Source organism: Drosophila montana, unplaced genomic scaffold, assembly GCF_035044405.1.
Source record: "Drosophila montana isolate Dmon_TW-CO22-7 unplaced genomic scaffold, ASM3504440v1 contig_3217_1, whole genome shotgun sequence".
Classification (NCBI taxonomy): domain Eukaryota; kingdom Metazoa; phylum Arthropoda; class Insecta; order Diptera; family Drosophilidae; genus Drosophila; species Drosophila montana.
Genome location: NW_026998097.1, coordinates 2,506,796 through 2,650,974, shown reverse-complemented (window position 1 = coordinate 2,650,974; position 144,179 = coordinate 2,506,796). Strand labels below are relative to the sequence as shown.

General features: G+C 38.5%; 5 protein-coding genes and 5 long non-coding RNA genes across 18 annotated transcripts; 3 read left to right on the top strand and 7 right to left on the bottom strand.

The window, feature by feature from the left end:
- Positions 1 to 7,699: 7,699 nt before the first annotated feature.
- LOC135433237 (5,10-methylenetetrahydrofolate reductase) lies at positions 7,700 to 9,734 on the top strand. The gene is made up of 3 exons (XM_064689242.1): positions 7,700 to 8,443; positions 8,511 to 8,611; positions 9,262 to 9,734. Exons 1-3 carry the CDS (start codon positions 7,780 to 7,782, stop codon positions 9,676 to 9,678), a joined length of 1,182 nt encoding a protein of 393 aa, XP_064545312.1. The 5' UTR covers positions 7,700 to 7,779; the 3' UTR covers positions 9,679 to 9,734.
- A 242-nt stretch (positions 9,735 to 9,976) lies between these two features.
- LOC135433238 (protein arginine N-methyltransferase 1-like) lies at positions 9,977 to 11,380 on the top strand. Of its 2 annotated transcripts, none has more exons than XM_064689244.1 (3): positions 9,977 to 10,125; positions 10,198 to 10,564; positions 10,626 to 11,380. In XM_064689244.1, the coding sequence occupies exons 1-3, from the start codon at positions 10,008 to 10,010 to the stop codon at positions 11,269 to 11,271; spliced, it is 1,131 nt and encodes a 376-aa protein (XP_064545314.1). In that variant the 5' UTR covers positions 9,977 to 10,007; the 3' UTR covers positions 11,272 to 11,380. The 2 variants fall into 2 exon arrangements, with proteins under 2 accessions (XP_064545314.1, XP_064545313.1); XM_064689243.1 differs by having other exon boundaries at positions 9,983 to 10,125; positions 10,195 to 10,564.
- A 39,495-nt stretch (positions 11,381 to 50,875) lies between these two features.
- Positions 50,876 to 52,064, bottom strand: LOC135433280 (alpha-tocopherol transfer protein-like). The gene is made up of 3 exons (XM_064689294.1): positions 51,700 to 52,064; positions 51,259 to 51,631; positions 50,876 to 51,195 (listed from the first exon to the last, which is right to left on the bottom strand). The coding sequence occupies exons 1-3, from the start codon at positions 51,999 to 52,001 to the stop codon at positions 50,935 to 50,937; spliced, it is 936 nt and encodes a 311-aa protein (XP_064545364.1). The 5' UTR covers positions 52,002 to 52,064; the 3' UTR covers positions 50,876 to 50,934.
- Positions 52,065 to 55,621: 3,557 nt separating this feature from the next.
- Positions 55,622 to 135,603, bottom strand: LOC135433282 (uncharacterized). Of its 2 annotated transcripts, none has more exons than XR_010437063.1 (4): positions 135,518 to 135,603; positions 56,495 to 56,739; positions 55,835 to 56,253; positions 55,622 to 55,779 (listed from the first exon to the last, which is right to left on the bottom strand). It is a non-coding gene; the product is annotated as an uncharacterized LOC135433282 (long non-coding RNA). The 2 variants fall into 2 exon arrangements; XR_010437062.1 differs by lacking the exon at positions 135,518 to 135,603 and adding an exon at positions 70,415 to 70,590.
- On the top strand, positions 67,886 to 68,748 carry LOC135433281 (uncharacterized). The gene is made up of 2 exons (XR_010437061.1): positions 67,886 to 68,140; positions 68,199 to 68,748. It is a non-coding gene; the product is annotated as an uncharacterized LOC135433281 (long non-coding RNA).
- On the bottom strand, positions 72,626 to 73,913 carry LOC135433300 (uncharacterized). The gene is made up of 2 exons (XR_010437074.1): positions 73,074 to 73,913; positions 72,626 to 72,788 (listed from the first exon to the last, which is right to left on the bottom strand). It is a non-coding gene; the product is annotated as an uncharacterized LOC135433300 (long non-coding RNA).
- On the bottom strand, positions 76,826 to 78,481 carry LOC135433301 (uncharacterized). 2 transcript variants are annotated; one of them, XR_010437076.1, is made up of 3 exons: positions 77,691 to 78,143; positions 76,932 to 77,405; positions 76,826 to 76,840 (listed from the first exon to the last, which is right to left on the bottom strand). It is a non-coding gene; the product is annotated as an uncharacterized LOC135433301 (long non-coding RNA). The 2 variants fall into 2 exon arrangements; XR_010437075.1 differs by lacking the exon at positions 76,826 to 76,840 and having other exon boundaries at positions 77,222 to 77,405; positions 77,691 to 78,481.
- On the bottom strand, positions 78,994 to 120,800 carry LOC135433275 (uncharacterized). Of its 6 annotated transcripts, XM_064689290.1 has the most exons (4): positions 120,692 to 120,800; positions 85,918 to 86,580; positions 80,899 to 81,349; positions 79,722 to 80,420 (listed from the first exon to the last, which is right to left on the bottom strand). In XM_064689290.1, the coding sequence occupies exons 2-3, from the start codon at positions 86,436 to 86,438 to the stop codon at positions 81,316 to 81,318; spliced, it is 555 nt and encodes a 184-aa protein (XP_064545360.1). In that variant the 5' UTR covers positions 86,439 to 86,580; positions 120,692 to 120,800; the 3' UTR covers positions 79,722 to 80,420; positions 80,899 to 81,315. The 6 variants fall into 6 exon arrangements, 1 of the variants encoding a protein (XP_064545360.1); XR_010437056.1 differs by lacking the exons at positions 85,918 to 86,580; positions 120,692 to 120,800 and adding an exon at positions 78,994 to 79,009 and having other exon boundaries at positions 79,979 to 80,420; positions 80,899 to 81,421; XR_010437058.1 differs by lacking the exons at positions 85,918 to 86,580; positions 120,692 to 120,800 and adding an exon at positions 81,624 to 81,640.
- LOC135433150 (uncharacterized) lies at positions 90,727 to 91,265 on the bottom strand. The gene is made up of 2 exons (XR_010437031.1): positions 91,191 to 91,265; positions 90,727 to 91,014 (listed from the first exon to the last, which is right to left on the bottom strand). It is a non-coding gene; the product is annotated as an uncharacterized LOC135433150 (long non-coding RNA).
- LOC135433274 (androgen-induced gene 1 protein) lies at positions 121,191 to 121,926 on the bottom strand. Its single transcript, XM_064689289.1, has one exon. The coding sequence runs from the start codon at positions 121,921 to 121,923 to the stop codon at positions 121,237 to 121,239; it is 687 nt and encodes a 228-aa protein (XP_064545359.1). The 5' UTR covers positions 121,924 to 121,926; the 3' UTR covers positions 121,191 to 121,236.
- Positions 135,604 to 144,179: the final 8,576 nt, after the last annotated feature.

Genomic DNA, 144,179 nt, shown 5'->3' with positions numbered 1-144,179 from the left:
CAGTGAGTCAGTGGAAAAGCAGAGGCAGCCCACTCACCCAGTTACGAGTGTTACGAGTCCTTCATACGGCGTCCTTTGGCCCTTTTGTCCTTTGCAGCGCGCCTAGCAACAAGCGTTCAAAATCGCCCCATGACATAGGTAAAATAATTTCGTCCTTTTCGGCTGGCATCTGGCATTCGTGGTGAATGCACCCCCGTTTTGTGATAGCACAATATCAACAACCCCCGAAAGCGCTGCGAACTAACTGCGCACTCGGTGAGTGAGTGCTGCAGCTTTATGGAAAATTCCATTCCATTCTATGGTAAAAATGATTCCTTAATATCTGACTTTCATATAAAATATACTCTTGATTAACATTCATTCATTCAACTGGATTTTAGCTCAGCTGGGTGGATTAAAGACTATATGTAGATCAGCTAGAATTCAATTTCAATTGAAATCTACATGGAATTGAAAAGAATAAATATGGGGTATTGTTGGGCAGCGGAATACCCTTACAGACACAGAGACTTCCATACTGAGCCAAAGTAGACTATTCCCATTAGAGCTTTATGATCTAGTATTCCGGCTCAAATTTTAAGATTAGAGTAAGCCTCGGACTAGATATAATGGGAAACAAAAAAGTTTTTTACATAAACCTTAGTTTTTCCACCGACCTATGAGAGCTATACGATATCCAACCGATTCCAACTACTGAACTACTCGTGTGTACTCGGCTTTTGATACTGCTCAAGAATATATATAGTTATTGCTATCGAAGAAGTATTCTTCCATGCGCAACACATTTTCACATTTTTTGACATTTTTTTAAAAAATCTTAAAGATCTGAACAGTTGCACACATCCAATAAACTGTTTTTGACCGTTAACTGCCATGACATATATGATATAGTCATCCGATTCTGTCAAATTCTGCATGTGTTTCATTCAGATAGATTTCATGATGGAAGATTATTTTGCATGGAAACAGACAGACAGTCGGACAAGGCTGAATCGACTCCTTCTGGTTAAGGAATAGGGGATATGTGGGAACGCAGTTGCCCTTCTTCACATTTCGTGACAAAATAAAAAAATACAAAAGCATAATAATCCTGTTTCCAAGTTACTTCTACTCCACACACACATATTAACCAGATTTTGTAACTACGCGTTTGTCATGTCGCCCGTTCCTGAGAGTCCTTCCAAAGGCAATCGTTCCCCTAGGAGCTTTTCGCAGCTCCTAGATGCCCCAGTCCGTGCAATGTTGCCTTTAAGTACACATCTTTGTATTCTACGGACTGATTATAAAATGCTGTTCCTCCGGCTCGTGGCGTGGAACCACTCAACTCGCAGACTCGTCTCGTTTTTCATAATCATCTTAATAATTTCACAACTCATGTCTTTATTACATTTTTCTTCGCTTCTCCCTCTCTCCATCTCTCCATCTCTCTCTCTTCATCCTGCAGCATTATAATTTCCTTCACTCTCCATGGAATTTTTTAATTTAGACAGAGCAAAGTATCTCATACATTACGGCACACAGCATCTGAAATGTATCTCATGCGTGGGCGTTGCATGCTGTCGTCCCTGCCCCCGGCGCATTTCCATTTCCATACTCGCCTTGCCGTCTTACCTTGCCCCTTTCTGCTGCTGACTTCGTAGGAGATTGTGCGTGGCATCAACGGGTACGGGGCACCGTCTCGGATCCCGGTCTCTGGTCTCGGGTCTGGGCATGGCGCTTGGCGCTTGGCGCTGCCGCATTTCATCAAAGATTTTCACATTTCCTTTGGGGCGGCGGATTTACGTGTTCTTGTCTCTTGGCTTGTAATTTAATCTCAGCGCTTTTCATTTCAGGCATTTTGATGAAAAATATGACGCCAAATCTGTATTAAGCCCGCGCACTGCCTGCCAAATGCTCTCTGTGAAAGGCGAACTGCTCCCGACGGATAGCCCGAATCGGTTAATGGGTTAACAAAGCCCAATGCACATCCATCCATCATCATCTTGGCCACTCAATCAAGCGCAAGGCTCGCAAAGAGCTAAGTGGCGGCCATATGTGCCCAACGAGAGAGCTGTCCACGATGAGGCAGGAAATCACACGGTTAAATGGAAATATAATAGTATTACCTGCCCTTGCAGGTAGTATCGGAATTTTAGGCGATTTTCTTTTACAAAACATAAAAAACTGCCTTTCTTAAACTACAAAATAGGCAGCCCCTACATCCCTAATCCGAGGCATAAAAAAGCAAGGCTGTTTCTAATTGGATTCGTTACGTTGATATCTGGCAACGCCCGTCGGAATCGATACCTCGCTGTTGTTAAGCTACTCATTAAAGATACCAGTGTGTACACAGTTATTTGCAAATAGATTAAGTAACAGCCAAAGGAAGAATATAGATTATTTGTATGTATTCAGAGAAAATATGTATATCCGACCGATTCATATTGTAGAACGATATGGTAGGTTAGGAGAAATTCCAAAATGTTCTATAAAAAAGTTTATTTTACTATCGATTCTTTCTTTAGAGCTATATTGTCTATATAGTCTCTGATACAATGATCCGATTCGGCTGGATCCGAGTTATGAAAAGTTTATATAGAAACTAACAGACGGACATGACAAGTAATACTCGGCTCTTGATACTGATTAAGAATGCATATATATAATTTAAGGGGTCGTAGACATTTCGTGACAAAGTAATAATACCTTATACAAGGTTATAATGGACAGGTGCTACCTGCAAACACGTATTGCTTGACTTGTCCTCATTTTTTAGATTTCTTGGTTGCACCAAATGCTGTTCCCTATTGTGAAAAAAACTAGGTACATATAAATTCATAATGTGCGACAAACGGGCAACCATTCTATTTATTTTTATGCTCATGTTTATTTGTGTCCTATTAGAGACCAATATGACACGATCTCTACCCCACACAATCGACGCTTTAATTTTAGAATGGCCTTTTAACAAAGCAAAATCTGTGAAACAGGTTCCATGCGTCGCATTTCGTCCGGATGATCGGAGCAGGCACACACAGGCACGCACGCACAGCCATGCCCTGCCCTACCCCTGCCCCGGGACATCCTGAGGGGCAACTGTGCCACATGTGCCGCACTTTGCCGAACCCGAACAAATTTTAATGTCGGTCCGAAATATATTTCAAGGTCCGTTGAAGGCATCGTCGACTGCCTCTGCAGCTGCATCAAATTTGTAATTAGGCGGCGAAGACGGCGGCTCCGCAGCTGATTTAGTGCCCACTTTCTCAATGTCGCCAGCATTTCGGAAAGGCCCCGCGAGCAGGTTCTCATTCCCATTCCCGTTCCCGTTCTCAAACATTCCCTCCAAATGGAGTGAGTGTCTGCGTGTCTGGGGTTTGTTCCCTAAGCGAAAACTAATAATCATAAACAATTTTATATCACTGAAATTATCACAAATAACAAAATATTTTTATTAACGTCGCCCCATAAAAGCCGTCACGAAAACTAACACGGGAATTGGAGGGTAAAAATTTTGAGGCATACCCATATATGTATAAGCCAACTAAGTATATGCCATTTTCATGGGCAACAAACACATATATAATAACCATATTATATAACTTATATATGCACACATTGCTTCTTGGTATGAATCTGTTTTAAAAGGGCTTAAAGCAAACCGGTTCGTACCTACAATTCCGAACGATTTTTAAATATTATGTACCAAACCTTCAACCAAAACCAGTTCCCCAAAAACAGCCGAACCGAAACATATATTTGTATTTATTCGTTTTTGGCAAGGATGGATACCGAACCGGTTCGCTTTCGAAATTCCATACCATGAACCGAACATTTTACCAAAACCAGTTCCTAAAATAAACCGAATCTAATTTTTATTAATATAATGCAAGGCTGGAGCCAGATTTACGCCTAACCGGTTCGCTTTGGGAGTTTCTTAAATTTTTACCATGAATTAATGCTCATTTTCAATATTTATTCTAATTTCTACCCGAACCGGGTAACTTTCCTAACTTTTAAAAGCAGTTAACCATACCTTAAACCAAAACCGGTTCCCGCAAAAGCAGCCGAACCAAACCAACTTATTTGATCAATTAATTTTAGTCAAGGCTTTAAATCGATTGTAAATCGACCTGTTTTGTTTTCGACATTCATAAATTTTTTACAACTAACTGAACCTTGTACCAAAGCAAGAACCTAAAAAAAATCGCAGCGGTAATCCTTATATATAGCCTAACCGATTGCTTCGAGAGTTCCTTACGTTTTTACCATGAACCAATCCTTAAACCAAAACGAGAACATTTTAACAATGAACCGAACCCGAAACCAAATCCAGTTCCTCAAAAATAATCGAACCCAAACAGATTTTTAAGAATTAGTTTTAAGCAAGGCTTTATACCGGTTTCAGACAGAACCGGTTTGCTCTCTGAGCTCATATATTTTTTAACAATAGCCCGAACCATATTTAACGAAAAAACTACATTTTACAAAGAACTGAACTTTAAACTAAACCAGGTTGTAAAACTGGTCGAACCTTAATTCGAACCAAAATATATTTTCTTACAAAAATGGTTTCTTCTAAATAAAAAAAATTAAAAAAAAGAACCAATGAATTAATAACTTGTGTCCCGATCATCAAATTGATCATTCCATATTTGGTAGATGCAAAATTTTAAAAAATGTATAATATTCATATGTATATGAATATTATCGCGAAAAACATCCTAGTCCCTTGTATTTGGAGAATTAGGTTTGCGAACTGATCCTAAAGATAAAGAGTTGATTCGAAACGTGAACTAAGCAAGCGACAATTTTCTTTGTTGTACTTGCAGCCCTAATTCTAAACTAAAATTTCATTATAATTGGAATCATTTGAATGTTATTGATTGTAGGACAATATAATAAAACTTAAAATCTCAAATTGCGAAATCTTCGTTAAGCTAAGAATTAACTATAATACTCACCATCAAATATATTCAAATTATAAGCATTTGAACTGAAATACTTTTTGAGATGCTAGCATAAGTAGAGTCCATGACAAGTTCCAGATCTTTCTGGAAAATAAAAACAGAAAGCTCGTAGTAGTCAAAGTAGTTAGAGGATGCCCAATCAGAGGGGCCAGATGATTTATTATAGCTATAAATACACAAGATCGCAACAAATCTGTACAAAGCTCATATATCAATGTTTAACGTACGAATGGTATAATATGTTGCCAGGTAACAAATCGTTATTAAGGTATTTTACTTGCTGGTTTAACGATACGCTTTTATTTTTTTGCAGCTCCGGTTCATATACATGTATATATATTTATATAGGGCTTGTGGCATATGGTGGATGTGGGGGGGAAAGCAGAGCTAAGTGCAGACATTTGGAAATACAATTTTGAGGAGGAGTCGAGGCAGTAAAATGAATCTTTAATTGCCACTTGACGCCCGATGGACCGATCTGGCTGCTGTCTTCTTGCCTTCTGCATTGATTTGGAGTTTCAATTTTTCGGCCAGGCTCGACGAGGCAGCAGCACCGCCAGCTCCTCCTCCTCGTCAGCCTGCTGCTTCGACTGGCAATTCAACGCTCCACGATCTCGTTTTTTATGACTCTCGAGTGTTGCCAGCCGCATTTAAATTATGATTATGGCTCTCAAGCGTAACCCAAGTGGCTATGGGCTATATAGCTTCGGTTCGACTTGTATCGCATCGAATTGTTTGCTGCAAATGTTTTCAAGTGGACGGGCAATGCGATGCGAACAGCAATTAAATTTGCCGCCCCGCCCCCATTCGGGCCACATTCTCTTCAACATGCCATGCCCCAAAACGACATCAATTGATTTGCGTTTGCAGCTCTCTAATCTAAATGGACTGCATTTTTGTAATTAACGCCATCAAATAATTTGCCTCATTCAGAAAACGGCACAAAATAGAAATAAAAAACCAGAGGAAAAACGAGGAACAAATTAAAAACGGAAAATGATCGTAAAATTGAAAATGAATAGCGGCGTTTGTTATAATTTGTTGAATTGAGTTTTGTAGCTGGTTTCGAGGAATTGCAACAAACTACTTGAAAATTGTTTTCATGAAACATCTCATTTGTAGCTGAAGCACACGCAGACCCAAAATCAAATTGCACAAAAAGAGAAACTGGAAAATCTAATTTTGAGCGGTCTTCTACGAACACATAACCTCACACTCAACAGGTCACAGGGTTGCATCAAAATGGAGCTACTTTTGATCTATTATTGGAAATTATGAAATTTAATTAGAAGATTCGAGTGTATATCCAAATCGGACTTACCTAACTTTATTTGGAACCAAACAACTTTTGAGAAAAGTATGGTTCGGTTCGGTGTGACTTGGTTTAAGGTTCGATTCATGGTAAAACAATAATTTGGATATCGCTACACATTCTAGAATCTACATTTAGGATTCAATATTTATCACGCATATTATGTAATTCAAGTCCATTTATCAAAGTTAATGACCCTTGATATTTGCAATCTTTCAACAGTTCAACGAAGCTCACTTAAGAGCTAGTCCATGACTTGGGTTTTTTAGTTCCTGACCTACTTCTTATAGCTTATCAGTTTCAGAAATTTCGGCGGACTGAGCTGTCAATTTATTTCCATATATTATTCTATTTTTGAGCGTGTGTGTGAGAATTCATTTCCATAATCAAAGTCCAGTCAAATAATTGTGTCGAGCTTCTATATATCTCTTTAGAATAGCAGAGGAGAAGTATCATTATTAAAGTATAAAAATCAAATGAAGAAAGTGAAAAACATAGCAATAAGGCTGAAAGCAAAGACAGAGAAATCAAGCAACTGCAGGAAAAACTGAATCAACGTAATGAATTGGTCATCGAGGAACTGAGAGCTCAGAATGAATTCTACAAACAGACTATTAAAGAGTTTACGAACAACGTTTTATCAATAAAAGACGAAATGAGTAAACCCAATTCCAATGCCTTGAGAGCAGCTAGAGAACCAAAAGAAATTGATCAACAGGCTCAACAAACATCCGAAATTGAAAAAACTACGAAGAGCAGCTCGTTTTCAATGATTGCACTCACTTTGGAGATGCTCCGGGTATTCATAAAATGATTCACAAAAAAGATCCATTCGATGCACTTTGTGAGAGTGCGACAGCAGGTCCTGGCTGGATGGTTATCCAACAGTCAATCAATGGTAAGGAGGATTTCTATACGAATTGGGCCACATTTCGTGCAGGTTTTGGGCATTTTAATGGTGATATCTTTTTGACTCTCGATAAGATTCCTTGCCCCGAGCCCACGAGATCTACATTCATATGGAAGTAATTGATGCCATCAAATACTACAGATATAACACTTTGGTATCCCTGACGCGGACGATCATTAGAGACTGATCACCTTGGCCAAAGGTGAGGGTAATTTAACACATGACAGCTTGCTATAATAATAAGGTGAGCAAAAGTGATACCATATTTTGGTATGGGATTCTGAAGGTGTATATCGTATATGTTTTTAAATAGAATTGTTATTAATAGACGGGATTCGAACTCTGATCCACTTTGTTCAAGTGCCTAAATGACTGGGTCATTGGAAAAACTCATAGACTTTACGAGTCGAAACCAATTCTAGTTCAGTTAGAGAATTCGATTTTATATTATTTATGGGTTCGGATAGGCTTCCAGTTGTCAGTAAAGTAAATTAGGTTTTTTATGCTCATATTGTGTAAACCCAAGCACACATAGGCAAACTAATTAAGATAACCTGTATGTAAACAAAGCAAAGCGTCACGGTGGGCAAATCGGTTTTCAGCTGATCGCAATGTGCGTCAACGTGACCCGCTGCCGGGCCACGGCGGCACTCTGGAACGTAGCGGCGCTTGCCCAGAAACGCTGCTATCAGTTTCAGTTGTCTGAGCGGACTCAAAGTGTGAGGAGCGCAATAGACGTTGATTTAGCAATGCATTCAATAGATACGGTCGGAGCACAGCACTTCGGCACGAATGTAAGTGACGTTCCGCCAGTGGCGCCCCTCATTGAGCCGTGCTTCCATTTCACGCCCGAGCAGAAGGCGTCGGCTGGACAGCAGCCGTATATTTCCGATCTGGTTACCAGTAAGAGCGCGCGCGGTGAGTTCTTCTATGGCATCGAGATAACCGGACAATCCAAGGGTAAGCCAACCTGTGTGGACTTCAATGGGTTCCTGCCCGTGCTGCCCACGTTCATTAGCATCGTGTGGCTGCCCCAGTACTGGAATGTGCTGCCCATTGAGAGGGTGGAGACGCTGCAGCTTATACGCAATCTGGAGCCCCACATACCGGCCATGCCGCACTTGAGTCTCTTTCGGCAGACCAAGGAGCGCATAGATGAGTTTCTCGCCTTGAATTTTAGAAATATGCTCGCCGTGCGCGGTGACAAGATGGACGAGGATCAGGTCTACCGCAACAGCTATCAGCTGGTCGAGCATGCTCGACGTGTCCGCGGCGGTAAGTATCCAGGGTTTGCTTCGTCTGTATCAGCTAGAATCGTGCGACATGACAATCTAATTCGCAGTTAACATTTCAATTGCCGTCGCGGGACATCCTCAAGGCTACCCGAACTTGAAGAGCGGACCTCAGGATATCACGGAGAACATAGAAATCCTAAAGAAGAAGGTAATTCCATGTGCTAAAAGCACATGAAAGCTTTAAGCGCATTTTATATGCAATTCATTTTGGTTAAAGCTCAAAGCTTGCGCACGAGTATATCTTCTTATACCCTGTACAGATTGAAACTGGTCAAAAAAAAGAGATTATAATTGCATAGGCTATAGACTTGGAATTTGGCTTCACGCAAATCAAGTATATTTAAATTCATCGATAACTCAACCATTTGAACGGAATCGATAAATATCGGTTTTTAGATTATTATTATTAGATAGAGGCAGCAAATAGATTAGTTTGCAGGAAAATAAATAAAAGATGGAGGTATAGCCATATTTAAGCCCTGCAAATTTCAAAAAGATCGGCCTTTAAACACCGAAGATATTCAAGAATCCCTTTGTCATAGTAGGGGCTTATGGAAGAAGAAGAACTCAGCTTGCAATTGCGTGCTTGTGCGTGTGTGTATACATGCATGTGTGTGTTTATGTGCATGTGCTTGTTTATATGCTTCAAGGCAAGAAGCAACTCGGGTATTCCCTAGTCGGGCACTCCCGTCTACAGGCACTCTTGAAGTTTTTTTCAACAATAATCCTACACCTAAAGAACTGCTGATAGGCCAGGTCTTATCAGCTGCGCTCTCAACAACTTTTGTTTTTTTTCAGATTGATAACGGCGCAGATTTCATAATCACGCAGCTTTGCTACTCACCCGAGATAATTGTGGAATATCTGCGCTGCGTCCGCAACGCCGGCATCGTGACGCCCATAATGGTGGGCGTGGTGGTGCCGGATTCATTCAAGTCCTATGCGCTAATTGAAATGATCTCAAAAATAAGTCTGCCGGCCGAGGCGCGTGCCGAGGTGGAGAGATATCAGAACGATGATGCGAAAGCTAAAAGTTATTTTGTCCAATTGGCCGTGCGCACCATTCAGCAGGTACTGGATGCTAATCTGGGTGTACATGGCATACAATTCTATACCTTGAATCGCTTCGGGTCCGTGCAGGATGTGCTCTGTGAGCTGCGAAAGCTGGGCATATTGAAGGAGACGCCGCCGACAGACGCTTGTGGGGATGCTTAAATTTATTACATATTGACGCTCTAAATTTTTTATGGAATAAACATATGACAACTAAATCCACTAGCGCAATGCTTTACTTTTAATTGCAGCAGAAACAGAAAATAAACACCAATTAATGAAAATACGCAAATTAAGTAGCGATGCAATAAATCAATATCGATACTATTTTAATTGCTTAATCGATATTTAGCGTGCATTTTTATTGTGTTGCCAGCTGAACCGTTTTCTAGCTAACTCTGGCTATTTTCAGAGCTCGTCAGCCGGAAACAATTAAAATATTGCACTGATTTAGCTATTTTTGGCATCCGTTTTTAGCCATTTAGCGGCAGATGAATAATTGGGTACATTGCTTACGGTCCGGCAACGCTGTTAATTATCGCATAAAGTCGATAACAATGTCGTCACGAGTGTTCAAAGAAAATGCGGGGGCAGCGCCAATTGGCATTGGTAATTAGTATAATTTCAAAAATATAAACACAATTTGTTCTATAATTAATGACAATGAATCCGCTGAAGAAGACAACGTAGCTGGCGAGGATTGCCCTATGATATCAGCGGAGACCTACGCGGAATTTCTGCAAAGGCATGAGGTTGTCATGCGGGACGAGGTAACCATGCTGGGCTTTAAGGCGGCCATCGAAGCAAATGCCGATCTCTTCCGGAATGCCATAGTACTCGAGGTGGGCTGCGGCAGTGCGTTGCTGTCCTTGTGGGCGGCACAACAGGGCGCAGCCCGCGTAATTGCTGTGGAGCCAAGCGCCGTGTGCCAAGTGGCGCGTCAGCTGGTGCGCCAAAATCAGCTGGAGCATATAATCGAGGTGATACAGGGCAATGTGGAGCAGCTGCAACTGCCCACAGTTGATATAATTATCTCCAAGTGGATGGGGTAAACAACAAACAAATATGTCCCTCCCATTCAACATTCACTTCACTACGTATCCTTGCAGCGCCTGCCTCATGTACAGCTCAGCCCTGGAGGCTGTTATATATGCGCGCGACAAATGGCTTAAGCCCGGCGGCAGCATCTTTCCCCACATTGCCAATCTCTATATAGCTGCTGCTAACCAGCCGCGCGACTCGCCGGACATATTCAGCTCGCCGCTGCACTATTGGACACATTACTGTGGACTAAACTTGCGGCAGGCCTGGCGCATCATTCAGCAAACACCTGCCATCAGCTGCGTGGACGCCGCCCAGGTGCTCACCCAGCGGCAAGTGCTGCGCCGCTTTGATATGCGCACCCTGAAACGCTGCGAGCTGAGCTTTGCTATGCCTTTTAAGCTACGCACCCTGCGCCAGGCCATTGCCAAGTGGTTTGTGCTCTACTTTGACTTTCGTTTCCCTGGCGCACCCCATCTGAAACCCATCACAACCAGCCCCAGTGCAGCGTCCACCCAATGGAAGCAGGCCCTCTTCCACATCGATGCCCATCTGCCGCTCTGCGTTGGCGATGTGCTCACTGGCCAATTCCGCGTTGAGCGTGGCTTACGGCATCTGGACTTTGACATCGATTGGAGCTTCCACAATGAATTGGTTAATGTCAAGCTGCATAAGCAAATCTATCGCATGCAGGGCGAGGCGGAAGCTGTCTAGCTGATAAGATTAGAACACTCACGATCTTGTTCCCATAGCGGAAAGCTCAAATTATAAGAATCAAATATAATACATATATAGAAGTCTCATATTTCTTTTCTAAAATTTATAAATATATTGCTAAATAATATAATTTTACTTTTACTGTTTGGTTAAAATAATCTGAATTTTGTATCGTTTATAAAATTAAAATGTAATCATTTATCCAGACAAATTTCGCGAGATATTTGAAATCAGTCGAACTTTATTTTGTCACTGAGAATTGAAGATTTGATTTGTTAAAATTATCTTAATTTTATTCATTACGTATGGAAGTCCCCGTTTTCTTTACAAACTAATAAAAATGGACTTTCCCTTATAATTCTGTTAAAAGTTTAATTCATAAATAATTTAAATAAAGTATTCAAGCGTTTACTCAGCAATTCTCGGAAATTACGATGCTTTATAAATTTTTAATTATAATAATAACTAATATAGTGTGTATTGTATAAAAACTAGGAATAAAAAAATTTTTATTTAGGTAAGTAATTTGAATTGATTTCGAATCTTCGTTCGTTATAGTAATAATATAGAGTATGGTATGGAAAAAAAGAAAGAGTGAGGGTCGGGAGTTGCTCGACCTCTCCAATGACTCTTGCTGAGAAGGCCTTGATTTAAGCTGGTGAGGTGTACTAATTATGATCTGTATTATTATAATATAATAGGTATTACTTTTTATGAAATACCGGTAAACTATATAGATTAGTGAACGGTTCTCGACAGGTGAGTCGCTAGATTCATGTCCGGCTGTCTGTTTTTATGCAAACTAGACTCTGATTCGGATCGGACCACTATATCGTATATGGCAGCTATATGATTGGTCTATAATTAACTTCTTTTATGAACATCTTTCTTTTTTTGCAAGATATGTTAATCAAATCATATAAATATCCCAGAATATCATATAGTTTTATGGGAATCAGTCAAAAATGATTTGTCCATAAAATCGTTTGTAATTTTTAAGATATATTCACACAACTTTCTTTCCTGTCATTTAACCGATTAACTGAATTGCCAATGAATGATAATAGCAAGGATTCCAAGTGTCAGACTCCTTGGAATTGTGGGCTTTGGACATGTTCGAAATGGAGCATAAATAATGATGCATCCAAGGAGCACGTGGCGTAGTTTATATCCAGCTGCTGCCGCCTGCACATGCAAAACCCAACGCGTCAGGAACAGAGCTCTTGAGGAGCAGCAGTTAACATGCATTATGCTTATGCTCATCTTCAACTGCTTGCGGGAGCGGGTCGAGGGGCGAGTTTGTGCGTCATCATTGTCATCAATGTCAGTCAATGCCAGGAACACATCAAATCCTAATGCGCAGATATTTTTACTTTTTTGCTTAAATAATAGAACTGATGCGTCATCGCACCTTGGTCGCAGGCTGACAGGCAGGGAGGCGTGGCTGCCATAAGGGTTGCCTGAAAAAGGTGGCGTATTGAAAAAGTCCTCTGACAAAAATAACATTCGGCATTTGTAACTTGCGGTTGATCAGCCATGGAGAAAGGATAAACGCTGCCACTGCCCCCCCCCCCCCCCTCTTCACATAAGTTTAATCCCGGCGCCACAGATCCCAGTTGACGTCTCTCTCTCGCTCTCGCTCGCTCTCTTTCTCTCTAAGGGTTGTCTTTGCCTTACGCAGGCTTTGATGATGTCGCTGCTGCCGGTGCTGATGACGTGACAGCACACACACACAAACACATGCGCGCACTCTCACACACACACACACACCAGCATAACGTGCGCCTTATTTTTGCAGCTGTTGTTATCGCTGTTGAGCTTGAAAAATGATGTGCGAATTCTTGTGATTTTTTGTGTCACAATAACAACAACAAATACATACGAACTCTAATGGCCAATAGTGCGCACTTTTTACAATTATTTATTGACAATTAAGCCAAACAAATGACGTCGTTAGCAGGGACAATAAGCGCATATTACGCATACGACGCGCTGTGCCATGTCCATGTCCTTGCCAAATATGATAATACGTACATATATATTCTCCAATTGGCCAACTGCCGCTTAGCGAAGAGAATTTCCGTGTTTGTCTTCTCGTATATGCAATTGATCCTAAGTTAGCTTTTAATTAAATTCAGCACTGTGTCTTGAGAGTTGCCAGATCAGTCGTTTTTACTTTTGGCCGTTTCTTTTGGAAATGAACGTTCACACTTAACAAAATTGAACACAAAAATATAAATGAAATTGATTTAAGAGTAGACTCTGCAAAATTACTAGAATTATTAACCTAAAATCTGTAGATCGGAATCTAATAAGAAAAAACTCAAGCCCTGAACCTGCTCTGCTCATTGAACTGCATTTAAGTTACACTAAAAGTTCATCAGTTCATTTGAACATATATGTAGTTCATATGTGTGTTCAAACAAATAAGTATGCATGTATGTATGTATGCCTGAATGTATTTATACTGTTTACACATATCCATGTCAACGCAATTTTATAACTGTGCTTTAGGGTAATTGCATTAGCGATTACCTACATACTCATTGAGGAAAAAATATAAAACTCATTAAAAATATATTATACATATATTATAAATATTATTATAGACGTGTATACAATATTATAAATTAATTTGCAAGCGAATGCAAATTGCTCAACCAGTTGGAAGAAGGTTGTTTACTCGCTTCGAAAGGGGGCTCGTTGCCAGAAGTTGAATCATCGTCTGGTTCTCTGGCTAAAACTTGGATATATGTACATACATACATACATATTCCAGGAGCTTGAGTCTATCAATTGCTAAAGCTCGTTGTGGAAACGTTTAGTCGCAAAGCGTCTGTTTTTTACTTTTTGTTCGTTTTTTCCTCTCGATTTGCTATGCGTCGTTTAATTTGATTTCAAAACAAATAAGCGTAAAATGAGGAAAACAGCGATAAACAAAACTAAAAAGCAAGCAACTAACTCACACACACACACACGCACACATAAAGGCAGGCCTCTGGCCTGTGCCTATGAATTGTATCCGTATCTGTGCATCTACAAAGCAAAAAGAAAAACAAAGCAACAACAACAACAACAACAACAATCGAATCAAGACAACACTCAAATCATCCGCTGCGGCACAGCCCCCATGCGAAGAGCATAAGCCCAAAGCAGCCACAACGAAGACAAAGACAATGAAACAAGAAAGAAAATGAAAAAAAAATCAAAATAAAAACAAAGTAAAGTTTGCGCTAGTGTTATGGAGAAGAGGTTGTGGGTCCAGCGGGGGAGCCAGAGGCTGGCAAACGATCTGCCAAACAAAGGAGCGGCCAGCAACAGCAAAAGCAATGAGCGAAAAAACAACAACAACAACAAATTGTGTATTTATGGCGTACAAAATAAGAAAATGAATAAAAAAAAAAAATTAAATAGAGGCGAAACAGGCGAGCCAAGTCACGTTCACGTTTCGTTGGGTCGAGCGATCTTGTTGATAGGCCCATTTGCTGCGGGTAACGGGGCACACATCAGCTGAGGCGCTCTTCTTATGTGTGCGTGTGTGTTTGACTTGAGTGAGAGAGCGCGTGAGCGCAATCATGAGTGATCTGATTACGAGTAAAAGAGTAAGCAGCGAAGAGCAGCTGATTGGATGGAGTGAGGTTGCTCATAAGAGAGCGTATATGAAGAGCGCTTGAGCATAAGCGAAAATGATTAAATTATGCTCTTTGCATTCAAGAGAATATGAGTGTAATTTGAAATTTGATTTTTGTACATAAACTGTATCGTTTTCTAATGAAAAATATTTTGAAACACAAGTATTCTAATATAATGAGTATTATCAGAGTGCTGAAAAATAAAATATACGTAAATTATGTTGTGTGAGTACACAAAGAGCAATTTTTCGTATAGTTATGTACTCTTGAGTAACTTTAGATGGAGAGAGTTGAAAGCGCGCTCTTCAGCGATCGTCGCTGAGCGTGGCGCTCAATAGAATATTGCTCACGAGCTAGAGAGTGAATAAGAGAGAGGGGCAACAAACAGCAAACGGGTTGAGGTAGTGTTGTAAGTGTTGTGTATGCATGTGTGCATATAATATATACAAATTTATGTATGAACACACGGAGAGCAGGCAGCGCAGCTGAGCTGAAAACAAAAAAGAAATATACATATGTACATGTGTATATATAAAAAGCACATTTGTTTACGACAAACAATAAATAAGTGCAGTTTGTTGATGCACTGGCGGGGCAGGGGCAGGCGTACGGCAACGTTGCATACTAAAGTATGTGCATATGCACATGCATACATCTAGTGGCAGCATGTGGCACGTTGTTGTCGTATCTGCATCTACACACATTGATTTTATTATAGTTTTTCCTCTTATAATACAAGCATGTGTACACAGTATATGCACATGTGCATGTGTATGGCGCAACGACCGATAGCCCGTTTATGTATGTATGTTATTATATACATACATGCATGAATACTTATGTATGTAGCTATTCAGCTGTTTATTTAGCTATAGCTATAGCCGTTTCTAGCCGTAGCCATGCTCTTGAACAATTTGCGGGTGCTAGAAAAAGCCGCTGCGCTATTTGCGACCTGCCTCACAACAATTTGCATACGCGCGTTCGTGTACGCGTATAAAATTAACCAACACACACATGCACAGGCTGCATGTGCAGATCGAGCGAGGGAGAGAGAGAAAGAGAGACAGAGTGCGAGAGCAGCGGCGCTGCTAGTGCTCACAAACATATATATACATATACACACACACACACACACACACACACCATATTAATTGGGCGCATGCAATGAGCAAAAATTGGCCAATGCTCGCGTGTAATTTACGCAAAATTGTAACAATTTTTAAATGAAGTTACATTTTCAGTGGATCAATAAACGCAAATGTGTTGCCAAAGGGTACGGGAATTGTGGGGCTGCGATTAGGTAAAAGGCCAAAGGTCTCCCTGGGTGTAGTTCAAAGAGCGAAAGAGATGGAGCGATAGAAAGACGAAAATGAAATTAAGTGCAAGCAGTTCAATTGGAAATAACCGCTGAAAATTTCAATCCTTTCTCAACACTGCACATGTTTGAATGTACAGATATGTATATATATTGTTGTCTATGCATATGATTGTCCATTAAAATTCTATTTGATTAAACCATAATTGCAATGATTACTCAGCCGTTTAAATATAATTGATAGAAATATAAAAATTCAGGCAGAATCAAAATATTGTGTTACCAAGCTGTCAACATTTGATTTGAATGTAATCTTATCGAATTTTAAATGTTTTCTCCCTTTATCTCCGTTTATTGTCGCAATAATCTCAAGTTGATTTCCGGTTGCGAAAGGTCTTGAAACTTTATAGATTTATACAAAGTAGAATTGATTAATTCTAGCATTGCTTTTCTTTTAGCATATGTAGACAAAGTTCTTATCTTTGGCCGAGTATTTCGATTCTTTGCAGTTGCGTGTTTCACATGTTTCAGATAAGATCGAATGGGACTAAGTATATATGTGTGCTTGTGTGTGTTTGGATAATTTATAGGCGAGTCGAGCGCGATCAAAAATAAAATGATTATTTTGAGAAAAAGGAAAAAAAAGCAGAAAAAAACGCAAATTATAAACAAGCGTCAACGAGACACGAGAGTGAAGCAACAGAAAAAATATTAAAAAAAATAGTAAGCAGCCAGAATTGGTAGGAGGGGGTGTCAGAGAAAGAGAGAGAGAGAGGGAGAGGGAGAGAGAGAGAGCAAATGTTTTGCCCATGTCGGTTCGGGCCGACCGCCAGACTGAAGGAATATCTTTTGATCTTTTGGCCGGGGGCCCTCCTAGTTGTCGACTACGCTAGCTGTTGCAACTTGCAGATACAGATACAGCTACAGCTACACTTGCAGATACAGATACATATGCAGATACAGATACAGATGCACTAGGCCTGTCGACCGTAGGCACGTAGGCTAAGCCAAGTGAAAGATGGCACGAGAATTGGCAAACATGAAATTGAAATGAAAAATCGCAAAATTGTTCATATTTTCCTTCGTTGTTTTTCTTTCTATCTTGTATCTTTCGGATACAATTTTCTTGCATTGGCAATTGGCTGCGTTCATTGGCTTTTCACACATTTTCTAATTTGTTCGATTTGACGCAAGTCTTGCACTCGATTTGGCAACTTTCATTTCCAATTGCATCAGTTCATGATTTTGCCCCCTCTCTCTATCTCTCTCTTTCTCTCTCTCTCTTTCTCTGTGCTGTGCACCCAATTGATTCTCTACGGCCTGCTGCCAACATTTTGCCGCTCGTCCATCAATTTGAAATGCATTTGATTGGGAGCCAAGTATTGTGCAGAAGAAAAGCTCCAACATCGATCGAACGAAGGCACAGAACACGCTTCTCGCCTCGATTTATTCTGGCCTAAGACTTGGATAAATATACGTGCAATAAATATGCGAGTTGACATCAAGAAATCGTGACCTATGCGAGACAAAGCTCGAGTGAATAATTATTTCTTGATCAGCCTAACTGTAAGAACTTTAACTTAACTAAATTTCATTAAAATAAAGAAAGAAAGAACCTTGGAAGCCTTGAACCTGGCTTGGAAGCGCTTTTAAACAACATTTCAATATACGACCGATTATACCTATAGCAGCCATATGATATAGTAGACCGATTTGACAAGATTGGCAGATACTTAACTTAGTCGAACTCTGATGCTCGTAATTACTGAGTTGGTCAAAATATCTTAAAACAATTATAAATATAAATATAGCTAGAAAATATAATATAAATATAATAAAAGTAAAATTGTAGATTCTACATTTCTTTTTTTATACCCTGAATCCATTGAAAATGGGTAAAAAGGGTATAATGTATTTGTGCAAATGTATGTAACAGGCAGAAGAAACATCTCCGATCCTATAAAGTATATATATTCTAGATCAGCCGAGTCGTATGTATGAACGCAAGGATCTCAGAACCTATAAGAGCTAGAGACTTCAAATTTTAGCTGTAGGTCCTCCTAGTCCCCGCGCAGATCGAGTTTCGATAATCGATAGCTTGCTCCGTTTCCAAGTAATCGATAAAAATCGAAATCCTGTTTTTTGAGAAACTTTGGTTAATAATAAGAGCTAGAATAGTATATCAAGTATCTTTCATTTTATACCTAACGCCTGTTGGAAGAAGAGGGTTCAGGGTATTCCCTAGTCGGTAGCTCCCGACTAGAATCTCTTACTTGCTTAATTTCCTTTTATTATGTGATTAATAATATTAGCCCAATTTTAGCTTAAATACCCTCTAACTAAGTAGTTGCCTTCTGCGAGCTAAATCATTTTAGATTCTGTGAAATTATAAAAAAATTCACAAGAATTATACTTGATCATTTGTTAAATGAAAATGAATGCAAAAAAAAACAAAAAAACAAAAACAAGGCAGAAAAACTGAAATAATTAGTTAGACATTTTCCGCATTGGCCATGTCACGACATTAGCCGTATTAAAATTACAGCTAATACCCGTACATGGAAACAATCTTAACTACGATCAAAATGCGCACAAAGCATCGCTACCTACGCTAATTGCCGTATAAAATGCAATAGTTATGGAAAATTAAAAAAAACACACGAATACGAATACAAATACATAAATTAAACACACACACACACAGACGCACACTGAGCCACATTTAACTGCATAAATTAAAAGTTATATATGTAGCTCTATGGAATCGGCCCCGAGCAAGTGCAACAATTACAAAAGCAAATCTGTTAGCCGCATTAAAACCGAACAAAGAAACAATGGCAAAAGTTCTATTAAGCCAGATTTGTACATTTGCGAGTTTGCTTTGTTCGGATATATAATATATACATACATATATATAATTCGAGAAAGCGTGACTCAGCGAGGGGTGAGGGGTATTGCGGAGAGACTACGTCAGCCCAGGCACACTTTTATTTTTCAGATTTCAACTAATTTTTCAGTTCCATTAAATATCTTCTTGATTAGCCTATTTAAAACAGGGAACGGAATCAAAAATGGAACACTTAAGCCGGGAAAACTTGGATTTTGAAACTATTATTTGGAGTGGTATAAACATGGCTGTTCAATTGTATATTTCAATTCCACTCGTTCCAATAGTTTGTAATCTAAGAAACAGTAAGCATAGAGTGTAGACATATAATACACAGTAAATAGCGTAAGAGGACATTAAAAAGGTTTTTTTTTTTAAAATGTAGCCTAGCACATAACATAAGATTTCAATTCCACTCGTTCCAATGCTTTATAATCGAGTGTAGACATAAAATGCTGGGTATATTTTATAATCAGACCTTAAAATCGGTTGTTTTTTAAAGAAAATAATAATATAATATTTCAATTCCACTCGTTCCAATGTTCTGTAATCTATGAAACAGTAGGAATTTATAGAGTTTAAACGATTAAATGTAGCGTATAATGCATAATTGGACGTAAAAAGATTAAATTTCAAATTTAGATTAAATAATATTTCAATTCCAATCGTTTCAATGTTCTATAATCTAAGAAAAATTAGGAATTTATAGAGTGTAGACATGGTACAGCGTATATTGCAATAGAGCGCCTTGAAAACGGTTATTTTTCAATTTTGGATTAGTGCATAAAATTATATTTCAATTCCACTCGTTCCAATGTTCTATAATCTATGAAACATTAGGAATTTATAGAGTATGGACATATAAAACAAAATATTTTATATTACCAGACCTTGAAAACGGGTATTTTTCAATTTAAGCCTAGTTTTAGTACTCCAATTCCAATCGTTTCACATCAAACGTTCCAATTCCACTCGTTCCAAAAGAAGTTAAAGTGCTGGGATGTGAAACAACACCAGATAAATACTATATAGCCCATGTTACTGATAGTTAGCAGCAAGCGACATTGAATTCGAGTTTCAAGAGGTTGTTCCTCTTGAGCAGAGCCGAAGAAACCTTGTACAGCTCATTAGCAGTGGCTCATGTCGAGCTGGATCACCGCAATGAGCTGCAAATTGCAGCGCAGCGACCCGTCTTATAACCCATTAGCCCCAGTCGACCACACACGAGCAGCGAGAAAAGAAAGTGCCAGCCAAGTACAAAGAAAGCGTTTGCAGAAAATCAGCAAAGAAAAACACATAGGAATAGAAATAAATGAAAAAAAAAACTGTAGAGAAGCAGTAGCAGAAGCAGAAGCAGAAGCAGCTAGAGGCCCGCTATGAACCTTCATCTAAAATACATATGTTAGTGCCAGGTACTCATACCAGACGACTCTCGGGGCCTTTGAAGTGCTCTGCCCAATGGCCAATGTCTGATCCAAATGACTAAATCTGAAAGCCAAGAGACAGCGACTTGGACCACACACAGGCCCAGTACGGCTGGACTGGAGCCGGGCTGACAGAGCGTTTCTTTGGAAATGTCCAGTTCAGTCGGACGGGGCAGCGGGGCCAACCGCTAGGCCAGGCCAGAGGTCTATTAAAATTTCATGTGTACGGAGAATAGAGCGCAAATAGGCTGTAATTATAGAACAAATATACACACAAAACACTGGAGCACACATTTTGTGCAGGGGTGCGGAGGGATTACATGCACGTAGAGGGGGAGGGGGGGGGGAGGAGAGGGGTGGCAGATGAGGCCCGAAATGGGCATACGAGTGTGCACAATACATTCATGCGAATGCGGTGAATACGTTACGAGCCAGAGATGGGCGCGTGACACGTGCGTGAGTCGTGAAAAGCTCTGAAAATCGTTAAGCAACAAAAAGCTGAGAATTGGAAACTGAGATTGGAAACTGAATGAGTAGAAAGAGAGAGTAGAATATAAATGATGATTATCCGAATGGGGAAAGATATAAAAACATTTAAAAAGGTTTACAATTCTTTGTAATAGTTTGAAAGAGCTTTCCCCAACCAGAAGCAATTTAAAACAGTGTTGTAAAACACAATAAAAACGACTTGATTACATTTTATTTTAACACTAATAATTCGGTGAAGTGAATTATGTTTAACTTAATAAAATAAATTGTTAAAAAGTTTTGAAATTTTGTTTTTGTTTTATACAGTGTTGAAAAAATAATAAAAACAACCAGATAATTATTTTAAAATTCAAATTTACTTTTGTAATATATTTTTGTTTTAAATGTTTTGTGAATTATGTTTCAAAATAAAAACAAAAAAGGAAAATTCATGACACAAAAATTGAAACTCTAAGCAAAGGAACTCATTTTTGCTATCCTAGTATTTTGTAAGGCTTCAGACACTCCAAGGGAGATCTTGGTACAATTTTTTGGACTTGGATGGGATCCGCAGCTTTGTTGGCCCCGCGACCATCTCTAGTGCGAATGACTATGTAAGAGTTGTTGGCGTGTAATGCCGCAATGAAAATCGCCCATTACAACAATTTCATTTCATTTTACCGCCTTTGGCGCTTACGTAAGCACCAACAGCAATAGCTACAACAACAACAACAACAACAAGCATTCAATGCAGTAGGTGCCGTCGGTGCCAAGAGCTTGAGCTGAAGGAAGGTGGCCGCGCAACGGTTGCGGTCGAGGCGGGGCAGAATGGGGTCCAAGTTCGGGTTGGGGCACAGTTTCGGGTGTGCGGAACAGGGACAGGGAAACGACATTTGTGCCACCTTTTTTTTTTGTTGTTGTTTTGCCTGCAATTACACGGGCCCGTAGCAGCAGCAGCAGCAGCAGCAGCAGCTGGGGCAGCGGCAGCGGCAGCTGAACACAAATCGCGCCAGACAAACTGACGGCAGCGTGTGATTTTCTGTACCCAGCAGTTGGGCACCGGTTCGGTTGAGTGGGGTGCCGGGTGCGGGAAGGGGGAGGGGGGGGGGGGGCTGTGTTGGGGCCTGGGCCCAGCGATGGGCAACGGCTGACGGGCATAGCTAAATGGGGGAACTGGGTTTATAGTATTGCTTGCGGTTACATGCCACTATTTTGTATACTCTGCCAGCGTTGTCAGGAAATTGGCAAAGGGCAACAAAACAGTTCACAAGGCAAAATTACTTACATTGTGAATTGCAGTTCATTTGAAGTGGAAATAAATACTTTTCAAATTATATTTAATAAGAATTTAGTAAGATAATCACAATAAGCTAATAATTGGATTTGAAAAAATTAATAAAAGCTTTTCATTTGGCATATTCCAATATCATGTAAAGCTGTCTTATTTCTGGAATTTGTGTTTCATTCCATTATTCCATTAAGTTTTTTGATATTTGACAACTGTTTTGTTTCAACAATTCGCTGTTTCATTCCGTCATTCCGTCCAGCTATCTTATATATACTGTTTAATGCAACTTTAGCTGCCAGCTGTTTTATTTTACAGTTCAATTAAGCCGCTTTCAAGTGTTTCATTCCACTATTCCGTTTTTATGCTTAATGCTAGATTTGTGTTAACACCACATTGGTCCAATGTCGTCTGCTTTATTCGAGTATTCCATATTGCATAAATGTGTTATTCTAGCATTCCAATGGGCAAATTTTGCATAACGTGTTCCATTTTAAAATTTTGTTTTGTGCACCGCACATTGCCACATCTCTATATTATGTAAGACATATTTCCCTGACATTATTATTATATTATTTCCCTTTTCTATTATATGGCCAACTGTCGTTCTATTCCAACATTCCAGCATTGTCAGCTGGCATTCCATTTTTAAAATTCTGCTAAATGTGATTCATTGCCTAATTTCTAATATTAAGTAAACTTAATTTCGCTGACATCTGTTTTATTTGACAATCGTTCGTTTCTACGTGTTCTATTCCACTATTCCGTCAAGCTACTTGCTGCGAACTTGATGTTTAAATTGGGGTAAATTTGACGAATTGATATATTTAATCAGGGTTTGCTTTTGGAAAATAGCTTTGAGTAGGTAAAATGTCAAATAAGAGAGTTCCACAACCAAGGTGGGGCATCTGAGAGTCGGTGTCGTCTTTGTTAAGCCGAGTTGAGCAGATCAAATGCGATTTAGATCGTGTGCGGCTCGGCTGCGATTGTAAGACGAAGCACATTTAATGATATCGCATGATTGATGATTACTCATCGACCGGTTGAGCTTAGCTCGGCAACAGAGCAACGAGCAGCGGCAGCAGGGGCAGCAGGGGCATGCCGCGGGGCCTGTGGGGCAGCTGGGCAGCGGGGCGCACAGCACGCGAGCAACGATTGTTGAAGGCTCAACAGATAATTACCTGTAGAAGCTCAGCAACAACAACAACAACAACAGCAAAGTACTGTTAGTCACCGTCACTCGTTCTAAGTGGCCAGCCGAGGGGGTCGACGGGGGCTGGGGCAGCGGGTGTGTACGGCCGGACAGACGAGCCGACAAACCGACAAACCGACTGAGCTGACTTGGCTAGTTAGTTGGCATTAGCAAAGTCCACGTCGTGCTTAGTAAAATCGATTGGCTGCCACAGACAAGTTGGCAACAGCACGGACGCCCCTGCCCGCCCCATCGCTGCCGCTGCCGCTGCCACTGCCACTGCCACTCCCCCTCCGTAGTGCCGCCTCCCTGGAGGTACGGCCTGGTAACAGTTACACAGTTATGACTAAAGCCATAGTTGACCTTAAACTATACGTATTCGCTGTTTGTACTCAAGTCGCTCGGTAAACAGAGGTTGGCAGTCGTCACGCGACTCTCGTATACCCTGTACTTATGACAAGCGCTGCTACAGGGTATGCTAAACTCAACATCTGGCTCATTGTATTGCATAATTTAATTGGTTTTTGTAATTTTGACAGGAGCTATTGTAGGGCATGCAAGAAGAAACTATCTACGACCACATTAAATATATATATTTATATATTTTTGATTAGCATTAAGAGTCGAATTAATAAAGCCATGTCTGTCTATTTCTATGGAAGCTAATCTCTCAGTTCTTCTTTCTATAGAAATATGTCGGCCGGATCGGTCGAAAACTTGTTACTTTAATGGTAAACTTTTAGCCTTTCTAGACTATATACTAGATATACTACTATTTCATGTAGGAAGAATTGGTGAAAATATGATTATTTGCTCTTCCAAGAATCTTTAATATTTTGCTAAAATGTCTGTAGAGTTATATCAAATCAGACTACTATATATACTAACCATCGAAGTTTCTCCAATTCCCGCAAATCTTTTCATGGAATATGCAAATATATACTTGTTATTTCAAAAGATTGGTAGTGGAGTGTAAATACTTTACTAATGGGGAATAATTTTGTATAGTTTAGTGTGTTTAATAATTGCAAAACGCGAAGTACTGCGTATCATCTAGTCGGGCATGCTCTGGCTGATTGCATACGACAAAGTGACCCATCTATACTTAGGTATATTATTTGCACAACTGCTGAGCTGGGTTTTTCCCTGGGTTCTCAGTTCTTTTGCCACCGGCTTCTAGGTTATTTCATCAGCCATCAGCCATGGGGCTGTGATCTAATTTATGCACTCACCACGCTCTGGAAACTTGCGTTTCGTCTTTTGGGGGGCAGTCGCTGCATTGAGTCATCTGGAAGACCTGCTGCTGTTGCCAAGGCCCAGCGATAATATTAGCCGAATCTTTGACGTCATCGTGAATGAGTCGGAAAGTCTGATAAGTTGATAATTATGTGGTTAACCCAGGAAGAGAGTCGCATTGGCCATGCAAGCGGTGACTAAACTGATTTCATTTGCGAATGAAAAATCAACTTCAGATATATTTGCCCTACAAAGCGGATAAGGTAAACATAATGTGACCAAGGAGCATCAAATGCTGTCTAAAGAAATAATGTGAAGAGTGTATTATAGTAAATTTGGATAATCAGATGTGGTAAAAGATTGTCATAGATATAGATATTATATATGTTTGCATTTATTGCTAAAATATAGAATAAAACATGAATATAACCATATAAAATATATAAAAAATATGATGCAATTCTTTAATCCCGCTGACAACGAGGATCTGGTACATGTATCTCGTATTGTATATATGTATCTGGCACACATAAGAAAGACCTCAAATCAATGTTATATAGATCTCGATTTCCTGCTGCTCTTTGAGCGAACAGCTTAAAAAACTTTCCAAACGTTTGCAAATGTCATTCCGAATGATGAGCGAAATAAATCATTTGATTTCATCACGTTTTGGCTTTTATATACATATGCTTTAGTTTTTTTTGAGCTCGTTTCCGTGCAAAATCTGATAAGCGATTCGAAATAAACAAATATACAAATTTCCAATTAAAGAAATGCACTTTGAAGCACCGATTTCAAATAGCTGTGCGCCGGGATGGGGCTGGAGCTGGAGCGTGGCGTATCTGGAGCCATTAAAAAAGAAACAGCTCGACCCAGAGATATGTAAATTGGGGACAGCAGAAACAACAATGGGCCAAGTCGAGGCTCGGCGATAAGGCCAACACTTTCGACCCGGGGGCTGGGTCGGGGGCGTCGAACAGGAACCTGTCAAATGACTCATCGATTTATGTTCCACATCTTATCGAGCTCCCTTGTTACGACTATGCTCGCTTGTTGGTTAACTGGCTCCAAGAAACTCGTTTCGTGACCAAATTATACCCCCCCTCCCCCCCTCCACACACACACACATACACTACGGCCATGCTGGCGTGGAGGCCGGTGAATTATGGCCGCTGGGTGTCAAATGCAACTAGGCGCTTTAGATACGGACACGGACAGACAGGTAGCCGGCGGTTTAGTTGGTTTCAGGCTCGACTTTGCTTTGGCAGCGACTTACTTTTGAATTTCACCCATTTTCCCCTTTCTGGGCGAGTGTGTTACACTCGCAACAGCACAGTTATTCATCATTATCTGACGACAGACATCAGCTGTTGTTGTTACCCAACAACAACAACAACGACAACAACGACAACAGCAACAACAACAACGATGCCAACAACGAAAAGCTGCACACAACTTTGTTAAAGACAACAGCGTTAAGTTCGGTCTTGCCGAACATTGAATGCCCTGCCATTTGCTATTAATCAACTTATCAAATATCAAATGAACTTCTTTTTTAATTAAGATTTTATAAGGCGTTCGTTAAAATAGGTAAAAATTATGTCCAGATTTTATACATTTTATGTGTTTTTTGACAAGTTCCTTATTCTTGGCCTTTTGATTTATTGATTAACATCTAGCTTAAAGCTTTACACCAATATGCTTTAAGCTTAATTTATATGATTTTCTTTATCAAAAGGCTTAAATATAGTTATCACACATTAATTTACTCAAATATAAAGAGCTTGAACCATTAAAAATATTGTTCGCCAATTACTTTATTTAAGTCGCATTAGTAGAGCTTTTTCAGCTTTCATAAAAACAATGTTAAAGCTCCGAGAGATTTATGCTATACAGCTTCTGCCTGCCTGGTAAAAAGCTTGCGCACGACTGCACTGTGCAGAAAGCTTTAATATATTTCAAAGCTGAAAGCTCGACTTGAGAGCTTTTTAAAGTTGAAGTTTAGCTACCCGCAGATTACGGCAACTGCTGATATAGCCGGCAACTCCCACTAGCTGTAGCGCAGCTTGGCAATGGCAAGCGATCGTTAGCGTTGATTATGAGGCAGCAGCAGCAGCAACAGCAGCAGCAGCAGCAACAGAAACAGCAGCAGCAACAGCAACAAGTCGGCGAGCGAGCAAACAGACCAGCAAACAACCAAGCCAAGGCATTAGCAATAACAACCCAGAAGGAAAAAAAAAACGAAACAAAAAATAACAGAAAAAAACATAGGAAAGTTTCGCTTGGCAACAAATCGCTGGCCGGCAATCGACTAACAACTAACAACTGACAACGTCAACGGTGAATAAACCCACTAAAAAACAGAGAGTGAAAAAAAAAACACAAGTCAGCAAACGATCAAAGTGATTACTTAGAAGTCTCTGATCACCTTAGAAAATATCGTAATGAAAAACATACACTGAAAATGCAGCTGTTCAGCTGAAAAAGAATCAGAAAAACTCGGAAACTGCAGCAGTTAAAAATCTCAAAGATCTAGAGTCCATAGAAGCTACCAGAAGTTGGAAGTATAACCTTGTTAAAGATCAGAAGGCACTGATCGATCCCAGTGCATATATGAAAAGAAGATCTGGAGTAGATCTGTAAATTGAGAGGCATCCACAAGTCTTTTTCAACTTGAAATAAAAGTGAATAAGTGCGCCTAATATCGTGTTATATAGCCTGATATTGGATCTATCTGTTTGTGTTTTAATTTCATTATTTTGTTCCCATCTGTTGTTGGTTTTTGTGACATGTGCATACGAACTATATATATATTTATAATTTATAATAATAATAATATTTAAAATTTTATTGCATTTTATTTTGCATAGTTTGTGGGTCGTATATGCATTCTGACTTTTTTCAAAGAGATATTGTTATCTCAGAATGTGTGTCATAGTTTTTAAAGTATTCTTAGTATTCTCCTTATCTAATATGAATATGTGCTTTAATGATTTAAAAAACGGAGTTAAATGGGGTTAATAGGGTTGTTTCTGTTTGTGTAAGGTTTGTAGAACTAATAAGTATATTGGCAAGTTCTTAGGGGAGCTTCGGGTTCTGTTTTCTTTTAGATACCTGCCAGATCTGTAGCTAATGAGTTATCATATGGTGATGTCATATTCTTTTTGACCCAAATTAATTTGCCCTCTTTACAGTTCCAACGCAGCCATGGGACTGCAGCTGAACGCTTGTGGGTTCGTCTACCTCGTCGAGTGCATCTGGCTCAGGCTTGTGTTGACATGTTATTAAATTCCAATTAAGACAAGCCCGACCAGCTGTAGAAATATTGAATCAAGCTTAACTGAACTGGCCGAATCAAGGCCGTACGGCCTCCAAATAAAAATGCATGGCCCCTACTTTCCCCCCGCCTGCTGTTTACTTAGCGTGTCACGATCAACAAGTTATCATGACAATCGTCAAACCGTTGGGTGCATTGCACCCCAATTAATAATATTATATGGCCACATACAGAGTTCAATGCACTCCGTTCAGCTGCAGATTCTTGGCCAAAAAAGTGAACAATTTGGTTAACTGACTGATTGAACCGACTGCTCGAGTAGTGTTCGATAAGAGTTCATTGATCGATAGTCTATTATCGGTGTGCACTTTTATTGTCAACACTTTTGGGAGCTCCGACTTTGTTCTCTTCGCGCTAGATAAATTTTCAACCTGATTGAAGTCTTGGCTCTTTGTTCTTATCAGTCAATTTGTTTTTACTTTTAATAGAAAACTTAGTTGTTATCGATACAAGCGACATGCCAGTTGAAAAATAATAATACGTTTATCGTTTACAGCCCTTAGAGAAACATTTGAAAGAGACATATTTATAGCACTGACTGACTAATTTTGCTCATCTATTGATTAAAGCAAAAAAAATCTATAAAATCTTAGCATAATGATTACGTTTTTGTTTAACTTTATATTGTATTTAATAATAAATATTCTTTTAGTTAACATATTTCAAACATTTTATTCATTACATAGATCTCTAAGAAAAGAATTATAGAGCGGAAGTATAAGTAGACAATTATATCTATATAGTTGAATTGATGAGAATCGAATAGAAGGGTGAAGTTTAATGAAAAGGAAGGTGTTTGCTGAGAGTGAACACAAATTCAAAACGGGGATGTAAATTTGGCTTTAAAATTAAAACGACTTAAACAAAAAAGTTACATGATACCGTTTTTTGACCAATTTTCTGTATGTGCTCATCATCAATCAATCAGTCAGTCAATCTGTCAGTCAATATAGATAGCAAATATTTATATGTATATTTTGAGTATATTTACTTAATCTAGTATATATCACTTGTTATTACAATTAATATAAGGAGCCGTGGAAAATCTTGTTTGGCACTCTGCCCAGATTCGATTTGAGAATAAGCCAAAGAGGTGAATGTCTTCCTGTTTTGCCACGTAGTGAGTCATTCAGAGTGCACTCACTGAGTCTAAATGGGGCTCTGAATTTCGAATTGCATTTAATTGCCGACGTTTAATTTATGCCGTCGAGTGTCTTGATTGTCGCCCTGTTCGAGTCCGAGGGACTGGGGCAGGGGCAGGGCCAGGGGCAGGGACAGGGGTGAGTAGGAGCTGTTGTGGCTCATCAGCAGCGTGCTGATTACATGTCATCAGTTGCAGCATTTAGCTAGCTGGCACTCGCAGTTGGACTATTTTAGCAAATTTAATGGCCAACATAAAACGGCCCAAACAGCTGTACAACAAACAGTCCGAACAGCTGTAGCCGTAGCTGCAGCCCAGATCTCAGATCCCAGATTTGCAGCTAGCCTGGCGGGGTGGCCGGGGCGTGCAAGTTAACGACCAGCCAACGGCGCTGTGCTCATTACCAGCGTCTTGGTCGTGGTCTCCAAGTTGGCCACAGCCATTGCCAGACCTAGTTGGGATGCGGCAATTCCCGCCGTTCTGGCCGGTTCTGGGCTTTAATTGCAGCTATGCTCTTTGCAGCAGCCTCCTTGGCTTTGCCGGCTGAGATGCATCTGGACGGCTACTGTGCGAGGGGCTATTAAAACTAATTGGCATGATTGATTGTTCTTGTGGCAGGCCCCAACCCCCCACCCTCCCTCCCCGCTGCCTGTAGCGTTGCCATGTGGCAGAGTGGTTTAGTGGTGCTGTGGTTGATTTTCTCTTCGTTTAGTTTTGTTTCTCCATCATTTAATTTAATTAATGAGCGTGTGTATCAATTGGTTTACAATTGTTTAATTGCCTGTATCACGCCGTGTTATGGCCCAAGTCCCGCTCCCCGCCACAGCCCTTGCCCCAGCCCGTTTCCATTGCCGCTTACCACCTATGGTAGAGAGCAATAACTGCCTCCATGCACGTTGTGTATGCTCTGGGGCACGAGCACCCACTGCGATTTGTGGGGCTTCTTGACTAGCCCACAAGGCACACCCGCCTCTACCCGATCAAAGACCTCCCCCCTCATTCTAGCACACTTGTGCCCTGTGTCAGGTTACGTCTCGCCTGTCTCTCAGTCTGTCTTTCTGTCATGTTTAATGTTGCGTTTAACTCAGCAGGAAAAGCTTAACACTTATGTAACCGAGGCATTGACGGGCTTTTTAATGGTTCCGAGCCACTTACTGGTTCAACTCCCACAAGGTGTTGAGGTGGAGTATCGAGCATAAAAACTATGCATAGCTGATCAACTGCCCAAGTAACCATGGAGGACATGAAGAAAAGAGCTCTGATAAGTGTTGAAAGAGTGAAGCTAAGAGATTTATGCAAAGCAAGATTACATAGAGAAATACTTTAGGATTATTTGAAAAGAAAAACAAGAGATCATGTGGGATAAGAGATAAGTAATCAAAGATTACGGAATGAATTAATTTTTCAATATATTTCAAAAAAGAAATAAAATGAACATGGAGGCCTTGGTACATAATGAAATGCAAGAGAAAGAAACTAACTGAGGTAAATGTGAATGTTAGCCATAGGTCTAAAATGTCAGATTAGGTAAAGATTACAATAGATTAAAGTTATATAAGTCTTAGAATGAACTAGTTTACAAAGATAGAGAAGATAAATGACCCTACATATTAAGGGAAAATTTTGGGAAAATGTTTTAAGGAAGAAGGTGCAGAGGTAAGAGATCATAGAAAAGGACAAAATTAAAGGTAAATAGAAAATGTTCTCTAAAAAGTATTCCTCCTGCAGCTATAAAACATTAATGGTGCAGCTTTAGGGAAAATTCATTCTTACAAGTTTTACATATCCTTAGCTATACCTATTAGAAGAAGAACTTCTCTGTTGCCACTCTGGATTAACGCAGTGTGTTAAATCTTGGATCTTGCACCCAGCACTAGAACTTTCGCCAGTGGCAAACGGTGAAACTGTGCGCCGTTCTGCTGTATCTGTATCTGTATCTGTATCTGTATCTGAAGCTAATTGCTGGCAACTATGGGTATTGTCTGGCGTTTCCTCTCTCGATGGGCAACTACTGTTCTGCTGGTACACACACACACACACACGCATGCAAAAGAAGGCGAAAAATGCATATGAAACAATGAAGCGAATTTTGTATGTGTCGTGTGTGTGTGTGTGTGTGTGTGGCCTTTTCCCCTGGCTTTTGTGGGGCCTGAAAATGCGCTCAGCTTTTCACCAAACTGGGCGCCATTGTGCGCGTTTGGCCAGAGCCAAGTTTGGATACGGCTACGGTTCCCTGGCTGCCATCCATGGGCCATTGTCACTCTTTGGTGCGTTTCATGCAGCCAACCATGCGACGAGCCCAGCAACAATACAATGAAATCAAGTCAAGTCTCGTCGAAAATGTTAATATGCCCGCTTTGCTGCCTCGACTGAATCTGGGATTGGGATTGCAACTAGAACGGGAACAGGAACGGGCAGGGAAACGGGAAGGGGAACGAGAATGGGAACGGGAATGAGAGCTGGGGCCGGCACTTTGCATATTACAAAGATACAAATGACATTTTTGGCATCGCCGTTGTCGCTTTTCCTGGCACAATTCGCAAATCATCTCGCGAAAAATAAAGCAAAGACAAAATTAAGTTAAGACTTCAACCAAGATAAGCCGAGACAAAGACAAACGGTGTTAAGTGTACAACAAAGTGACAAAGGCGGACGCATAAAAGATCGTACAAAAATAAATGCACTCGAGTTAGCCAGGTGAACATGAGCCTAAGTAATCGAAGACAATTGCATTTGCAGCAGATTAAAACGGGAGCACAGTTCGAAGTTATTTATCAGGATACTAAAATATAGTCACAAAATGTTTAAAGCTTTTTTATTTATCGAGGCTGCAAAGAGGTTTGAAATCGGATTTTCAATTTTTATTAATTTTACTTTATTTAGCTTGAAACGAAACTTAAGAGGGATGACGACAAGTCAAACCAAATTTTATTTAAGATATATAAAACAAATGTTTAATTTACGAATTTCAGCAAATAAATATATGTATATTAAATTGACGATAAATTAAAAAATATAAATCAAATAGAAATTAAACACAAAACTTGGGCTTACAGATGTGCAAAATCAGGTTCATGAACCACGCGCTGAAACGTGAATCGAAAACGTTTGTATTCTTAATATTGAAAATATATCAACTTAAACTTGAATCGTTTAAAAAGTATTTTAATAAAAGCTCTCGCAAAGTTGAGTTCTTTTCCTGCATTCTATGTACAGTCACGGACAAAAGTATTGGCAACTGTAGGGTTGTCAACTAAAAAGTCAAAGTTTGAGAATAACGAGCTTATTATTTTATTAAAGTATATTTGTTATATGTTCTTTTATATATCTGACTTACTTAAACGTATTAAAAAATTAACATTTTTGCTTCAAGCCTTACAATAAAAAAAAAACAAAATATTTGCTAATTTTCATGGGGACAAAAGTATTGGCAAAACTTAAATAATTGTGTAAAAATTTAAAAAAATTAAACATGAGATTAAAATTAATACTTAGTCGGCAGCCTTTTTGTTTTATAACGCTTTCTAGGCGATTTGGCATTGAATGCACCAATTTTCGGGCAACATTTGGGTCTTCTTCTTTAAGCTCAGTCTTCGTTGAAAATGTATGCTTTCCAAGCCCTTTTTTCCAGTTCCTCCCATAGGTGCTCGAGTGAATTGAGGTCTGGTGATTCAGGAGGATGTGGAAGAACGTGACCCTATTAAAACTTATATTAAAATATCAACCGCATATTGAAAATTGTCAATACTTTTGTCCCTATAAAATTACGAGTTCTTGTAATAAGATAATTATTGAAAATTAACCAAACGTTTAAAAAAATAATTGGATTGCTTGCACAAATAGATAATAATTGTATAAAAAATATAAAATGATGTAAGTATTTGACGGTATATTGGACAACACCGACAGTAAAATTATATATTAAATTGCCAATACTTTCGTCCGTGACTGTAGGTCGGCGTCGGGCGAGTCGGAACGATTCACCAATCCGGAAAATCTCACTAACACATCACAAAGTTTTCTTAAAAAAAGTTGTTCCGTTTTATAAAAAACACCTTCGAGAATAAATATTTTGATTTAATCTAAAACTGACTTTAGAAAACAAACAGATTAGTCTATGTTATTCTATTCTATTCTACACTAGATTATCTCATACAATTTTGAACCCGATCGAATAATGGAAACCCTATTGGGAAATTATAGGGTTGTCAATGTGTCTTCTATTCTTAGGCATCTCAAAGCCGCCTATAATATGATATGTGGCAATAAGCTTCACCGAAGCTCATTTTTGATAACTTTGTTCCACTTGGGAAGCGAGCCAGCGTCCAGCGAGAAGGCAGTGCTACTTTGGGGCTTTACGACTGTCATAACGACCATAACCTGGGCTGCAGCTCCATGAAATACACACACACACACACTCACACACACACATGTATATTTTGTGGCGGAGGTTTATCATCTATCAGCGTCACTCGCGCCTCAACTAGTCATAAATTTAAACGCCAGACGCGGGCGCTTTTTACGAGTCCAAGCTGTGCCTCGACTCGACTCGACTCGCCTCGCCTCGGCTGGCCTGGCTCCGCATCTATAGCTGCGGCTGCAAGTATCTGTATCTGTATCTGTAGCTGTGCAAGTTGCTGGCGCACCCGTTTGTAGTGCGTACTCTGGGCTTTAGTTTTATTTTGTTTTTATTTTTAGTTTTTTATTTGTTTGTTTGTTTGTTTTTTGTTTTTTTTTTGGGTCTTCAGCTACACCACCCAGCGGCTGGGCGTGCCCTGGTCTGGCCGCCTTGATGATCATAATTTCCAATTTTATGGCACTGAACAACTATCTACCATCGCCTATCAGCTCGCGTGTGTGTGTATGTGCGTGTGTGTGTGCACATGGGCGAAAGTTTTAGCTGTAGAGTCAAGCGTTTTTATGGTGGCAATTTTGTGCGCTTTACACTTGATGCATCTGCGCTGCGCTGTTAACCGGGCCATTGCCATCAGCAATGCTGCTTAAGTATTTAGTTTATGGATCACAGAAATTACTTAAAGAGCCACTTACGTCATGTTAAAACCAGGCGACAACATTTAAATCAAAAGTTAAAAAGGCTACTTAAATCTATATCAGGATCTATATCAGGATTTAGGAGCCCAGCCGATGGGTCGCAGTGCTTCGGGAACCGTGCTTCAGATTGAACCTTGGTTCATCAAAGATCAGTTTACAATAAATATATAAATCTATATTAAATTGGGACTACTTTGACTGCATCCACTTGGCTATTGATACGGCTCAAGAATCTAGACTCTTGGGCATAAGATCACACTCAAGAGTCCAACAAAATGTATATAGCCAAGTGATATGATGATTCGATGCGGTTGGCTACATAGCTCTAGATTAGCCAGACAGTCAGATTGTCATTTGGTTAGAGTACATGTTTGATTTGATTATTAAAATAGAATTTTATTATATTTGCGCCTGTCATGAATATGCAAATTGCTGATGAAATTAAATGTGTTGAATGTGTAAGCATATTCCCAATTAAATGGTTATTAAATATGTATTTTCAAATTTGCAACTTTGCCTGCGACACGTAGCTGCAGTCACGTACCCAAAGCGATCCGCGTCGGGAACAGGCCTTGTGGCACCCCCGCCCCCCACACCCCCGTTGAAACGCAAATATGACGACAGACACGTTGACCAAATGACACGGACACGGACACGCACACGAGGCGAGACGGTGTCAGGGTCCCAGGTAGGGGTCGAAGCATCGCAGTTCTTGTCGTACCCGCATGTCGTCAGCCGGATAAGCTGTGACGTAACGAACCGGGAAGACGGCCACGAGCTCACGTGCGGCATTCATAAAGCAATCAAAGCCGGTCACCAGCACCCTCAAACGTGATCCAAAATCACGTGTGGCTAGGTTGTTGCTGACGCCGGCACTAATTGTCTTTGGGTGGCTTGGAGAAACGTGTAGCTGAATGCTTTTCGAGTAAACAAGTCGATCATAGGCCACGTATTCTTATCATTACCTTCTCAGCATCTGTTTGGTGTATTCATTTCATTTAAAATGAAACTCTTAGAAAAATAGAATATTTGTATGCATAATATGATTTCATGAAAATCGCATAGAGAGGCATTTAATTTGGGGAAAGGTGCCCTGCTTTGAATTAACAAATGTTTGTGTAATGAATATGTAAATATGTACTTACCCAAAAGTTCAGACTATTTTTATTATTTGCCATCTATTAGTAGAAAGAGAGAGACTTTAATTTTTCGACATTACTGAAAGAAACAAATTGGCAGAGAATAAGTTAACTAGGCAGGAAAGAAGAAAAAGGAATAAAGTATGAGAGAGCAAGAGACAAAGAGGGAGAGAAAGAGGAAGAGTATCATTGTCTGCAGGCCTGCAGGCTTACTTGAATTCATGAGAATCGCATAGCAGGGCAGCGGGCGGAGTTATCAAAAGAGTCAAAGCTAATTTTGTTTGCGTTTAGTACAAGAGAACATACATGCATGAATACATATGTATGTACATACATCAGTCAAAACAAATAAGTATGAATAAAAGAAGCGAATTGTTTGTTATTATCACTAGTCCGGCAATTAATTCCGGTTTAAACAGATCACCAGATGATAATCATCTTTGATTCGTTATCGTTCTGACGTTTTGTTATTTATTCGACGATTACAATTCGATTTAAAATTATTTTTTACACTTTTTTTGCTATTAACTATAAAAACAACTAATTATCAAATAATTAATGCAATTAGCTTAGATAACAGTTCAAGACTCAGGGGAGGACCAGCTGTGATCAATATGATTTATATATGGTATATTCAATTATCATGACACGGCCACTGACGCGCATCGTAAATCGTGCGAAAATCGGAAATGTATATATTATATATACATATATACACATACATATATTTTGTTTTCTTGTTTTTCGATTCTTTCGTAGCGCATCGAAATCCTCGAAGCGTCGCGTCGCAACGCGTCGTCTTTTGCGTCAGCATTTTGGCTGCTTACAAGTAAACAAATTAAAATATCAATTCTTGTGTATAAGTATAGTATACCTAACTAATTTGTGTATTTACTTCAACTACGTATGCTAATATCGTTAAGTTTGTCTGATTTCACGATTTTATTGTGTTTGCACACAGCTGCCGCAGAAATATGTTGGAAAGGTCTGGGAATGGAGTTACGTTAAGTTGCGGAAATGTTATGCAAAGGGTGTCAGATTGGTATACCCTGTATTTAATTCAAATTTTAGACATAAAATAACATCGATAAGTGAGCATGCTTTAAATTTAGCACACAAAAGTACAAGAGATGCAGCAGGGTTCGATAAAATTGCAAACTCATTTTAAAATGAGAAAGTAAGATTATTTTCGGCACGTCGAAGATTTAATACTCTTGTAGACATTTGTTTTACTGTTTTGCAGATATAAGAGAATAGTGAAGCTCTTAAATGCTGTGTTTAATATAAATATCTTGGAAAACGGAATATTTTGCCATACAGGAAACTACTTTTCAACTAATCGTTGCTATGGCAGCTATATAATGTATTGTTTGGATGTTGATAACATTTTGCACGTATGTAGGGAGCAAAGTGAAACTCATAAATGCCGACTTTAGTCAAGATATCTTGAAAAACAAAAATGTTTTCCTTAAAAGAACTGCATTTTCGACCGATTGTTTCTATGTTAGCTGCATAATATAATGGGCCGGTTCGGCCGAATCCGACATACGCATGCCTGCAATAGAAAAAGGGATCGATGTAAATTTTGGTTATGGTTATATTTGGAATGGTTATATCAACTCGGCTATTGATCTAGAGGATGTTGAGGATGTTTCTTTCTATGCGTTACACATTTCCTGACAATCCTAAAATACCCTCTACAAGGGTATAATAAAGTGTTTTCCAATTGTTTACAATACAATACATATTTATTTATTTAGTAATTCAATCTTCTGCTTCTTTCATATTCGCTCTAATATTATTTATTTTCGATTCAGCTAATTTATATTATCTTTATAACAAGACAAAGGGTATATTGCTATTTAAATGTCTAGTACTAATACATTCGCCAATCCGTCAATCTGACATTTCGTCAATTCATTAATCAGTCAATCCATCCATCAATCTGTCAATCCGTCATTTCATTCCTCTATAAATACATCAAGCTCTCAGCCCTTCAATCTGTCAATCCTTCAAGTTATCAATCCGCTAATCTTTCAATATATCAATCTGTGATATCCTCAATCTATCAATCCATCAATATTTTAATCATCCCATCAATCTGTCAATATCTGAATTGGTCAGTCTGAAATTAAGCAGCATACGATCAATGGGGGTATGAATTTATCAAATCCACAGACCAGCGCAAATGTATCTGTATTAGTATCTGAGGCCAATGGCGACAAACGCAAAGGTTAACGTATCTTTGTGGCGCCTATGCAAATGCGGCGGCTGCTACTTTCATTTTGCTGCGTCTGATAAACCAAAAGCCAAAAACCAAAAACGTGCGATTGCTGCAATCAAGCAATCGAGCGACAGACCGACAGACCGACCGCCAGCCGCCGCCTTTGGCTGTCGTCAAGAGCCGCCAGCAAAATGTATGCACATAAACGCGTGCATGCGTATACATATGTATTTACATATGCATGCGCATATCTACATATGTATTTGTACGTGAGTAATTGACATTCATTTCCTCCTTGGCGTCAGCGTTGCCGTCGACGGGTAATTTCACGACGCGCCAGCGCCGACGTCACAGAGTCAGAGCAGAAGACAAAGGCGAAAACTGAGCGCAGCGCCTCGTTGAAGTTAGCTGTTGCCAAGCGGCAGCAGCGGCGGCAACAACAACCAAATGAAACAACGATCATCATTTCGCAGTCGCCGTCGGCGTTGCCGTCGCCGTTGCCGTTGCCTTTACCGCTTAGCAACCACCAACCAAATTAAGCGAACATCAAGTCAGGCAAAGTCAATTTGGAACAATGTAAACGAAACATTTGTAGCGATTTCCAAAGATCGCCAAATTACATTGCTTCATTATCAAATAAGTAGCGTTATAGGGTATCTACTAATCCAGCAACAAAGGAATCGAAACATTTGTGGCAGATTTTAGAAGAATCGCTTAATCACATCGCAGCGTTATCAAGCCCGCGAGCATAACAAGTGCCCAAACACATTTGCTAATTGCTACAGGGTATCTTCTAGTCGAGCACTTACAGCGGCTCTATTAAAAACCACCGCAACGCTTCAGTTAATCAAAAGAGTAGCTAAAACGTAAGCAAGCTGACAACAATAGCAACAATACAGAGTTGCCCATGGGCCGACGTCATCATTTGAATGGAAAGAGCCAATTCCACTGCTCTAATGCACGACTGTTGCCATGCGCCGTTGGCGAAATGGAAGAGGGCGATAGGCGAGGGGTAGAGGGTTGCATCAGTCGCAGACGTTGTTAATTCATTGTAGTCGCCATTGTTTATTTAAAAATTAAAAGGCTACGTTGCAAATGCAGAAGATAATGTTTGGCAAAACTTGCCAAATTTTAAAGCTTAAATTAATTTTATTTTTAGCTCTAAATTGATTAGCTGCAATTGATTTTACAACTAATTTAATTATTAAAATGGGCTTAGAATTATTTATTTGAAGTATATTATCCAACTATATGGCTCATCTGCGGGATAACAGATACAAGATTTTTTTTTGCTGATATAAAAAAAACGAAAAATATAAATCGTGGAACTTTTCGGGTCGAGCTATTAAGCTATTCATCATAAAACAAAAAATATTCATCAATATCTGCTTAATCGAAACTCTTTCGTTTCAAAGTTCTTGATAATCGCACTTGGAACTGCCGTAGTCAATCGCCTCATGGGGGCTACGTGACAGTCGCAATGAATTTAGTTGAATCCCAGGCAGGGCGATGACTCACCCAAGTCCCAGCGATAGCAACTGAGCGATAGGTGACTAGACAGACAGACAAACTAAATTAAATACGACCAAAATTAAGAGAGAACAGCTATCTTTCGTAGTGCCGAAAATAAAAACCCTACAACACATTTTAATTAAATTGCATAGATGAATGTGTGTACGATACTGAACCTAGGCTGACAATAAAAAAAAAAACTCTATCATCTGTAAGAAAGAGGATTTTCCAGAACTACAGATACAGATACAGATACAGATACAGATACAGATACAGATACAGATACAGATACAGATACAGATACAGATACAGATACAGATACAGATACAGATACAGATACAGATACAGATACAGATACAGATACAGATACAGATACAGATACAGATACAGATACAGATACAGATACAGATACAGATACAGATACAGATACAGATACAGATACAGATACAGATACAGATACAGATACAGATACAGATACAGATACAGATACAGATACAGATACAGATACAGATACAGATACAGATACAGATACAGATACAGATACGGATACAGATACAGATACAGATACAGATACAGATACAGATACAGATACAGATACAGATACAGATACAGATACAGATACAGATACAGATACAGATACAGATACAGATACTGCACTGGGATCATTAAAGATCAGAAAAACAATTGCATATCTCTATATGAGACGTGAGGTTAAAATCCTCTGCAGTCACTAGACAAATAAACAGGCACATAAAATAAAAAACAAAAAGAAAAAAATAACACACAAATGGGGAACAACAAAATAAAGCAAAGTAGAAACAGAGATAAAGCGCAGAGCTGGCAAGTTACGAGAGGCAGCAGAAAAAGAATTTGAACTACTCGCAGAATGGAAAACATAAAAACAAAATTTGCATTGCTGACGCACTTTTCTTGTTTTTCTCTGAATTTATCGCATCTTAACACATTTTTACCTTCTGTTTGTTTTGACGGAAATCTGTTATTTTATGCAAAGAGAAAAAAATGATCTAATGGCCAATGCGGCCACATCGCTACACACGGCAACTGACAACCGATTGGCAATTAAGTGGGTCGACGTTGCCAAATGGCAATCATATATGCTTGTACAATGGGCCAAAACAGTATAATTGTGTACACCAAAATTTCTTGTTACAAATGTTATGCATGCGGAATCTGATTGACTTGAGTTTAAAACAGATAAGATAATATTAATTTAAAGCAAATAAACAAAACTAAATCTAAAAAACAGATTTAATTAATCGCAGTTGGTAATTATATTATTATTATTATAATTATTATAATGATGATGATTGTTATTACTATTATTATTACTTTTATTATTATTATTATTATTATTATTATTATCATTATTATTATCATTATTATCATTTTTATTATTATTATTATTATTAATATTATTATTATTAATATTAATATTAATATTATTATTATTATTATTATTATTATTATTATTTTTTTTTTTGTTTTTTTGTTTGTTTATTGTATTGGATCAAAAATAGCATACATTTTTATTACAACACAGTTGGCTTAGGTGATATTACGCCAAGCCTGATTATTATTATTAATATTATTATTATTATTATTATTGTTATTATTATTATTATTAATATTATTATTATTTTTATTATTATTATTATTATTATTATTATTATTATTATTATTATTATTATTATTATTATTATTATTATTATTATTATTAATATTATTATTATTATTATTATTATTATTATTATTATTATTATTATTATTATTATTATTATTATTAATATTATTATTATTATTATTATTATTATTATTATTATTATTTTGAATTAAATTTGTCATAAGATGCATATTGAAATTGCGATTCTTAATGATGATTCTAATACTCAACTATCTTTCTTACTTTCATATACACATAGTATGTGCTTATTCGATTTATTTAATAAGTAGTTTATTGAAAATATTTTTAAATTATCCTACTTAATGGGGAGTCTTGTTATCTTTCCAACGAATTACAGTAGCGAAAAATGTGACTTACAGGCGGTAGATCATATTTATCTATAGAATACGCAAAGTCTCCAGTGCGCCAGCAACAGCGGGACACTTGTGGCATACAACCAAACGTAGCAAAAAAAAAAAATATGTGAAAATAAATGTATCTGGGCCCTTGCCAAACTTATAATTACCTGACATTGCGCACCGTGGGGGTTGTCAGAGGCGAGCATCTGGAAATGAGTCTACGAAAAATACTAGTTGGCTGACCCCACGCAGTGTTCATCAAATTTCCACTTTGCTGGCGGGCAGTCCAACGAATTTTTAATATAAATACATACAGGCATGCATAAATATATACTCATATGAAATTGCAAAATCGGCTTTTGTGTATCTTTGAGATACAATTGGTTGTGTTTACTTTCAGTTGATCACATTCACGTCAATTGCACTCGACATGCTCCGAGCTGTTATTGGCATACTTCATCTATTCGGATATTGTTGCTAAGCGACCAAAAACCTGTGAAATGATACAAGTTGAATCTCAAGACTTTAATCTAGACTAGACTTCAGGCTTGCCGAGCTTTAATCTTAAAATAAAGCGAACTTAAGCTTTCTCGAAGCTTTAATGGACTCTTTTTAAACCCTGCTAACTGCGTGTGTTTTGATCTATTTCTAATAACATGCAAATACTTGCAATGTTTCCTTTTTCAATATAAACTATTAAATATAATCAACATAGTTCTGTTAGTCAATCTGAGTTTGATTTTGCAATAAGAGCTATTCATATTGCAGCTGAATCGTGTTTTGAATTCTAAAACTATTTTAAATTTACAAAATAGGCGATTTTGATATTTGACAAATTGACTTTTCAAATTTGTAGTTCAAGTGGATTCAAGATTATAAATTTTGCATCTGTTTTCTAAGTACTGTACTTAGTTTACGTCTGACGATGCCATTATTTATGTGTGATTTTCGAAAATTTCGATGTACATGTAGTTTGTCTTGGGTGCTCGCAGCCTTTATTTGATTATTTTTGGCCCAGCTGATTTGTTGGTTTGTAAAAGTTCTTATTTATGCCAAGTCAAAACAAATATTTCAGCAACCCGTTGCCGCAATTTTCGATTTTGTTTCAAGGTCAATGCAAAACAAATGTCGAACTGACCAACCCACCGACAGACAAATCGCCAATGCGACTGATGATGTTGCCATATTGCGATTATCTTAGGTTAGGGCATCCAAAAATAAGAAATACTTTCGCCCCATGGCACGCGCCCCTGTCCGAGTCCGACACCGAGTCCGATTCCGATTTCGAATCGCAAGTACCAAAATTGATGTCCGCCGCGGTTGACGTCAGCGCACGGCGGACGCGAGTCAAGCAAATAAATAAATAAGAATTTTAAATAAATAAACAGGGTAGCCGAAAATCAATTTGTCTGCCAGTTGTCGTTACAGGGCGCTCAATAAGCGGCGGGGGAGCCAGTCCGGCGCTTAGAGCCAGTTAAACCAATGGAAACAACGAAATCAATTCGTTTGTTTGGCACTATTCAATATTTGCTTAAGAACTCAGCGCGATTCGCGGATTCGCATGTGCGATAAGCGAAAATCATCAATAAATATGCACATGCACACATATACATATATAAGCATACTCTTACGGGGGCATTATGACTTTGCTAACACATTTGTAACGCTTTATTCGAGGCTCTTTTAACAAGGCTGCAAGCCGGCTTTGAACCGAACCAGTTCAAGCCCCAATGTCCCACTGAGACTGTTACAAAGAATTGGATAGGTTTATTATACACTCTCTGTAATGTAAGTTATTCGTACACTCAGCTTCAGATGCAGCAAATGCTATTGAACTTTATTATTTGCAATCTTTAAACAGTTGAACCGACAAGTCCATGCACTATGTTTTCTTCAGTTCCTGACCTACCGCTTCTCGCTTATCATTTTCAGCAAAGTTGGAGGCCCCAGCCTTCAATTGATTTCCATATGTCTGAGTGACCATTCCATAATCACAGTGCATTAAATGGAATGTATTCTGCTTCTTTATATTCTATATATAACTGATTATAGCCGAAGCAGAGTTTAACGAAAATGAGGTTGATATTCATGTGCAATGCAAAAAATAAATCGTATTTTTATAAGTCTTGTACGGCAACCAGAATAGCAGAGGAGGAATGTGGAATGTACACCTATAAGGCAGACAGACCATTATTAAAGTATATACACCAGATGAAGGAGGAAATTGAAAACAATAACAATAATATGGAAGGCAAAGACAGAAAAATCAAGCATCTGCTGGAAAAGCAGGCCCAACATAATGAATTGGTCATCGAAGAACTGAGAGCTCAGAATGAATTCAGACATTTAGACTACAGACTATTAAAGAGCTAACGAACAACGTTTTATCGATAAAGGAAGAAATGGGTAAGCTCACTTTCAATGCCTTGAAAATCCAGGACTTTTAACAGGCGATTTCTTGCGTTATCATGTAAATGAGAAATTCAACAATCTATCATGGCTGGTGCCATACAAATTGTTCATACAGGTATGATTTGCTTCAATTTAATCAAAATAATTGTATTTTAATTACTTTTAAGTTTCCAGCAATTGAAATGGCATCTTCTATGATCATATTGTGCCATTTATTGGGATGGGATAGTTTTTTTGCAAAAGGTCGAAATGCTTATACGCCCCAAAACAAATCGCAATAACTAAAAGAAAAATATAAATATATATATAGACTAGCGGGTATAACCCGGCCTTGCCCGTGGCAAGTATTTTATAAAATCAATGTTCTCAAACAAATTTGAAATGATTTTGAAACTGATCGGACGGTAAACAAATAACTTTCATACAAACGTTTTCCGCCAATATACCACTGTTGCGAGTGGAATTTCCCAAATCGCTGAAATACGTATTTATTAAGTTCTTATGTAGAATTTTGAAAATAAGTTTGAAGCAAATCGGACACAACTTAAAACTTCGCCCAAAAAATCTTTAAATCGCATTCCCCCCGAAGAAGTTTGAATTCTGCGAAAAGTGGGAAACACGTCTCAAATGATTTTTCATATAGATCACTCGAAATGAATTTGAGCGCGAAACGTCACCCACCAAATCTTTGACCTCCATTTCCACCAAGGAGGAATGGATTTTCCAAAAAGTGTGAAACACCCCTCAAATGAATTTGAACAAAGATCTTTGAAAATAAGTTTGAGCCCGATCGGATGGTAAACAAAAAAGTTACATACAAACGTTTTTCGCGATTGTTCCACACTTGCGGGTGGAATTTCCCGAAACCCCGTCTTAACGTGCATCTACATCACATAAGGTAACCACAGTGAAAATTACAGCTTCCTAGCTCTTACGGTTTGGGCTGTGCGTTGATCACCAATCAGTCAGTCAGTCAGTCAGTCAGTCAGTCAGTCAGTCAGTCAGTCAGTCAGTCAGTCAGTCAGTCAGGACAAACAGTTTTATATATAGAGATAATTCGAAACTAGATTTTCTAGTTATTTCAATATTTTCTTAGGTGTCAAAAATGTATGTACATTTTTAAATAAAGCAAAAAGCAGCCAAGTTAAAAATGTCGATGCAAATTCAAAAACATTGCTTCAATTCCTTGAAATTGAAAACAATATTAAAGCAAGCAACATTTTTTAACTTTTATATTAGTTGGATACAAGAATTAATGGAAGCCCCTCAGAAGGTCTACTCCAGGCCATGCAGGTGCCAGTTTATCGGTTGGATGAGTGGAAGGACAGATACAATGCTTTATTACTGTAATTCATATATTTCATAAAAGGTGTTAATGCCTAGGTAAAAAGTTGAGAGACTAGGAGAGGAGCAGGCGAACGTGGCTATTTTGGCTCAGCTGTTGGTACTGATCAAGAATATACATATATACTTATTTTATGAGGTTGGATATTCTTCTTCTTTTGCGCATTGCACAATTCATGCCAAAACGATAGAAACCTTTGGAAGGGTATCTAAAAGTGTTCCAAATATGATTGATTTGTTCAGAATTGGGCTGCTGCTTTAAAGCTGGCACAAATATTTTTGTTGGCAAGTGTATTTGAGCTTCGGCACGTCGCTGATACCTGTTAGTTCTAGCCTTTATTTTGACAATTTGATTTATAACCTTGGCCAACGAGTAAACAAAGAGCGAGGCACATTGCCTTGTTGTCATAGGCAATATTTATTTAGTTTCTATTTCTATGATTTTAATGAAAAGCTTCTTCGTATATTTAAATACGCCAAGTAAATATTTGCGACCATAAATCAAAAGTGAGCAGCTGCGACCAACAAATAGTAAATTCTAAATTCTATTCTATTTCATACTATTATGTTCACTGCTATTTTATTTCATTCTATTTTGTTATTTGCTATTTGTTTAAAGTTTCTAGTATTTAATTTTACAGTGTTCGGTGTCAGGGCAATTGTTCCCAGTTTGTTTACGCTTTCTGGCAATTTCCAGAGAATTCTGGTTTTCAGTTATGTACAAGTATTTATTACTGTCATATTTGAATATTTGTGAACGATCGTTCAATATACATACATAAATATTTAAATATTGTCATGATACTAAAATATTTTATGTTAAATATTGCCTTTCTATGCGATTTTCATGAGTTAATATAATATACATTTCGTATAGGGTGTGATTGTGGGGAGAATGGGCCATTAAAAGTGGAAAAAAGATAACTAGTATAAATGCAGATAAAGACAGAAGAAGGGAGAATATTTTCAATGTGGGGATTTAAATCTAAGAGAATGGCAATCTTTACACGCTGAATTTCGTAATGAATATATTTAAAAAACATTAGGAACTATCAGGTTTAAATAGAAGTTTCTAAACTATCACACACATAAAATGGTTATAATAAGTGTACGTAATTGAATTAAGAGAATTATATATTATTTGTTGTAGATATTTAAAGCACATGAATAGAGATTGGTTTAGTGAGCAAATTAATCATTGAAGTGCCCGATTAGAGCTGCAAATAAGCGGACTAAGCATTCCATAGGAAAGGGTATTAATTGCAGAGAAATTGACATAACCTACTTCTTAAGCCAAACAACTTTTATTAAAAGATGGAACTATCCATAAGTTGGGCTCGTTTTTGTGCGTGAAAAAGAGTCAGAGCTTGTGAAAATTACTTTTTATATATTTTTAACAATGTTCATTTTAATGGCCCATTATATATGAAAAGCTTTCAATTTTGTGCCTAATTTTGTTTACGTTTCGGGTTTTTTAAAGAGACACGTATTCAATCGCCGTTGATGAAGGGGAAATGTGCTTACATAACTTGTCACAAAGTCGAAGAAACAGTTTCTGGGTAATGCTTTAGCATCATTTGAAGCAATTTCGGCATTTTCAATAGACTTTTTCAGCTTAAGGAACGCCTTCATCGCTTTAACACCACAAACTATGCCAGGCTTAAGTTCGCCATTTGCGTCCGAGTCGCAAGCATTAATCATATATTCGCTGTAATTCTTGATGCTTTCGATGATGATGTAGAAATCGTTGGCCTTTTCGCTATTTCTGTTGTTCTCGCTGCACATCAAAACCGCATTCTCAAAATCCTGGCTAGCGTCACGAATCGATTGGGCAGCTTCGACCGTACATTTCAAGGAATGATACGGCTTTATAAACGCTTTAAGCAGACAAGTCAAATTCGGGTCCTCCTCACAGGAATTATCTGCATTGGCGCTCAAGATTCCCAGGCTGTATACTCCTAGCACAATGATTACTTTTGATATCATTTTGTAGCTCCAACTGGAATGGATCCAGCATATGGATGCAGCCTCTATTTAAAGACCTTATGGCTTCCGTATATTATGCAATTTAACGGTCTTAATAGCCGCTTTATAATTTAAAGAAGCTCTTCTAATTGCATTATATTCACTTTATATGAAATTGAAGACAGACACATGATTCAGATCTTGCCAAAAAACTTTCCCAAAATCGATCAAATTAGATTTTCACTCAAAAATGATCAGTGTCCTTTTGTTACTACTACTATTGTTATATAGGCAGGTTCGGGCACTTTGTATTCATATCAACCTGACAGGCTTTCTCGAACAAGCAGCAGGAACATCTGCGCCTCGGCAACTTTTATATGCAGGCATCTATCATTATAAATATTAAACGACCCTAAGTGCACGCAGATGCCTCTTTTTGTGCGTTTTTCTTGCATATATTTCATACTCAATGAGAGTGTATAAAAAAGTAGTTTATGGGAGATCTGGAAGGAATGAGAGGAGCTACGGATACGGCCTTAGCTTTATATATGTAATGCATTATCCGGCATTTAAGCATTATAATTGTAATATTCTACTGTGTATTCATTTAACATAGATTTTTAGATAAATAATATTGCTGACGGGTATAATTATCTGCGGAATACTCTAAGAACTGTTGAATTACTTATCAAATCAGTTGAGATGAGTCCATTTGATGACTGGCTAATATTTTCTAGTAATAGGACATATTTTTTTAAATTTTCGTGTTGGACAAACCAACAAATTTATATCTTCTAGCTTTAATACAGGGACAAACGGACGGAAAGAAAGTCTGCGAATGGACAAATATACGAATATAAACTTTTTTAAGTGCAGGTGAAGACAATAAGGGATAAAGGGAGAGTATTTGCAATGTGAGGCTTTAAATCCTTATATGGTCAAAACTATTTATAAAACATGACGAGCTTACGTATTTGGAAGGCAGATACTTATCAAGTTTGAAAACAAGCTTCCAAGCTATAACGATTATTAAAAGCTTAAAATAAGTATACGTAATTGAATTAAGAGCACTTATGTATTATTTGTTGTTGATATTGAAGGCACATGAATGGAGATTTGTTTAGTGAGCTAATTAATCATTTAAGTGCACAATTAGTCCTGTGAATAAGCGGAATTGTTAAGCCAAACAACTTTTAATAAAAAATGTAACCAAAATGTAATCTGGGCTCCGTTCTTTGCACGAAAAAGAGTCTGAGCTTGATAATTCAAATGTTTCGAGCACGTTTGTAAACGTTTTCAGAGCTCTAGATAGAGTCCAGGCAACTTTTGTAGGCAGGCATCTAACAATATAAATTGTAAACAACCAATGCGATTTTCTCCGTATTTGGAGAGAGAAATTATCAGCATTCGTTAAGATTATGAAATTCTAGTGAGTCAAAAGCACTTTATCGTTTTACATCGATTTTAAAAGCTAAAAGAAAACAGAATTTTTAAAAATATATTTTCTAATAAATTCAGTTCGCTGTCTTTGGACATTTCGACAGCTTCATTCAACTCGATCTGCAATCTTATGGCGTAAATTAAAATCAATCGATGAGTCGTAAATCTCAACAACCTTTCACATTGAAATTTAACCACTCGTGAAAGAAAATTAATTTACGACTGTTCAGATTCGGTATGCAAATTGACACGATCAATAGATCGTTAAACTTAAGATTTATCAATTTGCATCGCACATTTATATTTAAGTTTATCACAGTTAACTTGGCAAGGCCAAGAATCAAAGCCAATTTGTTTAGATCTTTCGGCCGCCTTGCCAGAGAGTATAAGTTATTACACATAAATACTAATCGGACGGACTGAAACAATTTTATAAGGAATTCAATAACAGAATGAAATGTAGCTCGTTGCGGTTTTCGAGTGTGAAAGAAAACTGGACACACAAACATTTTTCTATCACTAACAATATCGAAAACTAACCCTATATTTTGTTTATTGACAAAGACCTAGCTGAATATATCTATATAGCTGGTGTTATTTTTGTTTCAATAAATAAATACAAACAGTTTAGAATCACAATTGTATAGAACTCTATTGAATTAAAGGAATTTTATATATGCATATAAATGTGAACTAGCGGATATTGCCCGGCCTTGCCCGTGGGGTCGTTTTGTGCTCAAAATTTTAGATATCACCTTTCCACTAAGTACACGCCCGAGGAAAATTCAAATCTTATTGAAATGAATAAACTTTCGTTTATTAACGATCCGCATTTGCTACCCAAGAGCGTAACAAATAAATTCTCACAAATAAAACAGTTTTCCGCCAATTTTCCACTGTTATGGGTGAAATTTCCCAAATTACTAAAACACGTATTCATTAAACTCTTATGTAGAGCTTTGAAAATAAGTCTGATGCAAATCGGACAAAACTTCAAACTTAGCGCAAAAAATCTTTGAATCGCGTTTTCCACAGAGAAAGTTGGGATAAGTGTGAAATACGTCTCAAATGATTTTTCGTATAGAGCTTTGGAAATAAATTTGAACGCGAAACGTCTCTCATCAGTTTTTTGTGCCCCATTTCCACCAAGTAGGAATGCAATTTTTTAAAAAGTGTGAAACACCCATCGCGTTTATTTTAACAAAGATCTTTGAAAAACAGTTTGAGGCCGATCGGATGGTAAACGAAAAAGTTGCATGCAAACGTTTTCACAAATGCGGGTGGAATTTCCCGAAACCCCGTCTTAACGTGCACCTTCATCACATAAGGTAACTACAGTGAAAATTTCAGCTTCCTAGCTCTGCGCTGAACACCAATCAGTCAGTCAATCAGGCAGTCAGTCAGTCAGTCAGTCAGGACAAAAAGTTTTATATAAAGAGATAATATATGCTTTTAAAAATAAAGTTTCCATTTTAAATACTGCTTTAATTCTCATATCTTTCCCTGTTTAAGGCATCAAATTCAATATAAACATATGTATCTTGTGGTTCTTAAGTTCTCTGTGAATTGATTTAGGCGGCAGCCGCCAGGTGGCGCCCCGCCGTGGGCGTTATGCCAGGTGAATGGCCAGTGCGAATGATTCGCAATCTTACGATTTCATTGAATACTTTGCCCATAAATCAATTTATTAAGTATATACTCGTATAAGAAGAAAACAAATAGAAGCATGCAGTTCACATAAATATTAGCGGAATTCTTTCGCGTGGGCGCAAATTTTCCATTCATGCCAAGCCAAATGAAAATGCATTGAATTCTACAAATAACAAGAAAAAACGGCAGCCCTGGTCACGTCGAATATGTAATATCCTTCTATTTGTGTTAGAAATGCTTTTAGACAACAGCCTTATATCCGACCGAGTGTTCCTATAGGAACACATTTGACAATGAAAAACAGAAATAAATAAATATAGCACATCGATGTTATTAATATGTTGCCCAGAACTAAGGTGAAGAGTAAAACTAGTAAAAGTCAAGCTATGTTGAAAAAGAAATAAATTATCGAACAATTACTTCTGTTGGTTTTCCGATGTTAAATAAATTATACATTTAGTTTAAGTACTCGCAGTTGCCTCCTTCTATGCGTTACACATTTTCCTGCATATTTATAATACTCAATGCGAGTCTATAAGAAAGTATTTTATAACAGATTTGGAAGAAATGAGAGGAGCTAGATTTGACACGGCTTTAGCTTTATATATTTTATATACTGTACATAAAGCGGGCTGGCATTAAAGCATTATAATTGTAATATTTTACTGTGTATTCATTAAAAGTTTTTATAAGAAATGCGAATTGGTATAATCCGTCTATTCATAGATTTTTAGATAAATAATATTGCTGACGGGTATAACAGACTGCGGAACACTCTAAGAACTTTTCAATCACCGAGCATATCAATAGAAATGAGTCCATTTGATGACTGGCTTGTTGACTCTAAAACTGTGCCATAGAGCAGTGACTTTTCAACTGTGACTAGGAAATATATATAAACGAATATAAACTTTTTTACAGTGCGAATTGGGTATGAATTCCTTTTGCATTGCCAACAACTTCATTTAATCAAAGTTTAATCTGCGAAATGATCCATCGACACCAAAGATGCTGTTATAGTCGTAGCGCTGTCCGGCGGGTCTCAGCTTGTCATCTACGCCGTAGTCTGCCTCCGCCCTTAAGTATTCGCGGTGCTCCTGAAAGGTGTCCCACGTATACTGCTTGAGCTCCTCAATGGTGCCCTGCTCACCACCGAGATGTGTGGGCAAATACCTTTGCGGTATGTGTGGAAACAGCGATTCCAGATTGCTGCCGTGCACCGAGATCTTTTGGGAGGAGGAAGATGGGCCGTATGTGAGAGAACAGCTTTAGCTGGATGGCATACGTACGCGTTCCTGATGCTTGGCGGGCAGCATCGATCGCATCATGTTGAAGCCCACCTCGAAGGCAGGATTGGTGTTTATCATGTGCCTGCCCTTGTCCCGCACAGGCATCGCGTCCTCTGCGAAGACGGACATCTTCTGGAGTGCGCTCGGCGTCAGCTGCATCAGGTGGGCCGGCGTATAGCCGCTAAAGTCCAGTATCATCAGCCAGCCATGGACTACCGCATAGTCGTCGAATTGCAGACTAAACGCGCTCAAAGCATGCGACACGCTCATTATCTCCTCAAAGCTAAAGCTGTCCGGCGCATAGCAGCCGGGCCGCACATAGATGAGGCGGGGTCCATCATCATGCAGGGGGCGCGGCAAACGCAGCCCCACGCTGCGGGCAAGCGAAGGGTTAGAGCAGCTCCCGAAATGCGCCGTTGTGGAACTGTGCCACCGACTCACCCGAGGCGCAGCAGCTCGAGGATACGTTCGCTGTCCACGTCGCGAATGGTGTAAAAGTCGGGAAACTGTGTGCGCAATGTGTAATACCTGTCCAGCTTGGACTTGGCCTTCTCCAGGCTGAATTTGCAGCCGCGCAGGAAGGCCACCAGGAACTGATCATCGCGCCGGGCGCGCAGATGCGGCTGCTGCTCGATCCAGGTGCGCAGTGCCGCGATATCCGCATCCAGGCGCTCGGGCACCTCGTTCAGCTCCTCAATGGCTGCGCGTTGCAGGCTCGCCGCCAGGGGGCGTATTTGTGGCATGCTGTTCAACTTAACCGTTCGATGTCAGCGACGACACTAAATCGGGCTGCAGCATCGATAACTCGATAACTATCAGAACTGATAGCCGAGCCCATTGCAAACGATAAGATTAACTAGCTTAGTTTATGAGTAGCTCCGTTGTAATTGAACTATGCACTTTATGGGGGGCTTGTTAATGCGAATTCATGGCCATATAACTGATTTGCCAAAGCTTCTTATAGCTTTATCTGATAATAAACTAGAAACTTTGCAAGGCCTTTTGATTATGCGTCTAAAAATACAAACTATTTGTGGAATTTTTATGGCTTGACCAAAACAACGAGCTAAGTCCACAAACCATAGCCTAAATATACCCTGTTTGTGAGAACTCTTGCGACCTTGAAGGTTTCTTCGCACCGTAAGCATGTTGGATTAAAATGTGGAACGAACATATCTATAGCATCTATCCATATGTTAACATCTACTTACCCAGCAATTCAAACACAAGCGCATATAATATGTGTGGCCCGGGATATGGACGTTAGTATGCTCAGATCCCTGAAAGAGAGAGCGAAATAAAAAGCAGGTTAGGGTCGGAGAAGTAACAGGAGAGAAGAATAAAATTATTAAGAGAGAGAGGGAGAGTGATAGAGATGCAGGATAGTACAATAGAGTAATAAGAATGCAAGTATGAGAAGATTGGCAACACAAATCGCAATCATGAGAATCGCATAGTAGGGTAATATATAAAAATACGCTTTACTTGTTTACTGTTTTCTGCAGATCAAAAGTACATATACACATACATACCCACACACATACATGCAAACATGACTTGAAGTAAATGTGATCTACTATTAAAAAATCAGTTTCCCATCTCTTAAGGTTAGGGCTCTGCGTGATTCCAGATCCATTCTGGAGTCAAGAAAAAAGTTTTCTTTCATATTTCATAGATGGGTTTTAAACAGACTTTAAAGTTAACTTTATTTGAATAGGTATATGTGTATGTGTGTGTGTGTGTGAGCGCGCGTATGCGGGCATGATGCAGTACATTTAATTGTTTCGCTTCTATTTAACATGTTTTCAAAGTTTCCTCTTCTTTTTTTTGTCGTTTTGCAAATTATGCTATACACAAACTTTCATGTTTTTGTTATCTTAATGCTTTTGTTTGTTGTTTGGCCACGGTAATTGCTGTACTTGTTGTTGTTGTTTTGGCAGTTATCTGCGTACATGTCACACTCACAACAACAAAAAAAAAAACAGCGACAGCTACACTCGCATACAGGTAACACACACATGAATACACACAAAGGTACGACGAATATAATTCGATTGTGCTGTGGTAGACATATTGGCACCAGCGCGAACAACAACAGCTAAAGCAGGCGACAAAAAGCAAAGTGCAAAGCATCAACGCACACATATGCACGTACACACAAGTATGTGCATGTATGTATGTATGCATTTGTATATGTGTGTCTGTAAATACATGTATGTACATAATAAAAGGCAATGCTTTTGAAGACATCTCTTTCTATGCTGTCAATTCCATTTCGTCTTTTGCTTCGCTGTTTGCTTCTGCGCCTCCGCAACCCGCACCCACGTCAAAGGCTATCAATTTTAATGCACGTCGCCTTTTGTGCCAAAAAAACGAGCGAAATGACAACAGCAAGAACAACAAAAACGACAATAACAACAACAACAACAGCGACAGCGACAACGGCCCCAACAAGCAAACAAATAAACGAAAAGCATATGCAGCTGCAGTCGACGTTTGGACAGCGATGCTTTAGATGCGTTAGAATACGTTGCATATACATGTGTATGCATGTATGTATGCATGTACATATGTATACAGAACCTGCTCAGCCGTATTCCAATTGACCTTCAACACAGTTTGTTAATACACGCATAGCATTCATACACATGTGCATATACATATGTATATGTTACATTCTTTAAGAGAAGCTTACAGCTAAGAATATTATAAATGGAATAGAATTTGGCATATATTTTTCTATAATATAAAAATTGTATAATATGTACTTACTTTTTATGGATAAATTAATAAAATGTTGTAAATAAAACTCTTTTAAAAAATTATCTGCTGTCCAAGCATATAGAAATCCATATTCGCCTCCGCATATACCAACAACTTCAAAGGGGTTCTGTCTATTCTGTAAACATATCTATGTATGTACATATGTATGTACATATGCCCACCAAGACATATTATAAAGGCCCTCTGCGCATTTTGATGCCACTTTTGACATTTTGCAGCCTGAATGGAAAAGTTTCCAAAAAAGAAACGAGACTAAAAAAAAAAACATAAATAAATAAAAATACAAAACATGTTCAAGTGACACGCAAGTGCTCGAATACAACAGTTCCACAAACACACAAAGCACATTCCCGTATTCTACATACTCGTAAGTAAGTAAGTACAAATGTCTATTCTATACACTTATTTTCTGTGTGTTTCTTTCCTTTTTATGCCCATTTGCAGATGGACACATTTTTGGTTATGTCATGATAATATAGTACAAAATAATATACTGAATTTCACTAAAGTTTTCTTACGGCTTGTACCATTTTATCAAATTTGTGGGTTAGGGTATTTGGTTTTCGGCATTGTAAACATTCTCTTATTCGCTTCTTACATTCCATTTGAAATTTGTTTTTGTATACATCTGTATGTATTTCGGTGTTTGCCCATTTGGCGCTGTAAACATGCCACCAACAAATTTGGTATTGTAAACAAATTTCAAACTCTGAAACTTATATGCAACTATAGGCAGAGTGTTGAAAGTACTAACCATACAAACATCCATTTCCATCTATACAGAATGGGTCAAATCAGAGGCACTTCGTCCGATGACGTTTCTCTTCTGTAAATTCATGTGCTCAATAAATATATTATACCCTAATAGAGGGTATTATAAATTTGACATGAAATGAGAAGCGCATAGGAAGCCACCCCTAAAGTATATAGTATATCGTAAAGCGCTATAGCCGGATTCTGTCGAATAATGATGCCTTAAATATGACTTCTCTTTTTCACGCCCCTTCAACACGGTTTAAATTTGGTTCTAGAGCCACGAAAAATTCTTTCAGAGTTGGGAATGAAAGCTCTGAAACCAAACCCACGATTCAGTGTCTGATCGAAGCGTTCTTCAGACCAAATGATCGCAGCTGCTAAAATAATTACGGAGATCCGTAACAAGTTATAACCTTATTCAACTATCTACATTTCTCACATTTTTTGTGAATGTGAAGTATGTAGCCTGTACTTATTCCCGTAAGAAACCACAAAAAATTTAGTATTTGCAAAATATGTGGGTATTGAAGATTTTTCGAATTTCGTATCGATGTTATGGAAAATATTAAAGTATCATTAACACAAACTGTTGCTAATGGATTCGTAGAATGTGAAGTTTGTAAATGTAACATAAGTTTAGCATAGTGGAATCGGGATCAGAATATACGATAATAACTGCTTAGATACGGAAAAGAAAGCATATTATAAAAATACTAGATACCCATTATAAGTTGAGAGCCGAGTGCCTGGAGGAGACCTTTAATATTGATTCCATTGAGTTAATATAAAAGTGAATAACGGAGATTGTTAAAGTATCGTATATTTCACAGGATTGTATATGTTTTTAAACAAAACTTTTACAATTTACCAAGCCTTTTGGCTCTCATAAGCGTTTTGACTTTTCTCAAAGGCACAAAGGTATCCCAAAACATGGCATCATTCCTTTTCTTCTCATGATTCGAGTATTTGCCATTTAAATTGCTAAAATAAAAAGGTGCAGTTATATTTAATTGTTGTTTCTTCTGACAATTCATACCTAGCTGCACAGGAAGCGTACCACCAGGCACCACCATGATTGATTGCGCAGTTGCCATTATCCCAAGTATCATTATCGCGATCGAATGTGCTGAATTTCATATTTCTGTGCTAATTCAAGTATTCGCGTGTTGCATTGCCCTCAGCTTTACCCAAGGTGATCAGTCTGTATTGATCGTCCTTGCCAGCGATGGCAAATTGTTCATATTTGTAGTATTTGATGATACCATCAAATCCTTCCATATGTATGTAGAGCTCATGGGGCTGGGCGCTCGTTAAGCGATGAATCCTCTCGAGTCCTAAGAAGAAGTCGCCTCAAAGCTTCCAAAGCAGGCACGGTATGTGGCCCAATCCCTATAGAAGTCCTCTTTGCCATTGATTCGTTGTTGGATAACCGTCCAGCCAGGGCCTGCTGTATCACTATCACAAAGTGCATCGAACGGATCTTTGATAATAATTTTATGAATACCCGGAGCATCAGCAAAGTCGGTGCATTCACTGTAAACGGGCTTATCTTCGCAGCTTTTTCCATTCTTAGCACAAATGTTGATTTCATTTCTGATTTCGGATATTTGTTGGGCCTTTTGATCAATTAGCTTCTTATGTTTCTCCAGCTGCTCTTCATAGTCCTGGATTTTCAAGACATTGGAAGCGAGCTTACCCATTTCCTCTTTGATCGACAAAACGTTCTTCGTTAGCTCTTTAATAGTCTGTTTGTAGAATTCATTCATTGCGTTGGTTCAGCTTTTCCTGCAGTTGCTTGATTTCTCTGTCTTTGCCTTCCATTTTATTGTTATTGTTTTCAATTTCCTCCTTCATCTGATGTATATACTTTAATAATGGTCTCACTGCCTTATAGGTGTACTTTCCACATTCCTCCTCTGCTATTCTGGTTGCCGAACAAGACTGAAAAAAATCCGATTTATTTTCTGCAGTGCACACAAACATTGATAAACAATCTGTTTTTTACCTCATTTTCGCTTAACTCTGTTTCAGCTATGATCAGTATTAGGCTTATAAATATGATATATATAAACGTAACACATTTCATTTTGATAGCACTTTAATTTTTATTTTAATATAAATGCGAATCTCAACTGCACTCAGCACGCCCGTAAATAAACTGAAATGCGGCAATCAGTTGGCAGCTCGTGTGTCAAATATTTCGGTAACTTTTAAGCGATTATCAGTAGGTCGGGAACTCAATATAAATAAACAAAAGGCATGGATCCGGCTTTAAGTGAGCTTCATTGAACTGTTGATAGATTGCAAGTAGGAAAGGAAAGTTCATTTGCTTTGACTGCTGCTCGTTATCAACTCATTTTAACCGAAGCGAAATTCCAAAACCGAACCTAATATTTCCAAAAATTCTTATGTTAAAAAAAATCAAGTAAGGGTACTCTAAGGGAACTCTAGTCAGAATCAGCTCGAAGTCCCGATCAAGAATTTATATTTATATATCCTTTTTGGGATCGTAGATGCTTGTTGCAAGTAGGCTGCCTGTTACATATTTTTGCACAAAAGATATGTAGCCATATTCCGGTAATATAGGTAATATGAATTAGCTAAATCGGAATTAAATACTCTTAAAACGAATATGAAAAAACATCTGTAGTCTCTTTGGGTTAACGTTAATATAACTATATCATTAGTCAAATAAACAATTGGAACCCACCATAAGGGTATAAAGAACCTTGCAGAAGGTATTATAGTTTTGTCATGAAATGGGTAACGCATAGAAAGAGACATTTCCGATCCAAAGTATATATACCTATGTTCTAGATCCGCATCGAGTTGGTATAGCCAAGCCGATCAGTATATTAGCGGATCACTATATTATATTGCTGCCATAGGAAGGATCGGTCGAAAATTAAGTTGTTGTATGGAAACCTTTTGTGTTTTTTAGATATCTTGACCAAGTTCGGCATTTATAAGTTTCACTGTGCTCTCTACATATATGTTAAATCTTATTAAGATCGGTACGCAAAATATTCTGTTTTTCAAGATATTTTCGTCAAACTCAACATTTACCAGCTTCACTGTTCTCACATATCTGGAAAATCGTAGGGCAAATTTCAGGGTAATCAGTCTTCGGCCAAAGATATACTTACTGTCTAGTTAAAGTTTTTAATCAATTTTACAAGCATGCGTAACTATTTGAAATATGCTTATCCCATATCCCATATGAGGTTAAATCACCATTTAACTAATTCCACTATCAACGATTCTTAAATTTTTTGCAAATGTTTCATTTCCTGCGAATGTGAAGTATGTAACCTGTACATTTAGCAAAAGGTGTTAGTATTCACGCTGAGTAATTCGTATGATGGAAAATATGAAAGTATCATTACCACAAACAGCTGATATAACAAAGAAGGTAATGCTTAACTTTAAAATAATAAATTTAAATTTTACTAATTGCACAGTTTCAACATTTAAAGATGGCCAAATCTCGCAAAGAGTCCATTTAATGGAGCAGTATCTTTTACCTTTGGAAGGAAAACTTTGCGCCGCATAGGTAAATCTAACCTAAACCGATTAGATGTTTATTCGACAGCAGACACTTGCTAATAGATTCGCAGAATGTGAAGTTCGTAAATGTAACAAATGTTTAGCATAGTGGAATCAGGCTATTACACTCGAATATCAGGAATATCAGAATATCAGTTAAGAGAGCGCTTCCATTTCGGGGGCTAAGTAACTTTTTAAATACAGTGAACATTTAAAAAAAAATACCCAGACAGGAAAAACTACCATAAAGATACTAATCTGTCGGAAAATAGTGAGAGATATGGCTAAGTATACAAAAGAGGAAGAAGAAAGAAGCTGTTTCACCGAGTTTTTGCAAAATTATTCTGAACACTTCGCCAAAAGAATTGCAAAAGCTGAGAAAAACATACTCAGATAATGTTTTTAATTTATTTCTTTAAAATAAAAATAAATTAATTTATTTTTAAGCTTTTTAATACTTATATATTGGTTATACTTTCTACCAGACAACATTTAAATAAATAAAAAAGAACACATTCGTATAATTCTGCTATGTCTCTGTCAATGCTTGGGACACTTTGGGGAAGACCTAAGTATTTGACGCTAGACAACCAAATATTATTATTATTAAATATATATTTAAACTTTTCTTTCGAATACATTTATTTTAAATAATATCTGTACAGTTTTGCTTAGTATAGTTCACAAGAAAATAAATTTGTTTGCCGTGCCACACATCATTTTTAAAATTAAAATCTGAACAAGTTGTTCCCTGGTGTGGTTCGGGTTCTGGCACGCGAGATCAACTTTTACGATGAGGTAAGAAATTATTTTTGAGCAGGCGAACTGCGGGAACAGATCGGATCGTATGTATATGCGTATATATATATATGTATATACTCATTAAGATGTCTTTCTGCTTGTCATTTGCGTATTTGTCTTCTGTGACAGGTAAATATTGGACGGGTTTGAATTGTTTTAATTATTTAGTGAGTGGAATATCTATTCTAATCGGACAACTTGGACCTATATCTGTTTGATATTTAAATCATATTTTAGGGCAGGGCATGGCCGCAAACGATTCCGAATGGTTCAACTTGCAGATACACTCATTTAATATAAGAGCCCTAAAAAGTTCACACCATCATTCATAATGTTTTTTAAATTTGTCTGTTTGCTTCTCAGCATTTAATTTACAATCAGCGCGAACCTTAATCCAAGTTTACAAATCTAGTTTGGGGCCAGCGTAAACGTGCTCATCATTAGCCTCGTTGTCGCCGGAAGTTTGGACAATGGTGAGTATTTCCAGTAACTTTGAAATATGTAACAATATAACTGCATAATTGGAGCACTTAAAGCAAAGCACAAAAGTATTACGGAAAGTTGGAAAATGTTGCTTACAAAACGAGAATGTGTGAATTCAGGGTTGTGTGCTAATAAAAGAATATGTTGATATCTTGAGACCAAATGCTAAATGTCAAGTAATTAGATAAAGATTAAAATTAAATTAAATTGTAATTTAAATGAACTTCTAATAATAATTAAATGCTATCAAGAGATGGTATCTAGAGACCATATCTTAAATGTAAGGTAATAGGATAAAAATATTAATATAGATTAAAATAATTAAATGCTATTAAAAGAATAGGTTGATATCTTGAGACCATATCCTAAATGTAAAGTATTTGGATACAAATATTAAAGATTACAATAAAATTTAATTATAATATTAACAGTATTTAAATTACCAATTAACAAATACCATAGAAATGATACCATGTAATTAAAGACAGAAAGTCTGTGTTTCTTATGCGATCTTGATCTTGATCTTACGTAGATCTTATGGTTCTATAGAATATTCGTTCTCAAAAAGACAACAGCATTAAAGTTGTGAAATAAATTTGAGGGTTATTTATTTATTTGATTTTTATTTATACCTATAAAATTTAGTCGCTCTTTATCTCTATATATAAAACTGTTTGTCCTGACTGACTGACTGACTGACTGACTGACTGACTGACTGACTGACTGACTGACTGATTGGTGATCAACGCACAGCCCAAACCATAAGAGCTAGGAAGCTGAAATTTTCACTGTAGTTACCTTATGTGATGTAGGTGCACGTTAAGACGGGGTTTCGGGAAATTCCACCCGCAAGTGTGGAAAAATCGCGAAAAACGTTTGTATGTAACTTTTTTGTTTACCATCCGATCGGCCCCAAACTTATTTTCAAAGATCTTTGTTCAAATTCATTTGAGGGGTGTTTCGCACTTTTCGGAAAACCCATTCCTCCTTGGTGGAAATGGAGGTCAAAGATTTGGTGGGTGACGTCTCGCGCTCAAATTCATTTCCAGTGATCTATATGAAAAATCAATTGAGACGTGTTTCTCACTTTTCGCAGAATTCAAATTTCTTCGGGGGGAATGCGATTTAAAGATTTTTTGGGTGGCGTTTTAAGTTGTGTCCGATTTGCTTCAAACTTATTTTTAAAGCTCTTCATAAGAACTTAATAAGTACGTATTTTAGCGATTTGGAAAATTCCACCCGCAACAGTGGTAAATTGGCGGAAAAAGGTTGTATGAAAGTTTTTTGTTTACCATCCGATCGGCCCCAAATTCATATTTAAAGATCTATGTTTAAATTCATTTAAGGGGTGTTACACACTTTTTGAAAAATCCGTTCCTCCTTGGTGGAAATGGAGGTCAAAGATTTGGTGGGTGACGTTTCGCACTCAAATTCATTTCCAGAGATCTATTAGAAAAATCATTTGAGACGTGTTTCACACTTTTCGCAGAATTCAAACTTCTTCGTGGGGAATGCGATTTAAAGATTTTTTGTGCGAAGTTTTAAATTGTGTCCGATTTGCTTCAAACTTATTTTCAAAGCTCTCAATAAGAACTTAATGAATACGTATTTCGACGATTTGGAAAATTCCACCCGCAAGAGTGGTAAATTGGCGGAAAACGGTTGTATCAAAGTTTTTTGTTTACCATCCGATCGGCCCCAAACTAATTTTCAAAGATCTATATTTAAATTCATTTGAGGGGTGTTTCACACTTTTTGAAAAATCCATCCCTCCTTGGTGCAAATGGGGGTCGAAGATTTGGTGGATGACGTTTTGTGTTCAAATTTATTTCCAAAGATCTATAACAAAATCATTAGAGACGTGTTTCACATTTCTCGCAAAATCTAAACTCCTTCGGTGGAAAATGCATTTTTTTAGAATTTTTGGTGAATTTTAAGAGTTTTCCGATTTGCATAAAAGTTGTTTGATTCCCGTCCGATCAGTTTTAAAATCATTTTTAAAGCTTTTTGAAAACATTGATTTTATAACATACGTGCCACGGGCAAGGCCGGGTTATACCCGCTAGTATTATATATTTTAGAAGCTAAGTTTCACATTTGGTGACTCTAGCTCTTAAAACCAAAACGATTTGCCCGAAAAACATGATTTCAACATCGATATTTATCGATTGCTTTGATTCCAAGTTATCGATTATCGGAAACAAACTTGTGCGGCGCGGGCACTAAGAGGAGCTCCGTTCAAAATGTATAGTTAATGAGATCGGCGCGTTCATCAGGATTAGGTACAGCTAGATCCACTCGGCTATTGATGCTGACCAAGAAAATATATACTTAAAGGGGTTGGAGAAGCTTCCTTCTGCCTGTTACATACATTTGCACAAAACCATTTACCCATCTTCAATAGGTTCAGGATATATAAATAATAATAATATTTTTTTGGTATATACCCTGTAGCCATAAAGCTGCTTAGTATGAGGTAGTACAATCGGTTAACATCTTTTTTGTTAACATATATTTTGAAAAAGATTCTTTGGGACTAGAAACCAGGCAACAGGGTATTTCCAAGTTGGGCAGAATCAATAGCTGCTTATATGCATGGATATTGAGGTAAATATTCGTATACATATTTTGTGCAAACAACTTTTCTGTAATGCCATAGCAATAAATATTGTTTCACGCTGAGTATTTATGCCATCATAAAACTAGTCTGCATCAGTTGAGTTTGGGTGGGGTGTATTTAATTAAACGCATTAATTGCCAGCAACAATTATGCGGTTTCCCTCGTGACTCATTTCCGTCGATGGCCCATGAAGAGTCAATGTATTCATAAGTTGTAAAGACTCTTTTTGAACCTAAAGCCCATCGTGGAATATTCTCAAAGTGTTTAAATGCTGTAAGTTGAGATAATCAGAATTATTTATTTTTAAAAATAGGTTTTGATGAAACCATTTGAAAGGTTCCCAATCTACAGCTGACTTCGGAAGACTTCCAAATTTATTTAGAATTATCCGCACTCAACACATAGTGAAAGGAGCTTCATGCTTCTTCTAGGGTATCTGCTGTAAAGTCTTTGGGCCATTGTTTTGGAAGTGACACAAAATTGTTTCCTTTCAACATTCTGGCAGCAAATGACATTGACAGGAGATGCTCAAAGGAGACCAACTGTGGGAGGATATATTTTATGTAATTTTATGGGACGAACTGCAAAGTTTACAAACTACAGAGCTCAGCGGGTTGGGGGGCAAGAGTCGGCCATGAAAACAAAACAATACGAATAAAACTTGCGCCATAAAATGCGAGAATTATTGAGTCTCTCGCAAATAGCAAAACTTTTGATTCTCTTTTAGGAAATCTCTTAATAATCCTTTCATCTAGAAAGTGTTCCAATTTCAGCAAAGAGCGATAAACTCCATTTGTGTGCTGTTTGTTTTGCCAACGGCGTTTGTTTATAGCTTCTTTAGTTTTTAACTATCTTCAATGTTGTTTTCTATATTGTTTTACGATATCTTCATATGAACAACACGTTCCTGACAAACGACCCAATTAACCGGAATTCCAATACATTATTTGTGTACACAACATTTAACCGGCTTAGTTGGTTAGAAAAGAATTGAAGCTTAACCCGAAATCAACTTGTATTAAAAATGGTTAGGTTCTAAAAGAAATATGAAAAACCTTTTCTAAGTGTTCGATATTGAGCTTAAGATGGGTTGAGTAAATATAAAATAAATACGGAAAATTCAAGAAATGTACTAAATAAATATACCATATATAGAGACAAATTGTGTAATGTTTGGCTTGAACCGAAAAACATTTTCTTTGATTTGAAGCCCTGATGCCAACTGTATAATAGGAGTAAATCATAATATATATATACATATGCTGAAGTATATAAAAGTATCTTCGTCATGAGCAGCAGAAACTAATTGGGAAACTTTTGGTTGACAGCAGTTGAAGAAGAATAGCAAAAATAATCTATAAAACGTGGATCACATGTCAGTTCTGCAAATAATTAATCTTTTCACATTTGACAAAACGTTCCAACTGATTTATAATACTTGTATTTTGCTTTCAGCCGCACGTTCTTTTTGTTTAGTAATCAGCGAAGCGTTCAAATCTCTGACTAATCCCCAGCTGACTCTCGCCATGGGTCTAGTTTCTTCTCTGAACGTGGGCCGAACACGCGCCAATTTATAGGCTTTTCTAATGATGTACAAAATCTTGTTCTATTTTCAGACTTTTATGGCAAGCACTAGCGGGTATTCCCCGGCCTTGCCCGTGTCAAGTTTTTTGCGTAAAATTTTGATTCAGCAAGTTGTCTTTTGGGGAATCTTAATTCCAATTCTATTTGAAAATATGTTTAAAGTGCATCTAATAAAGAACCAAATTTGGATTCAGCGGTTTCAGTTAATGAATCTTCAACCCGAAAAATATATCTACGTTCACCAAACGGTTGATGCGCATTTCACATCCAAGAGAATCCAAAAGAATTTGCGAGAAAACATTTAATACATTTTTACAAAGATCTTTGAAAATAATTATGAAGCGGATCCGATGGTAAGTAAAAGCAAGATGCAAATTTTAATGTAAACTTCCAAGTTGCGGGTGGAATTTCCAAAAACGCTGAAACACATATTCGTAAGTCATAAGGAGGTCTGCATTTACGAAAAGTTTGAAACAAATGGTAAAGGTAAAATAAATTTCATTGAAAATCGATCCTTAAAAATTATTTTGGAGCCGATCAGATCATAATTAACAATCTTTCATACGAACGACTTTCGACAATTTAATTGCGCTGAAACAAGAAATCATAAAGTTCTTATACAAAAAATCGTTGATCCGCTTCTTCCATAGAGAAAGCTTAGATTCGGCAAAAAGTGTGAAGGACTTCTCAAATGATTTTTCATACAATCTTAGATATGTATTTGAACTCGAAAAATTGACCCACCAAATCTTTAACCCCCATTTTCACCAAGGAGTGATAGATTTTCCAAAAAGTGTGAGACATCCCTCGAATGAAACTTAACAAAGATCTTTGAAAATGTTTTTGAGGCCGATCGGATGGTAATTAAGAAGTTGCGATTTTTCACGATTGACTGACTGACTGCCTAGTCAGAGATAAGTATGTTTCCTTTAGTATATTGAAAAGAAATATGTACATATATTAATTTAAAACAAACATATTTTGCATGTAAGGAACATAAATATTTACAAACAGTTTTAGCTTTTATTTAACAAATACTAGTTTTTTTTATAAGCTAGCTAATGCTAACCTCTTAAACATGCTGCAGTTAGGTGTTCTGAGAAAAGATACCCTAGATACCCCGCCGAGTCACTTTTTTACAACTCTAACATTTGTTATTCCTTTGAAGAATTTGTATAGTATGGAAGAGTCTTGAGTGTTCAAATCTCTGAGAATGAAGAATTCGAACTGTCAGATGACAGACTGTTGCATAGTTTCCATAATTAAAGGCTAAACGAATTGGGTTTTGGGCTATTAAAAACTTGACTATTCGCTTCAATAAATTGTTCAAACATAATCAAATCTTTAACTGCGTACACAACTATAGGGATCCGGATGGTTGCGAGCGGACCTCCTGACAAACTTGGACGGCACATAAAAGTAATTTCTAGCAAACAAATGGAGCGCCGGTCTGCTTGAGTGGCTGGGACGAGGTTATAAATGGGGTTGACTGATTTTTGTCTCCTTGAGCTTGGCGCGTAATTAAATTCCATGCCAGGCGGCGGGTTCCCGGAGGGAGGGAGAGAGGACCCAAAATGCTGGCTCAAGTGAGCGTGTTGGTAATGAGTGGGCGGTGCCGGGTGGGTGGTGCTGGCCCCACCAAATTTATCAAGTAGCCAAATATTTGCTCTAATTAGTAAAATTGGACACGTTCTGTGGATGGGGCACCTGCGGGTGCCAGCTCCTCGTGCTGGATTGTTGACTGATTGCCCCAAAAATGGTTTGTCCTCTTCGATTTGGGGCCTCTCATTAAATGCTGCTGGTCAGGGTGGTTCCCTGCCCGAAAATTAGCTAAAGACAGTAAATGCCAATCGCGTGCCCCGAAATGTACTTGAACTGTTTTGTTTGCCTTGGCATTGTTTAAAGCGATTAACGCTTAATACTCTGTTGATTGGTAATTGTCTTCGCATGCAGATTAAGTAATTTACATAGCCCTTGCCGCGCCATGTTCACAATTAAATAACACCCCTAGTTGCCCCATCCAAAGCTCCAATATTTGGGTAATATTTAGTATTAAGAAAGCGTGACACACAAAAACTTTTCTCCGAAATTTCAGCTCGTTAACTGCACGCCAAGCGCACTCCTGCTTGGGGCTATTAAGTTGGCTTTGTTTGTCTGAGAAGAAGGATAGTCTATTATGCATACTCCTGCCCAGGTCACTTAGCAGAGGTCCTAGTGGAACAAAACTACATGAGTAATTATTCTTGGATAGCCCAAAATGATTCGAATATGAGAAAACTGCTGCCCTTATGGACATAAGGCGGAAGGGCTTGAATGTGTGAGGAGAATAAGTATTAAGATATCTTGAAAAACAAAAATGTGTTTTATATCAGAACTCAACTTTCGAGCGATAAATTCCTTAACAGCTATATTGACAGAGTGATCCAGATGATTCCAGCGAACAAGGATTGTGAATTTAGGCCCAATCATCGATAATTATGAGTTGTAGCTTTTTCCGTCTCCATTAAATCTGGCTCCATATGGAGCTAGTACGTGAGAAACTCTTAATACACGAGCTTTTCTAAACTCGATTCATGACCTGAAAATTTAATAAAAATCGGACAATAAAACGGAACTTATTCATCAATAAATTTCCTTTAGTACAGAGCGTCTGTCGTAAAATAAGCATTTGTTCATTCAACCTTTGACCCGCAATTATCATTCAGGAGGAGTGAATTTTGCGAACAATGCGTAACCCCTATCAGAGATATTCAAAAAGAATTTGGTGGCAATCGGTTGATAATTAAAAAACTTTCATGCAAAGATTTTAAGCCAATATATCAGTTGCGGATGGAGTTTTATAAATCGATGAAATTCCTTTTAAGTTTTTATGAAGGGATTCGAGAATAAGTTTGAAGTAAATCGGACAATACTTTAAATCCCATTTTCACAGTGAAAGCTTCGATTTTGCAAAAACAGATTTCCACCAAGGTGGATTTCGCGAAAAGTGTCAAACATCCCTCAAATGAATTTGAACAGAGATCTTTGAGGTCAACCGGAGAGTAAACCAAAGATATATATATATAAATTATTTTCGCGAAAACAAGTGCACTTCCATCATATAAGGTAACTACAGTGAAAATGTGAGTAATCCCTTACAGTGCCAGGGCAAAGCATTGGAGAAATACAAATCGGCTCTTAAAAAGACCGATGAATGTTTCAAAAAATTATAAAAGGTTGAAACTCCTGTTGTTCATAATAAACTGTGCTGATTAGCGCAGCTTTTATACACCCTAAAAAAAGGGTATAATGGTTTTGTGCAAATGTATGTAACAGGCAGAAGGAAGCACCTCCGACCCTAGAAAATATATATATATACTAAATTAGCATTAATAGCCCAGTTTATCTAGTCATGTCTAGTCTAGTCTGTTCCGTTTGTACGTCCGTACGTGTGTATGAACGCGTCAATCCTATATAACCTATATAAGCTAGAGAATATTTAAACGAAGGTCCTCGTAGTGTCCGCCCAGTATGAGCTTGTTTCTAATCATCGATGACTTGCCTCATTTCCAAACAGTTGATAAAAATCAATATCGAGTCCTGTTTTTGAACAAATCTCTTGGGCATTAGAGCTAGAGTCAGCAAATTTGCCATGTCGCTTCTAATAAATTAGTAAAAATCAAATATATATTTAATTTTATAGCAATCGCCACCCCATCGCGTCTGCCCCATTGCTATAAATCAAATAAATATCGATTGGAACTACATACAAATTTATGCCACAACTTTAATGCTGTTTCCCTTGGGAGAATAAACGAATATTCTATAGCACTTATAGATCTTCTTCTATAAATTAAATCAAGATCCCATCAAGATCCAAACACAGAAGTAATTAAATAAAACTTGTGGTTAAATTGGTTAAGTGATACATTTTTTTATCAAATCTGGACTTGGTATGGCTGTGAGGTATGGTATAACTATGTTACAGGGAACTAACTTATTTTTATAAAAGTCATTCTAAACCATTTAAGCTGTCGGAGTCGTTCTATCACTATGGACTAGAAAGCAATTTTATTCTGTTTACTGTTTTCCTTTTATTATATAAATGATGTAAGACCACAAAGTGGACACGTAAATTCGGTTTCAGTTCGTCTAAAAGTGTGCAAAGTTAAATTATAAGGTTTATAAGTGAGCCAAATGCGTTTAGTTAGGGTTGAGGGACATTCTTTTTAAGAGCTGATCCCGGTTGACCTAATTCAAACCGAAGTAAGAGCTGGTTGCGGCAAAATGGGCTACTTATCACTTTTATTTCTCGTCGGTGTCAGCAGCGTATGTTGGTCTGTTTTAATATCAATTTCTTACACAAATTCAGCGCAATAATTTACAGATTTGCCTAACTGAAGGTCAGCAGTTGGACAATTCGAGCGAATTAATGTCACAGAATAAAACCGAGCAGTTGGAGAATTCGAGCGAATTAATGTCACAGAATAAAACCGAGCCACGCACAGCTCTCTTCGCATCACTTTCGATGGAAATATTTGTAGGTTTCAAGAAAAACTTGGAGCAGAGTAAAGACGATATAGTCAAATGCGAGGGAGTTCTGGAAAATGGCTTGAATATATTAATTCAAAAACTCGAAGACTTGATCAACTCCTGCGAAGCCATCATCAATTCTTGTGTGATCATCTGCGGCTTGGCAGCGCTGGCCCAAATTCCGATGATGCTTATCAAAATAGTAGATTCCTTGATTTGTACGGCTGGTTTGCCGCCCGTATCACCGTGTAGGAAACAAGCTATTAACAATTTAAATGATCAACTAAATAAATGCAAGGTTGATTTGACAAGACGATAATTAACTTATCTTCAAATTGATCCGTTTTTGTGTGCGTTCATTGTAAGGATTGTCAAGTTTATTAAATCGATTGGCAGTAAATATATTTACAATCTGTTTTTATTGAGATGAATAACTCTTTTGTTTTTCAATACAGATTATTCTTAATTATTCTTACAAATGAGCGAAATCTTATCAACATCGAAGCTCAATATCGTAAAGGGCTATGAAAAGAATCGGTCATAAAATAATTCTCAATATTTCTTGACCTTGAAAAGTCATATGCCATATAAATACATACATCTCTAAAACGAATCAAATCAAATCAAATTCTTGCAAAAATAGTTATTCAATAAATTTATTGCTTTAAATTAATTATACACTTTGTCATAACTTTTCTATAATTATTTTAAGTTAATCTGCGCAGTATGTTGTGCTTGAATGTGTTTTGGATTTATTGCACTAACAAATTAGTCATGCAATATGTAATAGCTCTTGTTAACTATTTGATGAAAGAATAGTAAAGCCATCAGTGCTGAGTTTGGCAACACAGAATAACCTATTTTATATATAGTGGTGTTGCCTTCAACAGAAGGACGAACATATGCAAAGTTTTAGGAAGTTAATTGTAGAACTTAGAGACTAGTAAGCATAGAAACAGACAGACGAACTTGGTTATATCAACCCGGCTGTTAATGCACAATATATACATATATATAAATATAGATTTAATGAACAGATTGTAATACCCGCTACGAGGATAAAAGAAGGGTATTGCATTCTTTTCTGATGGAGTGTAAGGTCACGGCATCATGTATAAAATACGAATTTTCCACACACATGGAAGTTGCCCGCTTCTCTCCCTAACTTTTAAATGAAACAGAACCGATCTTTGCACTCTCGTATGCTTCAAAAGGAAAGTTTTTAAGGTCTATGTCCTAAACAGCTTCCGATGTGATATCTTAATTCAGTTTATTTGTAATTTTTTATGTTTCTTAATAAATTTAACAACGATCCAAAAGCCCAGACATTGTTAAACCAGTTGGCCTGGGCAATAGTTTAGACTGAGTTTGAAGAAATTAATCGACTTTAATTTAAATTAACTTAAGTACTACTTAGAAAACGCGATGTTCTGGTCAATTCAGACATCTCATAAATATATAAAACTAAATTTATATCTCTAAATTCAGGGGGAGAGTTTGCTGTATTGTTGTGGGTTAAGTTTAAGCACAGTTCCAGTAAGGAAGTAAATCAACAAATCACAGAGGTCCTGTGACCCAACAACGACCAGTTGACCTAACCCATTTTCAATGGAAACGAGGGAGGGAGTGAAAAACATGTGTGTGTGTGTGTGTGTGTGTGTGTGTGGCTTTCGATAGCCCAATAGGGAATGCCAAAGAAATATACTTCAATAATTCATTTGAATCATGATAAATGTCCGGATTTCACTCTGACATTCGCAAAATATACTGAGGTCAGCACACACACACACACACACACACACACACACACACACACACACACACACACACACACACACACACACACACACACACACACACACACACACACACACACACACACACACACACACACACACACACACACACACACACACACACACGCAAACACACAGACGGCAATCCTTTCGCACAGATTGGGATTCTGCTTACGTGTTGACTTGGCCAACAAACTGCTGGCCATAGCAGTGTGGTGTGGGCTTTCCTGTGGCGCTTCTGTTGAGCTTAATGTTGCATGTATGATATACTTACTACGGCCCGCTGGCATGGGAAACTGTTGCCAAGTAAACTCTGCTGATTCAGCTACACGTTTCGGCCAGGGACCAGGGATAAGGGCAATAAACATCACCACGAGCGTACATTCAGACGAACTCCTGATCTCTGATTTCAAAATGATGCTATTTAAATAAAAACAAATTTAGACAAATAAAAACAAAAACTGGAAAGCTTAAGCTGTTTGTAATATGAACATGAACAGAATGTAGCAATGTGTTGTCTTAAATCTGTTTCCCCTAAGCAGGAAAAGATAATAGAAAAAACTTTCGCTTCGCCAGAGCTGTTTACAAATAGAAATTAGTTTTCCAGCAATTGAAAGTCAAAAAATGTACAGCTAGCATCTAAATTCAATTAGAGTTCGAAGTTTCTGTTATCAATTTTCCCCATTTTATGTTAGCAAAACCCTAAGACTATGTTTGGGTCGCATCAAAGACTTTTTCTAACTTTTTTCGATGTCTACATTATTAATAATTTTATCAAACGAATCCTATTTTGCCATAGACTCATTAAATTTACTTCGTTTACTTTCTAATGAAACTAACCTCAGACCTTGCGAGGAGGTTGCTTGGCACATTATTTACACCTGGTTTGGGTCGCATCAAAGGCTTTTTCTTATTTCTTTTTTAGGTCTACATTATTAATATTATTATCAAATGCTTCCCATTTTGCCACACACTCATTTATTTTACTTAGTTTGCTTTCCAGTTATTGTGAGGGTTTTGCGCCGTCCTGAATTAAGTTTTTCGATTTCTGATTAGATACCTTCCTATGCTTCTGCTTAACAAACGATCTGTAAGAATGCTTGATTTAAATTTCAAGGTAATAAAACAAATAGATTTCTCGACTAACAACGATTTGTTTCCAGATAGTAATGATATTTGAGGTTTGGAAACTTTTGACAGATTCCTGTGCTATTGCCAGCCCAGCGAATGCAGAGCTCGCTCCGCCAGATTGGACAGCTTTTACATGTCTAAAATTAGCAGTTCTTAAAATGACCTTCTTAAGGGTGGCATTGTGGGACGCCAATGGGGTATTCTCCAAGGCGAATGAAGTCTCCGCCGTCATTAAGCGCAACAACATTGATTTGTTTCTTCCAACGGAGACCCACTTCTGCTCTTGTATCACCTTTAGAGTTCCAGACAACATTAAACATGGAGGAGCACTATTCTAATCACGTCACCCCACAACCTCCCACAACCCGCTGGAGTCGCCGTGCCACTGGCATATACAGAGCGCAATCATCCGACTGGGATCCGGAAGAGTCATGTTGAACCTCGCGTCAGTATATACAAATTTTGCTTGAACTGATCGGGCTAGGGAAGACTCCTAAATGCTGATTATGGCAAGCAGCCTGCTACCGACGCTCTCGAAAGTCTTTGAGCGTCTCCTGCTGTGCAGACTTTTGGAGCTCGATGAGGTCAGGAGGCCAGTTTGGTTTCAAAAAAGTCTAACGGCTGCCCCGAGCAAGTCCACCGGGTAGTCAACCACTTGCTGAAGGTATTCGAGCAGACGAAATAGCCCGTTGGAGTTTTTGCTCGTCAAGAGACATATTTCAGCATCCTTATTCCTGGCAGACCTTACCTTCAATGTGTCCGTCAAAGACAAAAGCTTGGCCCTGAGCTGTACACGCCGTATCCGTCCGACCTCCCTACCATAGTATAATGCTGGTGGCAACGTATTCAACGTATGACACAGTCGTGTTGGCTTCGTATCAAACCATACAGTCCGAAAACAATGCTGTGCATACTGGCACACTGCTGTTGGTCGAAATCTGGACTGTGAACTGTAACATTGCAATAAACTGAGTCAAGCCCGCCTGCATCACCTTCACGCTACGCAAAGGTTGTTGCCAGGAAAAACCTTTGATAAAACCATCTCCATATGCTAACTGGGTGTCCCCCTGGAGTTGAAAAGTTCGACTGGCTACTAAAACTCCGGACTAAACTCCTGACGGACTTTTGTACCTACGCCGTCCAAATCTGGGGCACGGCATCAGCAGAAATGGGTGAAAAAGTAATATCAATCGCCGAATGAGGTGCGCATGAAGTATATGCTTATATAATTTGATGTCATGAAAGTAAAATTGTTCATACAGGATATTTTCATGTTTTGAAAATCACACGATTTGTCTTTTGTAGCTGCCATTCAAATCAATATTAGTCTTGCCTGAATTAAAACAAAAGGGGCTATGCCGTCATCTTTTCCCGGATGTAGTGTTAATTTATTGTTTATAATCTGATACATTTTTTCGCCTAGATTCCCCAGTACCTCGTGTAGATTTAGGATCTGTCATCGCCTCAGTAGATTCAGGTTCAGGATGTTGTCGCATCTTCAGTTGTGTATCGGAATCCTAAGGGTGCAAAGAAATTGAATATATTGAAAATTCGCACACGTATATCTTTCAATAAAACCAAGTAAACACGCTCTACTTGGGAATGCCCGACATGGACGTTCTTCTATACACCCACTTCCAATATTCCAATATATAACATATATACCAAAGCCTTAGACTATGGGGCGACCAAAGTTCAATATTCTGGATCATATCATCATCATCGACATTTCTTACATCGATATCCTTTTACACATTTCCAAAGGGCTCAATACTGGCTGGTATATGATAGAAAGTACATACCTTTCGTGTTTTGTTTTCTTCTTTTTTACATTTATTGTTTTTTTTTTTATCTTCGGGCTGGGTTTCTTTGTTGGTTTTGTCAGTTTTGGTTTCTTTGACGTCGGCTTCGGTCTTTATGGTTTGGATGGAAATCCTGACCGTCGTCTTGGCCGTCTTGGGTCTTGGGTCTTCGATGGCGCCTTCGCTTGGGTTTAAACAATTTCTTAATAAATTTCCAAATTCTTTTTAAAGTTCCCAAAAACCGTTGTTGCTGATTTCTCAAAGAAACGTTATTCTGTATTCGACCATTGCTACTTTCAAGTAGTTGTTGCTGGGATGAATCCTTGGGTTGTGAATTACGACTTTTAATATAATTGCGCCCTTCGGCTGTGAGAATGTTCGTTAAAATTGCAAGGAGTAATATTTCAAATATAACTTTCATTTCTACAAGTATTTTATACTAACACGGAATAACTTGTGCACAAACGTTTTTATAAGGCCAGAGACTGGAGTAATTGGACGTGGCTTAATTCGTATTAGATATGGCCATATGGACATCCCGATCCCTAGTTAAACAAACATTTGTATAAGACTTTATGAGAAGAAAATAAATTATATAATAAACTTGTATTATATAAAATTATTTTTCTCATATCCTGTAACCATTGAAAATGAGTCGAAGAGGGTATATTGCTTTTATGTCAACGTATTAAACAGGAGATATGTTCGACATGATAAAGTCGATATGGCCATGTCGATCTGTCATATAGTATCTAGTACCCGCGCTGTACGATTTTGTGTCAACTCCAGAATTTTGAATTTTGAAGTAAGTCGGAAACCCCCGACTAGGGTACTCTTACTTCTTCTTTTCTCAATTATATACTAAGAAGACGACTTCTGTTGCCGGCTCCATACATTTGCTAATTAGCTATACGTAATCAGATTACATAATTGTGAAATCTTGATTAAAATGTGTTTAAGCGATAATTATTATTATTATATATATATATATATATATATTCGATATATATATATATATATATATATATTCGATATATATATATATATATATATATATATAACTGGCGGGTATAACTCGGCCTTGCCCGTAGCACGTATAAACTAAAATTTCTCAAAAAGCTTTAAAATTGATTTTGACACTGATCGGACGGTAAACAAACAACCTTCATACAAACGTTTTCCCAAATTTCCCAAATCGCTGAATCACGTATGTTTTTAAGTTTTTATGTAGAGCTTTGAAAACAATTTGAAGTAAATCGGACACAGCTTAAAACATTGATTCACAATTCTACCGAAGAAATTTGGATTCTGCGAAAAGCGTGAAACACGTCTCAAATGATTTTTCGTATAGATCCTTAGAAATGAATTTGAGCGGGAAGCGTCACCATTCCACAAAGGAGGAATGCATTTTTTGAAAAGTGTGAAACAAATGAATTTGAACAAAGATATTTGAAAATGAGTTTGAGGCCGATCGGATGGTAAACATAAAAATTGCATACAAACATTTTTCTCGATTTTTCCATAGATGCGGGTGGAATATTCCGAAACCCCGTCTTAGCGAGCACCTTCATCATATTAGGAAACTACAGGGAACATTTTGGTTTCCTAGCTCTTACTGTACGGGCTGTGCGTTGAGTCATTATGTTAGTCAGTCAGGACAATCAGTTTTATACAAATAGTTTTATACACCTCCAGCCCAACCGACCAAGGCATAGCTAGTTGAACAAAACTGAAGTGATAAAGGTGTTTAATTACGTTAGTCTAGTAGGGATAGAAAAGTTTAATTTACTAGTCAATCCAGAAAAGTCGATTACACCCGTAACTAACTTATGACATAATATTACCTCAAGCATGGTTCTACAATTAATTATAGAAAGAAAATGAATCAGCAGAAGTCTACTGGAGTATGACGGTAACAGCACACGAGGATGCCAATTTAAACCACGAAGGGCAAACAACAATAATTATATCTGTACAGATTCAATTCTGATTTGACGAATAGAGTATTGTTGCGACCAGATACATGAGGCATACTCTAATATAGGTCTTACCACAGATATATGAAAGCTTTTTGTCGTGTACGGATCTTCAAACTCCTTAGACCATCCCTCATAGGTGGAAATGGGGGTCAATGATTTAAAAAAATCATTTGAGACGTGTTTCACACTTTTCTCGGAAACCAAGTTGCATCGATGGAGAATGCGATTACAAGATTTTTTTTGGCGATTTGGTTCAGACTTATTTTGAAAGCTCTTCATAAGATCTTAATGTATTGCTTCAGCGATTTGGCAAATTTTACCTGAAACAGTGGTATATTCAGAGAAAACGGTTGTACGAAAGTTTTTTGTTTACCGACCGATCGGTTACTAAATCATCTTCAAAGAGCTTCGAGAAAATTTATTTAATACGTGCCACGGGCAAGACCAAGGAATACCTGCTAGTTTTTATATAATTAAATATTATATTACAAGTCTGGTAATCCCATGTTTAATTATTCTTTAAGTCATTTTGGAGTCAATGATTAATTGTATTTGGAGAGCCGTGAAAACATTATTTTTTTCTCCACCGATTGAGAGTGTTTGGAAACCTTTGGGTATATAAGTATAATCGAAGATAAATAATTTTCCCTGAATTATTTTCTGACCCTATCATTATACTCTGGTAGAGGGATTAATAGTTTTGACATGAAAACTGCAAATCAAAGAAGGAGACATCTCCAACCGCAAAAAGTATATTGGGCAATATCAAAAGACATGTCCGTCTGCTTATCTGTTTCACTGCATGTTCGTCCATCTTTTTGTTCTTCGGTCTGCCTCTATTCTCGGTCTAGTCTTACATATAGCTGGCATAGGTGTGAGGTTAAGTTATTGAATATAATTATTGTTTTAAAATAACTTGACTTGACTAACTTTTTCTAGTTTTAATGTGGTTCTTGTATAAGAGCCATATCCTTTCAATATCCTCCACGCATCCTCTACATCTAAACATCCTTTATTACGCACTTACGAGCTTCACCCACTTAAGCCGTTGTTATACTAGGGTATTTTATCTTCGAAGTGCCGAAGATAATCTTTCTTTCTTGTTATACCCTGAACCCAGAAGGAAGCATATTCGACCGCAAGTATATATAGTCTGGATCAGCATCAATTAGTCCGCGTGTCCGTCCGTATGTATAAACGCAAGAATCTCAGAACCTATAAGAGCTAAAGACTTGAAATTTGGACCGTAGGCCAGGTCTCCGATAATCAATAACTTGCCCCGTTTCCAAGAAATCGATAAAAATCGATATCGAATTTTTAGAGCTACAGTCACTAAACTTAACATGTAGCTGCTAGAATGGTATATGTATATATATCAAGTATCTGTTACTTTACCTATCACCAGCACACGGCTACCACCACATACAATTTGTATTGCCCACCAATTAAAGCCACAATTTTAATGCAATTTTTGAGAACACACGAATATTTTATACTGTTCAAATTTTTATCAAGATCGGTTAAGAAAGAAGGAAAATATAATAGTCGGTTGTAAAAGTTCATAAAAAAGAACTTGTTTTTCGTGAGTTACTGGACAGCTCAGCGTTGCTTTTAAATATGCAACACTGCGAGGCCTCCAAAAACGATCACGAAGCATTTAAACCTTCCTGACACACATTGTGAAACATTGCGAGTTTAGTTATTGTCATTGGCGTAGTTCAACCGATCTCTCCTCGCTAGTGATTGTCTTACCATAGCCTGATGCCCTCCTTCATCCAAATCGGATATCTTCTCGATGTAATAATAATCGGAAATAAAAATATAACAAAAATATAAATATATTGAACTACTCCCTGTTAGTTCAAAACAACACGATTACCTTTTTGCTAAATTAGTTTGAAAGCAGCTTTTAGTTTTTCAATCGATCGACCTTTAACCCAAATATTAATATCTATTTAAACTATATTGTATTTATCATGACCGAGAAATGGATGGAAAAGTAATATCAATCGCCGAATGAGGTGCGCATGAAGTATATGCTTATATAATTTGATGTCATGAAAGTAAAATTGTTCAATGTATCCATAATTAGTTCTTGTTTGGGATTCGGTATAATTTTCATGCCATTCAAATCAATGTTAGTCTTGCCTTAATTAAAACAAAAGGGGCTATGCCGCCATCTTTTCACGGAAGTATATTTAGGTTCGATCCAATTTTAAAAATTTGTTGTTTATAATCTGATACATTTTTCACCTAGATGCTTTAGTACCTCGTGCAGATTTAGGATCTGTCATCTCCTCAATAGATTCAGGTAGAGTGGATGTTGTCGCATCTTCAGTTGTGTATCGGAATCCTAAGGGTGCAAAGAAATTGAATATATTGAAAATTCGCACACGTATATCTTTCAATAAAACCAAGTAAACACGCTCTACTTGGGAATGCCCGACATGGACGTTCTTCTATACACCCACTTCCAATATTCCAATATATAACATATATACCAAAGCCTTAGACTATGGGGCGACCAAAGTTCAATATTCTGGATCATATCATCATCATCGACATTTCTTACATCGATATCCTTTTACACATTTCCAAAGGGCACAATACTGGCTGGTATATGATAGAAAGTACATACCTTTCGTGTTTTGTTTTCTTCTTTTTTACATTTATTGTTTTTTTTTTATCTTCGGGCTGGGTTTCTTTGTTGGTTTTGTCAGTTTTGGTTTCTTTGACGTCGGCTTCGGTCTTTACGGTTTGGATGGAGATCCTGACCGTCGTCTTGGCCGTCTTGGGTCTTGGGTCTTCGATGGCGCCTTCGCTTGGGTTTAAACAATTTCTTAATAAATTTCCAAATTCTTTTTAAAGTTCCCAAAAACCGATGTTGCTGATTTCTCAAAGAAACGTTATTCTGTATTCGACCATTGCTACTTTCAAGTAGTTGTTGCTGGGATGAATCCTTGGGTTGTGAATTACGACTTTTAATATAATTGCGCCCTTCGGCTGTGAGAATGTTCGTTAAAACAGCAAGGAGTAATATTTCAAATATAACTTTCATTTCTACAAGTATTTTATACTAACACGGAATAACTTGTGCACAAACGTTTTTATAAGGCCAGAGACTGGAGTAATTGGACGTGGCTTAATTCGTATTAGATATGGCCATATGGACATCCCGATCCCTAGTTAAACAAACATTTGTATAAGACTTTATGAGAAGAAAATAAATTATATAATAAACTTGTATTATATAAAATTATTTTTCTCATATCCTGTAACCATTGAAAGTGAGTCGAAGAGGGTATATTGCTTTTATGTCAACGTATTAAACACGAGATATGTTCGACCCGATAAAGTCGATATGGCCATGTCGATCTGTCCATATTTTGAGCGCAGGTCCACCTAGTACCCACTCTGTACGATTTTGTGTCAACACCAGAATTTTGAATTTTAAGGGTACTTTTACTTCTCATTTCCGCAATTATATACTAAGAAGACGATTTCTGTTGCCGGTTCCATACTAATAAGCTTACAAAACTGTGAAATCTTGATTAAAATGAGCTAGTAATAAATATTCTCTATATAGAAAACTATTTGTCCGGACTGACTGACTGATTGAATCACCTATTGACCGACTGATTGGTGATCAACGCACAACCCATACCGTAAGAGTTGGGAAGATGAAGTTTTGACTGTAGTTACCTTAGGTGATGAAGGTGCACGTTAAGACGGGGTTTCGGGAAATTCCACCCGCAAGTGTCGAAAAATCGCGAAAAACGTTTGTATGAAACTTTTTCGTTTACCATCCAATCGTTCTCAAACTCATTTTCAAAGATCTTGGCGCAAATTCATTTGAGGGGTGTTTCACACTTTTAGGAAAATCCGTTCCTCCTTGGTGGAAATTGGGGTTAAAGATTTGGTGGGTGACGTTTGGCGCTCAAATTCATTTCCATGGATCTACATAAAAAATCATTTGAGACGTGTTCCACTTTTTTGGCAAAATCAATGCAGCCTCGGTGGAAAGTGCAATTCGAGGTTTTTTGGTGAAGTTTAAAGTTTTGTCCGATTTGGTTTAAACTAATGCAAGAATCGTCAGGTTGACTGAGTGATATTAGCTTATACAAACATTCGTGAAGGATAGGATAGTTTAATATCGTTAACTTTACAAAGATTGGCTTAGAAATTATATTCTTAAGTATCGTCCGTCTTCTGTACTTATTCCTTGCTGCTTAGCTTCCCACTCTTGAGGTGCTTAACTCAATACTTCTTCGCATAATTATCGATTTGCTGCGAATGGCCATGGGTCGAGGCTGCCAGACGCTTACACTAATTTTTAAAGCTCTACATAAGAACTCAATGAATACGTGTTTTAGCGATTTGGGAAATCGCAACAGCGGTAAATTAGCGGAAAGCGTTTGAATAAAAGTTTTTCGCTTAAAGCTTTTTGACAACATTTAATTATACGTGCCAAGGGCAAGGCCGGGTTATACCCGCTGGTAAATAGATATAATAATAACCAAAATATAAATATAATGAACAGCTTGCTGTTAGTTCAAATATACGGATACCTTTATTGTAGTTTTAATTTTTGGCTAATCTAGTTTTTTCTTCCTTATTGACATAAAATAACATTGACATTAAATATCAATGAAAATAAAATTGTTCAATGTACTTTTTCGAATGTGGTGATCAGTTTTATTTATTCAAAGGTATATTGTAACACACTGCAGAGTCTCCCATAAAGGCAACTGCACTGCCCAACATATTTATGATTTATTCTTGCTCAGGATTCGGCAAACTTTCAGTGTTATACCAAAATAGGTAACAAACAGGTAACAGGTACGATAGCTCCATGGTTAACCAAAATTTTTAGATACGAATTTTATTATAGGTGGCAAACAGGATATTTTCAAGGTTTGAACTCACACGATTTGCCTTTTGTAGCTGCCATTATAACCAATATTATTCTTGCCATATCTAAATCAAAGGGGGTTATGCAGTCATCTTTTTCCGGCCGTCTCTTTAGGTTCGCATCAATTTTTTAAATTTGTGTTTTATAATCCGAAACTTAAAGCAATACTATGTATCTTCTTTAGAATTAGAATCAATTTCTTCTGTAGCCATCGAATCAATTTCTTCTGTAGACATCGAATCAATTTCTTCTGTAGACATCGAATCAATTTCTTCTGTAGACATCGAATCAATCTCTTCTGTAGACATCGAATCAATCTCTTCTGTAGACATCGAATCAGTTTCTTCTGTATAATAAGGATCTGCCGACGCCTCAGAAGATTCAGGTTCAGTGGATGTTGTCGAAAATACTGTTGGGTTTATATCTACGGATATTTCGCCGTTCAATGTCAAAGAACTATAAGAGGGCAAACAAATTGAAAATATAGAAAATTTGAATATGCATATATCTTGCAATAGAAAATGTGTAAAAACGCTCTACTTGGGAGTCCCCGACTGGGAGTTACCCTAACCCAATTATCAAGCGGCTGACAGAATATTCGAAATTCCTTCTATACACCCACACCGCAAGCTGTGTACTTTATGCATCGGATGCGAATAACTTCGGAGCTTAGTGTCCGATCTTTAAAAAATGTTAACGGCTTGATTATGACCGAAACTTGAATATTCTGGATCATACCATCATCATAAACATCCTAAATTTGATGTCTCCAGGCCTCGAAGGCTATGTGATATGTTTAAATATCATATTGATGCTGCTCAAGAAAATTCAAAGTAGTCGGATATGCTTCCTTCTACACTGATAGCCTTTTACACATTTTTAAAGGTTTTGGTCCCACAAAACTTGCTGTTATTTGAAAGATATATGTACAAACCTATCGAGTTTGGGTTTCTTTGTCGTCGGTCTGAATGGTGGGGGTCTGGGTGGCCTTGGCTTTGGTCTTCGATGTGGCCTTGGTCTTCGATGTGGCCTTGGTCTTCGATGTGGCCTTGGTCTTCGATGTGGCCTTGGTCTTCGATGTGGCCTTGGCCGTGGCCTTGGTCTTCGATGTGGCCTCGGCCGTCGAAAGAGCTTTGGCTTGGGTCTAATCAATTTAAAAATTTTTCTCCTAGCTGCACTTAAAACTCCAAAAAGCCGATGTTGCTCATTTTGCATAGAATACTTATTCTGTATTGGACCATTGCTACTTTTAAATAGATGTTGCTCGGATGAATTCTCGGGTTGCCGTTGTGCAAGCTGATTGTGTCCATGATGACGACTCGGATGATGCTCTTGGTGATCATCTCGTGAATTACGACTTTTCACTGTAGTTCTGTGCCCTTTGGCTGTAAAAACGTTCGTTACAATTATAATGAGTAATATTTCAAAAAGAACTTTCATTTCTAGAAGTATTTTATACTAACACGGAAACACTTGTGCAAAAACGTTTTTATAAGGCCAGAGACTGGAGTAATTGGACGTGGCTTAATTCAAATTAGATATGGCCATATGGGCATTACGCTCCCGAGTTAAACAAGCAATTTTAAAGGAATTAATGAGAAAAGACTAAATGAAGTAAATGAAAATAAAGAACAGTTAATATTAATATTTTTCTTTTACCCTGTACCCATTGAAAATGAGTAAAAAGGGTATATTGCTTTAATGTTAACGTATGTAACAGGAGGTATGTCCGTCTGTATTTTGAACGTAGTCCACCTAGTACCCGCATTGTACGATCCAGAATTTTGACTTTTTGAGTAAGTCGAGAACCCCCGACTAGGGTACTCTTACTTCTTCTTTCCTCAGTTATATATTAAGAAGACGACTTCTTATGCCGGTTCCATCATTTGCTAATTAGCTATAAGTAATCAGTTTACATAAGTGTGAAATCTTGATTAAAATGAGTTTAGGCGATAAATATTCAGATGTTATAAGATATAAGACAAAATGAAAACGCAATTTTGTTTGAATAGAACCAACATATTTAGGCTGCACTTCGGCAACCGTCTTCAGGGCATTAACACAAAAACCAAACAAAAAATAAGCATTAAGATACATTAAATAAAATTAAACAATTATTTAAACAATTCAAAAAACATACATTGTTTTACACGTCTGCGTTCATTGACGTGGAGGTTGAAACTATTTGGCAGTTCAATATGTCTGCATAAATGGGCGCAGTTTTAGGTGTCCGTTTTGTAGTTTAGTCGTCTGTTGTTTGGTGGGTTTATTATGTGTAACACTTCTAATGTCGGTCTTTTGTTATTAAGTTGTTCTTGTTGTAAAATTGTTGTCGCATCGAAATTTGGTGGGTGGTTGCTTTTCATACAGTGGGTCATAAGTGCTGTTTTTATACCCTGAACCCATTAAAAATGGTTAAACAGGCTATATTGTATTTGTGCAAATGTATGTAACAGGCAGAAGGAAGCATCTCCGACCCCATAAAGTATATATATTCTTGATCAGCATTAACAGCTGAGCCGATCTAGCCATGACCGTCTGTATGTCCGTCCGTCCGTATGTATGAACGCAAGGATCTCAGAACCTATAAGAGTTAGAGACTTGAAATTTTAGCTGTAGGTCCTCCTAGTGCCCGCGCAGATCGAGTTTGTTTCCGATATTCGATAACTTGCCCCGTTTCCAAGTAATCGATAAAAATCGAACCGTAAGCTCCGCTCCCGGCCACCAGTTTTTTGACAGGGTCCTGCGCGATTGCCAACTCATCTTTGCACTCGGCTCGCTCCTCATGTCGCAGAAGGAACACAGGCGGCAATGCCAATCTCTCTCTTCTAGTTGCTGAAAACAATCCCAACTCAGTTCAGTTGGTTCAGTTCTTGTAGGTGAATGAGGCCTCCTTGACTCAGGATCTCTGAATTTCGAATTGAGCCTAGGGATTGCTACACCTGAAGTTGTTGCAGTCTCGTAGACATTGTCGCGGCCGGTACCACACTCTAATACACGCAGCATTCATCGCCGCATTCATCGCTACAGCCTTCTGCGAACCAAGCTCAACTTATCGCCGCTGCTGTTGAAGAAGGTGAGGAAGTGTATCACTCGTTTCAAGGAGCCACATAGCACAAGCACTTTGTCTACGGCGTGGGTACTTACGCTACGCTCCAGGTGCACACACAGCTTGTCGCTGCACATCCTGGGAAAAATCACATCTCCATCGGCAAGGGACAAGATCGATTTATATGCACTGGAGATATTCAATGATATTTCCCTCACAGATCCGATGTTTAACACTACAACGTTTACTGTGTTGGATTAAAAATAGCATACATTTTATTAGAAAACAGTTTTCTTAGGGGATGTTTCGCCAAGCCTGGTTGGGTTCTCCAGGCTTTACAGTGGAAGACTGGGTCAAAACCGGCTTTTTGAATAAGGCTGCACTGTCACGTAAGTTGTCCGCAGACTCTGAGACGTCTCCTCTGTCGTATTTGGAGGAGGTCCGACTTGGCTGTCTATGGTCGCTATTCTGAGGTATTTGTGCAAGGCTGAATTTTTGACGTACCAGTCAGCTCCAGGCATTTTGCGCAAGGCCATATTTTGGAGGTTCTGAATCCGTCTTCGATTTGTCCGTGACGCAATGCCCCAGACCTGGATACCGTATCTCCATGTCGGCGCCACCATGACATTGTAAGCTGCCCGCTTGCAGCGAAGTGGCAATGGGCTGTTGGGGTTTACTAGCCAGTTTGCATTAGCCATCTTAAGGCGGCAAATGGTGGGGCTGCTATCTAGCTGGAGCCTTGCCACGCCTTAGTGTATAGTTGACTGCCTGGCACTTCGAGGCATTGAGCTTGATGTTCCGCCTGCGTGCCCAGCTCTCAAGCAAGTGGATGTATTTCTGGGCCCCGTCAGTGGCTTCGTACTCGCATTAGGCGAAGTAGAATATTGCCTCGTCATCGGCAAATCTGGCTATCAGGTGTTTGCCTGGGGTGGCGAAGTCGTGTAGGTCGTCCGGAGTGGGGATGTCTGCCATGTACAAATTGTAGAGAAAGGGGCCAAATACGCTGCATTGGGGGTCACCCGCTTTCATTTTGCGAACAGGAGAGATTGCTGCCCTAACTTTGACTTCGAACTTTCGATCCAATAGATAAGAGCGCAGAAGTTGAAAGAAGAAGGCGGGAAGACTAATCTTAATTTTCAAAGGCCTGCTTTACGCCTACTGTCGGACTGTCCAAGTCCACTATTTGCGATAGTAGGAGCCTCACCACGTGCCTCCAGTAGGGGCATTGTTGTTGGCCATTAGATCGGGCACGGAAAAGCTTGTGCTAGCACGGGCGAAAACGTGGGGAGACACTGAGGCCGGCAAGTTTTTTATATGACTACCTTCTTGTGCTGAGTTTAGCTGATCGACCTCAGATACGTCAGTCTGCATGTTTTCTTTGTTATTGGGGGTGCCAAGAGGGCATATCTCTTGGAAGCATGTGGCAGTTCGTTAACTGGACTGGAGTCAGCCTTTTGTGACCACCTTGTTTTTCTCAGCAGCAGAGGAGCCCAAATGACAAAGCACAGTCGAAAAATAGGCGCTTGGTTATTTGTTAGGCGCTGTGTGTTTTGTTATCAGTTGTTTTATAAACCGAAGATAAAACGCAAACAGATTCGTAAACACGCGGGTCCGTGTGGTCTTCAAAACATTTAATTTGCGTTTATAAATGTTATTTATAATATTAAATATTAAAAATGGAATTTTATGTTTGCCCTGGGACCAAGGAAGGCAATGTTGTTGCTGTTGTTAATTGATTTCGAGTGTTTACAATTATTGCATTGAGTTTGTCACTATCACAAGAGAAATACGTCTCGACTTTTTGACACTTATATACGAACTTAAACGTACTATTTCAAATTTGGTGATCAGTTTTATTTATTCAAAAGTTGTCTGGTACACATTGCAGCGTCTTCCATAAAGACAACTTCAATGCACAACTTATCCATCATTAATTCTTGTTAAGGATTCGGAAAACTCTTAATATTATTCCAAAACAGGTAGCAGGTACGATATCACCATGTTCACTTAAAATGTTTTAACTACGATTTTTATTATAGGCGGTAAACACGATATTTTTAAGGTTTGAATGTCACACGATTTTTGTAGGTGCAATTATAACCAATGAACTTTTCGGTTCACCTCAATTTCATAAATTTATTGTTTATAATCAAAAACTTAAAGCATCTAATTTTTTTTCGCCTAAATTTCTTCTTCTGTTTCTTCTGTAGAATAATAATCAGAATTTGAATTTGACATCGAATCATCTTCATCTGTAGAATCAGAATACCAGGCAGCGTCACTATCAAATTTTAAAGAAAGAAGATAAGAAGGCAATCAAATTGATTAAAACTAGAACATGCATACATCTTTCAATAGAAAACGAGTAAGAAAGACTATCTTCGGCACGCCGAAGATTTAATACACTTGCAGGCAGCACCTTTACATAATGCTGGCAATGCCTTGTTGTATCCAAGAAGCCGAGAATGGTTATGATATCTTGAAAAACAATAAGTTTTTTCATACAAGAACCCTTTTTTCGATCGATCGTTCCTAAGGCTATATGATATGTTGGTTCGATCGAGCCAGGCCCGATATATGTTTTGCGTGCAACAGAAAGAGGGATGTTAACAGTTTCATGACGATAGTTTTAAAACTGAGAGAATATTTCGCATAGAAAGAGACAGACGGACAGATATGGCTATATCGACCAGACTCTGGGGCTCATGAATATTCTGGTATTTTGATGTCTCCAGTCCTTATAGGCTCTGATATATAATAAAACACCATATTGATGCTGATTAAGAAAATATATAATACTTTATGTGGTCAGACCTGCTTCCTTCTGCACTGATAGCCTTTTACTCATTTTTAAGGGGCTTGGTCCTTAAATACTGGGGGCATATAATAGATATATGTACAAACCTGTCGAATTCCGGTGGCTTCGTTGTTTTCGGTGGCTTCGTTGTTGGTTTCGGTGGCTTCGTTGTTGGTTTCGGTGGCATCGTTGTTGGTTTCGGTTTCGGCGGTGGGGGCGTGGGTGGCGGGGGCGTGGGTGGCGGGGACGTGGGTGGTGGGGACGTGGGTGGCGGGGACGTGGGTGGCGGGGGCTTGGGCGGTGGGGGTCTGGATGGCGGGCTGGGCTTCGGACTTGGTTTAAACCAACCCACTACTGCTTTAACTGCCTTTGCAGCCCATGAAAATAACCCACGTTCGAAGTTTTGCAAATCATAGTTATTTTGTATTGGATCATTCCTTCTTTTTATGAGATGCTGCTTGAATAATCTCTTGCGTTGTGCAAGCTGATTGTGTCCATGATGACGACTTGGATGATGCTGTTGGTGGTCATCCAGTGAATTACGACTTTTCACTTTATTTCTGTGCCCTTCGGCTGTGAAAACGTTTATTACAACTACAAGGAGGAATATTTTAAAAAGAACTTTCATTTCTAAAAGTATTTTACAGTAACAAGGAAACACATGTGTAAAAACGTTTTTATAAGGCCAAGAACTGGATTAATTGGACGTGGCCTAATTCGAATTAGATATGGCTATATGGGCACCACGGTCCCTAGTTAAACAATCATTTCTGAAAGGAAAATAAATTATATAATAAACGTGTATTATATTTCAATATTTTTTGATGTAATTATTAATAAGGGTATATTGCTTTCATGAAATTATATGTATGTATTGAAGGAATGTCCAAATAAAGTATATATATTCTTGATCAGGACAACAAGCTAAGTCGATTTGGCCTTGTCTGTCTGTCTGTCTCTTGAACGTACGCCCATATAGTACGATTTTGTGACTCCAGAATTTGGACATTAAAAGTAAGTCGGCAATCCTCAACTAGGGTACACTTACTTCTTCTTTCCTCAGTTACATATATACTAAGAAGACGACTTCTAATGCCGGTTTCATACAAATACCAATTAGCTATACGTAATCAGCTTACATAAGTGTGAAATCTTTATTAAAATTAGTTTAGGTGATAAATATTCTTTATATATAAAACTTTTTGTCCCGACTGACTGATTGACTGACTGATTGGTGAACAACGTACAGCCCAAACCGTAAAAGCTAGGAAGCTGAAATTTCCACTGTATGTAGTTATTTTATGTTATGAAGGTGCACGTTGAGACGCGGGAAATTCCACCAGCATGTGTGGAATAATCTCGAAAAACGTTTGTATGAAACTTTTTTGTTTACCATCCGATCGATCTCAAACTCAATTTCAAAGATCTTTGTTCAAATTCATTTGAGGGGTGCATCGCACTTTTAAAAAATGTATCCCTCCTTGCTGGAAATGGGGCTTAAAGATTTGGTGGGTAACGTTTCGCCCTTAAATTAATTTCTAACTTCCTTATTACTCAATGTCGGTTACTCAACTCCGCCTTCGAGAGCGTCATGAAAGCTCGCGGCGATGTAGAGCGGCCGGGACTTTTGCAGCGATCGTCAAAGAGACGTTAACCATAGAGAATGAAGCGCGAATAAAGTAATGTTGAGGACGGAATTTGCTTTTTTTTTTATTTGTTAGTATCACTAACCTCGGGCGTCTTGGTAAGCCGGTGTTCGACATAGTTCCCTTGTTCCTCTGTAGTACTGCACCGATGGCTGTAACGGAGGCATCACAAGTCAGGCTCAGGTCTGCGTGTGGACTTGAATGAGCGAGAGTGGCTGCTTTTGCAATTTTCAATTGTGTTCGCCGTCCAGTCCACAACTCATTTTATATTCTTTTTTATTTTGCGCTTCAAATCATAGAGCGGTGCCTGAGTTTCTGATGCATGTCGTATACTGCGGCGATAGTAGTTCTTTATATCCAGGAAGCGGCCCAGTTCGCTTATTGTTTGTGGTCGCCCGTACTCTGACGCGATCCTTTGGAGGTTTAATACCTTTGCCATTAACTAAGTAGCTTAGAAACAATCCTCAGTTGTTTTTGAATTAAATTTTTTGTCATTAATCCTGAGGCCATTTCCTTGCAGGATACATAGGACATTGTTCACTCACGTTTTGCTTATACTCCATAACTGAGTTTTACATGACCAGGATATCGTCTGAGAAGGAGAACAAATAGTCGACACTTCGGAAAAGTTGGTCCATGAAACGCTGGAAAGCTTGCGTCGCATTTTTAAGACTAAATGGCATTTAAAGAAATTCAATCAAACCAAACGGTGTGCATACTGCAGTTTTTAGATGTCTTCTGGTGCCATTGCTGTTTGATAGTATGCACGTTCTAAGTCCAAAGTCGTGAATATGAGTTTATCATGTAAACAGTCAGCGAAGTCGTGTATGTGTGGTATCGGATAAAGATCAGGAGGTGCTATCGCGATTAGTTTCCTGTAATCGCCACCGCTGGTCTTTGCTACCATGTGACTTTTGGACCTTTGGAATAGCGACAGATTCCTTCGTCAATCAGTTGATGGATTTGTGCTTTTGCAGATGCCAGTTTTGTGACCAGTTGGGATGATGTAGTGTCGAACTGCATGTGATGGAGGATTTTCGCACAAGTTGTTGGCCGTGTTGACCGCATCGGTATGTTTTGCGTGAGTGCTACGACGGTGTGGTTTTTGTGCATTATTTGTCTATGAGCAAATCAAGCTGTAACAGAAAGTCAACACCAATTATTGACGAGCAACAGGAATCATGAAACACCACTTGAAAGCACGACCCAGGTCATGTCGAGCTCTAGGTTTAGGTTACCGTATGTTTGTATCATGTTCGGTTTGTGACATTTAATTGCATATAATTGTTTACCTATTGGTTGTGTGCCGTTTGTCGTTGTGCAAGGCACAACTGACACCAATGATCCTGAATCAATGAGAAAGATATGACGAATATGGAGATCCTTCACGTGTAGACGGTGGTCTTGCCCCCGTCGCATGTGCTGAATGGTGGCTGGTGCTAGAAATGCTACCATCCCCCAGCTGAGTAAGCGGCATCCGCTCTAGTTTAGCCGATAGATCGTGGCTAGGACTGTCACAGTTTATTTGGTGGAACGGCCACTAGAGGCTTAGGCGCCACAGGTGGGACAGTGGGACACTACCAGCTGTGGTAACTAAGGCAGCCGGTACAGAACTAGGTCTTACAGCTACCGGAGTAGTAAAAGAGATGAGCTGCTCAGGGATCAGGGTAGTAAGCTGCTGTATTGCAGTCGGAGGCTGAAGACTTTTTAGGTCCTGGAGACTCATTCAGCAGTTGTAGGCTATTGAATTGGGTATCCAGGGCTGTGAGCTGATCGTTTAGTTATCGAAAACCAACCATCAGACCCCTTAAGCCAGTCCTGAATTTCGTCATCAATCACCCTACACGAGTCTCAACTATAGTGCAAACCATTATGTTGGGCAACAGCAACCCCACTAGGCCAGTGTAACCCGTGCATTTAGAATGCACGACATTATCACATAGCCAACAAGGTATGATCGATTGACTTGCCGTAATTTGCTTTTGGCAAGCATTTCTGAACCAGACAATTTTATGATTCATTTTTATAGGATTGCTAGCGGGTATAACCCGGCCTTGCCCGTGGCACGTATGTTATATATGTTTTCCGCCAATTTACCACTGTTTCGGGTAGAATTTCCCAAATCGCTGAAGTACGTATTTATTAAGTTCTTATGTAGAGCTTTGAAAATAAGTTTGAAGCAAATCGGAGACAACTTAAAACTTCGCCCAAAAAATCTTTAAATCGCATTCCCCCCGAAGAAATTTGAATTCTGCGAAAAGTGTGATTTTTCTTATAGATCTCTGAAAATTAATTTGAGCGCGAAACGTCACCCACCAAATCATTGACCTCCATTTCCACCAAGGAGGAACGGATTTTCCTAAAAGTGTGAAACACCCCTCAAATGAATTTGAACAAAGATCATTGAAAATAAGTTTGAGGCCGATCGGATGGTAAACAAAAAAGTTACATACAAACGTTTTGCGCGATTTTTCCACACTTGCGGGTGGAATTTCCCGAAACCCCGTCTTAACGTGCATCTACATCACATAAGGTAACCACAGTGAAAATTACAGCTTCCTAGCTCTTACGGTTTGGGCTGTGCGTTGATCACCAATCAGTCAGTCAGTCAGTCAGTCAGTCAGTCAGTCAGTCAGTCAGTCAGGACAAACAGTTTTATATATAGAGATAACTTGATTTTCATGAGCTACTCCACAGCTCTGCTTTGCTTTTAAATATGCCTCCAAATACGATTACGAAACATTTTAACCTTTCCTGAGACACATTGTGAAAAACAAGGTTTTATGAGTTCAGTTATTGTCATTGGCGTACTTCAACCGATCTCTCCTCGCTAATAATTGTCTAACCTTAGCCTGATGCCGATCTTTGATCACAATGGAATATCTTATCGATGTAATAATAATCGAAAATGAAAATATAACCAAAATATAAATACATCGAACAATTCTTTGTTAGCTCAAAAAATTTCGAATATCTTTTTGGTAGGTGCAACTTTTTCAAACTAGTTTGAAAGCACTTTGTATTTTTTCATGCGATCGACTTTTAACCAAAACTCTTATATCTATGTAAACTATATTGTATTTATCATGGCCGAGAAATGGGTGAAAAAGTAATATCAATTACTGAATGAGGTGCGAATGAAGTATATCCTAATATAATTTGATGTCATGAAGATAAAATTGTTCAATGTATTCGGGTTTAGGATTCGGCAAAATTTTCAACAAGTAACAAACATTTAACAGGTAACGATAGCTCCATGATTAGCCAAAATATTTTAGATACGATTTTTATTATAGGTGGCACGATATTTTTAAGGTTTGAAAATCACACGATTTGTCTTTTGTAGCTGCCATTATAATCAATATTAGTCTTCATCTTCTGTCATCTTTTCCTGGATACAGTGTTAGGGTCGCCTCAATTTTATAAATTTGTTGTTGTCTATAATCCAAAACTTAAAGTAAGTTAGTTTTTCGTCCAAATGGCTATATATCATCCATATAATAATAATCCGACATCGAATAACTTTCTTCTGTATAATCAGATTCCTCAGAAGAGTCACTATCCAGTGTCAAAGAGAAAAGATAAGAGGGCAAATAAATTGAACATATAGAATATTCGAAGATGCATACAAATTTCAATAGAAAATATGTTAAAACGCCTAATAGCCTTTTACACATTTTCAAGGGGCTTGGTCCTACAATACAGGCTGGTATTTGATAGATCTATTTACAAACCTATCGTGTTCCATTGTCTTCTTTGTTGTCGTTGTCGTCGGCCTTTTCGTTGTCGGCGGTGGGGGTGGGGGTGGGGGTGGGCGTGGGGGTGTGGGTGGGTAACTGGGTGGCGAAGGGTGTGGAGGTGGACTTGACGGGGAGAAAAACCCAATAATTGATGGAACAAGTGATATCGCAACGCTAATCAAAGCGCCTAATCCAATCCGATGTTGGATATCGTTATTTTGTATTGGACCATTCCTTCTTTTAAATAGATGTTTCTCTGATAATCTCTTGCGTTGTGCAAGCTGATTGTGTCCATGATGACGACTTGGATGATGCGGTTGGTGGTCATCTAGTGAATTACGACTTTTCACTTTCTTTCTGTGCCCTTCGGCTGTGAAAAAGTTCGTTACAATTACAAGGAACAATATTGCAATAAAAACTTTCATTTCTAGAAGTACTTCGCAGTAATACGAAGAAACTTGTGTAAAAACGTTTTTATAAGGCCAGAGACTGGAGTAATTGGACGTGGCTTAAATCAAATTAGACATGGCCATATGGTCATCAGGCTCCCTAGTTAAACAAACATTTTTATAAGATTTCATGAAGGAAAATAAATTATATAAAAAACTTTTTTTATATTTTATTATTATTATTTTATTTTTTGTATGTAATTGTTATTGAGGATATATTGTTTTTTTGTTTTTTATGTAACAGGAGCTATGTACGACCAAACAACGTATATATATTCTTGATCAGGACAGCATGCTGAGTCGATTTGGATATGTTCGTCTGTCTGTCCTTTGAACATACGACCATCTGGTACCTGTACGATAATGTGTCAAATCATCAATAAATTACCTCGTTTCTGTGAAATCGATAAAACTCCAGAGTTTTTACTTTTTGAGCAAGTCGGCCATCCCCGACTAGACTACTCTTACTCCTTCTTTCCTCAGTTAGATTATTATTATTATTATGCCGGTTCCATACATTTGCTAATTAGCTATACACAATTAGCTTACATAAGTGTGAAATCTTGATAAAAATGAGTTGAGGCGATAAATATTCAAATAACAGATTGTAGTATGAGCAACATCAATATTCACCATACCCAACCAATGTAAGGGTATTGCAAACAATAATACATATAGTGACACTCTGTTGCTATAGCATAACACAACTCAAGGTACGTTCGAAATATGATCGTCCACTTTTGAGTCGCCTGACCATAGCGTGGGATGTGCAACGTCTGCACATTCTGCCACATACCATGCCTTTGCCTTGCGTTATGTATATGTTCACTGTATTTGCCTTAAGTATATGGATGTGGTAAACGTTCACTACATGCTCCCGCTCTGCCGCTGTATTCAGCGACAGAGACATATATACAAAAACCCTCTTGTTAGACTTAAGTATAAATTTATAATCCAAAGACAGTCAGTCGATGGAAACCAAGCAACGTCAGAAGACGTCTTTAATAAAAACCCTAAATCAATAAATAAGTGTTTTCAATTTTTTTCACAACAAGATATAGTACCTTGACCAATTTTGGTAAATAATAAGAGCTAGAGTCACCAAACTTGACATGTAGCTTCTAGAATAGTATATATATTCAAGTATCTTTCATTTTATAGCTATCACCACCTCCCCGTAACTACCTCATAGCTATAAATCAAGTAAATATACCAATTTACATATGCTGCCCACCAATATAAGCCACAATTTGAATGCAATTGACTTTTTGAGATTACACAAATATTCAATAGCACAATAAGATATGTACTGTAGAAATACAAAAGTTATTATAGAAACATGTTTTGGCTGGACTCGAGTTTGGGGCAGTAAGCGCAAATTGCAGGAATTTCTGTACACAGACACATTCCTGCGCGTCTTCTTTGAATTCTATAAAAAGCATTGCAATGGCGATTATATTGTTTTTTGAGCTGCTATTTCAATTCGTTTTTTTCTCATTGAGACTTAATTATTGGTATGGTTGTTGAGTAGGGGTACGGCTGCAAGTGGTGCGGTCTGCTGCGAGTTCGAACCCTACCGAGGAAACTATGATTTTTTTCTTGTTTGGGCGGTGTGGCTGTTGAGTTGAGGCGGCAGCAAGTAATGCGGTCATTTGCGGGTTCGATCCCAGCCAAGGGAGTTTTTTTTTATAATTTATTTTTATTGCTACTAAAAGAAACGAGCGCGTAGTGCGAGCTCCATTTGGTTTTGGAATAAAAGGGTTCAGGGTATCTCCTAGTCGGGAGCTCCCGACTAGAACCTCTTACTTGTTTTTATTTTGGTTGACAGCCAAACAAAACACAAAAGCTAACCGAAAGAACCATTACAGTACCTCTGGTGTCTTGCTCCATCTCTGCACCGATGTATGTGTCGGAGGCATCGCAAGTCAGGCTCAGGTCTGCGTGTGGACTTAAATTAGCGAGAGTGGCTGCTTTTACAATTTTCAAATGCCCCAATTACCTTGGCCATTCTGTCCACAGCTCGTTTTTTATTCTTTTTTAGTTTGCGCTTCAAATCGTTGAGCGGTGCCTGAGTTTCTGATGAATGTGGTATACAGCGGCGATAGTAGTTCTTTATATCCAGGAAGCGGTCCAGTTCGCATATTGTTTGTGGTCGCCCGTACTCTGAGATCGCCATGACGCGATCCTTTGAAGGTTTAGTACCTTTGCCATTAAATAAGTAGCGTAGAAACAATACCTCAGTTGTTTTTAAATTGAATTTTTTGTCGTTAATCCTGCCATCCAGCCATTTGCTTGCAGGATACATAGAACATTGTTCACTCACGTTTTGCTTATACTCCATAACTGAGTTTTACATGACCAGGATATCGTCTGAGAAGGAAAGACACCAACGATCCTGAATCAACGAGAAAGATATGACGAATATGGAGATCCTTCACGTGTAGACGGTGGTCTTGCTAGTGCTAGAAATGCTACCATCTCCCAGCTGAGTTAGCGGCATCCGCTCAAGTTTAGCCGATAGATCGTGGCTAGGACTGTCACAGTTTCTTTGGTGGAACGGCCACTAGAGGCTTAGACGCCACAGGTGGGACAGTGGGACACTACCAGCTGTGGTAACTAAGGCAGCTGGTAGCTCGGATTTTTGTTTTTTTCGTACCGATGTCACACATTTCGGAACAGAACTAGGTCTTACAGCTACCGGAGTAGTAAAAGAGATGAGCTGCTTTGTGATCGGGGTAGTAAGCTGCTGTATTGCAGTAGGAGGCTGAAGACTTTTTAGGTCCTGGAGACTCATTCAGCAGTTGTAGGCTATTGAATTGGGTATCCAGGGCTGTGAGCTGATCGTTTAGTTATCGAAAACCAACCATCAGACCCCTTAAGCCAGTCCTGAATTTCGTCATCAATCACCCTACACGAGTCTCAACTATAGTGCAAACCATTATGTTGGGCAACAGCAACCCCACTAGGCCAGTGTAACCCGTGCATTTAGAATGCACGACATTATCACATAGCCAACAAGGTATGATCGATTGACTTGCCGTAATTTGCTTTTGGCAAGCATTTCTGAACCAGACAATTTTATGATTCATTTTTATAGGATTGCTAGCGGGTATAACCCGGCCTTGCCCGTGGCACGTATGTTATATATGTTTTCCGCCAATTTACCACTGTTTCGGGTAGAATTTCCCAAATCGCTGAAGTACGTATTTATTAAGTTCTTATGTAGAGCTTTGAAAATAAGTTTGAAGCAAATCGGAGACAACTTAAAACTTCGCCCAAAAAATCTTTAAATCGCATTCCCCCCGAAGAAATTTGAATTCTGCGAAAAGTGTGATTTTTCTTATAGATCTCTGAAAATTAATTTGAGCGCGAAACGTCACCCACCAAATCATTGACCTCCATTTCCACCAAGGAGGAACGGATTTTCCTAAAAGTGTGAAACACCCCTCAAATGAATTTGAACAAAGATCATTGAAAATAAGTTTGAGGCCGATCGGATGGTAAACAAAAAAGTTACATACAAACGTTTTGCGCGATTTTTCCACACTTGCGGGTGGAATTTCCCGAAACCCCGTCTTAACGTGCATCTACATCACATAAGGTAACCACAGTGAAAATTACAGCTTCCTAGCTCTTACGGTTTGGGCTGTGCGTTGATCACCAATCAGTCAGTCAGTCAGTCAGTCAGTCAGTCAGTCAGTCAGTCAGTCAGGACAAACAGTTTTATATATAGAGATAACTTGATTTTCATGAGCTACTCCACAGCTCTGCTTTGCTTTTAAATATGCCTCCAAATACGATTACGAAACATTTTAACCTTTCCTGAGACACATTGTGAAAAACAAGGTTTTATGAGTTCAGTTATTGTCATTGGCGTACTTCAACCGATCTCTCCTCGCTAATAATTGTCTAACCTTAGCCTGATGCCGATCTTTGATCACAATGGAATATCTTATCGATGTAATAATAATCGAAAATTAAAATATAACCAAAATATAAATACATCGAACAATTCTCTGTTAGCTCAAAAAATTTCGAATATCTTTTTGGTAGGTGCAACTTTTTCAAACTAGTTTGAAAGCACTTTGTATTTTTTCATGCGATCGACTTTTAACCAAAACTCTTATATCTATGTAAACTATATTGTATTTATCATGGCCGAGAAATGGGTGAAAAAGTAATATCAATTACTGAATGAGGTGCGAATGAAGTATATCCTAATATAATTTGATGTCATGAAGATAAAATTGTTCAATGTCTTCGGGTTTAGGATTCTGCAAAATTTTCAACAAGTAACAAACATTTAACAGGTAACGATAGCTCCATGATCAACCAAAATATTTTCGATACGATTTTTATTATAGGTGGCACGATATTTTTAAGGTTTGAAAATCACACGATTTGTCTTTTGTAGCTGCTTTTATAATCAATATTAGTCTTGCCTTATTTTAAACAAAGGAGGCTATTCCGTCATCTTCTCCTGTATATAGTGTTAGGGTCGCCTCAATTTTATAAATTTTATAAATAATAATCAGACATCGAATCACTTTCTTCTGTATAATCAGGTTCCCCAGAGGCGTCACTATGCAATGTCAAAGAAAAAAGATAAGAGGGCAAATAAATTGAACATATAGAAAATTCGAAGATGCATACAAATTTCAATAGAAATTATGTTAAAACGCCTAATAGCCTTTTACACATTTTCAAGGGGCTTGGTCCTACAATACAGGCTGGTATTTGATAGATATATTTACAAACCTATCGTGTTCCGTTGTCTTCTTGGTTGTCGTTTTCGGCGGTGGGTAACTGGGTGGGTAACTGGGTGGGTAACTGGGTGGGTAACTGGGTGGCGAAGGGCTTGGAGGTGGACTTGACGGGGAGAAAAGCTCAATAATTGATGGAACAAGTCCAAACAATGGAAGAAACTGATTTTGGATATCGTTATTTTGTATTGGACCATTCCTTCTTTTAAATAGATGTTTCTCTGATAATCTCTTGCGTTGTGCAAGCTGACTATGTCCATGATGACGACTTGGATGATGCGGTTGGTGGTCATCTAGTGAATTACGGCTTTTCACTTTTTTTCTGTGCCCTTCGGCTGCGAAAAAGTTCGTTACAATTACAAGGAGGAATATTGCAATAAAAACTTTCATTTCTAGAAGTACTTCGCAGTAATACGAAAAAGCTTGTGTAAAAACGTTTTTATAAGGCCAGAGACTGGAGTAATTGGACGTGGCTTAATTCGAATTAGATATGGCCATATGGGCATCACGCTCCCTAGTTAAACAAACATATTTGAAAGATTTCATGAAATGAAGATAAATTATATAAAAAACTTTTATTATACTTCATTATTTTTGTTATGTAATTATTAATAAGGGTATATTGCTTTTATATAAATGTATGTAACAAGAGGTATGTCCGCCCAATTAAATTATATAAATTCTTGATCATTACAACAAGCCAAGTCGATTTGGCCATGTCCGTCTGTCTGTCTTTTGAAAGTACGCCCAACTAGTTCACCCGCAGTACGAATTTGTTTCTAATCATCAATAAATTGCCTCGTTTCTGTGAAAGCGATAAGACTCCAAAATTTGGACTTTTTGAGTAAGTCGAAAACCCCCTACTAGGATACTCTTACTTCTTCTTTCCTCGGTTATATACTAAGAAGAAGACTTCTTATGCCGGTTCCATACATTTGCCAAATAGCTACAAGTAATCAGCTACATAAGTGTGAAATCTTGATTAAAATGAGTGAGGGCGATAAATATTTAGATAATATATATAGTACCTTATTCCCTTTCTGTCACTTGACTAGTACAGACGTGTCTCATTGTGCTCCAGTGCTAATTAATAAAAATAATTTTGAATAAAGTTTTCCTATACCGGCAGTGCTGCAAACTTATTAAAGGCATTATTGGCCCACGTTTACAGTGCCGCAGGCACGGTGTCGGTGTAATAATAAGCCAAATAACAGCGTTAGTGCCGACTTCAAGTGGTGTTGCGCTGAAGCGCTCACGTCCAAGACATTCGCCTTATAAAACAATCAATCAATTCAGAGCATACAGTATACAGAAATTCTTGGAATTCGCGCTTGCTGCTGTAAACACGTGGACAGCCAAAACACAGTTTCTTTTGTTTTTCTTAACCGATCTTGATTTGAAAATTTCAGCAGTAGATCTTATTGTACTATAAAATATTCGCGTATTCTCAAAATGACAATTGCATTTAAATTTTGGCTTATATTGGTGGGCAGCATATGTAAATTGGTTTATTTACTTGATTTATGGCTATGAGGTAGTTACGGGGAGGTGGTGATAGGTTTAAAATGAGATATACTTGATAAGCATATACTATTCTAGAAGCTACATGTCAAGTTTGGTGAATCTAGATCGATTTATTTACCAAAAACGCTCAAAAAACAGGATTTCGATATCGATTTTTATCGATTGCTTGGAATCGGATTAAGTTATCGATTATCGGAAACAAACTCGTACTGCGCATGGATTAGGAGGACCCACAGCTAAAATTCAAATTGTAAATCTGTAGCTCTTATAGGTTCTGAGATCCTTGCCTTCATACAAACGGATGGACGGGCGGACGGACGGTCAGACAGACGGACATGGCTAGATCGACTCGGCTGTTAATGCTGATCTAGAATATACATATATACTTTATGGGGTCGGAGAAGCATCCTTCTGCCTGTTTACATACATTTACACAAATACATTATAACCTTTTTACCCATTTTCAATGAGTTAAGGGTATACAAAATGAACAAAACTTAACTCAAAAAAACTTTGAATCGAACTTTCCACCGAGGAAGCTTGGATACTGCGAAAAATGTAAAACTAGTCTCAAATGATTTTTGTATAGATTTTTGGAAATAAATTTGAATACGAAAGTCAACCACCAAATCTTTGACCCCCATTTCCATCAAGGAGGAAGGGATTTCCAAAAAGTGCGAAACACCCATCAGATGAATTTTGACAAAGATCTTTAAAAATGTTTTTGAAGCCGATCTGATGCTAAACAAAAGAGTTTTATACTAACTTTAAAGCTTAACTTAAAGCTATCTAATAAACTTTACAAAAGTGCCTCTTTCTGTTGCACGTAGTACATATGTGGGAACCAGCTGAATCGGACAAATATATCATATAGCTGCCATAGGAACGATCGATCGAAAATTAAGTTGTTTATGGAAAACTTTTTTGTTTTTTTTCAAGATATCTTAATAATACAATTAATAATGAGCATTAAGATAAGGTTGGGTCTGCAAGGGTATTAAGTCCTCGGCTTGCCGAAGATAGATAGTTTCTAAACTTCATATAGATTAACAATCAATAGATCAATGCAGCTCAATAGGCTCGATGATTTGTTATTAAAGTTCAGACAGCTCTCACGGATTGCGGAGATTCATTGTTTTGCTGGAGTTACTGGTCAGCTCCGGGATTGGGCTGTGCGTTGAGTACCATTCAGTCACTCAGCCAGTCGGGAGAAAAATATATTTATGAATAGGATTTATGGATTATGAATGTGTTCGGTATTATATAAACCGTTATTTAATAAATAAATAAGTAAGTAAGATTTCAGTAGCAGACGTTTATCCTTCTTTAAAATGTAACATGTGTTCAGCAGAAATGATGTTATCATTAACTAATTTAATAGAATTATTTAATTAAATTATTTAATCTAATTATATGCCTTAAACAACAATGCATAGTTTAAAATATGATTCAATTGCACCTTAATTTTATATTTGCTGTCTATTTTGAGGCGGTCCGCCATTTTCTTTACCGTCTCCGGAATGGCGACTCTGCCAATACCGGCAATATTGTGACTGCTGGCCCGAACGGTAGGAAAGTCCTTGAAACTATGCTGGTCTGGGACATTCAATTGATAAATGCTATTTGTAATTAGCAATATATTTCCACTGCACTGCGGATGCCATTTGGGTGGCCTTTGGCTCTAAGTGCGCTGTGCGTGGCTCTGTGTTCCGCTTTAATTAATTAAAAAAAAAAAGAAACCAAAATACGCGCTGCCGCATGTCTGGAATATCTGGAATAATGCTATTTGCCATTCTCACGTGTCAAATTTGTTCGCTTTTTTTCGGTATTGAATCAAATTTTCGACACTAATGGCTGGCTGGCGTTATTATATTCAATACCCATTGAAAATGGTCGCAACAGAAGGGTATAATAAGCTTTGTATATTCTTCATTACCATCAACATCACCATCATAGGGACTGTACAATCTAGGTATACCAATCAATTTTATTATACGTAATTTTTTTGTAGTTTTGGGGAAAATTTCAAGAATTCATGTTTAGTAATATTTTTCAAATCAGTCATAACTTTCTTATTAAAACAAAATACTTAACAAAAAATTGCTATTGTAATTTATTTAATTAGATTCAATAACAAATGTATATTTTGTTAAATAAAAGTATTGCGTCGCAAAGGAATTTAAATGGATCGAGTGGGAAGATCAGCAGAGTGAATCCTCATCGGTGTGGTTAGCACTTTGGATATAAATGTAATCTTGTGGGGGCCGATCAATTTGGCCTCTTTTTTAACTTATGTTCATCTATTGATATAATGCAGTTCCTCAAATACCATGGAAGTTTAAATATTATGTACGCAGATCAATATAAATTTCATTTTACGACAATTCCTCGTTTCTTCTTTTCAAATCTTGCAGAACAGAAATAAACAAATATTTGTGCTTTGGTTTGTTTTAAATACAGAAAGTTTGAATGTTTTTTATGGCAGTTCGGTTCTGAGTACAGGGTATCGCTCAGTCGGAAATCTAGGGCCACACCGACTGGCCATTAATGCACAACATGATATTTAATTGGTGGTACTAGTATTTTCGCTTCTCCAGCATATACTGGTAGAGTTTCTGTGAATCGATTGGCCGACGAATGGGACTCAGACATGAAAAGAACTCTGCTACTGCTTACCTCACATTTTCGTTTTTCCAAGCCAACAAGGATCACAACATTCTGAGATAACAGGTATTGAAAAAAGGTGGTATAACTTTATAATGAATATGTTTTAAAACCACATCACGGAGATCTTAGTGTCTTTGTTTTAATCATATTTACTGTAATATCTACTATCATATATATTACTCACGCTATTACCCAGAATGCAAATAAACAAACAAATGATTGTAAGTGGATTTCTCCGATCTGCTTGAATATAATCCTGGCTAACTTCAGCACTTGCCAGGCGCATGGGTAGCAGTTAGGGCAGCAGATATGAAAGATGAATGTCTGGCCATAAATTAGCAAAACATATTTGTTCTCGATTTCTCGGCTGTCGATTGCAGCATTATTGGAATCCCGAAAAGAGGCAGAGGGATCAACTGCCAGGAGCGGGAGGGGGATTAAAGCGCGCGCCAATTGCTGTGCGGGAAGCCTGGGAACCTTTATTTTTCGGGTCTGCCATTAGACGAGTGCTATAAGCGCTCAAAATGGTCACGGACAATCGGAAAATTGAAGCAACCCCTAAGGACTCAACATAAAAGGACACAGGTGATGGCTGCAGGTTTAGCGCGCTTCTTGCAGCGTGGGAAACTGAGAAGGGCATAAAACACAAGATGAGTCCAAATAGGAGCCGAGCCACTGGCATGTGCAGAAAATCCATCATAACGCTGACAATGCATTCGGGAACAGCACCACAAACCTTGCTCAAACAACAATGCGGCATAAAATGCGGCAGCCCCTGGTCCGCAGGTCCCTTGCTAGGGTCAGTGGCTGCTTGCAGTTGACATAGGTCTATTTGGCAGTATCTCTCGCTCGCGCTACCTGGCCTCAGGTGTGTCCCTGCCTTTGCTTGCGTGCCAAACAGTCGTTGGCTCTCCAATTAGTTTGCCATGCGCTCCTAAGACCTTGGAGTTATTGATAGAACTTTCTGTTTTTCATTTGGATCGCAATTCTACTTTCAATCCTCTTTCCTTGTATTCACTTCTTATATTTGCAATCGGTAAATTCTGTGCTGCGACGCTTATCCATTTTCCAAATTTACATGTTAAGCCTCTTAACAGCTGGATAAAACTGTTTTCAAGGTGTGAGTCCTTACCTCCTTATTAAGCTGTTCATTCGATGATGGAATTTTACATATTTATGATAAATGTTTTTCGGTTTGTTAACAGTATCTTTCTGAAACCAGGAGGCTTTGCAAACGACTTAGCTTTATTTTTCTATAACTGCTTCCAGCAAAACGTGAGAAGTGCCATATTTATTGTGTATATATTTATTTATTTATTCTTTTTTTTTTTTGAAAACAAAAAACTATAATATTAAATATTATGAAAATCTGGTCATACTTTTTGTGCGCTGCGCTACTCTTGGCGTGCGGCGTTGGCAGCGAACTGCAGCAGTGCTTAACGAACGAGAATCCAAATAATGAAAAATTTATATTGGATGAGAACTCGTGGGAGCTGATGCTGCAGGGCGAGTGGATGATCGGCTTCTGTGTGCCGCTGATCATGGCCTGCATAAAATTTGATCGCGTATGGAGCAAGTTCGCACACGAGAAGCATCTGGAGAAGAGCGAAATGATTGTCGCCAGCATGAAACTGGAGTATTCGGAGACGGTTATCAGGCGCTTCTCTTTGCACGATCTGCCCACCATTTTGCATGTGAAAGATGGTGTATTCCGAAAGCTGCCGTTGGCTCAGACCGTTGATGAGCTCAAGGAGCTGGCGCTAACTAAATGGCAGGAAACAGAACCAATGCCCTTCTGGCAGCATCCAAATGGTGTACTTATACAAGTCTATATACAATACATTCGTGCCATTAATAAGGTCTACCACACAACCTGGCTGGATACGGACTATGAGCATGCCACATGGCTCGTGCGCATTGGTATAGCTCTCATTTTGGCCATGATTGTGACGGCCTTCTGTGGAGTTTACACCTTTATACGGGACAAGCGACAAGCCCCAAAACGTGCCAAGAAACCTAAGAAGGAATTGGTACCAAATGACAAGAGCGCCGAAGGTCGTACTTCCTACAAGAAGGGGGCGGTAAAATAGACAAGTTACTTTCGACTGATTCCTAATCCTTGACACTGAAATTTTAAACAGAAGGAGGTTTCTATTCTGCTATGTATTCATTAAAAACGGTTGAAATTTCCTTTCGTGCATCCAATACTAGACCAAAATTAGCCAACATCTAAATGTTTCTTTTTTGTTTTCGTTTTTTCGTCATATATCCCCCTACTCACCCAGTGTTAAAACTATAAATATAAAATCTGTATAGAAATGTTCTTTAATTTCTCAATTGGAATCTATTCTTGCGGCTTGTTTTATATAGCGCTAACCTTTGTATTCTCGGTTCATCTGGCTGGCCACATGATCAGCAGTGCAGAAAGTAAATACTTGTGGCAATCCTCATCTGCCCCGTCCAACAAATGAAATTGGACCCTTTAAGCGTAAGATCTTAAGAATTTTAACTGATTAATTGAATATGCATGAAGAATACTTTTCTATTTTTCAAGTATCTAATTGTTAATGCAAATGGATACAGATATATATTCCAAGACGAGGATCCGGGTTCGAATTCCAAGGCGTAGGTTCGAAGACCAAAGTTGACAGTTCTCTTCAAAAAGTGAGTTTGATATAACAAAATTAAAGTGGAATGAAATTTAAGTAAGACATTTGGCTTGCCGAAAAATTTCCAATTGTAACAAATAATCCAACACTGTCCGTACACAAAACAAGTTAGAGTTTCTGGTGGATACCCAGAACCCTCTACTACCAATACCAATTACCATAATATGGAACATATGATCTGTGTATACTTTTGTGGAAGGAACATCTGAAAGAAGGTCATCTAGCTCTTATCGATTATCGATTTCGTTACCTCTGTTTATCGATTGCTTGATAACGGGGCAAGCTGTAAATTATCGGAAACAAACTTTTATTTCTGAGATTAAGGCGTTCATATATACCGAGGAACAGCCAGACAGACAGACGGACGAACGAACGGACGGACGGAGGGACGGACAGACAGGAGGACATGACTAGATCGACTTGGCTATTGATGCTGATCAAGAATATATATATCTTATGGGAATGACGCTTGCAATCCTTAACAAGTTAAATCTCAAGACGTGGCAGTGCCAAAGTCGATAGAAACGTCTGTTGATGAAGGTTATTATTTATATAAAAAATAATTGACGTTGACCTCGACTTGGCCAGTTTAATATTTATACTAAAAGGGTCACTAAAACCAATTTTGGGCAACTTAATATTTTTATTTTGAGCACATGACATTTATTCATATTTTATGGTAACTCAGACTCCAGGTTACACGGAATCTTTGAAGCGAGTTTCTCCTCCTTTTTGGCAGCCACGCCCCTCGTAGTTACCAACAGGTAATTAGTACCTGTCACGATGGATAAGTGGTCCTGTCATCTCAATCAAATTGTACTTAGTCCGAGTGCGAAATTAGCAATGTCTGCTGGCCTAGAGACCTTCGTTTTTGAGCAGTTCCTGTCCCAACTTCGAGCCTAGTTGACGCTGACGAATGAGCATTTTGCGTCTTGTGTTTAGTTCGGGTATTTAATTTGCTTGCCCTGTCATGCGGTCTGCTGTCCGGTTATTAGACATCGATAAGCAGTAATTGCTTTTCTGAACAGATCTGAGAATTTCTACTGCAGGGTTTTGAGTTTCGCTTAAATTTTCATTATTTTCTGCCACAATCTCTTAACTTTCTGCATTTCCCTTTATTACTGTCGACTCAAATCAGAATATTATATAGATTAGAGTGTTTAAATGATTGTATCAATCTGCCAATGATTAAATTAAACAAATTGATAGTTTAAACGTATTCAGATGAAGCGTAATAACCGACGTCTATATAACACGATATTATTTTATTTTTTTGGTAAAAAGTTTTGAATTCCGCTTTGTATAAATTCAAATTTTTTTATTCTTGTTTCTGCTCTCTATTTTCCTCGACTGCTTAAATTCACTTCGAAATTCGCAAAATTGTTCAAGTTTGCATTTTGCATTTGGCAATTGTCGTAAATTAAGCAAATCGCGGCAAGGCGTGGGGCAGGAAGCGTACGCATCAGTTGCAAATACACAATTTGAGAATAAATTTGTAATTCAATAGGTTTAAACAACAGTTGTTGATGTGGCGAACCACATGATGATAATAATGATGATGATAGCTACGATGACGATGATAATGTTCAGAATGAAGTTTACGGAAGCAATGCTGCTAAATTACAATGCATTATTCATGCGCAGCACAGGACACAAGGCAAGGAGCTGGCGGACAAAACACAAAAGTGTAAATCACTTGAGATAAATGAAGATGTAATGCCAAAAGGCTGCACGTATTCGCCTTCCTGATCCTGATATAAAAGTTCTTTTCAGTTCGCAAGCAAAGTTTATGTTTTCCTTCTGCAGCAAATCGATGAAGTCCATTAAAAATGCACAATTGCATAACTTATTTATAAATTTGTGCCATTGTTTTGGGTCTCGATGTCAGCAGTGATGTAAAATTCGATCAACTCTGCCACAAAGTGAAAGCTTGATGCGTGACATAATGCTGACGGGCGGATGGCGGTGTATTAATAATGAGGCCAAGCCATAGGTACAATAATGCTGCGAAATTAAAACTTTGTTTTATTTTCTTCTCGGTTTAATCAATATGAATGTATTTACAGAGTATCGTCTTGCCTATTTGAGAGTCCAACTAATTTAAAATAATGTCTGCCAAGTGCAATTCGCTTCGGATGGAAGCGTATTTTTTTACGTTTCAATTGCAATTTTTGATTGAATTACAGCGAACAACCAATTTAAAATACTCGTGTATACACGCAAATTTATTTATTTGGCTACAAAATATGTATATATCTTGATGGCTTTGGGGGGCAGCTGCTGCTGCATTAAAATCGGACCATTTGTCTTCCAAGTATCGATTTAAGGACTTTCAACTCGCAGTGGGACCAGCACAGAGCACCGAACCCGATAGGCTTGAAAAGACTCGGGGGGTTGTCCAACTCCGAAATACAAACGATTACCCAATTTCACGTGTTTAGATTGTAGTTCACAAAAAGGGTTGGCCCACATTGGCCCGGTCTATTTGGTCTATTTATGCTTTTCGCATTTTGATTGATTGCTGCCAGTTATAGCGCACAAATTGAATGACCAACTGCTGCTGCCCAGACCAGGCCCGTGGAGCCAGTCAAAAATGATAAATAGACCAAATGACCCATTTAACTGTTGCGTTACGTCTTGGTCCTGGGTCCTGGGTCTTGGGCACCCCATCTGCTCCTTTCTCGGCTAGTCCTCATAATTGAGTTTCTCTGATTGCCTTTGGGGCTATGGTCCACAATATTTAAAGAGGTTTTAGGCAAATGAGAAACGAACACACCTGCCTGCCAATCCACAAGACATGAAGAGCAGTTTAATCTATTTATGCATGTTGTGTCTATTCCGCATGAATGTCCTTTCTGTGAATCGATTCGAGATTGGTAGCGACTTATAAGCAAGAATCAGGTTTCGAATCCCAGACGAAGAGCATACTGGTTAAAAGCCATTGCAAATGGTTATACTTTTTATAACAAGGCTATATTGGTTATGTGAATGAAATGAATTCATATATGTATCTGGCAGAAGGAACTATTGCGACGCAAAGTATATATATATATTTCTGATCAGTCTTTATAGCCTTGCATGTCTGTCCGTCTGTATGGTCGCGTCAATCTGGGAACTAGAAATGATAGACACAAAATTAAAATATTTATTGTATTATAGTTGTTCAATAATCCGGCTCGTTTTAATATTATTGATAGAAATCAATTTTGGGAAATTGTTTTTCTATCGTAACTAGAAGACTCGATTATATCCGACTATGGATACCAAAGTTATTCAAGAACGTTTTTCCCATAGCTTAGGGAAGAAGGGAAGGCAGGCAAGAAGTAGAAGGGAGGAAAGCTCACATAAGGAATCGATACCTCAATAAAGCTTATTAACAGATTTAAGAATTATTGAAATAGAATATCAACTTGGTTAATCAAAAAGTACTGTTTGGTAAAGTTTTGTAAATAGGCCAAACACATTTCAGGATCGATATTCAGAATCTTCAGTTTTGAAATCAACGCGTCAAATGATGATGATGATGATGATGATGCTGTTTGCCAAAAAAAGTCACCACAATTGACCGTTTCAATTGTTGTTTTCCTGTGGAAAACCCGCAATTATCGCAACAGTCACATCAATGGCCATGACAACACTCTCCGGGGTTCCGTGCCAGGGATCCTGAGTACGCAGCCATCCATCAGTCAGCTACATACTAAATGCAACAAAATGTTACTTTTTCCATTCAATTATTATTATTATTTCTTCTTTTTTTCCTACTACTCTACAGCCTTTGAGGACCTTTGCTTTTCCATGGCCATTGTTGCCTTTTACAAAAGGCACCAGGGGGAGAGCTCAATACTACTTATATTTTTTCGCATGCCCAAACGAAGGTCGGCAATTATAGGGCCAAAGGGACAGAGTCAGAGTGAAAGGGTTCTACGGGCATTAGCCGGCTTTATAGCGTACACACCATTAGCGAAATGCCAGAAAAGAGAGGGAGACAGAGAGAGAGAGAGAACGAGATATATGGAGCGAAAGAAAGGGTGATAGAGATTGAATGGGGAACGGGAACCTTGGGACATACAAACATGAACAGGAGCAGATAGAAGTAGCGACTGCCACCTTTGTTTGTTGGTCGTTTGCCTGCGGGAAGCAGGACAGGAACAGGAACAGGAACTGCTTCTAGAACTGGGAATATTTTTTGTTTGGTTCGGTCTTGGCTGTTACGGTCTGTATCCCGCCCACCACTTCCGTGCCGTTGATGGCAAAGACTTTTAGCTAAAATGTCAATTGGGTAAAAATGTGCGTATTTTGCAAACAGAGGGCAAATACTTATGTAACATACACACACATGAGCTTACACATGTCTGGGTCAAAGGGAAAAAGCAAAAAGGGAAAGAAAAATGAAAAAGGAAGAAAATGAAAAGCTTTTCGCCAAATGAACCAACGACTGACTTGCATGGGGGAGGGTCTGGTAATGGTTGGGACAACTCCTGATAGTCGGCTAATAGAAATGCGTACATATTGACATAAAATTCCCGGGGGCATGATTCAATGATAACGCGGCAGCTGCTATTAGGATTGATATGCGATATTGGTCCCCATATAAAGACCTACAACGTTTGCTTACATTTTTCAAATGTACATGACAATCCCCACAGATAAGAGCCTATCGCCTATCAGAAGGGCTGCTCGCCACTCGTTGGCTTGATGCGTGTTCCGATCGCTGATTAAAACTATCAAAGCCTCACTAACGTATCGAGTAAAGAGACAGTGCTTGGCTTGGCCTGAAGGTGAGTGGGAATACAAATGTTTTTACTAAGATATATAATTATGAATAATCAATAAATTTAAGTTTACTCCGAAGCTTCTGAGTACTTGACTTAAATACAGTTATCACTCTCATGTTTATTATAATCTCGTAAGGATTATTATAATTTTGTCATAATATGTGTTTTAAGACGTCTGCTACCCCATTAAGTAAAGATATTCTAGATCAGCATCAACAACTTAGTTTTTTAAACCTTGTCCGTCTTTCTGTTGCAGGCGTACAAATGTCGTAACCGGCTGGATCGGTAAACTATATCAAATAGCTTCCATAGGAATAATCGGTTGATAATTGGGTTCCTGTTCCTGGAAATTTCTACAAAGGATTAAATCTTCGACGAGCCTAAGATTTCCTTAACTTCCCGTTTTTAATTGAGAATACTGTGTGAATGGCCCACATCAAACTTTGAGTCGAAGCCGAGGCATTTACTTGCACTGACATCTGATGCAGATAAAGGTATGAACTTTCGAAACGGAGAAGAGCTCCGAGCTCTGGACGTGAGGTTCAGGTTCACTTTAGTAGTGTTTACTCACAGACATACTTGGACTGCATATTTACTAGCACCAGGCGGCACTGCGTCCGTTTATCCAACTTGTCCATTGTAATTGCTACTTCTCTCTGCTCGGAAGGGTGTGCGTGTGCGTGTATGCTGTATGCTGTATAATGTATGCTGTATGTTGTATGGCTATTTGCCCGGGGTTTTGCCGGCTCTTTGCATTGTTTGTTCGCATTGTTTCACATGGGCGAGGTGCACGTAGTTGGCATAGTTCGTATTCAAGTCAGGAACTCCTCTCGATTCTTTGGCACTCATGCAAAACGCACAAAAGTGCGCACTATGTCCTTTTGCCAGAGGATATTCCTGCAGCTACTGCTGCTGCTAATACTTTCCCGGTTCCTGCTCCCACTCACTTTTTGCGCCTGCTTCTCAACACAATGCGAGGCATTGTTTGCACGGCTGGCACTGGGCTCTAGTTTTAAACACGTTTACAAAGAACTCTGCTCGGATTCTCTTTTGAAATGTACACGTTGAAGCAGTGTTTTTTTCTCCTCTTTTTATTTGGTTTGTCTACAGGCTGGATGATATGTGTGCATTGAATAGAACAAAAATGGGCAGTAAAGTTTCATATATTGTGGTCCAAAGAGGCTCTTAGTCGGGATTAGTTGCCCAGTCTTTCTGCGAAATCGAAATATGAACTGCTGTTGGTCAGGTTCTCTGCAAGGCAGAGAGAGTTCCACAAATGTTAAACACCTTTACAGGTGGATTTCAGTATCTATTAACTAGCAATAGGGAACGTATGGAGCGATTCCTCGACAAAGGTTAATTTCCTCACCATACAAAAAATTGTATTATAATAATAAATAACAAAAGAAGACACCGAGTAAACTATTGAACGTCCTTTGGGCACTTTCTTTTTGCGTTGACTCTTAACCTTCGTGCGTCACTTCTTCAGCCTTCATAAATCATTTTGCTTGCTTCGAATGCAGACTTGTTTCCAAAGTTCAGCCAACTGTTTTATGGCCAGAAAACTTATAGCACAATTTAAATAAAAAACATGTTTAAATTTTAATAGAAATCGTAAATGATATGCAAAGTTGTTACCCGTTTCAGATCTACCGAGACCCCGCCCACTTTCACAGCTTTCGTCGTTGTCTCCGTGCTGGGAATTTGACATCTTTCATTGTGTTTCAAACGCTTGAAGAATTATTTTCAAATGCTAAACAGTTTTCCAGAAACAACTCAAAAGTTTAGATGAAAAGCAGCAGCAGGAGTCGGGCGTATGCTGATTGCGGTGATTGCGGTGATTCGGTGAACTCAGCCAAAGAATGTGGCCCAACTCAAGCGAAGTAAAGCATTTCCAATTGGATTCCTATTACGAGAATATATATATTCAAATTGTTGGGAATCTGGCAATATGGTTGGAGTTAGCGAATGATGCCAATCTGCCAGCTGGCTGTAGCGCGGTGTTGTTGTTGCCTAACAGCTTATACATTTTAGATGTGACTCATTTAACTTTTAATTGGCAATTAGTTTCAAGTTACGCAGCAAATTTGGCTCAAGTTTTTCAATTATTGATGTCTAAATTGCTACTGCGGATTGCCATCGCAGCCCCATCCTAATGCCACATGTTCTCGTTCCCATCGCTCCATTAGGTTCAATTTTAGCCTTCGTAACGCCCGGGAGCCCGTCAATTAAAAAATTATATCCCACAACGTTTTCCAACGCATATTGCAATCGCTTTGCTGACTTTTCCACTTATCCAACTTTGACTTGCCCAGCACTTTCTATTTAATATTCAAATTGTGCCCCTTTTAACATGGCACATGCTAATAAGTGCCACACACACAAGAGAGAACGGCTTAAACAAACCCTATTTTGGCCACATTCAGGACTGGCTGTGCTCCCGAATTGTGCTGCGATTTTCATTTTTCAACGCTGTGTAAGACAAAGAAGATACCGCCGGCCAAATGGAGTATATAGAATATGTAACTCATCAATTAATTTATGATATAACTCCGGGTATATTGATAATATAATTGTTGCAGAATAATAATAAATTTGATTAAAAAAAAAATGTTATGTTTAAAATAAATATTTAAGTTTTCTGGTCAAGAGGTTGTTATCAAAGTGCCTGAGATTCTTGAGACCTTCCCCCATTCAAGCAAACAGAAATAAAGAGAAGTGGGGAATCAAGCAGTACAACGAGGCAAAAGCTGAGCGTTTGACATTAAAATTGTAATAAATGTCATAAATTGTTAACAGTTGATTGCACTTGATTATTTTTGTAGCAGGCAACATCATCGATATAACCAGCCCAGCTCAGCCCAGCCCAGAGCCTGGGAACAGACCTACCTACACATCGATGCCAGCGATTCTCCTGCAGCAATAATAAAAGCGAAACGCGTGCGGTTTTAATGTGCTCTCACACTCCCGAGCTAGCAGAGATATCAAAGGCAGCCGGAAAACGGGGATTGAGGGAGAAATGCGGAGTGGGAACGGTAACAGGCATGGTTTTGCGGGCCTATCGCAGTCGTAAAGGACATCAGAGCTGAATTCAGCTACAGATAGTGCGAAACATTCTCAAGTTTGTGTTGTTGTTGTCTTTTACGACCTGTTTCCGTTCTTGATTTGCCTTGACAAAATGTGAAACCGAACGCTTACGTGCATATAATATCATATAATATTTTATGATCTTATATTTCAATATTAAACGAAACCAAACGAAACGGAACGGAACGGTCAGCCTTGAGCAAAGTGCAGAAGTTGTTGGTCGTCTGTCGGTTTTAATTTGCCATTTACACATCATAAAATTTTGGAGCGTGTCTGCTGCTTGCTTGGGCAGCCGTTCGGGCATCGGCCACGCCCACGCCCACGCTTACTTTTGGCGTGTTGATAAGAACGTCAACTGAATGCCATTAAATGTCATTTGGTAATAAAAAATAAAAATAAATAAAAAAAGAGAAGGAAAACAAAATGTGTGTATCACACTCGTGGCTGCTGCTCTTAACCCCAATCTTGAAGCAATCTGGAAAGGAATCTCAGTCACAACGGGCCCCAAACTACTCAAAATCTCATCTGGTATTTTTGCCCAGCGGCTAGATAAAAGCAAAGTTTGCAATTTAGAAGCCCCGAACATCATTTTTAATAGGCTTCAACCCAGGAGCACTTCATGGGAAACCTAACAAAAAACAAAAATACAAAATAAAGAAGGAAAACAAAAATAAAATATATGTCGAATGTTTCCGACTAACAAGCTGCCATATCGCCTATGCCAGCCTGGCATTAATATGAAAATCATGTAAGCCCTCGTTGCCGAATTAGTTCTTGCCCCCCCTGAACAAAGGCCTCCACACTCCGGCCCACCGCATTGCCAAACGATGCCCAAATGCTGCATTCCGTAATAAACGAGAGCTTTGAAGTGAACAGCGCTGGCCTAAAATCTGGAACATAATGTTTTGTAATACCCTGTAACTTGCGCCTAGCAGGCAGGCTAATATGCATGAGCAGGTTAAAAAACCAAAAATAATCTACATGAGGCATTTTTGTATTTAAAAGATTTTTTAAAAATGAAAGAAAGGCTTGAAAAATAGTTTAGAAGAGAGTTTATGGGCGATTATAATAATCTTTCATATGATTATTTATTTCTTAGTTATTCTTTTAATATTTATAAATATTTCATATACATAAACTCAACAGCACATCGCTTATTTAAGATATTTGATATTGTATTCGAAAATTAAAAATTTCCCATAAGCCGGAATCTGTTTTATTTTAATTTTACAGTTTATTTCATGGGAATATATCCCATGGTACAGGGTATACAGTAGTCGAGCAGTCGTTGTTGTTGTGTGTAGACCCTACAGTGTAGCCCCATTATGTGGTTGTGTGTCGGTTATGAAAGGGTAACTACAAGTATTGGTAAATTTCATTCGAGTTTTGTGTTTGTATTTGCAAGCGAGTTTGTTTAGTTTACCGGGGAGAAGGGGTCTATCAGGGGGGTATATAAGGCGCTTAATATGCAAAGTTTGTAACTTAATTTAAATTCCCTTGGCGTGCACTTATTACTTTGTGCCAACTTTGTTGTTGCTGCTGCTACTGCTGCTGCTGCCTGGCACTAAAACAAAACCTAAACTAAAACTGAAACTAAAACAGCCAACAACTTGGCACAGCCCACACTTTGTAGTAGTCGCACATGAAAACAATTTTTTGATAATTAAAGTTGAGCATTCTTTGGACCTGTGTGTGTGTGTGTGTGTGTGTGCATGTGTGTGTGTGTTGGCTTAGTAGGCCCGAAGCAATTGCCACTGTTGGCATTGGGCCCTGGCTCCATTTCAAGTGTCAGGTTTCGCAGAGTTGAAAAGTTCAACAGAAAAACTATGACCCAAACTTTGGCTTTGGCCTAGCTATGGCTGCTCGTATCGGACCACGTTTGCAGTAAGTAATTTTCAGTTTTTTTTTTGCAAACCAACCAAGTACCCAAAAATATCCAAAAGTACCAAAAAACAAAAACAGAAAAAAGTAAGCCGCTGCCGGTAGGGAGTACGCAAATAGACGATTAGATTGCGTGCTAGGGGTATAAAATAAAAATAAACCAGAAGTCAAGAGATTAATATAAGTCATGACCAAAACTAGATATCAGGGTGATTCGGCTTAAGGGTTCGAACCTTGGCTCGGATCGTGAACCTGGCTAAGCCTGCACCTGAACCTAGTTAACATTAAAATTGCATTGGGGGAGACTTCTCATTAGACCAAGTAAATATTGGTCCACGATCTTCTATCACAGAAATGCCCACTCATAATCCTCTTTTTTCTTGATCGATAGCAATCTGTTATTAAGGCAAATAATCGAATACAAGAAAATACAATAAACACCTAGTTTCTAGGTAAGAGTAGAACTTTCCTTAAATTAAATTAACAACAAAGCTTTTATGCCTTTTCTCATGTTATCCTCGCAGAAATCCTATGATTATGATAAAATGAGCAATCTTATTTCCGGTAGCAAAAAAAACGCAGCAGGGCTGAAACTAAATTTCATTGGTTCGAGTTTAATTTGAGGATAAAGTATATATATAAACACTATATATACAGTCCTGTTAATATCCTTCGGTCGGCTTTTAATGTAGTTTGCTTTAAAAAGTTGTTGCAAAAGCCTAAATAAATAAGTATTTGGACTCCAGTTTCCTTTTGCCAGCTGCGACCGAATGTGACAATTCGAAATGAATGGGCGTGGGCGTGGGCAGGGCGCTGGGCGTTGGGATCAGGTTAAGGAAGTTGGCAGTTCGGGCAGGACATTATTTAAATTGCCATCAGGTTAGGACAGGCAATAAATTGAAATGCGACTACAGATGATGAAGGTGGCGCAGGTGCGGCAAGGCGTTTGGGGGCGGGAGGACTGGTCTGCTCTGTGACAGTCGCGTGAAATGCATTTAAATAAATAAGTTACGGCGGTGTAAACAATACGAAAAACACGATAAATATGTATGCGTGTGCTTATATGTGTGTGTGTGTGTGTGTGTGTGTGTGTCGAGTGTATTTTACATCATTTCAAATGCGACATAATTAAAAATGTCACTTGTTTACCCAGTGGCCCCCAGGGCTGGAGCACACCACCCGCACTCTGGCCTCACGAACTTGATCGCACCTGTGCGGCGGCTGCGGCTCACCAAAAAGTTTTCGCACATAATTTATATACTTATGTATGTATGAGTGCGAGTGTGTGTGTGTGTATCTGTGTGACAATCACAGAAATAGAATTTCTTATAAGCAGAAACGCGATAGGAACCTGAAGCTGAGCGGCGGGGCGGAAGTGGTGCTCGGCTTGTGCCACCAAAAATGCCAACAATACGCGCTTGTCACTCGAAATTACTTTATGCAAAGCGCCGAGGTGTGTGTGTGTGTGTGCGGGTGTGTGCGCAGCCAAGTTGTGCGGTGTGAGAGGACAGCAGCTGACAGGCAACCAACGAAGCAAGCAACCATCAGCAGCTCATCCTGCCCAAGTCAGGTCCTGCTCCACCTCCTCATCTATTCCCGAAGGAAACACTTGCTGCTTATGGATTTCATAGCAGCGCAAATTTCCTTCTTTTTATACCCTGTAACAATTGAAAATTATCAAAAAAAAAAAAGGGTAGCATCGTTTTCTGTAAATGTACGTAAGGGAACGCGTCGTTTACGGGGACTTCAAAGGTTCCCCGGAATTGAAGAAACACAATTTTCAGTTAAGGTTTGCGGAACATAATGCGGAGCTAAAAGATATCGAGAGATATACTAGATTGTTAAACTTGTTGAATACATCTATCGTTCCTTCCAATATTTAAAAAGATCTCATTTTTAGAGATAGAAAGGGCTTTGGTACATACTGAATGTTGTATGTGGATAGGGACATTAACACCGAAGTTATTCAAGGTTGTTTTTTTCAGTGTGTGGGGTTGCGTGTGTGTGCATGTATATGGAAGAAAGATGGAATGTTTATAATGGCTGTTCTGTGCTGGGCACAGGATATCTGCTAGTCGCGCCTTTTCGAATAGAAAACTCTACTTGTTTTTTTTGTGTTATTTCGTCTTTGCGCGCATTTTACAAAGTGGCAACTGGAAATGTTGGCCACAACAACCCGCTGCCCACCCGCACCCTCGAACCAGCATCCGCTACCCGTTCTCCAGACAGCGACACAGCAATTTACCGTTCGCATCTTTCTTCATCATGTGGCGGAGGCTCAAACAACATGACGTTTTTATTTTCGCCACCAACATGGTCGAGAAGTGCTCGGGGATTGTTTGCATTTGTGAATATGTAAATATTTTTCAGCACGTTGCCCGATCCGAGCCAAGTGCCATGTGTCGCTACGTCAGGAGATACCCTGGCAAGGAGTGTGGCAAGTGATGGCGTATGCTGGTCCCTAGCAGGAAATCGTAATTGTGTCTGTGACTGTGTTACGAGATTTTTCTTTCTTTATTTTCTTTTTCCTTCTTTTTTTTTATTTTGTCATCCTTTGCGGTCTTATGCTCGGTTGATGTAAATAGAGTGGCCAGCACAGTGGCCTAAGATATTATTAAAAAGCAATTCAAAACTGCAAGATTGACAATGTATCTTTTTACACACGAGCTTCGTTTCTTAAAATCTCAAATAATTGTAGGTTTTTATTAGTAGTCCTCTTTTATATTCTGTTCATTTTTGTAGCATACTTTGAAGAGTTCATTTCCACACATAAAGCGCAGAATATACTAAGAAAAGACCAGCACTGATGGCTCAGATTGTATTCCTTTTTTTCTGGAGTGTGAACCACTGTGCACCTGATGTTGTCCCGTTATCCCGTTGTGCCCCATCGAGGAGTTAAAGTCGGCGGCATTGCAAACATTTCACGCATATGATTTATTTTTTTCGTTTGCGAGTAAAAAATTTACAATTTCCGCTGCGTTTACCCCAACGAGACCATTTCGCGAGCACGCACGTGTGTGCACGAGTCTGCGAGTGTGTGTGCGTGTGTGTGTGTGGGTATCTGTAAGTGAATGCTCATGCTCACCCACTCAGCGACCCACTGACTAATGTGGCCACATATGCCGCACATCCTCGTTGCGGACCTCGAGGACCGTGAAGGAGAGTGGGCTGGGCTGTGGTGGTGGGGGCGGGGACGGGGGCGGAGGGTTGCGTCGTGATTCCTTTTTGCGGCGCTTTGTTCCCTCCTTTTGACTAATGAGGTTGCCGCTCCATTTGTTGATTGCCGCAATCGTGATATGCCACGCTCCAATCCCTTCACACGGCCAACACATGTTGCCTCCTGCATCCTCTCGACGATGTTTACAAATTTTTCTTTTCTCTTCTTTTCTTTTCTTGTCACAAATATATTCAAAAAATTCGCATCGTTTTCAGAACGTGCTCAACGACAACGTAAAATGGCGCTTCTTGGATTTGTATTCAACATGCCATATATCATATTGTTTGGATATAATCCTTTCAATATCCTTGTGGAGGGCATAACAATTTCGTGAGATGCTTAGCGCGGAGAATGAGACAGCTCCAAGCGCATAAAGAGTATATAGTCTTGATCGATATTAACAGCCGAGTCGATATATCTCTTGTCCGTCTGCTTCAGTGCAAACTATTCTCTCGAATTTGGGGTTTCTTGTATAAAATACTTTTTGTTTTCGGAAGAAATTTTGACCAAGCTTAACACTGGCGAAATTTAACATGCTTCTTATATATCTTATAGTTATATTAATCGAGCCATAAGTTTTCGTTTTTCAAGATGAATCAGCCAAACTCAGCACTTACAAGCTTGTCTTTTCTTTTCTCGCAAATAAAACAATTCTGAGCCAGGGTATTCAATTTTCGGAATGGCAAAGATATGCACTCTTTTTTCCATTTTGGAAATAAGATGCTATTTTACCGTCAATACCGAAAATTCAATTCTGATATTCAGACTATAGAATATGTAAAGGCAGCTCTGGTTTGCTCAAAGATCTGTCGGAATTTCATGACGAAGCACCTGAATCCATTTGTAGCTCAACGAGCTGGGTGGAGGAGAACATGAGTTGGCAAAATGTGTACCTGCTGTCGTAACGCTTTGTAGTCATCATGTTTCCAGCTGATTCTAATCAGAGCTGCTAAACTTTTGCCATTAATTGGGTTAATAGTGTGCGCCCGCAGTGGAATACTTTAGTTGACTTTACTTGAGGTTTAAAACAAAACAAGTCCCCCCCCTCAAAGCAGCTCGACTGGGAGGGTCGTCTTGTCAGGGGTCGGCAGCCACTGGCTGGCGGAATATCCCCTTCCTAATTGCGCACGTCTGAGGAAATCGCATGACTTTTCGCGAACATGCCACCAGCGCAGCAAGCACAACAAAAGACAAGGGAGGGGCAACAACAACGTCAGCGGCATGCAACATCAATTTGTGCAACATGGGCGAAATTTCACGCATGCAACGGGGAGCAGCGTCGTCGTGCGAGACAAGCGCAGACAGAAAGTTTAATCAATGCTGACAGAAGACAATGCGATGGACAGGGTGGGGCGGGGCGGGGCGGATAGGGGAATGCTGCAACGAGCGGCAAGTGTGGAGGGGAATCGCTTTTGACACGACGGCGACGCAGAACGCACTGCAGGAGCAGCCGCTTCAAGAATGATTACAGGGATGACGGCAACGGATGCGGCTAAGGAAAATCAAAATTGAATATCTTTGGCATGGAATTTCCGCTTATTTTGAATAACCTATTTGCGGTAAAAAATGCAAAGTATTCAACATTTCAGAAACCTATTGGCCCAACGATACATTCCACTGTCAATGAAATTTCAAGTTGATTTAATTAATTAATTATGTTAAGAAAAAGTAGCTTTAACATACAATGTTGTTTTTGTACAACTCGTAACTTTCGGGTCTAGATTCTTGATTCTTTCCATACAAAAATTTTGTTTTTGACTGATTTTTTCAACGAAGTTTCGTGCAGTAGTTTTAAAGCGAATGTTGGAATTAATAAACGTAAAATTTGGACAAGATGTCATGAATAACATATAAGTTTTTCATACAAGAACTTAATTTTCGACCGAGCATTCCAACATCAAATTTATAATAGAGCTATATACTCTAACATCTGTATCGCCAAGTTTCATAAGACAGCTAAGCTGAGAGAATAATAGCGCAGAAACATCTAGACTTGGGTATATGGCCTCGAAATTTCATACAGATTCAGAATGCATACAGAATTGTGTCTGGGCTGTCTTTCTATGTGTTTCGCATTTCGTAACAAATTCATAATATTCTTTGCAAGAATATCCTTAAAATATAATGATAAAATTTGCCTAATTTCAGACATTTTTATTTGTAGTTTTTTTTTGTTAGCAGTTAATATTTTGTAAAAGACAAGAGCATTTTCTGATACTAAGAAACGTTTAGTTTTATTTACTTATATACAATTTAAGAACATTTGTTAGCTTAATAAATCGCGTAAAAATATTTTCTTTTTCAGATTTTTTTTAAAGATGAAACCAAAAACTAACATTTCAGGCACTTTATGTGCCTATTTCTATCTATCGCTATTTGTTTGTTAATATCTGGGAACAATACTTTCCAAAGTACCATTTATTTTTAAAAGTAACGCTGCTTTGGTAATAAAATAAAGTCAAGCCAAATTTTTTTGAAGTCGAACGACTATTCTGTGCCCATATATGATATGATCCCACCTGCATGATATATATAGCGCCTGCAGCAAGAAGGAGCTATGCGAAGAACGAAAGAAGAGTGTTTCTGAAAGGCCAGCAGATATGCGAGCAGTCATTGCAATGCCAATCCAGCTGGCCAAATTGATCCGGCATATATAATATACAAATATACTCTATAGAGGCAGGCTATAAAAAATAGCCTTATCTAGTTAACTTATGCAGGCTCGCGGGATTCGCCGAGGCCGGCTCGCGAGCTGGTCTGGGAATTGTGTGTTCGTGTCATTAAAATGGTTACCTGCGTGTGTTTGGTAAAACAAACAGCCTGCATATTTGCTGGGTCTGTTCAGAGTTATAAAATCGTTTGGGAGAACAGACGCACGCAATTAAACGTGAAATTGCATTGTGAGAGCGGACGACGACGACGACGACGACGCCGACGACGCTGAATAACAATAAATAAACAATTTTCCGGCACAATGGATGAAAGATACTCGCGTCGGGCTGTGGCAACTGTCGTAACTGTTTCTGCATTCCGGGCCCGGCAATTCACGCGGGTGACAAATTGACAATTTGTGTGCGGCGGGCAGGAAGACAAAAGTTGAATCCCATTGTTTGCCAGCGGCTCACAAAATATTTGCACAAATTATACAAAGGGGGAGGGAGAGATCGAAAAAGCTAAATGCCATACAAGACCACAGCGGCTGACTCGATGATATGTACAAGGGGGCCAGGGGGTACGCCAATTGAATCAATCGTGCGTGGAACAACTGAACAATATACTCAGCTATGCCAGAGGGGTCGCCAGCAATCGGCACTCGATCGACAGCTGACACAGATCCTGGCACATCCTCTCAGGCTGTGGCAGGCAGGCAGGCAGACAGGCAGGCATGCGCCATATGACTCAATTGATGCCGTTCCCAGTGCTCCTTTGTCGGTTCATTTGCATGCTGAGCAGCTCGAGTACCTGAGTCCTGGCCCATTCACAAATGAGCTCTAGCTGCGGCGCAGGCGCAGGCGCAGGCAGCTAACATCACTTCCTCTGACATATGAAACACGTTTCCGGCAACGCTCTGGCCTGGTTCCGGCCCGCAATAAACAAATCCCAGGCATGGCGTGTGCGTGTGTGTGTGTGTGTGTGAATGCATTTCAGCTGTTCCCATTCAATATTGAAATATTTTTAGCACAAGTGCCGCGTGTGGGTGCGCAGCATGTTTTCCAATTTTCATGGAAAACCCAGCCGAAGCATGGGCCCAGCTGAAAGGATTGACTGACTCATGTTCGAAATCCTTTTGCAGTTTTTCAGCTGTTTCTCAGCAATTCGCAGCTGAATGTCGCCATTTAGCTGGCCTCTGCACGTGACCCAAACAGCTGCCGGCCGATGATTTATGTATCTAAAACAGAAACGGAATCGGGAATCCGAATCGATATTGGCATTCACAAACGGGGTGGCTACTCATCAAAAATATTGGTGCACGCATGGGCAAGGCATTCGCTGGGATCGCTAATCGATTCGGCTTGGGCTTAACTATCGAGCACCGAATTGCAATTATCACCAGCTAAATATAGCTCGATGTGCGAGGCAGCTCGTTTTTTTATTCGCATTGTATTAATTTAACCATGTGATTGAGCACTGTCCACTATGTCCAGTTTCTACTACTCAATTTTTCTACTACTCTACTAAGTAAGCACATTAGTGAACCAATGATCTTTTCTTCTGCGCTGCCTGAGTGACAATTAGGAGCCACTTAGGCAGCTCATATGCCGCGAACTGCGATATCCTATTACATCAGGGGATTTTCATATAATATTTACTCATCCTGATGGAACTCTTTGATTTTATACCGATTATCAAATGCAGAAAGGCATGTCCAGCACTATTTTCTATTACACTTAGGAGTTTATTTTATGTTGCAACCAATTTAAAATTTAACAGATTATATATATTATATCCCCTATTAAACTCACCCTTCAACAAAGCCTTGGCAAGAGCACTGGGACGAACTGTAAAATTATAATACACTTGTCATTGCCAAGAAGTCTGAAACCTTTTCTTCGACTAAAACTGTTGAAAAACTGAAAACCTTTAAGTGGATGCTACGCTTATAACCCTAACGATTGCCACGTCCCTTGACGAGTACAACGAATCGATTTGAGTTAATTCCACGCTTCGACGACCGCAAGAGAAAAGAAATGAAGAAAAACCTCAAACCCTGACGAAATGCATTCGCTGCCTGAGGCCAACCCCTGGCAAAGCAGTCCGGCTCGGTCCGTTTCGGCTTGGGTTTGGTTTGGTTTGGTTCAGTGGGTTACTATTTTAAACTCGCATTCGCAACATTTTAACAAGTCAATTGTCATTATTATTGCCTTCAATTTCCGTTGGCCCTCGAGCAGCGCGACTCGAGCGCATTTCTATGCAAATTTTACACCTAGCCAGCCCCCAACTCTCCCGAGCAATCAACGTGAATTGGAGAAGCGGAAATTGCTTTATTACGTTGGGCGAATTCTAGTCCTTAGCGCCCATTGTCCCAGAGCACACAGTTCACATGTTCGCCCAGCCTGTAATAGCCAAAGGACAGTGCCACGATCAGGGCAAAGAAGCACAGGCGCAGCGGACCGACAAGTGCGTCCAGAAAGGGATAGATCCAGATGCCCGTCCAGTAATGCACCAGATGCAGCCAAATCAGATAGCAGCCCATGACTGCAGCCAGTCCAGCGTATCCCTTGCCCCGTTTCGGGTAACGATGAGCTGTGGTGCAGAGCTCCAGCAGCGCATAGATCACCACATAACAGTGCATGGTCCGGTTAAGCCACTTTGGATAGACCACATCCAGGAACGGGGGATAGATCGATTCGCGATTTATGGCGCACAGCGTCCAGAAGGTCACACTCACCGTCAATGCCAGCGGCACCACAAAGCTGGCCAGCAGATAGTCCCGCAATTGTCGCAATGCACGCAGTCGGCACAAATCCTGTCCCAACGCTAGCAGATAGTATCCGGTCTGCAGCAATCCGGTGAGAAAGGTCAGGTACTTGAACTTTCCACCCATGGGTGGTTCCAGCCGCAGCTCCACGGCCAGCGCCGGCAGCTCCACATACATATAGTCGTAGTACAGCGCATAGCCAAGATTCGCACTGGCCACCACATGGAGCACCACCCGGATCTTGTGCGCATTAGCCAACCAAATACGTCGTTCCATTGCACTCCAGCCTAATGTGAGCCTATTGCTACGGAAGCCGTTGACAGCTGCGCTGTTCCGCTGCGCCATGCATTTGATACGCTTTTAAGTTAAGCTTTGGTTAACTCAATTTAATTCATCTATGGTGTTGAGGTTCTTTTAAAGATTTCCTTTATTTTCTACGAATCCAATTTGCAAATTCTGTTCAAGAGTTGCCAGCTTTACTTATTTTTTATATAGCCTCGGTTCTCTGATCTCATCCTAATTAATGCATTTTCTATTTCGTCCTCCACTAATCTAAGTTCTTCGCTGTCAAGTTGTAGAATTCGAATACCCAGTAAATTAGTTAAGTTAGCCCATCTATTTATATACCCTGTGTCAAATGGGTAATGAAGGGAATATAATGCTTTCACTATTTGTCCGGAACCCAACAATATAATGTTTTGTCCGGAACTTAAGACTAGTTTCTTGTTTATGTTCGATAAATCGAGACAGAGAAAATCGAACAAATTAATCTTACTTAGTTAAGATGCACTAATTCTCTACGCCCAAATATACATAAATGCCAGTTGACAGAGCGTCTCATTCAGGAATAGTCGATCGGGAATGAGGTATTGGGTAACTTTTTAAAATGCATAAATTGGCCTTAGATATAATCAGCTTAAGTGATTTCCAAGTTAACCTAAATACATTTTCGCTTACTTTTGCTGTAAGAAATGCGTAATTCTTAACATTATTTTTCTTGTCCCAGCGACTTTTGCTGTAAGGCAGCAAGACAAACAAAAGAGCGCACAAATGCAGTGTGTGTGTGTTTGCTTTGTATGTGGGCTGCTCAAGGATTCTTGTCACTTTGCTGTATTTACACACACGAAACGCCTCTAACTCAATTAGGCCGCCACATTTATTGTGCAAATATAAAATTACTTGCGCCGCATGTAAATAAAAAGCAAACACAACAAACAAGAACAGGAAGAGGCATCCTTGCCAACGAACCCAACCCAGCCAAATGTAAACTTCTTTATTGCGTCATGTTTGAATGTGGGATATGTGATAATGGAACAAAGTATGAAAGAAGGTGTTCAGGCGTAAACGTAATTGTGCCAGTAAATGCTTTTCACATATTTCATGAACAAATCCCACATCTGAACGTAAGAAATGGATACAGACAAAAATAACCACAATAACAAATACAACAATTTGCAGCTGCACTAAATAGTATTACAATGTTGGATTAATGAAAATATTTTGAAATATTTTAAGAATAATAATTAATATTAGTACAGTTAATATATATGAATATATATTTTAATATTACTTTAATATATTTTAATAGAAATAATAATTATTATTTCAAAAATAAAAAAAATAATAAATAATAAATACATAAATAAAACCTTATGATTTGAACCAGCAACCTCTTTGCTTAGTTTTTTGATTGACTTTTGATTTGCTTAAGAAACTCAATAGAAAAAACGAGAAAGCAGGGATATATTGGACACGCCGAAGATTTAATACCCTTGTATACATTTGCCTTACGGCTTTGCAGAGATGTGAGAATAGTTAATTGTTGAGTTGATGAAAATATCTTGGAAAACAGAATATTTTGTCATAGAAAAAATTAATTTTTCGATTTTTCTTTCTATAGAGCCGTATAATATAGTTGTGCGATCCTGATATATTTTGGCATATAATTAAGCAGCGTAGCTTAATTAGAAAATACCGCAGTTGGTCAGAATATCACAATAAAAAATTAAAAAATTATGGTTTTCAGAAACTTAACAAACGACAACAACTTTTAAGGCCAAGACATATTATTAATACAAATATAAATCTTTAAAACCCACAGTTGCAAACAGAGTTTGAACCAGTGCTCCCCTTTTTTATTTACCGGATTAATTGGATAAAGATCAGCCCAACCTGGACGTATATTTTTTTCTTAAATCGGGTTGGCTCTACAGAATGCAGTTTAATTCCTGGTAAATTTCAATTATGCTGACAAAAATTAGGATACACAGATAGAAACACGGTTCAAATTAACATATCACAAATGTGCAAGAACAAAATACTGAATTGAACCGTGAGCCGAGGCATACATGGGCAATGTTTAATGGAGCTCTGACTCTTAAGCATCATCAGACGCGCATGTGAGCAAATATAGATTGGAGTCGATAGCCAACGATAGATTCGTGCCGTCGTGCGGTTAGCCAGACAGCTGAACTTGCCACAAAACCATTTGTGCAGAAGGTATAGAAATTCAACACCCAACCGCAGGCTGAGAGATGCGTGTCCAACCCGCCCGGAGTCTGCAAATTTCGTCTGTAACAGACAGTCGGGCCTTTCAACAGTCTCGTAATGAACATTTTGGCCAGCTGATCTCGGCGTGGAAAGTGTACCGGCTGTCCAGTTCAACTCACGTGGCAATCAACCAAACGTGAGCTACTCACGTTTCAGCGCCATATGCCGCGTCGGTCTCAAGCGCAGGGTTGTGGTCAACGGTTGGGTCGAGAGACCCGACCACCGGGCAATTAAATGCGAGTGCGCACAGTAAATATTTGTTTGTTTTCCTTTGGCGGCACACAGCCTCCGCCCTGCTGCCTTATCGCGGCGCATCTTCATCTGTAATTAAGACTAACACTATCCGGTGCGAGCATATGGCATATGGCATATAACCAAATAGCCAAATGGGCCTTCCTGAAAGGCGTAACACAATTTCGTTATTGATTTCGTTGCGCCTCAGTCTATGAGCTCGTCCGGGTACTCGTCCACGCAATTAGCTGTAATGCGAGCAGAGAGCCTACGAGTTGGCGTCGTTCATCAAATGGCTTTCTATTCAAGTGTTTATCGGATTGTCCCAGGGGGCGGTGCCACGAGCAGTGCTTGGAATTTCAATCGTGGCTCGGACAGGTCAGAGCACGTCTCAATTGAAGTTAGCTCTAGTAGTTTTTCAATTTCTGCGCAGGATATGTGAAGGGCCTCTGGAGCACCACCAACAGCAACAACAAACAACAAAAAAAAAAAAAAGCTGCACTGTACGCCAGTTTATGCCCCCGAGCGGGCCCCTCGCTGCAGCTGCTTCGTGTCCCAAGTGGATAAAGCAAACTGACAGAAACAGGCGACAATATGAACAACAACGACGACGACGACGACCACGAGGAGGACGTCTTCAAAACAAAAACTGCCAACTGGAGTGCACCCCCGAGCCTTGTTCTTGTTTCATCTGCGATTTGCAATTGGCTGCTGTCGAATTGGAATTGAAGTGCCGCACTTCAGATTGCCCCAAGCGCCACACAAGAGCTACAACGCGGCGGAGGGGTGTGATGGCGGCTAGCCTACATACATACATATATACATATAGTATCCTAGATGGCGCCTGGTCACACATGTTCCAATGCTCCACACTTAAGTATCTATGTGCAAGTAGAGCTCTACACGAGGACGGTCTGTGAGTTAAAAGAACAGAGCTGTCATAAAACGTATCGAATTATCGATAGTTTTTAATAGCAGAGAAACTTTTTGACTATCGATGACTTTAGTTAGATAAAATCATCCTTAATTTACAAAGAAAGTTTATCGGGCGTCTCTTTAATATAAAATTTTATATGTGTACATATGTGTCTGAGACTAGAAAAGAGCTCTATTGACAATTATTTAGAGTTTCTAAATTATCGAAAGTGTTTTAATGAGAGTTCCCATATAACTCAGTATCGAAAGTTCTGCATTTAATCGAAGTTGTCTAATCGTTTTACTTGAGTCCAGGTTTAGATTTGAGCCTCGGCTCGGCTGTTTATATGTAAAAAGAAAGATAAGCTTTAAGCTCGTTTAGAATTTTCTGTTTTTCATGAGCTAAATCCTGATCATTAGGTTCTTCCATCTGATGCGAACAGACCCTGTTAGAGCACAAGCAAAACACAGGTCTCATCGTTTTGTTTTTGTTGAAGTTCCCTAAATGAAAAACATAAAAATTTTATTTGTTGCCCCATATTGAAGTCATTATTTAAGGTATTTTAGGCCTAATAAAACCATCGATCAAAATGAGAATAGTGAATTGTCTTGATTCGGCAAACAGTGCTCAGCCCACACTCGTACTCGACTCAATTAAGTTATGGGCCCTTTGTGAACTGCAGCAGCTAGCGAATGGACCCTGGCCGACCCTAGCGATAAATCAATCATGCTGCATTACCTTCCAAAAGGGGTTAACGACTTTGCAGCAAAGCTGACGATTGACTGCCCAATAGACTCAAGTTTACTAAAGGTTTTATCACAGCTGATATTATACAAACACCGAGTGGGGGCTGTCCGTTCTTATCGAAATGCCTGCCCCCCACACACACACACGCACACACACACAAACGCATGGGCGGAGGGCCAACAGTGCACACGTGCCGGTACGGGCAGATACCTAACGGTTATCAGAGCGCCAGGGCATCATTAACACAGATGGGACCCATTGATAAGTCGTCGTCATCGGGCTGCCAGCTGTGGCTAAATAAACAGCAGCGCTCCGAATGGGTGTGGAAGGCATATTGACGGGCATATAGGGTATTGTGTGTGTGTCTGTGTGTGTGTGTATATATACAATTGCCCATGGGTCGCATACCTTTGGCTTAGTGGCTTTATCATTGAGTCGTCCGAGCAGCCAGCACACGTGTGCTAATTTTCGGTCTTAGCTTCCAAATGTTAGTTACTCCGACTCCGACTGTGGGAAACCAAACAAATGTTTCTTTGAAATTCGACGGGACGCCAGAAGTAGGAAAAGAAACTAAGAAACTGAAGCTGAAAAATGAAAGGACCTAACAGAAATAAACTTGGCCAAGATACACTTCTTTAGTAAAAAAAAAACGAGAAAGAAGGGCTATCTTCGGCACGCCGAAGATTTAATACCCTTGCAGACCCAACCTTTTCATAATGCTCATAGTGCTTTGCCCGTATCTAAGAAGCACAGGGAAAATAGTTAATGCCGAGTATGGTTAAGATGTCTTGAAAAACAAAACATTTTTCCATACAACAACTGAATTTCGACCGATCGTTCCTATGATAAGATAAGATAAGATAATTAAGATTTTGCAATAATATAGGGAGCATAATAAAACTAATAAATTCCTAGTTTGGTCAAGATATATTGAAAAACAAAAAAGTTTTCCATACAACATCTTAATTTTTGACCGATCGTTCCTATAGCAGCTAAATGATATAGTGGTCCGATGTTGATAGGATTTTGCATATATATGGGGAGCGTAGTAAAACTAATAAATACCAAGTTTAGTCAAGATAACTTTATAAACCAAATTGTTTTTCATACAAGAATCTACTTTTCGACCGATCGTTCCTACGGCAGCTATATGATAAAGTGGTCCGATCCAGCTGGTTTTGACATATGAGCTGCGTGCAACAAAAAGAGGGAATTCTGCAAAGTTTCATAAAGATAGCTTTAAAACTGAGAGACTAGTTCGCATTGAAACGGACAGACGGACATGGCTATATCGACTCGGCTGTTGACACTGATCATGAATATATATACTTTATGGGGTCGGAGATGTCTTCTTCTATGCGTTACACATTTCACGACAAAATAATAATACCCTCTGTAAGGGTATAAAAAAAACGAAGAAGCACAAACTTTCTAGCTCAACTAGATACTCTACTCGACGGTAATGGTATATTTAAAGGTAATAGGTATGGGCATAGGTCTATCTATAGGTATCGGTAGTAAATATATATATATATACATATGTATATGTATATAAATATATATAAGTTTGATAAGGTGTATCTGAACCAAAAATCCCATATCTCAAACGTCCCTACTAACTACTACCCCAAGAGTTTCTTTAGATGGAATAAAAGTGATAAATATATTCAAATTTTTATGTTTATATTTATATATTCTTCAGATACAAATATATAAATGATATTATTTTCTTTTAGAAAAAGTGATTTTTGAATAAATCGATTTTAATCGATTGCCAAGCGAGTGAGTTATTAATTTTATTTGTTTCGTAAGTGGGTTCTCATTGAATGGAATGTTTTTTCTTTCTAAAGACATGGATGAGACGTACATAAACACCTTTTTTTTAATTCCAGTTTTTTCACAAGTTCACCAGTTCGAACTACTCTGAACTGACTTGGGCCTAGGGCCAACCCGAAAAAGAGTTCAAAGCGAACAATGATTTTAGAATTGTTCAATTAATGGCCAAGCGACATAAATTGGCGAATTCTCACTCGCTCTCTCTCTCTCTCTCTCTCTCTCTCTGACTCTCTCTATCTCTCGCTGTCTCTCTTTCTCTCTCTGTTGAATGCCCATAGAGTCTTCAGCTTTTGCTTGCCATTTATTTATTTATTTGATTTGTCGCGCGTCGTTTTGCCTTCACAGTTAATTTACGGGTTTTAATTTATTAAATCAACAGCAAAAAATAACAATCAACAACAGATGCTGCCACAGTCGCCGCCGCAGCCGAGTTGCCTTTATAATGCCGCAATACTCAGCTGAGAGACAGTAGCTCGACGGCAGCTACTGTTGATTTTTTAGCTTGATAATCTCTTTGTGCGCTCGCTCTCGTTCCCCAGACGGGTCCGAGTTCGAGTCCGACAGCGACGGCAACTACAACAACTGAAAAGTCAATTGATGATTCAATTGATAGAGGCTCTGGAACGTAGAGCTCCACTACAAGACGAAATCTATAAATAGAACACGTTAATTACCGGGCTTGATAAGAACAGACATGTAGACATGAGAGATAGAATACATGTATGTTTATATATGGTACATACATACATACATATATAAAAAACGATAACTGATTGACTGCCAGTCCAAAGACAATAAAAACAATTCTCATTGTGCGCGTAATTGATAAGTTCTTATAGCATATGTTGTAAATATTGTTATGATAAGAGAATTTCCCTTTAAGTGTCTAAGTGTAAGTATTAGAAATTTTCTTGGCATTTCGGCGTGCTACAAAATTTCTTGGATTTTATTCTAGATAAAGATGATATATACAAAAAATGTTCCTATGTAATACATTTTCTCTTAAATCCATATACTAATAAAGTTTGTTTAAATGCCTTTTTTTTATCGATTTTGCTCGGATCGGTTTTGGAACCAAGATGCCAAAAGGTGCTTCTACAGTTATATAGAATTTTATAAAATATTTATAACACGTGAAAAATCTAGCCAATATTTTATATTTTAAATATTTGCACATGTTTTAAAAGGTAAGATGCCTTTGCTTTGCATCAAGTTCCTTCGCTAGATTGATCAATAAACAAAAAGATCTATAACTAGACCTATCACGAGGTGTATGTAGAGAATCATCATTATGCATTCAAAACACTTTTTATCAAGTTTCATTACTAAATTAATCAATAAATTTATATTTCGAATCACTTCATTTTATCGATAAATTTATATTTCGAATCCCTAAATTAATCGATAAATTTATAATTCTAATCATTTTCATGCTATTAACACGCTCCCATAAGATCTTTAACTAAACTTAGTAAAAGGAATCATTATCATTCTTTCAAAACACTTTTTATCAAGTTTCATTACTAAATTAATCAATAAATTTATAATTCGAATCACTTCATTTTATCGATAAATTTATATATCGATTCCCTACATTAATCGATAAGCTTATTATTCTTATCATTTTCATGCTATTAATCTACGAATCTATCATTCTTTCAAAACACTTTTTATCAAGTTTCATCACTAAATTAATCAATAAATTTATATTTCGAATCACTTCATTTTATCGATAAATTTATATTTGGAATCCCTAAATTAATCGATAAATTTATAATTCTTATCATTTTCATGCTATTAACACGCTCCCATAAGATCTTTAACTAAACTTAGTAAAAGGAATCATTATCATTCTTTCAAAACACTTTTTATCAAGTTTCATCACTAAATTAATCAAAATAAATTTATAATTCGAATCACTTCATTTTATCGATAAATTTATATATCGATTCCCTACATTAATCGATAAGCTTATTATTCTTATCATTTTCATGCTATTAATCTACGAATCTATCATTCTTTCAAAACACTTTTTATCAAGTTTCATCACTAAATTAATCAATAAATTTATATTTCGAATCACTTCATTTTATCGATAAATTTATATTTGGAATCCCTAAATTAATCGATAAATTTATAATTCTTATCATTTTCATGCTATTAACACGCTCCCATAAGATCTTTAACTAAACTTAGTAATAGGAATCATTATCATTCTTTCAAAACACTTTTATCAAGTTTCATCACTAAATTAATCAAAATAAATTTATAATTCGAAACATTTGCATGCTACCAAAACCTTTATCGATAAATTCTAGTTCAATCCATACTCTTATGTAGAACAACATTTATTCATACTCTCAATCAAATCGCATCACTTAGCATATCGATGCTTTCTGCTCTCATATTGTGCTGTCGTGAGGCAATTTTAAATTGACGAATCGTGACCATTTTGTAACGTATTTCAGCAATTGCAATCGGTCAACTGTCTTGTCTTGTTCCACTTAAGCTCGCACACACTCGCACACACACACACACACACTGTTGTACTTATAAATAATCTAACTAAATATGTACAGTGCAATTAGTACAAATGTCTATTGTAAATATTTGAATGTGCGCGCGCAGCTTATCAGCCGCAAAATACTTATGTATATACAAAGAGCCCAACTGAAATGAATGTGAATGCGACCGGGTGTGCCTACGTGTGTGTGGGTATATGAACATATGAGTATATATGCTATGACATCTGTGCGACTGTTGCGATAAGGCTCGACTCTTGAACGGAACTTTGAAGACAGCACGGGGCCGCAGTCGGTCGTGTCGGGAAGCTTTGACGTTGACGTTTTGTTTGCACGCCGCTGCGTCTGGCAGCGACAACGACGGCGCCGCTGAAAATCGCTTTGAAGCCCCCTGCCCGTCCAAAAAAAAAAAACCCCTCAAGCTCCTTGCTAGATTTTCTATGGGCCTAGCGAGAGTGAGAGAAGGTGCGATATTTTGTTATTGAGGCATAGCAAAGGGTTTGTTGCCGCCTGTCAATGTCAACAAGGGTAATGCCTGAATTTTGGGCTAGTTTTTTTTAGAAGTTCTCAATTTTACACATTTTTGTGAATTTTAAGAACATTTCTACCTTAAATGTTGTATTCTAAAAAAAAAAAATAAGAGTCTTGTATTGGAATGCTTAAAATGTTTTTTCGTATTTCGTACATTTTGCTTCATTTCAGGTATATTTCTTTTTACTGTTTCAATCAAACTGGAAGAAATTACCCGACTTTGCCCGGTTCAGATGCATAATGTTGAAAACGCAAGTTTGCACAGACATTTTTTGTATGATTTATGAGTACTTCGTTTATGCTTTCGCTCATTTTTTGCATTTTAAATAATGTTTTTTTTATTACGTTATTTTTAGTATTATCTTTCAATTATTTTTTCTTTGTACATAATAATAATAATATCAAATTAAACAGCTAGATCATGAAATATTAAAATTTTCTGAAACTGCAGGATTTGAACCGGAAATCTCTCTCTCGTTGGTCCGACGCTCAGACAACTTGGCCACGCAAGCTCATGACAAGGCACTTGTCGTTGATGTTTTTTATTAACATTTTGACCGCTTTTTTCCCACTTGCAGGTCGGAATTTCCCAAAACAATTTCCGACCAAAAAGAAATCTACTGCAAAAACTTAAGCTTCCTATCCCCAGTAATTCAACATAATTTGCCAAAATGAATTCAATTTGTATATTTTATTATAGTTGTGGTCAAAGGCAACTACTTAATATATGAATATTATGCACAAATTTATATTAATTGCTTGTTAACGATTTTGCTATTTTAGTTATTTGCTACATTTATTGATAAATGTGTGCTAAATAGCGTCCATTTGATATTTATACATACAATTTAAGTCGTCTGGCAAAAGTGACAAACGAAAAAAGAAAAAAAACAAACGCAAGCAGCAAAAAAAAAAAAATTAAATGCACGACACGCTGTCTAGTTGGATCCAATATATATGTGTATATGCACACACATATACCCAGCTCTATAAAAGATTTATTTGCGAATTTTAAAATAAAAGTGGACAATTTTTGTATATACCACAAGTGACAAATGATTATGTACAAGTATTTAGGGATATTATCGAATAGTTTATTCTGCTGGTTTTGGAGGATAGCTAAATGGAGGCATTGCCAAGTTGCGGCACTTAACACATGAACTCAGCACTGGCAATCGAGTGAAAGAGCGTGAAAGACGCTCCTCTGCAAACCAAGACGCGCGACACTGAGATACTTTTGCCAACTGACTCAGAGATACAAAAAACTTGGCGAGCACCTCAAAACTGCAACTGAGAGCAGCAAAAATGAGCGAGAGAGAGCGAGAGGGAGAGAGGAGCGTGCGCTCAATATATAACAAAGTTAAGAGCACATGCCAATTGAGTGCAAATAATTTAAGAGAGTGCAGTTATTTGGAGCTGTCAATTCCCGCTCAAGAGCAGCTGGCACTCTTATGCTCTCATTCTCTTGATCCACCCTGCTGCAAGTCGCTCAAAGGCCACACTCGAAGTGGCATCAGCTGCTGTTAATTAACTAAATTTTTTATTCTATGAATTTAAGTCGAAATGCACTCATAATGCAAAATCTGTTCGAATAAGACTTTAGATTCGATGAGATAAAATATGATTTTCGAAAGTACACATAATAGATTATCCTCTGTAGGCAAAGGACAACATTGCCCAGTAATACATATTTAAACATTTATCGAAAAAATCTCCAGTTAGAATATTTAAAAATCCTGTAAATCTCTCACTCCTACAGCTTATCTGAATAGTCAATATACAAATGGAATTTATTCTTTTTATCGCTGTTAATCACGACGCAATTAGCTGCTTGCCGCACATACATCGAAATGCAAAATATAATTAGGTATATTCCGAATTACCATATATGAAAATTAATTACATTATGGAACTTATGTAGCATACTTCCAATTACACATACATATGCATAAATACATACAGATGTGCGTACTTGTTTGTATGCACACTTCATAAATTGTTTAAATTTAATTGCTTGAGTTGAGGTAAATTCAAATTTGGCATATATATTCAAAAGCTCAAAAAGGCTTTACGATAAAATAATCGCCACGAAGCCCCGTAAATCCGTAAATTCGCCTCGCCTGCAGCAATTTTACAGTCTAAGCAGCCACATTGCCACCTTTGTGGTTGCGCCCCCTTTGACGGCAGCCCACCCGACCTGCTTGAACAGCTACAAAAGATGCCAAATTCTAAGACTTAGAAGTACGCGCCCGGCCACAGCATCCACCTTGTCGCATCCATTGAGCCGCACTCCTTTTATGCCGCACTTTAGCTAAGAATTTTCTCTAATGACTTAAACGCAGTAACCACTAAAACATTTACAACGAACACAGCAAAGCCGCCACTGCCGCCTGCTCACCCCCTCGCCACTCGCCCCCTCGCTCCTCGCTGGAGTCAAGGTAAAAGCCTCCGCGCGTTTCCTCCACTTCGCTGTTGTAGGTAAAGTGGCGCATTTTTGCGCAAATTTTCCTCGAAACCGCAAGTAGAAAACTCATTAAGCGAAAAGCATTTGGCGGCTAAAGCGCACCCAGACCGAACCGAACCGCCCCGCCCCAACTCGCCCCGCCACGACTTAACAACAATTTCACATGGAGGCGTGGCAAACTTCAACAACAACTCGACAACGCATTTAACTGGGAGCCGGGCTTCGTTCGGGTGCCTTGTAGTCTATAAGAAAAGCAGCCCAAAAACAAAGGCATCCCTTTTTGGAGCAACCTGTGGGTTAGCTAAAATATCAATAGACACATTCAAAAGCTGCTCGAAAGCCAAGTATGTACTTAGAATCCAGCTTCAATCTGACGAGCGTATTTGCCGTCCAAATACAATTGATAGTCATTTCTGCACCTAACAGATAGTTTGGCTGGAAGTAAAAATGTCCAATGAGAACAGAACCCAATTCTTATAAGTAATCCAAGCGAACCTTTTTTAAATGTCAGCCCACTTGCCACTGTTTAGCTCTAGAGGGTATTCTAGTTTTGTATCGAACTGTGTAACGTTGGATCGGACAACTATATTGTATAGCTGCCATAGGAACGATCGGTCGAAAAGTAGGTTCATGTATAGCAAAATATTCTTTTTTCCATGATATTTTCGTCAAACTCAGCATTTACGAGTTTTCATATCCGGAAAACCTTAGGAAACTGTCTTCGGCCGAAGATGTACTTACTTTCTAGTTTGAATCAGAAATTCATTTTACAACGTGGCTCAAGTTTACTATTAGAAACATATCTACATATATTTGGGCGCATCTGGCATGCTTAACTATTTGGGCTGCAAATATGCTTCCAAAACTAACAAAACTTAAAAATTTCATATACCATAATAACTGCTTGGAAGTAAAAAAGATAGCATATTCGTACAATAATAGATACATCAATAATAGATAGTATAATTTCAGAGCCGCGTACCTGGAGGAGACCTTTATTATTATTTCTCTCGGGCATAGCTCGCTGATTCCATTGATTTCGTGTTTTGAATTTAATATAAAGTTCGGTAAAATATCGTGTATCTCAAGGAATCGTATATGTGTTTAAAACCTTTACAATTTTCAATAGTGCTTGGGTCGTATAAGCAGTTTAACTTTTTCAACCACCATAAAAGCTTTTACTTGCGCAGTTGACATTATTCCAAGCATCATTATCGCGATCGAATGTGCTGAATTTCATATTTCTGTGGTAATTCAAGTAATCGCGTGTTGCATTGCCCTCAGCTTTACCCAAGGTGATCAGTCTGTATTGATCGTCCTCGCCAGCGATGGCAAATTGTTCATATCTGTAGTATTTGATGATACCACCAAATCCTTCCATATGTATGTACAGCTCATGGGGCTGGGCGCTCGTCAAGCGATGAATTTTATCAAGCCCTAAGAAAAAGTCGCCTTCAAAGCTTCCAAAGCCGGCACGGTATGTGGCCCAATCCCTATAGAAGTTCTCTTTGCCATTGATGCGTTGTTGGATAACCGTCCAGCCAGGACCTGCAGTCGCACTCTCACAAAGTACTTCGAAAGAATCTTTGATAATGATTTTATGAATACCCGGAGCATCAGCAAAGTCGGTGCATTCACTGTAAGCGGGCTCCTCTTCGCAGCTTTTAAGTTTCTTGGTACAAATGCTGACTTTGTTTTTGATTTCGGATATTTGTTGGTCCTTTTGATCAATTAACTTTCCTCTTTGATCGACAAAACGTTGTTCGTTAGCTCTTTAATAGTCTGTTTGTAGAATTCATTCTGAGCTCTCAGTTCCTCGATGACCAATTCATTACGTTGGTTCAGCTTTTCCTGCAGTTGCTTGATTTCTCTGTATTTGCCTTCCATTTTATTGTTATTGTTTTCAATTTCCTCCGTCATCTGATGTATATACTTTAATAATGGTCTCACTGCCTTATAGGTGTACTTTCCACATTCTTCCTCTGCTATTCTTGTTGCCACACAAGACTAATAAAAAAAGGACGATTCATTTTCTGCAGTGCACACAAACGTTGATAAACAATCTGTTTTTACCTCATTTTCGTTAAACTCTGCTTTAGCTATGATCAGTATTAGGCTTATAAATATAATATATATAAACATAACACATTTCATTTTGATAGCACTCTGATTTTAAAATTAAAACGCAAATATCAACTGCACTCAGCACGCACGTAAATAGACTGAAAGCTTCATTTGGAAGCTCGGGTGTCCAATATTTTGGCAACTTTTAAGCGATTATCATTAGGTCAGGAAGTCAATATAAATAAACAAAAGGCAGAGATCAGGCTTTTAACGAGCTTCATTGAACTGTTGATAGATTGCAAATAGGAAAGTTCTTTTGCTTTGGCTGCTTCTCGTCATCAGCTCTTTTTATTAGATTAAAACTAGTTTCTAACCGAGCCGAACTTCCAAAGCTAAACCATATTTTCTCAAAAATCCTTATGTTCAAAATAAACAACAAGCATGCTCGTCGTCCTGATCAAGAATATATGATGTATTCAATTTTTGGATATCATAGATGCTGCCTGTCACATATTTTTGCACAATAGCAATATACCCATTATCATGCTATAAAGATAATATGAATTAGCTGAATCGTAAATAAATAATATTAGAGCAAATATGAAAGAAGGAGAAGATTGAAATATTACCTAAAAAAAATTTGTATTGGAAAATAAATTCTAAAGAAAAGTCTCTAGTCTCTTTAGGCAAAGTAACAATTTGAACCCACTACAAGGGTATAATTTATTACAACTATGTAGAGGATATTATAGTTTTATCATAAAATGTGTAACGCATGAAAACAGACATCTCCTATATTCTAGATCTGCATCAAGCTGCTACAATTGGTATATGGTCGGTTAATTCAGAAAAGATTCCGTTTTGATTTGTGTTATTTTAGTAACTATAGATTGCAATAGATATAGCTACAGTGTTCTAATAAGAAATATATAGAAAGCAATTGGTTATGATAAATGCTCATACTTTATAGTTATTATTAATAATAATAATATTATGATTATTGATTAAATGTTATTGTTATTATAATTATTATTATTATTGTTATTAATATAGTTCATACTCAACTATTTTCGAGAAAATTTCGTCGAATTCGGGGTTCGGTTCGTCTATTTACGGGAAACTGGTTCGGTTTAAGGTTTAGTTCATGATAAAACAATGAATCTTTTTAGATAGATTCGATCAAGTTTATTATAGGGGACAGCCTGTTTCCAGTAATTGCATTCACTTTGGAATTGCTCCCTCCCACTTACTATTTTTGCAATCATAGATTCATTCGATGCACTTTGTACTTGTGCGACAGCAGGTCCTGGCTGGAAAGTTATCCAACAGCGAATCAATGGTAAGGAGAATTTCAACAGGTATTGGATCTCTTACTGTGAAAGATTTGGCACTTTTGATGGTGACTTTTTCTTATTCATCGCTTGAAGAGCCCCCAACCACATGAGCTCTACATACATATGGAGGAATTTGATGGTATCATCAGATACTACAGATATGAGCAATTTGCTATCGCTGGCGAGGTCGATCAATACAGACTGACCACCTTGGGTAAAGGTGAGGGCTATGCAACAGCTGATGGGTTGAATTCGACAGAAATCAAAAATTTAGCACATACGTTCGTGATAACGATCAGTATTATGACTCAAGCTGCGCAAGACAATGCAAGTACGGTAATAGATGATAGATGATAGTACGATGTCTGTGCACACGGGTATAAATTGCCGCCGCCGGTCAAAGGAATTCCATTCTAAACGGGTTTTTAAAAAGAATCACAATGCCCAAAAACTTTGGAAAATAAAATAAACAAGTAGGAGTCTTCCGGGAGAACCCGACTAGCAGATACCCCATACCCAGCTGAGTTGCCGTAACAAGCATGTATATATAAAACTGTTTGTCCCGACTGACGAAAGTGTTGAAGAATCCCGAAAAACGATAGTATGAAACTTTTTTATTTATTTTCTGATCGAACTCAAGCTCATTTTCATAGCTCTTTCTTCGATGTCATTTGAGGAAAGCTTTAAACTTTTCGGAAAATCCATTCCTTCTTGGTATAAATGGCGGATAAAAATTTGCTAATTGAAGTTTTACGTTCAAATTGATTTCAAACTATCTTTTTGGGCGAAGAAATCGGTTTTGCTTAATATTTATTTTCAAATTTCCACATAAGAGCTTAAAAAAGACGTGTTTTACCGGTTATAGAAATTCCACCCGCAACAGAGGTAAGCTGGCGGAAAACGAAAATAATGTTCAAAGATCTATGTGAGAACTTAATTGATACGTTTTTCGCAAAATTCAAAAAAGTTTTATTTTCGGCTTAAAGGTGCTCACCACAAGAATAACAAGGGCGAAAGCCTCTGACTCCAACCTTGCCACGGGAAAGGCCGGGGAATATCCGCGGAATGTAGTTGCAGTTCGAGATTTTTATTTGATTTTGCGGCATAGGGAAGAGGTAATAATATATTACCTCTAATGTTATTAATATATTCTTGATCTATTCTGCTTGACAAAATGCGATTGGTCTAGCTCTTTTTATTACGAGATATGATAATTAAAAACCGTGTTCTTATATGTTTTAATTTAATTAATGAAAATATTGTAAAATGATCGATGATCGTGATCTACGATATCCACCTCAATAGGGCCAAAAGTTCTTGAGATTATCGCGCTCATACATAAGGACATGGCTATATCGATGAGACTATATATACTTCAAGGGGATGATTGAGATCTACTGTGGGATAATAGCCAACGGTTTTCCTGATATGTGAAGAGAATATTAAAGGCAGTAAGTCAAGTTTCAAGATATCCTCACCAAACTTGGGGTGAAGATATCTTGAATAATGGAACATTTTCCCATACAAAATCTCATTTGTCGACAAACTCTTGGAACGATGCAGAGAGCATAATGTAACTAATTAATGCCTAGTTTGATCGATAAATTGATAAGCAAAAATGTTATTCATACAAGATGATTCCTATCGCAGCTATATGAGATAATGGGAGGCCTTACAGATAAGAAAGTATTCTTAAAAGTAAAGATTAAAACATTATTTACAACTCTGGTGGCTTTCAATTATTTGACTGAGTACGATAAGCATTGGCTAGTGTTGTACAATACATGAAATTCAGCAATGATCTGAATAACTTAGCTGAATTGGGCCAAAAGCCTTCGGTTTGCTATTGAATTAAGGTAACGGCAGATTATTCAAAGCCAAAAGTTTCATGGAACCGGAATAAGCCATGCATCTCAAGTTCAAGTAATCTAAAGCATTCAGTTCAGTTTCACAACACCGGAAACATTGTTGGAATACTTGGCTTGTGACCGCCAGTGTCTACAGTGTCTCTGTATAGTGCGCAATCAGAATTGATTTCCACTTCGATGGACGGGCATTATATTTTGCGCATTAAACTGATTGCGTCAAATAGAAGGAAGTCAAAGTTTGCCACGGTCATGGCTCAAAGTGAATTTGGCAATTTGTGCTGGGCTCGATGCGGATGGCGATGCCTGTAAACTGAACTGTCATAAATAAAATAAATATTTTGCGCTGCCAACAAGCCATGGCCGTAGCCTACGCCCAAGTCTCCACCATCTAGTCGACCCCCAAACCGCCCACTGGGCGAAGGCAATTTGTGACTTATAATCAGGAAGACAGGCCGCACCAAGGAAACCAAGGGAAGGGGAGGGCAGGCGCAAATCAAATCCAGTGACGAGCTCTCCGGGCGTCCACGGCCTGACGATTGGAAGCTCGCACGTGCTACATAATACCAAATAAAGCAGCTGGCCAACAGGCAACACCCCTCCTGCAGACTATAATACCTATTATGCCCTGCAGCTACGTGTCGCTCGACTACATGGATACTTATGACAACCCGAGCATCAACATGTTTTAAGTACAACTTTGAATTTCCATAATAAGAATTCCATACAAAGTAAAATACAATTATTGGCAAGGCTATTAATGCAATTACTCCCAAAACGCAAGCCACATTAAATATAATATCCCAAAACCTGGTCGGATCGCCTCTTCGGGCTCAGGTGCCCAATCTAGTCGGATCCCTCCCGTCGTCTGTATAGGCCAAAACTCGGCAGGATTGCAAGTAACATTTTCAGCCATTATACTTATATTACGTTTATAATTGAGAACTTAAAACTAGCTGCCTAGTACAAAATAAGCCTAAAATCGCAATGAATAATAGTATATAAATTGTAGAGCATTTGTACGTCAGCCACATGCTTTGGATGGCAAAACTATGTACTTAGTTTCAAGTATCGACGCATAAGTCCCTTGATAACCTATCGAGCTGCTTGAGTTCAGTTTTGCTGCCAGGTGTATTTACTTTTGATTTCTCAATCTGGCTCCAATCTCTGCACTGTCGGGCTGTTTTTCATTAGAGACAAGTTTCTTTTTTTTTTTTGTTATTTTGTGTAAATTTATTAGCATAATGCGTAAAGATATCGCGTTCATTTGAAAGCTTCTCCAAGTGCCCGCCTGACTGCCTGGTCCCTTATGACCAGAATACCATCCAGAGCAGCTGGAGCTGTTCCGTCTCCCTATTTCATTGTTTCATTATGTTAATAAGCTGGGCGGGCTTCAGCGTAATGAATTATGTCATCCCAGAGCAGGACCAACGGCGACGACACTTTGCGACAATGGCGCCATAAAGTTTATTCGTGTACGCAAAATACGCACTTGACGGAAAACGCCAGGAGTGAAGCGCCAGCACCGGACATCGGCGACAGGATGCAGGGTGCCGGCTGCCAGAAGGGGTAATGAGCAGCTGCAGCAGCAGCAGCAGCACCAGCAGCAGAAGCAGCAGCAGCAGCAGAAGCAGCAGCAGCAAGAGCCGTAGCAGGCGCCGTCCACTGTCGCTTCTCGTCATACAAATCGACGTAATTATTTCGGCAGCGCTTCTCGCCTCGAAAGTGTTTCAGTTCAGCAAATTGGAATATTTGCATAAATTACGCGTTCGTTCAATACTCGACCAGCGAAATTCATAGAGAGGAATGAGCTGTAATCGAATGGTCAAGAAGAGCGGAGGGGCAACAAGTTTAGAAGAAGTTCTTAACTGGGAACTTCAGCCGGTCGGCCATAGGGGAATGTATTTGGAAAAAGAAGAATAAAAATGTATCTCTATGTATAAAGCTAAAAAACGCACAGCCCAACCCGAAAGACCTAGGAGACACATTTTCACTGTAGGGAAATTCCACCCGCATGTGTGGAAAAATTGCGAAAATCGGCTGTATGAAATTTTGTTGTTTACTTTCCGAACGGCTTCAAACTCATTCTCAAAGAAATTTGTTCAAATTCATTTAAGGGCTGTTTCACAGTTTTCGAAAAATCCATCCCTCCTCGGTGAAAATGGGGGTCAAAGATTTGGTGGGTGACGTTTCGCGATTGAATTAATTTCCAAAGATCTATATGAAAAATCCATTGAGACGTGTTTTACACTTTTCGCAGAATCCAAAGCGCTAGCAAAGCGATTTGGCAAATTCCACCCGCAACAGTGGTAAATTTTTCGGAGCACGTTAGTATGAAAGTTGTTTGTTTACCGTCCGATCATTTTCAAAACCATTGTTAAAGCTTTTTGAGAAAATTTATTTTATAACATACGGGCAAGGCCGGGCTATGCCCGCTAGTATATATACATATATAGATATAGTGACATATTCACAAATAATGTCAACAAATTATTTATAAACAAAAGCTGATCAATATAAAGATGCCAGCAAAATTCATAAAGTATAAACAAGCTGCTGTCCTTATGAAAGAAGTTACGTACTCCAATTATTGATTAGCCAGTCTTTATCCAGATATTGAACAAAATAAATGAAGAAAATTCACAGCTCGTGAAATAAAATTATTTTATTGAAAACTTATAGCTACGCTTTTAAATGTAAATTTAAACAAACTTGTCCTCTTCAAAACAATGGATCTACACAATTAGGTTCTGAGATTGTCCATTTAATTACAAACCAAATATATCAAATTGCAAAAACAATAAGGAAAACTGTATCTCCAGCTGTGCAGCTCTGCGGCGACACCGTCCCACAGAGCAGTAATATCTAGGATTTCTCTTCGACTAGCGACTGTGGTTAATATTTGCCGAACCAAAATTGCCAGCCTATATTGGCTTCTGCACAAGAGCAAGCTTTCTCTCAACAATAGGCGCACAGTGTACTTGCAGATTATTGACTCCGTATGGATGTACGGCATTCCGATCTGGGGAATTGCTGCCAAGTCTCAACGTAAGAGAGTGCAAGTCGTGCAAAATAAAGCATTACGCCTAATCACGGATTGTCCATGGTATGTCAGGAACTGAACTCTGTATAGAGACTTGAATCTGGCAGTTGTCGATGACCATATCGCCTTCCACTCGGGCCGATGCAACGGTCGACTACACCTATTCGGCGGCTCAAAAGGAGCCTCTTTGGCCTTCTCCCACGAGTGAGTTCACGGCGCAGGAGGCGTCTAGAAGGTCACCTAAGCCCGTAATTCATTACTACTTATAGCTTAGCTCTTATATAACTACTTATTTTGAGTAAAAACCTGGCGACACCTAACTTGATTATAGGCCACTCAGAGTTCTGATTGGCACTTGTTAAATTACAACTATGTATATTAAAATAAATATTTTTTTTTGTTTTGTCAAAATATAACTAGAATTTCCAAGCTTACATGTCAAATTTTTAGTTTAGAATGTTCGAATAACTTGAAATATCAATTTTAAAAGGAGTTGCTTTTCTCTGCAGTTAATAATAGGATCTGTAAAATGAGCTTTAATTCTTGATAAGGGAACCGATTTAAAGATTATTATCCAACACGAAACTCTCTTCGGATAACTCTGCAATCAACGAACGAGCCTAGCAACAAAATCTCGTGAACTTTTCAGCTAAATACGTATTTAAGGAAAATATCTCTATGCGCCCAATTCCTCCTCTTTCAATGGGGGGGCGAAACAAACAATCCCCCTTTCAATGGGGGGCGCAACAAACAATTATAAATCTGTACAAAGAGGCGGTACAGCAGCATTTTTGGTTTTGAAAAGTTTTACACTTTGTTGGCCGAGGGTGTCCGGGGTTGGACCCCAAATTGAAATCCATTTGCCAAAGGGAGAAAGCTAAGCGAATGGGCGGCGGGGAAGTGCAAGAGGAAGGCGAATGCCCAAAGAAGATTACCTCATTAATTTCTATTAAAATTAAAATAAGTTTTGCGCTTTTTGAAAATGGCCCACAAAGAGGCACAAAACGTGCCAACCGACGCACAGGCATAAAATAAATAAATAAATAAATATACAAATAAAAGAGCTTCTGAGAGGGACACAGGGCGAGCCAACTGATGGACATTGGACATGGCCCAACGGCGTCCGATGGAAGGGACAGTTCGTGTGCGCTGGGTTGAATGACTTTGTGGTACATTGAAAAGCGAACGAACACAATTTCCTACTTACAACACATTTTGTAAATATTTAATAGGCGGCCAAGGACAAGGCCTGCTCCTGGCTGCCGACTGCCGGCCCTGCTGGGCATGCTTGGGCTGCGGCTCGGGTCCATCATAACCGCAATTGAAAGTTATTAGTCGAGCTCAGTTGGCGTCCAGCTGTGTCTAATGATTTTTCTCCACGTTTGCCCACCACCAATTTTTTACGCTCGGCTGAAGGTGTCAGCGTTTTCGGGGTCGTTTTTAAATGTTGAGTGCGAGTCCATCAGGGGCATTCCCGCAAATGAAACTAAGTAAAACAGCAGCAGCACATTGATCGGTTGAATTTAATAAAATAATAATAATATTAAAAAAAATATGGGTAGCAAATTTTCACAGAGTGCCCAACGGAATGCTGGAATGCAACAACTCTACCTTTAAATATTATAAATGAGTTAATATTTATAGAGTGGAATGACACACGAATATATTTTTTGGATTATAAACTTAATCCAATTACAGGAATTCAAGCTGCAGACTGAGTTTGAACCGAATCAGAACGAAACTCGAATTCTAACTAATGAAAAGAGCCTGAAGGCATCATTTGGTGGTTTGAGGACTATTCACTTTTATAGATTACGAATTATATTTTCGGCAAATAGAAGAAGCTGAACTCAAGGCATTCGTAGTAGCTTTTACCTATCACATTTGAGCTTTGGCTGCCTGCTAAGCGAGGCTAGTACGCAGCTCCGCTCTCAGTACCCACTGTCATCCCGGCTCTGGCATTGTGCTAAAACACTTTGATGTCGTTTTTGGACAGATTGCAACGGCTAAACACTCAAGAATAAAACAAAAACATAAAATATCCATCCAGAGGAAAACAAAACTGAAATGAAAGGACATTTTGCACGCGCTGTCGCCTTAATGACGACGATTAAAATGCGCTCCACAAAAGTTGCGCGTCGTAACTAGAGCGCGGGGCATGAGCATGGGCAGGGGCGGTGGGCTGCGGGCTGCGGGGTGCGGGCGAGCAGTGTTTAGGGGACTGGCACGCAGGTGCAAGGCAGTCGCTAATACGGTGGCAGCTTGCGCAGGGGTGTGGTATATGTGGGGTAAAGGGCTGGTGGCATAGGGTGACACTTTGTGCGATACATGAAAAACTCATAAAGCAAAAAGGAAACAATTACAAATACAAGTGCACATACATACACATATGCACACACATGCGTGTGTGTGTGTGTGTGTGTGCGGAC

Excerpts from the sequence above, each read along its gene's own strand:
- LOC135433237 (XM_064689242.1), top strand. The coding sequence starts at position 7,780 with ATGTGCGTCAACGTGACCCGCTGCCGGGCCACGGCGGCACTCTGGAAC. Across the intron at positions 8,444-8,510 it reads TGCTCGACGTGTCCGCGGCG|TTAACATTTCAATTGCCGTC; the intron begins GTAAGTATCCAG and ends TCTAATTCGCAG. Across the intron at positions 8,612-9,261 it reads TAGAAATCCTAAAGAAGAAG|ATTGATAACGGCGCAGATTT; the intron begins GTAATTCCATGT and ends GTTTTTTTTCAG.
- LOC135433238 (XM_064689243.1), top strand. The coding sequence starts at position 10,008 with ATGAATAATTGGGTACATTGCTTACGGTCCGGCAACGCTGTTAATTAT. Across the intron at positions 10,126-10,194 it reads GGCAGCGCCAATTGGCATTG|AAGACAACGTAGCTGGCGAG; the intron begins GTAATTAGTATA and ends AATCCGCTGAAG. Across the intron at positions 10,565-10,625 it reads ATTATCTCCAAGTGGATGGG|CGCCTGCCTCATGTACAGCT; the intron begins GTAAACAACAAA and ends GTATCCTTGCAG.
- LOC135433280 (XM_064689294.1), bottom strand. The coding sequence starts at position 52,001 with ATGCCACAAATACGCCCCCTGGCGGCGAGCCTGCAACGCGCAGCCATT. Across the intron at positions 51,632-51,699 it reads CTCGAGCTGCTGCGCCTCGG|CGTGGGGCTGCGTTTGCCGC; the intron begins GTGAGTCGGTGG and ends GCTTGCCCGCAG. Across the intron at positions 51,196-51,258 it reads CCGCCAAGCATCAGGAACGC|ATCTCGGTGCACGGCAGCAA; the intron begins GTACGTATGCCA and ends TCCTCCCAAAAG.
- LOC135433275 (XM_064689290.1), bottom strand. The coding sequence starts at position 86,438 with ATGAAAGTTCTTTTTAAAATATTCCTCCTTGTAGTTGTAATAAACGTT. Across the intron at positions 81,350-85,917 it reads AAGCCACCGGAATTCGACAG|CCAAAGGGCACAGAACTACA; the intron begins GTTTGTACATAT and ends ACGTTTTTACAG.
- LOC135433274 (XM_064689289.1), bottom strand. The coding sequence starts at position 121,923 with ATGGAACGACGTATTTGGTTGGCTAATGCGCACAAGATCCGGGTGGTG.